Consider the following 144,179-nt stretch of genomic DNA (forward strand, 5'->3'; position numbering starts at 1 on the left):
AAGTCAAGTCCACAAGAGAACCTGTCTTCTCTAGCATGGCGTTGATCCTAGCATCTCCTGCCTTGTTCCAAAAAGAAGTGTTCATCTATACCTTTCTCCTTCCTCAATGATAGTTTGGGGGGCTCGGTAGAAAAAGCTAGTAAGGCAGAGGAAAAAGAGCGTGGACCTAATTCAGCAGATTTCAAAGTCTCAGGGGCACAAAAGTCACCTGGGATCTTTGTTAAAAATACAGATTTCTGGATTTTCCTAAGAGATTCTGGTTCAGGGGATATGAGCTGCCCGCCCCCCTCAGCCCAAGTTTTTTATAAGCTCTGTGAGCCCGAGGCTAGTGATGCACAGACCTTAGGTTTAGAGGCATCGCCCTACGTTCAGAGACCAGTGGTTCCCCAGCAGATTTCCCTCTGTCTTTGATGCTCCGAGTTCTGTTTGTTTGTGTACATTACAGTCTCTACTGGCTCTTTTCAGCCCAGGCTAGACACTCAGTGTCACTCCACAGACCCAGCTGCTCTGCTGAGCTTTCTAATCCAGCTGCCTCTTGGTCTAGACACTTTCAGACCACTAGACACTGCCTCTTGGTCTGCCCTTTGGGTAGATACTTTCCTTTGCACGTCAGTGAATTCATTCCTGGATGTCAATGAGCCCTTGTCCATTTAGGGCAAAACAAATGAGCTGATGTTTCTGAGAAACCCCGAAAATGACACAGACGATGAATCACAGCACACTGTGGATCCACCTAGCCGGGGAAGGTGACAGATCCATTATAGCTGATTAAGACCCAGAATGACAAGAAGCCAAGGCCTGGGCTTGTCCATGGCACTTGCAATGAGGCCGGAGTCCAGCCTCTGACTTGGACTGCAAATTCTGTCACCGCTAGTCATCATGCTTTCACACACTTAGTCACTCAAGCCTCCATCAATGTCTTGGATCATCATATTCAGTGATCACTGCATCTTGGTCAACGGTGCCAAGTCCTGAAGTTTCCAAAACACAGCCTCCTTTCTCATCTATATCATCCTACTAGACACAGGATGGATATGGGAGAAAAATGCATGAGACTTACTTGCTGTTTATTTATTTAATTTAAAAATATATTTTGTTGAAGTATAGTTGATTTACAACATTATGTTAATTTCTGCTGTACAGTGAAGTGACTCAGTTATATATACATATATATTCTTTTTCATATTCCTTTCCATTATGGTTGATCATCAGATATCGAATATAGTTCACCATGCTCTATAGTAGGATCTTGTTTATCCTCTCTATATCTTGCATCTACTAATCCCAAACTCCTAATCCTTTGCTCCCCTGTCTTCCCTCCCTCCTGGCAACCACAAGTTTGTTTTCTACATCTGGAGTCTGCTTCTGCTTTATGTCATATTTTAGATTCCACATATAAGTGATGTCATACAGTATTTTCTTTCTGACTTAACTTCACTTAGTATGATAATCTCTAGGTTCATCCACATTGCAGCAAATAGCATTATTGCGTTCTTTTTAATGGCTGAGTAATATTCCATTGTGTCTCTCTGTCTGTTTGTCTATTCATCCATCCATCCTTCCATCCACATCTACTTTATCCATTCATCTATTAATGGACATTTAGGCTGCTTCCATGTCTTGGCTATTGTGAATAGTGCTGGTATTATTTCTTGCTATTTAAAAAAAATTTTATTTTATTGAAGTACAGTTGATCTACAATGTTGTGTTAATTTCTGTTGTACAGAAAAGTGATCCATACATATATTTTTGTATTTTTCATATTCTTTTCCATATGGTTCATAAGACTTGTTTTCAGCTTATCTGTTTTACTTCTTGAGAAGCACGGAAATCTAGTCCAGGAGCCAGCAGACTTTTTCTTTAAAGGGCTAAATATTTGTGAGCAGATGGTCTGTGTGGCAATTACTTAACTTTGCTATTGTAGCATGAAAGCAGCCACAGACAATGGGCAAACAGATAATGGGTGTGGCTGTGCTATAACCAAACTTCAAATGGCAGACTGGATTTGGTCCACCGACCATAGTTTGTAACTATCCATCTTTATCCATCTTGATTCATTCAACAAACATTTGTTGAACATCTCCACATGCCAGGCACCATCCTGGACACTGGGGATACAGCACTGGGGCAAGATGATAAAGTCCCTGCTCTCATGATGCCCAGCCTTTGATGGTGGGGAACAGATCTTCAATAACCATTAATACAATTAAATGTGTAATTGTTATTGCTGCAGGTGCTCTGAAGAAGTGCAAGCTGGAAGTAACAGGAGACATGGGGATTTAGAGACGTGCTGGTGAGGAGGCAGAAGGAATGTGGCACTAGTGTCAGGGTGACAGGCACCCCAAGAAGAAGGGAGAGAAGTGTCAGGTCCAAAGTTCGGTGCTTCCAGCTAAGTATTTTATACCTTCCCCTAGAAGCAATGAGAAGTCTCCAGAGTGTTTTAAAGTGGGAGAGCAGCACACATAGATCTAGGTTTCAGAACAATTTATCTGGCCACAGTTTGGAGAACAGACATGGGGGCAATAAGAAATCCAGGATGAAGGTTTGGGCAGTACTTTATCAATCGTAGTGTAGCACAAGCTCTCACTTTACCACTTCTTTTTTCAACCTCACTCACAGCATCTGGGGTTGCCACGTTGAGGCCATGCTGCCCATTCACTGTGAATGCACATCCCTCGTGATGCTTCTGCTCTTGAGAAACTCTCTTTCCTCTCTTTTCTTTTTCTTTCTTTCTTTCTTTCTTTCTTTCTTTCTTTCTTTCTTTCTTTCTTTCTTTCTTTCTTTCTTTCTTTCTTTCTTTCTTTCTTTCCTTCCTTCCTTCCTTCCTTCTTTCTTTCCTTTTCTTTCTTTTCCCACCTCCTTCCTTCCCCTACCTTCCTTCCTTTCTCTCTCCCTTTCTCTCTTTCCTTCCTCCCTTTCTTATTTTTTTAGGGCTGCACCTGTGGCATATGGAAGTTCCCAGGCTAGGGACTGAATTGGAGCTGCCGCTGTGGACCTACACCATAGCCACAGCAACTTCAGCTCCGAGCTGCATCTGCAACTTACACCACAGCTCAAAACAATGCTGGGAGGCCAGGGATCAAACCCATGTCTTCTTGGGTACTAGTTGGGTTTGTTACCACTGAGCCAGTCGGGAACTCCAGGAAACTGTTTCTGTTGTGCTGGGCACAGGGTTCCAAAGGTTAGGGTGGGTGTGGAAGCTGGAGAGCTGGGCTGGAGTCAGAGAGTGCAGAGCCTGTGACTGATAAGGGACGTAGACATGTAGCATCACAGTCCCTCCCTCTTGTCACCATGATGCTGTGCATTTCGAGGCCACCTGGATCTTCTGAAGCTTTGCTTATAGCTAATTCGAGTAATGATCCTTTTGCTGATGTCTTTTGAAGATGCTATTGCACTGCAGAGTGTCTGCATATTCGAAGGCATTTAATCTCTCTACTTGGAATGCGACGATCTGTAGAGCATTAAGCCAAACAGACCTTCTCGGTGAAAGGAGTACTAATTGCAGTTTTCAAATGCCATTTTCATTTGCTATTTGGCAGGGACACTGCAGTCATGGTCCTCCTATGTCGATTCAGCACAAAGGCTGGAACAAGGTCATCCTAGCTCCTTGTCGGCAAGCCTGCCTTTCAGGCGCTCAGCAGTGTGGCTATGTAGGTAAGAAGGAGAGATAGGACACCAGCCTCGGAGGTGGCCCCCAAGGACCACACCTCCTGCTGGTCACACACTTGTGGCACACCCTCTCACACTGCTCCAGGGCTGATCTGCGTGAAGAGTCGCACTTGGCAGAGGGATGATCTGTTACTTCTGGAATTAGGTTACAGAAGTTACTACGGCTTCCATCTTGGTCGTCCTCTCGCCCTTGAATCACTCACTCGAGGAAGGACCGGCCTCTGGCTTGTGAATAGCTTTGTGGAGAGGGAATCTGGGGCCTCCTGCCTGCATCCAGGTGAGGGAGCTTGGACCCAGACGCTGGCCTCAGCTGCATCTTCAGATGACAATAGTTTCAGTCAAGGGCTTACGAGCAACCACATGAGCCATTTCTGGCCAGAGGCAGCCAGATAAGCTTCACCCAGATTCTTGAGCCTCAGAAACCATGAGATAACATTTGTTGTCTTCCATTCGAAGTTTGGGGATAACTGCTTACACAGCAACGGATAACAAATACAAGAGACAAACGTGTCGGCACCTTCCACAATTTATTCTTGTCAGGATGCTCACAACCAGTCCGGCAAGAAGATCCCTCATGTCTGGAGGGTGGAGGCTGAGGCAGGGTCCAGGGAAGGGAGCTGGATGTCCTTCTTGTGGCCACTCACACGTCTTGGCGGCTGGGGCAAGTCACGTTCCTTTCTGGACCTTGTCTTCCCTTGTTATAAGAGCAAGAAGTTGGACAACATAAGAGGCAGAGTCCCTTCTTTGATGCTTGGGTGTTTGGCAGTGGATGTAACAAAAACATATTCCGCGTGGGCACGTGCGTGTGTGCGTGTGCACATGCACACACATGTGCATAGTTACACTAGCAATAAATAGGTACTGCACTAGAGGTCAGGCATTTATTACACAGGAATTACCAATGAATCCTCACAACGACCAATACAAGTAGGTGGGTCTACCTACCATCACCATTTACCAGACCTGGAAATTGAGGCTCAGAAAGATTAATTTAAGTCAGGGATAACAATTTTCTTTTCTTTTCCTTCCTTTCTTTCCTGCCTTCCTTCCTTTCTTCCTTCTTTCTTCTTCTTCCTTCCTTCCTTTCTTTCTTACTATTTAGGGAGGCACCTGTGGCATATGGAAATTCCCAGGCCAGGAGATGCATCTGCCAGCCATAGTCACAGCAATGCTGGATCCTTAACCCATTGAGTGAGGCCAGGGATTGAACCTACAACCTCATGGATCCTAGTCAGGTTTGTTAACCACTGAGTCATGAAGGGAACTCTCAACATCTTTGTTTCTTTCTTTTTTTTAAGTTTTTTTTTTCAGTATAGTTGATTGACGAGGCAGTGATCATTTCTGCTGTACAACAAAGGGATTCAGTTATCCGTGGACACACATCCATTCTCTTTCAGATTCTTTCCCCACATACATGATTACAGACTACTGGGTAGACTTCTCTGTGCTCTGCCATCTTTGTTTTCTGTTGCTACGTAATGCCATGACCACACACACGGTGGCTTAAAGCACACCCACGTTTTCCCTCACAGTGTCTGTGGATTAGGATCTAGGTGTGGCTTAGCTGGGTCCTCGGCAGAGGGTTTTAGGAGTCTGTGATTGAGGTGTCAGTCAGGGCTGCATTTCCATCTGGGATTGGGGTCATCTTCCAAGCTCTCCCAAGACATTGCTGGCATTGAGCTCCTTGCAGTCGAGGGACTAAAGCCCTCGGCTTCCTGAGGCAGTCCTTCCCTGAAAGCAATTCACAATTGGCTTTTTTTTTTTTTTTTTTTTTTGCTTCGTCCGAGGCATGTGGAAGTTCCCAGGCCAGGGATGGAATGCGTGCCACAGCAGTGACAATACCAGATCCTTAACCGACTGAGCCACCAGGGAACTCCGACGACATGGCTCTTTGGTTCTTCGAGGCCTGACTCAGTCCTTCATTTATTTTATTTTATTATTTATTTATTTATTTTAGGGCCATCTCTGCAGTACATGGAAATTCCCAATCGAGGGGTCAAATCGTAGTCCTGGTCAGGATGCTTCGATGGCCAGTGACAGAAACTGAACATCATCCACCTTAAGAAAGCAAGAGAACTTGACCACAAGCTGAATAGTCTGGGGCTCGATTCAGGGGTATGAGCAATATTTCTGGGGCTCTGGTCTTCTCCTTTCAATGCTCTGTGGCTGTAGCCTGAGGGCCTCTCCTCACATGGTGATCAAAAAGGCCAACGGCAGCTCATAATCTTACATCCTTGCAGCTCAAATTCCAAAAGAAAAGGAGAACTTTTCTACCACACTATCCCTCTAACAAAATGTTTGGGCCTAGAGATTATCAAACTAAGGGAAGTCAGTCAGACAGAGTTATCATATGAGTATCACTCACTTGTGGGACTGAACAAACAGTACAGATGAACTTCTTTACAAAAGAGAACCAGACTCACAGACATAGAAAAACAAACTTATGGTTACCAAAGGGGAAAGAGAGGGCAAGGATAAACTGGGAGTATGGGATTAACAGATGCGCACTGCCATACAGAAAACAGATCAACGAGAGCGAGTTCCCTTCGTGACTCAGCAGTTAACAAACCCAGTTAGGATCCATGAGGGTGTGGGTTCCATCCCTGGCCCTGCTCACTGGGTTAAGAATCTGGCATTGCCGTGAGCAGTGGTGTAGGTCACAGACGTGGCTCAGATCCAGTGTTGCTGTGCCTGTGGCGTAGGCCAGCAGCTGCAGCTCTGATTTGACTCCTAGCCTGGGAACCTCCATGTGCCACAGGTGCGGCCCTAAAAAAAAAAAAAAAAAAAAATCAACAACAAATATTTATTGCATAGCACAATAATAAAATACAATGAAAGAAATATAATGTAATTTATTTTGTACTTTGTATTAATGAAAATACAAAATTATTTTGTATTTTGTATTAATGTAAAATTTAATATAATTGTAATAAAATATAATGAAAAAGAGTAGAAAAAAGTGTGTTACATATAAACACACATATAACTGAATCATTTTGCTGTATACCTGAAACTAACCCAGTATTATAATGGCAACGCTGGATCCTAAACCCACTGAGCAAGGTCAGGGATCGAACCCTCAACTTCATGGTTCCTAATCGGATTCGTTAACCACTGAGCCATGATGATAACCCCCGAGAGAGGGTTTTAAAGAAGACTCTAATTGGTCTGAGTTACATCCTTCATGGTTCTAAGCGCTCTTTGGAGGAAGAAGTCCTCTGATTGGTCAGCTTCCATCACATGACCACTCTAGTGGGGGAAGGGCAGAAAGGGGCCTCATGAGTAACAGCTTCCCCAGGACAATGTGGAATATCCAAAGTGGGGTCCCTGAACGAAGAGCTGGGTGCTGTTACCAAAAGGAGGGGGTGATAAAAAACACTGACTATACACAGAGCTGGAGCGAAAGACCTCCCGCCCCGTGCACTGGGCAAAATGGTTGTATCAACACCTTTGTGTGTATTCGGAGATTTAACCTTTCAATCATACAGACCTGAGCACGTGAATGCAAATTGTTCATTCCATCTTTCAAACCTTAAGGCTCCAAATGACTGAGAGGGGGGTGGGGACCGGACTTAACGCGTGGCACAAACAAAGGATGCCCTTCCCAGGGCTAATTATTTCGGAAACTTTGTAGGTGAGTTCACTGCGGAGCTTTAGATTTGTTCTACTCAGCTGGGCCCGGGGAACTTTCTCCACAGTATCCTAGGTTTTTAAATGAGCATGGCTGCAGGCGAACCGCATTAGCACGCATTCTCTGTGTTATGGTGGCCTAACCCCGAGGAGCTAATACAACTTAATAGTGTGGTTTGGAAAAGGTGGCAGATATCCTTAGGATGGGACTAACCTTTATTTTATGAGCATTTCAATAAAGCACTGGAAGAATCCATTGAACAGGGCTGATGGCGGGGTCAGGGTACTAAATCCTGTCTTCACCAGGAGAGTCCCCTCTGGAAATTCTCCCCCCACCCCAATTCTGGGAAGCCTCTCTTCTACCCGTTTGCTTATGCGTCTCTGTGGGTGTCTCAATTTCCACTCCATACAAATCACGTGGATATTGATCACTTTGCTCTCAAAAGCTTTTAGCCTCATTTTGGGCTGCTCTGAAGGCCTCCCATGTGGGAACCTCTCTAGAGGAAGAACACAGGCTCCTCCACAGTCTTTGTCTGAAGATGATTCAACAGTTGTGACACGTCAGAGATCTTTCTGTCGTCGGCTGCCACAGGGAGAGGGAAGTGGAACCGTGGCCAACTTTCTATGAAATTTAATTTTCCAAAGTGGTGGCTCCATCTTGCAGCCCAGGCAGGGAGGAACTCTGCAGTGGGGAATGCAGAGGTGCTCTAAGGACAACGCGGGCTTTCCTCTGCCTTGTTCATCACCTGGGGCTCACTGCCTACCCTCAAGTCCTGCTGTGCACACAACCCCGATCTTGCCCCACCCCCGCCCCACCCCAGAGTCATCGAAACCAGCAGGGGTGGGAAAAAAAATAAACCATGCAGTTGAAAAGGGAAGATATAAAAGCATGAGCTGCCTGCAGTTAACACACAGCTCCCATGAGTTTGAGAGAGTCACAAAGGCTTTTTCATGTTCCCTAGTATGGTGGTGGGTTTTTAAGTTGCCCCCAGTGATTTCCACCTCCTGGTTATCATGCTCCTGTGTCATCTCCTCTCCTTGGACTTGACCTTTGGACTCCCTTTTAAGCAACAGAATAGGGCAGAAATGATGGGACGTTGCTTCAGAGAACAGGTTACACGAGACAGTGGCTTCTTTCTTTCATAGGTTCTCACATGTCCACCTGCAGGGTGTGAGCTGTCCTAGGAGAGGCCGTGTGGCTCTGGCTGATGGCCAAGGAGGAGCTGATGGCTTTAGTCCAATGGTCCACCAGGGACTGAATCCTGGCAGCAACTCTGCTGGAGAGTCTGGAAGTGAAACCTCCCTCATGATGGGACTGCAGCCTAGACCAAGACACTGATCCAAGCCTTGTGAGGGGTCTTGGGGGCAGAGGTACCCAGCTAACCTGCACTCAGATTCTTGACCCACAGAGATGAAGAAAGCAAATGATTAGTGTTTGAAGTCATGAAGTTTTGGGATAAGTTGTTATGCGGACTGTCTCTCTCTTGTCTTTCATCTCTCTTTCTCTCTCTCACATACATCTATCACCTGTCTGTCTACATATCATCTCTCTATTATCTATCTATCCATCCATCCATCCACCTATCATCTCTCTCTTTCACATCTATCACCTGTCTATTATCATTTATCCATCATCTACCTATTTTATCTATCATTAATCTATTATCTATCTATATATATACCTATTACCTGTCTGTCTGTCTGTCTATCTATCTATCTATATCTATCTATCATATCTTTCTCACATCTATCACCTAATATCATTTATCCATCATCTGTCTATCTCTATCTCTATCCATCTACCATCTCTCGTCCCCTCTCTCAATCAGTGTCCTTGTCAGAAAGATATGCTTCTCTTTTACAGAAACTCAGGCTCAGAGAACTGAGTAACTTGTTCCATATCACATAGAAGGCAGGGCTAGTATTGGTTGTGAGACTCTACTATTTACCTGACATTCTAGTTTTTTGTTTTTTGTTTTTTTAACTGAGATTTTCCCCCCTTTATTCTTGAGTCATTGGAGAGTCAGTTACTGACCAGGGATGTCAGCATTTCAGAACACTCCACATTTTCTTCAAACCGAATAGTCTCCCATCCAACCAGACCATAACCATCAGAGTTAGGAAATTAACAGTGACACGAGCCCTATCTATGATCACCTGTCTCACTTGTTTGTCTTGTTTCTTTAGACTCCTCCCATAATTTTATGAAATGTGCCTTCACTTGCATGTGTCTTATGTTTCTTCAGGATTAGACACAGGGGTGTACTTTCGCCAGGAACATCCCAGAAAGGAAGCTTTGTCTTGCTGCATCTTATCCGGTAGCCATCACTTAAGGTACTGATTCTGACGCTCTAGTCTGTGCCCCCCTTATGGGTCGTTGCTGAATCCTCATCTCATTCTTTTGAAGTAGATGTTTTTATCCTCGATTTAAAAGTGAAAAAAACAAACTGGAAATGAGAGGTTCAGTATCTTTCCTAAGGCCACACATTCATAAACAGAGTAGCTAAGACCCTCCATCTATATTTCCTTACTTCTGGAGGTGAGGGGTAGAGGGCTGTCCTGATTTGAATCCTTTTTCTATAAAGAGATGGCCTCGGTGGCCCTTTCTTTTTGGTCCTTTCCTTCTCTCCTCTTCATGCTGGAAGTCAGCACTGGTGAGCCTGAAAATCTTTCATTTCGGAAAATGCTAAGAGGAGATGCAGTGTCTTAAACCACAATCTGCGTCCTCTCTTCTAATGAAAAATGAAACGAGTATTTAGGCACTTAGCGTGTGCTGAGAATGAGGCTTATCCCCAAGGTATAGACTGAGGCTCAGAAAACAGCCTCAGAAGTTTATCTGTTTCATAGCTCATAGCTGGTAAGAGGGAGATGTGGAATCAAGCCAGACTAGAACTGCCAGTGCCGTGAAGCCTCCTTCCTCCTCCTCCTCTCCCGAGCATCCTGTTCCCAGTGTCCCCAAATGGGTGTGACTCTGGAGGAGGGTACCGTGACTTACCCCCATTCTCTCAGTACGGATACAAATTTACTACCTGTCAGACCTGGGCGTTCAGGCAAGGACCAGAAGGCATATATCAGGTAAGAGAATTCCTGTGAAGAATCATCTTCCGATACAGTGTAACCCCTTAGGAAAACTATCACTCTGTGAAGAGGAACTTGCAAGGGGAATTCTGGGCTAACGTTTCTCCGACAGAAACAAAATAATGACTACAATAAATACAAGGTCCCTGCGAGCAAACCCAGGCCCAATTACAGTTGACTAGACATGTGTGAACACAGCATCCCTAATGAATTTATTTCCAAATCTCAATACATAGCAGGTGCTGCATATGCATCCCTTGGAGATGGGTGAGCCCCACCCCTTGGGAGACTGGAGGGTACTGGACATGCAGCAGAGGCATATATCTGGATTTTGTGGGTTTTTTTGTTTTTTTTTTTTTTTTTTTTTACTTTTTAGGACCCCATGTGCAGCATATGGAAGTTCCCAGGCTAGGGGATCGAATCGGAGCTGCAGCTGCTGGCCTACAAACACCACAGCCACAGCGAAGCAGGATTTGAGTCACGTCTGCAACCTATGCCACGGCTCAAGGCAATGCCGGATTCTTAACCCACTGAGCAAGGCCAGGGATTGAACCTGTATCCTCATGGATACTAAGTCTGGTTCATTACCACTGAGCCACAACAGGAACTCCCTACATCAGCAGTTTTGCACAACACACTTAAAATAATGCATAAGCGAGAGCTATAAAGTTAAGTATATAAAAACTTCATTCCTCTGCTCAACATTCCCCACTTCTTGCTTTCCTCATCCAGGTAACTGGAACACTCTCCACTTTGTTGTTCTAAATGGGAGCCCCAGAGATGCTCGTTGAAGTGTTTATTCTCACTCACGAACCTGAGTTGGTTGCTGTTTTCCTATTTTTAGGCTCTGGTTTCCCCAGATGAGCCCAGAGTTTGCAGGTGATTACCTGCATCAAAGGTACAGTGAATTCCTGATGAAAGCAGTGGTGGGAATGAGTGCTAAGCCTTCTTACTGATTGTGACATCCACTTCTGGCAAAAGCCTTACTCTTCTAACAAAGAGGGAACTCTTGGGCCCTTGTAAAGGACAGTCCCTCTCCAGAAGGAATTACTGGCCTCAAACATCAACAGTGTCCAGGCTGAGAAACCTTGATCTAGACAGACATCCTTCTGAGGAAGCAGAGATGATGGATTAAAGGAAGAAGGTCCCGAGGCTGGATTCTAGTCCGACTCTGACACCAACTCACTATGTGACGTTTCTAAGGCTGTGAACTTCTCTGGACCCCAAGGTCCTCACTTATCACGTGGGAAGCCTGGAGCAACTTCTGGACCCTTAATTCACTCCCAGTTCTGAAATGTTATGAATGTGCAGTGGCCCGCAGGGTCTTTTCATCCTAAGAAACCTGCTTTCAACGTGGCGTATACATTGTTTTGAGGCGAGATCTGGCCAGTCACTTTCTTTATCGACGGCCTGACCCTCAAAATTATTTTGAAAAGTTTTCTATGGTGCAAAAGGATGTTAAATGCAAGGATGATAAGTTCATCTTTAGAGAAAGTACTGTGTCACATTTTTTCTTCTGAAATTCAACAGCCTGTACTCAACCTCCCTATCCACGAGCAAATGAGGAAAAGCGCCTAGGCGCTGGAACTAAAATCTGAGAATCGAGGTTTTTAAAGACCTAGCATTCTTCGACCCATGCTTCCATGCAAAATAGGGAATTTAACACTTTTAGTAGTTACTGCCAGTCAGAGTTGCTGTGAAGATTAAATGAGATATTACTCCAATTGTCTCAATAGACAGTGATCGAGTGCTAGGTCTCAGATAGGAGTTGTATATTGAAAAGCATTTTGCTCCTTTTTTTTTTTTTCTCCTTTTTGGCCATCCCATAGCATATGGAGATCCCAGGCTAGGGAATAGATCCCAACCAGGATCCTTAACCTACTGCACCTGGCCAGGGATGAAAGCTGTGAAGGACAAGTTTGGGGACACAGAGCTCAGCACAACAGAGCCCCTAACCCAAGTCCCCCTAGGAGCTTAGCACTGATCCTCCTCCTTTGTCTAATCTGTGTGACACAGAATTGCCATACCTAATTGGAAGAGGCATCAGTCTCATCTTATGATGAAAAGGGACAGAAAGGAAACTCATGGCCACTGCACAATTTACGAGGTCGTTGTGAGATTCATTACTTGAAGATCAGTGGGTTGTAATTAGTGACCCAAATCCAAGCAGATAAAACAGTTTGGCTCTTGTTTAACATCTTGTCTTCAAATTGACTCATTTCCCCTCCTCTAGACATAGTGCCTTTGAGGGTCATATTTAATGATCAAACATCCCAGTGTGAGGTGACCCAGGAGGACAAGACAGGACTCTGTAAATTGCACTCTTACTAATTTGCCCATCAGCTGGCATGTCCTCACACCTTGCACATTATTTTACAATCTGTTAGTAATGATGCCTATATTTGTTCAATAGTTTGCACGATCCAAAATGCTTTTCTAGGAGTTCCTGCTGAGGCACAAAGCGATCAGGGGTGTCTTGGGAGCTGCACTTCTCCCAGTGGAAGATTATTTTTGATATTGTTCTGAAATAAGGTGATATGGTAAAACTGCATCTAATTTCAGGTCATAATAAATAGTCAAACAGATTTACATGAGAGGCTGGGAGGAGTTCCCGTCGTGGTGCAGCAGAAACGAATCCGGGAGTAGGAACCATGAGATTGCAGGTTCAATCCCTGGCTTCACTCAGTGGGTTAAGGATCCGGTGTGGTTGTGAGCTGTGGTGCAGGTCGCAGATGTGGCTTGGATGCAGCATTGCTGTGGCTGTGGTGTTGGCTTGCAGCTCTAGCTCTGATTAGACCTCTAGCTCTGATTAGACCTCTAGCCTGGAAACCTCCATAGGCTGAAGGTGCAGCCCCAAAAAGACAAGACCAAAAAAAAAAAAAACAAACAAAAAACAAAAAATAAAAAACAAAAAACAAAAAAACAAAACAAAACAAAAATTAGAGGCTGGGAAATTCGGAATAGAGAAGAAAGGCTGTCTTAGGGGCATTGTAAGCCATTCCATGCCTTCCCAAAGAGGTGGTATGGGTTTTGCTAGATGAGATTATTAAAGGGAAGCTAGAAGCTTTTTATGATGTATTTGGCTAAGTGCATGGTATAGATGCTCATTTGTGTTCCCTTAAAAAATCCTATGAGGAAATTCTAACCCTCAAGGAGTGGTACTGGGGGTGGAGCCTTGGGGAGGTGATTAGGTCATGAGGATAGAGCCCTCGTGAATGGCATTAGTGCCCTATTAGTCTCTATGAGCTGCTTTCCCCGTGGGTTAACTGTGCTCTCTTCACTCCTGGAAACAAAGTCATTCGCATCTTTAGTCTTATCAGATTTAGAGAGACTGTTCCAGAAAATCCAGAATCAAATTGGCAAACTCATCCTTAAAATCCCATTGCTCTGTACCTACACCAGTCCTGGGTTCCCAGAACCCAACCACTGCTCCTGACATTAGGTCTCAGAGAAAAGCAAAGCACTCACATACAGCTCTCAACTGTCCTGGAATGAAGGAAGCATTCTGTCACACATCTGTCCCTTATTATGTACTCCTGCTCTATAAAACTTTTCCACTCGGTTTTTTGAAGATTCCCCCCTCCCCATTTGAGAATTTTTCTTTTTTTTTTTTTCTTTTTCTTTTTTTATTTTGCTTTTTAGGGCCGTAACCACGGCATATGGAGGTTCCCAGGCTAGGGGTCAAAATGGAGATACAGCTGACAGCCTATGCCACAGCCACAGGAATACCAGATCTGAGCCACATCTTCAACCTACACCACAGTTCATAGCAATGCCGGATCCTTAATCCACTGAGCAAGGCTAGGGATTGAACCCACAACCTCATGGTTCCTAGTCGGATTCATTTCTACTGAGCCACGATGGGAACTCCGAGAATTTTTCTTCAATGTCACCCATGGAAATCCATGGTGACATGGATTCATCTGCAGATCATTTTCAGACAACACCTCTATTCCAAAAAACAGAACCAAAACGATTCTAAAGTTGGGACACTTTTAGTAAGTAAACTACCTAAACATCTAAAATTGTTACACTAGGTTATACTCCTGATTTGTTGAAAGGTAAGCAGGAAACTGCTTGATACTATGGCACGTTTTTTCATGGATAACATGCATTAGGTTAAAGAGGGTAAACAGACCCCAAGAACAACAATGAGGGTAGAAATTTTATCTTAAAAAAATTATTTTGCCAACTTCTTTGCTTTTTCATTTCCCCTCCCCTCCTCTTCCCTTCCCATGTCTTCTCAAGCTTATTCTGATTCTGCTGTGAAGAACTAATTAGAGTTGGGAGCTGGGAAACTGGGAGACCAATTAAGAGCCCACCAAAGACCTCCAAGTGAGGGATGGGCCCTGGGAGGTAGCCATGAAGTTCAAGAGATGAGTGTGGATTTGAGCAATCTTAAGAGTGTATCAGGAGAGGACAAGATGGCGGAGGAGTAGGGAGACACGCTCGCCCTCTCCCACAAACACAACAAAAAAAGCACATCTACAGAATAAATGACTCGTACAGAACAGCAACCAATCGCTGGCAGAGGAACCTAAACTCCAATAATGGCAAGAAGTTCATGACATTATTGGGCAGAACAGGAGAAAAGAGGAGAGTGAGAGAAGGTGAATCCGAGCGGCACGGGCACTCCCGAAAGGGAACTACGGAGGAGAAAGGGATCCCGCACCCTGGAAAGTCACCTACCGGGCGAAAGATCAAATGAACCGGAGGAATCCCCAGATGCAGAGAAGAGTGTAGCAGTAAGACGGAGTACGGAAAAGCCGATCAAGAACCGAACGGACCATCTGAACTACCGGCACAGTCACCAAAAATTGAGATGCCTGGGTGGGGGCTGGGCACCGAATCCTCGGCTCCAGAGGTTAGTCCCCAGGAAAGGGCCGGGGGACGCCTGGGTGGGGACTGGGCACCGAGACCTCGCCTCCGAAGGTTAGTCCCCGAGAAAGGGCTGGGGGACGCCTGGGTGGGGGCTGGGCACCGAGACCTCGGCTCCAGAGGTTAGACCCTGAGAACGGGCTGGGGGGCGGGGCAGAGCGGAAACTGCTTGGGAGGTCTAGAAACCATTTGCCGGGGCAGAGACTGCCTGGGAGACTAGAAAACAAAGCTGTCGCAGAGGAAGGGAGCAATACTCTAGGGGCGGGGAAGTGGAAAGCCGCATCAGAGGGAACCTGGGAGAAGAGCCTGGTCTGCGCCCCGTGCTGGGGAGGGGAGAGAAGAAGGGGTGGGTCCCCATAGAATACCCCCCCACGCCACAGCAAGCTTACAGGCCCGCTAGCTAGCTGAAAGCTGTGCTTCCCAGTGAATCCCCTCCCCCCACCCCCACCACTTCCTACGCTCTCGCCAGACCTGGGGCTGCCTGCCATTCAGGAGGGCTGGCCTCAACAATTGCCTGAAGCCTACCATCGCAGGGGCTGTCTCTGCACAGGCCTGCTTGCCCTTTGGAGGGGCTACACTTCCGCAGAGCAGCACCAAACACCACCAGCCCCCGAGAAAAGGCCTGCAGCCCAGAAAAGCTAGAACAAGCCTAGCCAGGCCGTGAATAGATCTGCCTAATTCTCGGACGGTTTTTCTGAATTGGGCTGCCCTGGGGAGGAGCCTCTTCGGTTTCCAACGGCCCTGCTACCCGCACAATCCCCCAGGGGATGCCAAGACCTAGTGGACCAGCTGCATAGGACTGCCAGCTCCAGGCAGGACCCCATACATCCCAGAAAAGCTGCAACAAACCTGGCCGAGTCGGGAAAAGATCTCAGATGGGTTTTCTGAGTCAGGCTGCCCCGGGGAGGAGCCTCTTGGGTTCCCAATGGCCCTGCTACCCACCCAAGCCCCCAGGGGGTGCCCTAGTGGATCAGCTGCATAGGACTGCCAGCTCCAGGCAGGACCCCCTGCAGCCCAGAAAAGCTGCAACAAGCCTGGCCGAGTCGGGAAAAGATCTCAGACGGTTTTTCTGAGTCAGGCTGCCCTGGGAAGGAGCCTCTTGGGTTCCCAACGGCCCTGCTAACCGCCCAATCCCCCAGGGGATGCCGAGACCTAGTGGACCAGCTGCATAGGACTGCCAGCTCCAGGCAGGACCCCCTGCAGCCCAGAAAAGCTGCAACAAGCTTGGCTGAGCCGGGAAAAGATCTCAGATGGTCTTTCTGAGTCGGGCTGCCCTGGGGAGGAGCCTCTTGGGTTTCCAGCGGCCCTGCTACCCGCCAAAGCCCCCAGGGGGTGCCCCACTCCCTCGGAATAGCTGCGCAGCACCACCAGACCCCTGGAAGAGCCCCTGCAGCCCAGAAAAGCTGCAACAAACTCGGCCAGACTGTGAAAAGATCCGCCTACATTCTCAGGCCGTTCTTCTGAGTTGGGCTGCTCCAGGGAAGAGCCTCTTAGGTTCTCAGTGACCCATATAGCTGCTCCAGCCCCCAGGGGGTGCTGCACTCCTGAGGAACAGCTGCCCAACACCGCCAACCCCCTGCAAGAACCCCACAGCCTAAAAACACCAGACCAAGCTCTGCATGACCAAGTGAAATATGCTACCATCGTGGTGTGGACCTCCCAGTCCTGTCTGCCCTCAGGAAGTCCTCCTTTGCTTCAAAGAAACACTGTTAGCCCCATCAACACTCCAGAAAAGCCACACTGCCCCAAAAAATTGACCAACAACGCCAGCCCTCAGGAAATACTCCACGGCAGTGACAAGGAAAACACTGCCCGATAACGGAGAGTACAACTCCCTCAGGAGAAAGAAAACAACAAGCAAGATGAAGAAGCTGAGAAACCACTCCCAGTCAAACCAACAGGAGAACTCACCTAAAACAGTCAACAATGAAACAAATCTCTGTAGTCAGACAGACCTGGAGTTCAAAAGAGAAATAGTGAAAATACTGAAGGAATTAAGAGAAGATATGAACAGTAATGCAGATACCCTCAGAAAGGAACTAGAAAATATAAGGAGGAGCCAAGAAAAACTAGAACACTCATTTGCAGAGATACAAACTGAACTAAGGGCAGTAAAAACCAGAATGAATAATGCAGAAGAACGAATCAGTGATATGGAAGATAGAATAATGGAAATCACTCAATCTGGTCAACAGACAGAAAACCGAATCAAAAAACTGGAAAGCAATATAAGAGACCTATGGGATAATATAAAGCGGGCCAATCTACGCATAATAGGAATTCCAGAAGGAGTAGAAAAAGATAAGGGGATGGAAAATATATTTGAAGAAATTATCACTGGAAACTTCCCAAATCTAAAGGATACTGAGTTCAAGATACAGGAAGCACAGAGGGCCCCAAACAAATTGAACCCAAATAGACCCACACCAAGACACATCATAATAAAAATGGCAAAAGTTAGTGATAAAGAGAGGATCCTAAAGGCAGCAAGAGAAAAACAGAATGTTACCTACAAGGGAACCCCCATAAGAATATCAGCTGATTTCTCTACAGAAACACTACAGGCCAGGAGGGAATGGCAAGAGTTATTTAAAGTGCTAAAAGGAAAAAATATGCAGCCTAGAATACTCTATCCAGCAAGAATATCATTTAAAATAGAAGGGGAAATAAAAATTTTTTCCAACAAACAAAAACTTAAAGAATACAGCAACACAAAACCCAGGTTAAAGGAAATATTGAAAGGGCTTCTCTAAACCAAAAAGAAAGGAAGGAAAGGGAAGAAAAAAGAAAAGAAAAAAAAAAAGAAGAAGAGGAAGAACTAGGACTGAGGAATCCACAATCAGAGAGCAATCACTCAAATAAGCCAGCATACAGATTTAATCATGAACATGCTTCAAACAAAATAAAATTAAAATGAAAAAAATAAAAAAGAGTCATCAAAACCACAAAATGTGGGCAAGGGATGTTAGGAAGTAAATAACCCTTTTAGTTTGTTTGTATGTTTCTCTTCTTAATTTTAATATAATAATGAAGTGTTTGAACTTACAGGACCATCAGGCTAAAACACACAATTATGGGAAGGGGTTAGCATACTTAAAAAACAGGGCAACCACAATCCAAAAGCAAATATTGCATTTTCAAAAAATGAAAAAAAAATACACTCAAGCAGATAATAACAGGAGACCATCCAAGCAAAAAAAAAAAAAAAAAAAAAAAAAGAAAGGAAGAATGGAGAACCATATAATCAACTGGAACACGAGGTTCAAAATGGCAATAAATAATCATCTATCAATTATCAACTTAAATGTCAATGGACTGAATGCCCCAATCAATGCTGAGTGGATAAAAAGGCAAAAACCTTCAATATGCTGCCTACAAGAAACTCACCTTAGGACAAAGGATACACATCGATTGAAAGTGAAAGGGTGGGGAAAAATATTTCACGCCAATAGACATGACAGAAAAGCAGGAGTTGCAACACTCATATCAGACAAAATAGACTTTAAAACAAAAGACATAAAGAAAGACAAAGAAGGACACTACTTAATGATTAAGGGATCCATCCAAGGAGAGGATGTTACTATCGTCAACATATATGCCCCAAATACAGGAGCACCCAGATACATACAACAAATATTAACAGACATAAAGGGAGATGTTGGTGAGAATACAATATAGTAGGAGACCTTAATACCCCCCTCACATCAATGGACAGATCCTCTAGACAGAAAACCAATAAAGCAACAGAGATCCTAAAGGAAACAATAGAAAAGTTAGACTTAATGGATATCTTCAGGACACTACATCCAAAAAAATCAGAATACACATTCTTCTCAAATGCTCATGGAACATTCTCAAGAATCAACCACATATTGGGACACACAGCTAACCTCAATAAATTTAGGAGCATAGAAATTATCTCAAGTATCTTCTCTGACCACAATGCCATGAAATTAGAAATCAACCATGGGAAAAGCAAAGAGAAAAAACCTACTACATGGAGACTAAACAACATGATACTAAAAAACCAATGGGTCAATGAGGAAATCAAGCAGGAAATAAAAAAAATACCTTGAAACAAATGATAATGAAGACACAACCTCTCAAAATCTATGGGATGCTGCGAAAGCAGTGCTCAGAGGGAAATTTATAGCAATACAGGCCTTTCTCAAAAAAGAAGAAAGATCCCAAATTGACAACTTAACCCTCCACCTAAACGAATTAGAAAAAGAAGAACAAAAAAGACCTAAAGTCAGCAGAAGGAAGGAAATTATAAAGATCAAAGAAGAAATCAATAAAATAGAGATTCAAAAAACAATAGAGAAAGTTAATAAAGCCAAGAGCTGGTTCTTTGAAAAGGTAAACAAAATTGACAAACCCCTGGCCAGACTCACTAAAAAGAGGAGAGAAAGAACCCAAATAACCAAAATTATAAATGAAAAAGGAGAAATCACAACAGATACTGCAGAAATACAAAAAAACCATAAGAGAATACTATGAACAACTATATGGCAACAAGTTTGACAATCTGGAAGAAATGGACAATTTTCTAGAATCTTACACCCTGCGAAAACTGAATCAAGCAGAAACAGACCAACTGAACAGACCGATCACTAGAAATGAAATTGAAGAGGTCATAAAATCACTCCCTACAAATAAAAGTCCAGGACCAGATGGCTTCACAGGTGAATTTTATCAAACATATAAAGAAGAATTGGTGCCCATCCTCCTTAAACTCTTTCAAAAGGTTGGAGAAGAAGGAATACTCCCAAAGACATTCTATGATGCCACCATCACCCTGATTCCAAAACCAGACAGAGATACCACCAAAAAAGAAAACTATCGCCCAATATCATTGATGAATATAGATGCAAAAATTCTCAACAAAATCTTAGCCAACCGAATCCAACAACATACCAAAAAAAGTATACACCATGACCAGGTAGGGTTCATCCCAGGTTCACAAGGATGGTTCAACATATGCAAATCAATCAGCATCATACACCACACTAACAAAAAAAAAAAGTCAAAAATCATATGATCATCTCAATAGACGCAGAAAAAGCATTTGACAAAGTCCAACATCCATTCATGATCAAGACCCTCGCCAAAGTGGGGATAGAGGGAACATTCCTGAATACAATCAAAGCCATTTATGATAAACCCACAGCAAATATAATACTCAATGGGGAAAAACTGAAAGCCTTCTCACTCAAATCTGGAATAAGACAGGGATGCCCACTCTCACCACTGCTCTTCAAAATAGTTTTGGAAATCCTAACCACAGCAATTAGACAAACAAAAGAAATAGAAGGCATCCATATAGGAAGAGAAGAGATAAAACTGTCACTGTATGCAGATGACATGATACTATACATAGAAAACCCTAAGGACTCAAACCCAAAACTACCTGAACTGATTAATAAATTCAGCAAAGTAGCAGGATATAAGATTAACATTCAGAAGTCAGTTGCATTTCTGTATACCAGCAATGAAATATTAGAAAAGGAATACAAAAATATGATACCTTTTAAAATTGCACCTCACAAAATCAAATACCTCGGAATACACCTGACCAAAGAGGTAAAGGACCTATATGCCGAGAACTATAAAACTTTAATCAAAGAAATCAAAGAAGATGTAAGGAAATGGAAAGATATTCCATGTTCCTGGATTGGAAAAATCAATATTGTGAAAATGGCCATACTACCCAAAGCAATCTACAGATTCAATGCAATCCCTATCAAATTACCCATGACATTGTTCACAGAACTAGAACAAACAATCCAAACATTTATAGGGAACCACAAAAGACCCAGAATCGCCAAAGCAATCCTGAGAAACAAAAACCAAGCAGGAGGCATAACTCTCCCAGACTTCAAGAAATACTACAAAGCCACAGTCATCAAAACAGTGTGGTATTGGTATCAAAACAGACAGACAGACCAATGGAACAGAATCGAGAATCCGGAAATAAACCCTGACACCTATGGTCAATTAATCTTTGACAAGGGAGGCAAGAACATAAAATGGGAAAAAGAAAGTCTATTCAGCAAGCATTGCTGGGAAACCTGGACAGCTGCATGCAAAGCAATGAAACTAGAACACACCCTCACACCATGCACAAAAATAAACTCAAAATGGCTGAAAGACTTAAATATACGACAGGACACCGTCAAGCTCCTAGAAGAAAACATAGGCAAAACACTCTCTGACATCAACATCATGAATATTTTCTCAGGGCAGTCTCCCAAAGCAATAGAAATTAGAGCAAAAATAAACCCATGGGACCTCATCAAACTGAAAAGCTTTTGCACAGCAAAGGAAACCAAAAAGAAAACACAAAGACAACTTTCAGAATGGGAGAAAATAGTTTCAAATGATGCAACCGACAAGGGCTTAATCTCTAGAATAGATAAACAACTTATACAACCCAACAGCAAAAAAGCCAATCAATCAATGGAAAAATGGGCAAAAGACCTGAATAGACATTTCTTCAAAGAAGATATACAGATGGCCAACAAACACATGAAAAAATGCTCAACATCGCTGAGTATAAGAGAAATGCAAATCAAAACTACCATGAGATATCACCTCACACCAGTCAGAATGGCCATCATTAATAAATCCACAAATAACAAGTGCTGGAGGGGCTGTGGAGAAAAGGGAACCCTCCTGCACTGTTGGTGGGAATGGAAACTGGTACAGCCACTCTGGAGAACAGTTTGGAGATACCTTAGAAATCTATACATAGAACTTCCATATGACCCCGCAATCCCACTCTTGGGCATCTATCTGGACAAAACTCTACTTAAAAGAGACACGTGCACCCGCATGTTCATTGCAGCACTATTCACAATAGTCAGGACGTGGAAACAATCCAAATGTCCATTGACAGATGACTGGATTCGGAGGAGGTGGTATATATACACAATGGAATACTACTCAGCCATAAAAAAGAATGACATCATGCCATTTGCAGCAACATGGATGGAACTAGAGAATCTCATACTGAGTGAAATGAGCCAGAAAGACAAAGACAAATACCATATGATATCACTTATAACTGGAATCTAATATCCAACACAAATGAACATCTCCTCAGAAAAGAAAATCATGGACTTGGAGAAGAGACTTGTGGCTGCCTGATGGGAGGGGGAGGGAATGGGAGGTATCCGGAGCTTGGGCTTATCAGACACAATTTAGAATATATTTACAAGGAGATCCTGCTGAATAGCATTAAGAACTTTGTCTAGATACTCATGTTGCAACAGAAGAAAGGGTGGGGGAAAAATGTAATTGTAATGTAGACATGTAAGGATAACCTGACCCCCTTGCTGTACAGTGGGAAAATAAAAAAATTATCAAAAAAAAGTGTGTGTCAAAGGCACTTGGTGATGGATTGGATATGGGAGGGAGAGGTAAGAGAGAAAAGATGTGTTGAAGTCTAGCTGCTGGTACGCACCCCAGGGTCCAGAGTGAATTCTCACTGCTGTGCACTTGGGTCCTGGGAGAAGTCTGTGCTCCAACACTCACATGAGCAGCTAAGAGGAATACAATCGGAGGGACCCGTAGCCCTGGACCTCCCTGGGAACCCTTCTGGGGCAGAGAAGCTTCTGGGTCTCCCCTCTTTTGGGAGTGGCTGCCTTGTTTCAAAAGGTCAGACAACTAGTTCTCAGAGGCACCTGTGGTGGGTGGGAGAGAAGGGAAAGAAGGAACGGAGGTGAAAATTCAATTGATTATGAAATAAACACACACACACACACACACAGAATCTCAGAGAAAAACCTGATTAAGACTTTTTAGTGACTTCTCAGAGGGTTTCCTATAGCCCCTAAGACCATGAATTGAAAATTTAAAATTTGTTAGCTCTTCCAATAATTCCCTAAGACCATTTTGACTCAAGGCATATGGATATAACACCTCTTATGTGTCAGATGTTGGAATTACCCAGATGAACAGGACACCACACACCTGCCCAGGAGGATTATAATCCAGTAGTGTGAACAGAATAGTGCAGCGAACAGTTGACACTGTAGTCTAATACATATACAAAGAGACTTACAATGTAATGAGGTAGCTGCTGAGAGGTAACAGTGATGAAGTCTGCCAGTGGTGCAGCAGTGGGGAAATCAAGGAGGGCTTAACTGAGGAGGTGACATCTGAGTGGGTGTCAAAGGTTGAATGGGAGTTTTTATGTTAGTGGAGGCTGCTGGAAGGTATAGATATTTTAAATTATTATTTAAATATTTTCTGCCCTTGACCCTGTCATTAATTTAGAGGTTTTTCTCAATAAAATAAAAATGGCACAGATGTGCAAACAGTTTCCAAAGATGTTCTTTGCAGTGTTGTTTATATTGCTAAATTAGAAAAAACCTAAAATGCCCATGAATGGGGCATAGAATTGTATAAATCATAGTAAATAAAATACTTATGTTAAAATGATATAGATCCAAAGTTATAGCAACAGAAGGATCCCTGATAAATTTTTGTCTGAAAAACTATCAAAGAAATAACAACAAAAACTCAGCTAACAGAAGAGTATGCTTGGCATTACACCATTTATCTAATATTCTGGGCATGTCTTTGATGTTCTTTGGTATTAAGAGAGAGGCTGGCTCTATCTGGGCAGGTTTTGGGGCTTTCCAAGGGGTCCTGGATTCTTAAAGACCGAGGGTGGGTGCCCAGGGCATGTTCAGAAAATTTAAGCTAAAAGGATGCTGATAGCTTGCAAAAAGGGATGTAATCCGAACGCAGTTAAGTGGTTTTGGTTGTTTTCCAGGCCTGGGGCTGCCCCCGACTTCAGCTTGAGAAAACACAGCCTTGACTGGCTCGGCACTTAATCCCAGATGAAGTCCTTCTAAGTGGAAAATTTCGCTGTGATTTATCCTTTTCCAGATGTAAATATATAGCAATAATGCAGTTATAAAACTGGTGTTGTATTAAACCATAAATTATATTTGACACATAATAATGTTGAATTACTATGGAAGTCCATCAACGTGCAGTGGCATTGCCATCACACAGGGCGTTGCAGCTTGCACCAGCTCTCCTGCTTGCTCTGCAGTGAATAACCTTCTGGGGATCTTTGCTGTCAGGGTCCAAATGGAATAAACGCTAGGTGAGATGTGTCAGCCTCGGGCTGGGACTGAGGCCCCCACAACCCAAGGATTCATTCACCCCTTTGCTCATTTGTTCATTCAATCCATCTTTAGGGAAGTCTATCCTTATCGTGTAGGCTCTGTGGGTGAATAAGACATGTCCAGTTGGCCTCTGCCCTCCAGCAGAGAATGCAGGGATCTAAGAATAAGTTGCATGAACTCATTACTTAATTACAGTAAATTCATTAGAAATTCCCTGGAGATTTGGTCTCTTTGCACTGGCACTGGCCAATGGTAAAGACCACCAGGGACCAGTCTGGGTGGAGAGAAGGAAATTAAGCAGAGTGGGTTCAAGCTCAAGAACACAGCTGCAGTCTGGGTCACGGAATCTGAATTGGCCAACAGATCAAAGAGGTCAGCATGGGGCTAGTGAAGAGATGCTTCTAGAACAAGAACCTGAAACCAGTCCAAAACAGCTGGGCAGCCCGCAAGGCCACAACTGGCTTTGGACTGTATGTTAGTTGTTGAACCCCATTGCCAATGCCAGTGCCTTGCTTAGGAAGTATTCAATAGTTATTAAAAGAATAAATGAACTGGAAGGTAGTATGAGAAAAAGAATGTATATACACGTATGACTGGGTCACTACGCTGTACAGCAGAAATTGACACAACACTGTATATCAACTATACTCTAATAAATATAAAAATAAAAAAAGGTTTCAAATGATTCAATTGACAAGGGCTCAATCTCCAAAATATACAGAAAACTCATACAGCCCAAGAGCAAAAAAAACAAACAACCCAACTGAAAAATGGGCAGAAGACCTAAACAGACATTTCTCCAAAGAAGACATATGGATGGCCAATAGGCACATGAAAAAATGCTCAACACCACCTATTATTAGAGAAATGCAAATCAAAACTACACCTCACACCGGTCAGAATGGCCATCATTAATAAGTCCACAAATAACAAATGCCGGAGAGGGTGTGGAGAAAAGGGAACCCTCCTACACTGTTGGTGGGAATGTAAATTTGTACAACCACTGTGGAAAACAGTATGGAGGTTCCTCGGAAAACTAAATATAGAACTAATATGACCCAGCAATCCCATTCCTGGGTATACATCCAAATAAAACTTTCATTCAAAAAGATACATATATCTTTATGTTCATTGCAGCACTATTCACAATAGCCAAGACATGGAAACAAGCTAAAGGTCCATGGACAGATGAATGGATTAAGAAGATGTCCTACAGATACACAATGGAATACTACCCAGCTACAAAGAATGAAATAATGCCATTCGCAGCAACATGGATGTAACTAGAGACTCTCATACTAAGTGAAGTAAGTCAGAAAGAGAAAGACAGATACCATATGTCACTTATATGTGGAATCTAAAACATGGCACAGATGAACCTATCCACAAAACAGAAACAGACTCACTGACATAGAGAAAAGACTCACAGACAGACAAGGGGGAGACAGGGGACTGGGATGGATGGGGAGTTTGGGGTTAATAGATGTAAAATGTTACATTAAGAATAGATAGGCAATGTGGTCCTGCTGTATAGCACAGGGCACTATATCCAATCACTTGTGATGGAACATAATGAAAGATAATATCAGAAAAAGAATGTATATATATGTCTGACTGGGTCACTTTGCTGTACATCAGAAATTGACAGAACAATGTAAATCAACTACAATAAAATTTTTTTAAATTAATATTAAAAAATAAAAATTAAAAAAGGATGAATGAAGTAAAATGAAACAGCATGCAATATTGAGTATTATTATTATTATTATTTTATTACTATTATAATGACAGTCACAGTGAGGGCTTAACCTGCATGCTGGGACAATCTGCACCAATCGCTGGGGTCTGTTTATGGACCTCCTCACTAGGCTTCCTGGGGAAGGGGTGCAGGTGACTCTGGAACTGATATCTGCTTTCCTGGGGGGCTAATTAACAGCACTCTTTTTTTTTTTTTTTCTGTCTTTTTAGCGCCGCACTTGAGGCATATGGAGGTTCCCAAGTTAGGGGTCAAATCGGAGCTGCAGCTGCTGGCCTGCACCACAGCCACAGCAACGTCAGATCTGAGCTGCATCTGCAAACTACACCATATCTCATGGCCACGCTGGATCCTTAACCCACTAAGTGAGGCCAGGGATGGAAGCTGCATCCCCACAAATACTACTCGGGTTTGTTAACCACTGAGCCACGATGGGAACTCCCTAACAGCACTCTTATAAAGAGAACCAGGAGCCACCAAACTCCAGGGATGAACATTCACTGTAGGAGGTGGGTGAGAGGACAGCACAACTAGCCTGGCACCGTGTGTGGCCAGCAGAGGGGGAGGGGACATTTTTAAGCATTTTTTCTTTTTTTTTGTCTTTTTTTAAGGCCACACCCTCAGCACATGGAGGTTCCCAGGCTAGCGGTCCAATCAGAGCTACAGCTGCCAGACTACACCACAGCCATAGCAACATGGGGTCTGAGCTGCATCTGTGATCTACACCACAGCTCATGGCAATGCCAGATCCTTAACCCACTGATCAAGGCCAGGGATTGAACCTGCGTCCTCATGGATACTAGTTGGGTTGGTTACTGCTGAGCCATGATGGGAGCTCCTTTTTTTTTTTTTTTTAAAGCTTTCTGGGGAAAACGCTCCCTGTCTCTCTTCTGAGAAAGAAAACTAAGACACAGAAGGACCCAGGCAGGCTGCCCTTTGGAGGAGGATTTAAATGGAATTCATTTGAGAGAAGGTTCTTCTCTGTGACCATTCTTTCAGAAGCAGAGCCTTGAAATGGCCACTAAGGACTGTGGGAAAGTATGGCAGGGGTGCCGGGCAGGCTTGGAGGAAATTCAGGAGGCACACGCACCATGTCTGTCCACGAGGTGGGGGGAGACAGAAACGGATGCGACGGGAGTGGTCTCTGCCCTCGAGCTGACTGTGGTCCCCCAGCCTCGGGCTGTTCCCAGCCTTGCAGAAGGAAGGGATCTCTAGTGCAACGTGGTGCTGGGTGCCTGGGGTGGGGTATTTAGGGAATCTTCCAGAAGGAAGTGATGCCTGGGAATTATAGGAGAAGCAGATGCCAGCCGAAGAGGGGAGTAAGGACACTTCAGGCAAGAAGGTTACATTTATAAAAAAAAGGGGGGGGGGAGTGGGTGAGAATCAGTACGGCTTGTGGGAGGGATTCTCAACAGTTGGTGTTGCTGAAACTAAAATGGGAAATAGAGAGGAGGAGGTGAGGCTGGAAGAGAACAAGGCCGGGCTTATTTAGTCTGCAAGAGCTCCTCTGGGCCCTGGTCTGGGAATGGGTGACATCACGGAGCTTAGAATCCAAAGGGATTTGACTGCCATGCTTAGGAATTTGCCTTTTTGCATGGGGCAATGGGGAACCACAGATGGTTTAAGAGGGAGAGCATGAGATCCTATTTGCATTTTACAACCATTCCTCTGGCTGCAGGATGGAAATCAGGCTGGAGTGGGGAGAGGAGGAGGTGGGAGGCATCTTATGTGCAGCCAGCAGGAGAGATGGTGAGGGCTGGAGCCAGGAGGAAGGCTTCTCCACACTCTTGGTTCCTCCAAGGTGGGTGTGGATCTGAGGAACGGGGCTGCAAGGGTGACCATGGGTGGAAGGATGACGGCCCATCCTTTGGTTCTGTAGGAGCAGCAGTTTAGGTGCCAAGGCGAAGGGAAAACATTTATCTGCCCCCACCTGCTCAGCAGTGTTTTTGCACAGTGAAAATTGTGAAGTCTATTGGTGGGCGGTGTGATTTATTTCATCTGGTACTTTCCAAACCCAGGGTGGTCAGGGTGGCCATGCAGACCACAAGCTGGGTAAGGGAGATGAGAAAACCAACCCTGATTTGGGAGGCAGGCCGTTCCTAATTGAACTGTTGAGAGAATTTTGATAAATGACCTCACCAGAGCAGTGGAATTAATAAATCATGCTTGAGGCTGAAGGACGGTTTCTAGAGGGACAGTAACGAAGCTCAAATCCCACCGATGCTGGTGGCTGGAGTGCAGGCAGGAAACTCGGTCCTTCTCCCCTCTCTAGGAGGGCTGGAGGGACGGTAAGCTGGGTGAGCACGGGGACCATTCAGTTCTTTTAAAAGCAGAAGAAAGTTGTATTCTGTGAGCAAGCAGAAAGGATCCAGCTGCTCCCTAAGGATGAAGGTCAAGGACACCCTTTTTAGATTTAGTGATGGGTGAATGGATTCTGATAGAGAAGAAAGCAGTCTGCGAGCTGCTCAAATCAAATGCCCAAGGGGAAACAAGGGGCAGGGCATTCTGCCCTGTGTGATGCTATATATTTTTTAAGGGTTAGCGGTCCGGGGATCATTGTCTTTTCAAATATTCCTGCCCCTACTCCCAGCTGCCTGGGCTCAGAGTTGGGAGTTGGTACACTCCGCCCCATGGAATCAAAGCATTTGCAAGCAAAAGATGAATCAAATCCAACTTGGCACATGACCTTTCATGGCACCGGGGGACCAATCCCAGCTTCAAGGGCTCAGCATCATCTTTTTGTGGAGACAAAATACAATGAGGTCTCCGGGAAAGGAAACAGATCTTAACCCTCAGAAGGTTAGCGTTATCACCCCCATTTGACAGATGAGGAAGATGAGGCTGCAATATTGTGATCTATAATTAGAAGCGTGTATTTGGACGTCTTCTGATTTCTGGCACAAAGCTCCTAAAACCATTGGAGTTTCCTAGTGATGGAGGACATTAAAGGTGACTCCTGTTATGCTAATAAGGCGACTTTGGGACCAAGCTCAAGGACAGGAGCTGGTTGCATGGAGAACCAACCACATGATTAGAGGGCTAGAACTTTCAGACCCACCCCTTGACCTCTGGGCTGGAGGTTGAATGAGTTGCCAATGGTCAATGAGATAACCAATCATGCCTATGTAATGAAGCCTCCACAAAGGATGGGGTTTGGAGAGCTTCTGGGTTGGAGAACACATGGAAACTTGGGGAGAGGGCACATCAGCTCTGCACCTTTTCCTTCAGACCTGGCCCTCTACTTCCCTTCCATCTGGCTCTTCTGGCATTATATCCTTTTATAATAAACTAATCTAGTAGGTAAAATGCTTCTCTGAGTTCTGTGAGTTGCTCAAGCAAACTAATCAAACCCAAGCAGAGGGTCGTGGGAACCTCTGATCTACAGCCAGGTGGTCAGAAGCACTGGTGATAAGCTAGACTTGTGATTGGCAGCTAAAAGTTGCGGGGGGGTGTAGGGATAGGGGGCAGTCCCGTAGGACTGAGCCCTTAACCTGTGGGCTCTGATGCTGTCTCCATATAGACAGTTTCAGGATTGAGGTGAGTTGCAGGACACCCAGCTGGTGGTGAATTTTCTTGGTGGTATGGGGGAGCCCCCAACACACATACGTTGGGGTTGGATCCAGAATTTTAGTTGGTGAACAGAAGTAGAATCAGAGTTAGAATCTTAGAGGATAAGAGGGGTTAGGTAACTTACTCCATGGGCAAAGCCAGGGGATAACTAAACTCAATAACTTTAGTCTTGACATGGGATTTTGGAAGGGAAAGGAGTCTTTTGTATGCCTCTTACTCTCTGCTCTAGAGAACTAACTGCCTCTTTCACAAATAGGAATAACATCTTTAACCATCACTTTTGGGCAATACCAAGACCCCAGGGCAAAGCAAACGCTAAAGGAGCTTGTTGACTTCAAACAAATCAATGGGCACTCCATTTACCCCTACTCTGATTTGGAGCAGAAAGTGGCAACAGAGTGGGATGACCTGCCCTTCCTGTAAGGTAAGAATTTCTGTTCATGCCCAGACCAGAGGATGGGGACGAGAGTGGGGCAGTGGGACAGATGTGCTTATTACCATGAGTAGGAGTGGTGACACAAAGACCTCCCCCCCCCCCCCCGCCGAGGGTAGCCCTACCTCTTCCGTAACCCCCCCAGCAGCTAGCATGTGATGCTGGGGTGTGTCACCAGACCTGGGGCTGTGATCTGCACAGGAGAGATGCAGAATAGAACAGCTGGTGGGTCTGCGCAGAAGCAGAGAGAAGCCTGAGAACATGGTCTCCAGAATGCTCAGAAATCAAAGGGAGAACGAGGGGCTATGGAAGCTCCTAGCACTGGGGATCCGTTCACCTGGAAACAAACTCCTGGGAGGGGCAGGGAGACACCAGCTCAGGCTTGAGGTATGAAAATGATTAAATTCACGACTGTGTTGAAGCATGGAAGGCAGGGCAATTACAGACACTGAGGGATCTGACCCAGACTAGGGGTGGGGATCAGCAAAGGCTTTCTCTTGACTGGACCTTAAGTGAAATGCTACGGAGTAAGAGGTGGAGTGGAGCAGGGCGGGGGCGTGGTGATCAAAACGGAGGGTTCCCCTGCAGATCTGGGTGGGGCGGGAATAGGAAGAGCGAGGTCCATTCTAGAACTCCGAATATAAACACAGAAACGCACAGCTCACCTTTCAGTCTATACTCATCTCCCCTGTCCCCCCACCAATACCCTGGTTCTACAAATCGGGTTTGATAGAAGGACAGATGCATCTATATTCAAACTGCGTGAGAACCTCTGTCATCAATTAGTTCCTCTGGGCTTAGGAAGAACATGCAGATAATTTAGTATAATTGCATTGGCTAAAGGTTGAGTATCTTGTGTGTGTGTGTGTGTGTGTGAGAGAGAGAGAGACAGAGACAGAGAGATGGAGGGGGGGAGGGAGAGAGAGAAAAAGGGAATAAATCTATGAATATCTATTCATGACTTGTACTTTGCAGATTTCTCTGCAGCACTGGAAAGGGACCAAATAGAGCAGATGAACTGTATCTTTATTGTCGTATTTAAGAATTCGTGAACATTTTGGTTTAGAAGTTCTTAGTTTTTATTTTTTGTTGGCGTAGCCATATTCAGTTCTTAGATAGGCCCTGGGATAAAATCGTCATCTGTTGGTGACATCCATACAAAAGTTTACAAATCATTATCTTGTAAGATGCTCTTCACCTCCCCATGAGGCAGGTCATTCACTAAGACACGCATCCATTCACTTACTCATTCAACAAATATTCTTTGAGTTTCTACTATATGCCAGGTACGTTTTTAAGTTCTGGGATTGGGGTGTGTATAACCGAAAAGGTTCTTGTCCTTGTGGAGCTAAAAATGTGTGTGGGATAGATGATTTAAACATAAACATAAGTGAGTAAATGAAATGATGGTGTGAGATGATAGCCAGTGGGTGGAGGGATGGATGATTGGGGGTAGCAGGCAGTGAAGCTGAGGAGGGGACATTAGAGCTGATCTTTGAAAAACAAGGAAGAGCTGGCCAAGGGAAGCTAGAAAAAGCTGGATTGTTCTAGCAGAAGTGTTCCAGACGAGACAACACCAATGGGAAATCTCAGAGAGGCTGAATGGCTCACCCAAGGTCACACAACTCAGTGATAGGTTTGCTGAAGATTCGACCCTGAGTCTTTGAATAAGTCAAGGGCACTTTTCAAATGCTGTCTTCTCCACGCTCTTTCCAATGATCTCCTGCCTAACCTTCATACTGCAGAACTACAGGGTGCTATGACATTATTCCATCTTTCTTATTTAAACCTCAGTGGTTGTCATTTTAGGTGGTGCAGCTGACTGAGCACGTAACATTTCTTTAATGGTACAAGTTATGGAAACTCATGGAGATGGGAATGCAGAGAAGAAGATCACAGCTTTCTCCCAGAGAGGCTGAGGGCTTCTAAGGCCCTCACTGTTTCCTGCCGGCAGTGTGAAAAGCTCCTTTTTCCATTTTCAGAAAAGTTTACTTCTTTCCCTCTTTTTGTCCCTTTCCCACCTAACTTTTCTGGAAGATCTGGATACCTGTCTGTTGTAGGTATCTAATGCAATAAACCTCCAGAATGTTCCTGAGTTTGCGGGGAGAACAGGTGATGCAAAGGTAGATTTCCTATAGCACCTTACATCCTTGGTTGGCAAAATTTGTGCAAAATATTTTCAGCTTTGCAGGTCCTGCAGGTCTCCGTTCTAATGCTACTGTCCTGGGAAGCCAGCCATGGTCAATTTGCAAATGAATGGGGGTGGCTGGGTTCTAACAAAACTTTGTTTACAGAACAGGAGGTAGGCTGGATTTAGCTTGGGGGCTAGAGTCTGTTGACCTTTGCCCTCCATTATATAAGGCATCCTGGGACAGGGAGGGAGGAGGAAGCTGGACTCTAAAGCCTGAGCTGGTGGTTTGATAAACTGTAATAAACCAGAATGTACTGAATTAAGAATTAGGAGACCAGCCTCCAGACTGCTTGGCCATTAACTTGCGCCATGGCCTTTAATAGGTCCTTCAACCCCTCTGGGTCCAGTTTACTCCACTGGCAACCTAGTTGGGTACTGGATTAGCTGAATTCCAAAGTCTATCTCTGGCTACTGTATCCTTAGCCCATTTCAAACTGAGGGCAGCAGGCCTCAGAGAGGCATTGGGGTAACCGAAACATTTCCTGGAATTTATCTGCCATTGCGCATAGTGATTTCAATGTCGGTTTAATGCCAGCAAAATATGCCATGTGGGTATCCAAATGCAGATGCCACTGTGATTAGCAAAATGCAAAGTCATTTAAACATTTGCAGAATTCATAGTGGCTTTCTGGGACGATGCATTTTCTCCAACAGACACTAAAATGCAACTACTACTCCATGAGGGTCTGTTCAATTTTTAATGTGCAAGAGGCGTTCTCATCCTCAAAGCTGGGAATGCCAAGGCCCTGTCCTTGAAGTCAGGCAAACCTAGACTGGATATCCAGCACTGCCCTGCACGGGCTCTGGTATCCATCCTTTTGAAGCCTCTATTTTTTATCAGTGAAATGGGGATAATAGGAAGTAATTCCTAGTTTTATTTTGGGAATTAAATGAGAGAATACAGACAGAGCAATCAACATAGTGCCTGACATACAGGAAGCACATATTAATGTTTGCTATTATTTTTGAGATGATGATAATGATGAATATTAATAGTTATTGCCATAGTAGCAGCAATAGGAGTAGGTGTGGTAATAAAACTGACAGTATTAACAACTATTTGAGGTAATGAGAGCCATCGTATGTCATAAGGGAATATTTTAAACAATCGGTAACTTCACTGAGATACCACCAAACTACCTTTGTTTTTCAAAAGACCCATTTTCTCTCAAACATCCTAACTTAGACCCCTAGGATTGTGAGATTCCTTGGTAACTCCTTACTCTTCACTCTGAAATCCATGATTTGGAAAAGGGGTGTTGGATATAACTCCACTTGTGCAGCACTTGTTTAACAGAACAAAACCACAAGTGCAGTGAGTTACAAGCAAAAATGAACACACCACTTTATATTCCAACACAGAGATCAGCGGGAGACCCCAAAGGCTGCCTGTTGACTTCCTGAACATACAAAGAAAATAATGGCGGTGGTGATAAAAGAGCAACAGAGGGTATCCAGTCTGCCTGAGTGACCCAGGCAGGTCTGTGCGTGGGTGTTCGGGGCAGGGCAAGTGGCTGGGAGCCACTCAGTCAAAGACTGGAATAGTGGACTCTACTCTTGGAAAATTTCCTATGTGAGGTTTTTTTGTCCCCCCCCCATGAGTTTTTGTGTCTGTCAAGCAGTAAGGTCATGAGATTTTGTTATACATTTTAAATAAAGAAGATGTCTAATTGATTGAAGGTTGGATGCGGCAGATGCATTTACATATTAGAACCCTGGAGTGCCTGCTATTTATTTGTGTGTCTCCGTTAAACCCTTCATTTTACTTAATTTTATGTAATTCTTGCAACAAGCCTTTGAGCTGTATCCATACCCCACTATTCAGATGAAGAATTGATCAGGAGGCATTGAGCCGCATGATGTGACTGTCAGAATCCAGGTTTGACTAATCCCAGGGCTCTCAAACTTCTGTTTCTTAACATTGATTTGAGGACCATGTGTGCCACATCCCCTGGATTTCTAGCAAAAATGAGGATTATCACACCCCACCTTACATTTACTGATTAAGCATCTCGACCAAGGGGAGTTCCTGTTGTGGCTGATTGGGTTACAAACCTGACTAGTATGCACAAGGATGCAGGTTCAATCCCTGGCCTCGCTCAGTGGGTTAAGGATCCGGTGTTGCTGTGGCTGTGGTATAGATCGGTAGCTGCACCTCTGATCCAAGCCCAAGCCTGGGAAGTTCCATGTGCTGTGGGTGCAGCCCTAAAAAGCAACAAAACAAAACAAAACAAACAAAAAAGAATCTTGACCAGGAATCTGCATTTTAAGTAAACTCCCCAGGAGACTCTTGCACACAAACATTTTGAGAGTTACTGCACTACAATGTCTTATCTGTTAAGATATGTACCACCTAATATTCTAACTCTGTGCTTAGGTATATGGGAACTGGCAGAGTTCCTTAGGTTTTCGGTTACTATTAATCTTCCTCCAGCCAAGGAAATGGAAAACAGGACAGTTTTTCTTTTACCTCTACCTTGGAGGATTATTAATCATATGATGTCAATGGCTTTATTACACAGTGTGGCCAGGGATATTCCAAATATTTATAGTATTTGGCGCTATAGGATATCTCCTATGAATCACTGAAAACATTACAACTTGAAAATAACTTCAAAATAGTAGAGCGTTCTTTAGGATTACCATGAAGCAAAATTGCTAAGTCAGTTGGATATTAAATTTGTGGGTTTATAAAGTTAGATGATTCACTTGAAATACTATGCTTGCAATTCAAGGGAGTTGCCACTAGGGGTCAGGGATGTCCTCTGTGTATAATTTGACGGTCAGATTAAGTTTTTCCTTTAATAGGTTAAATGAAGAAATACAGATTGGAATAATAGAATTTCAGATGTTTAGACCTTGAAGAGACCAAGGAATCAACTAGGAAATCTATGCACAACAAATGATTAGTCAGCAGGACATCATTTTAGGAGTCTTAAATAAAGCTCTGAACTCTGTTGCCGAAGCCAAGGACCCCAACCTGTATTCAAGAATTCTCCTTTGAGTCTGCCTTCATTTTGCCTCTTTCTCTCTCTGAGCGGTCTTAACTCTATGCTTTGGTGTGCCCTACCCTTTCCTCTGTCCTTAGTATTTGTTATGGGCTGAATTGCCACCACACCTCCATTCACATGCTGAAATTTCAAGCTCTAAGACCTCAGAATGTACTTGAAGATAGAGTCATTATAGACGTAATTATGTCAACATGAGGTCCTTAGAGTGAGAATCAACCCAAGAGGATGGATGTCCGTGGAAGTAGAGAAAATCTGGACACAGACAGGTGCAGAGTGAAGACAACGTGGAGCTTGACGTCAACCAGCCAAGGAGAGAGGAAGGCACCAACCCTGCTGACACCTGGATCTCGGACTTCCAGCCTCCAGAACTGTGAGAAGACACACTTCTGTTGTTGAAGCAGCACAGTGTGTGGTACTTTGTTATGGTCGCTGGAGCTAACACACTATTTCTCAGTGCTGTGATTCTCTCTGGGTCTCTGTGACTCTTGGATTCTCTCTGCCTCTTTCTGGGTATCCCTGTGTAATATTCTCTGATGCCATATTTCTGTTTCTCTTTCTTTCTGTTATCTCTCTCTCTTGGTTTATCAATACTCTCTTTCTGTCTCTATTTCTCCTCCCCTCTTTCTCTCTCTTGTTTCTCTTATCACTGTCTTCCTTGGATAAAACATGATCACTCCTGTGAAATGTTTAGAGCAGTGCTGGTCATGTAGAAATTACTCAAAAAAGCTGATTATTCTGTTCTTTCTCTCTCTCTTCTTTCCTTCTTCCTGCTTTCCCTTCCATTCCTTTTCACTCACTCCCTAACTGGACATAAAATAAAACTGGAATTTATTTTTCAGGATTTATTGCCTTACTGAATAAAGTTTTACGGCCCCCCATTCTAATTTTAAAGCAACTCACTTGACTGTTTTACATTTCTCAAAGGGGGAGAGAAAGGGAGACTAAATTGAATGGCCTTGTGTAAGGGACCTCAGTTTGATTTTGTTTGTTCCTTTTGACTATAAATCTTTAGACCAGTTGATCTCACATTGCACTAGGCCTAGATTCGCACAGGGGGCTGTTTAAATATGTACATTTTTGCTCTTTCCCTCCAAGTTTAGAATCAGTGCATTTGTGTTGGGGCCCGGAGCTACATAATTTAAAAGATTTCTGGGAGTTCCTGTCGTGGCACAGCAGAAATTAATCCGACTAGGAACCATGAGGTTGTGGGTTCGATCCCTGGCCTCGCTCAGTGGGTTAAGGATCTGGCGTTGCCGTGAGCTGTGGTGTAGGTCACAGCTGCGCCTCAGATCCTGTGTTGCTATGGCTGTGGCATAGGCCAGCGGCTGTAGCCCCGATTCGACCCCTAGCCTGGGAATTTCCATATGCCGCAGGTGTCGCCCTAAAAAACAAAAACAAAACAAAACAAAACAAAGTTTCTGAGTGGCACTGATGAAGGGAATTCTTTGAGCATCCTCCAATAATCACAATCTTAGAAAATAAAAAAAGGAGCCCTGCCTAATGTTCTTTCATTCTAAACATAGAATAAAAGGAAGCCAAGCTTCACTTTAAGAAGAGGTTGGAAAATATTCCTTCCGAGTATCAAGTTGTAGATTTTTTTCCTTCTTGTTCTTTTTTTTTTCCTCCCTGATGCAGGACACCCATAACCTTTAATCGCTTGAACAGAGAGCTGACATTCCCTTCCAAACTATTTAGGTAGGTGGGAAGGAAGAGTGGGACTCAAGAAATTAGCAGTCACAGGTTTACTTCTTTGGCACCTGTTTTGATTATTGAATTAAGAAAGTTCTGGCAGCTACAACCGGGTCTGCCAGATGTTGAAGAGCACATATCAGGGAGGATGGAAAGGGATGTCAGAAGCTGTGAGGCTCATTCATTTAAAAAATAAACTGTCCGGATCAAGTTCTGTTTAGGCTGTCAGAACTGATCGCGAGCGTAATGAAACATCAAGAACAAAGGGGCACAGAGACACGGATAAAGCCCAAACACACTGTGAAATATAAAAATCTGCTGATTTTTAAGTCAACACCCCTGAGTGTCAGCTTATCAGCTTGTGGAAACCACAGACATGTTGAAAGCAGTCCATTTTTCCCGCAGTTTGGTGCAGATCTGTCCATTGCTTTTATGGAGGCTGTGAAAAAATGCACTCAGGGGACTGATCTGTCAGCCTCGGGACGAAGGGAGGGCCACAGCTTCCCCCCTCCCCACCCTGAGAGATTTTTGGGAGATAGATGGTGATGGGAGAAAAGGCAAGCTCTCTGTTAGGGATGGAATCACTCAGCATCGCTCTAGAATAAGCTGGCACCTGCTTCCATGAATTCCGAGCATCCATTACAAACACACACACACACAGAGATGTACCCTCCTGCAGCACACGCACACACATGGACACCCATACATGACATGGGCACACACGCATACACAGATACACATGGACACACACACACATTCCTCCACTCTAGACAGCAAACAGTTTCACAGATTTGAACGCGACTGCATTCGTGGACAATACCATACACAGGAGGGAGCAAGCATCTTTCCGAGCCTCTGGTCCAGCCTGCTGGTGGGATGGGAATCTGGAACGTCTACCCAGAGTGGATGGGCAATCTTCCTCTGGGATTCTGGGGAGTTACTCCTTTCAAAAACGCCATCGCTACCCCAGCACTCTGTTCATTTCTTGGTCCCACCTTTCAGGACAGCTAATAGCCTGATCCCACCTGTCAGCCACCTCCTGCACAGGTGGATTATTTTGTGGACCAGGAGGCTTGTCTGAGGAGCTTTTCAAGGACCTGCAAAGCTGGGTTGGATGGAATTCCCCCAAAACATCTAGAATTCACCCTAATAATACTAGAACTGGGTGTCCACGGAGGCTAGCTGGTGGTTATCAGAGATTATGAAAGACTCCAGAAGAAGTACAATCTATCTTCCTAAATCACAAGTAATTCCATGCGGAATCCAACAATTTAAAACACCATTTTATCTGTGTTTAATCAACTGCTTACATTCAGGAGCAGAATGTGAAATTTACATGCATTTCAAAGAAGAAAAGAGTAGTGACCTGAAAATTGACAGACCTTCATGTATTTTTTTAGGGGGGGGTTGATTATTGTTTACATTTTGTGTTATGAATTTTTTTACTCCTGGAGTTTTTGTTGCTTGCAATTTTTGAGCAAATAAATGCTTTAATCTATTTTCCAAATTTGTTTATATACATTTATTTGTCATATTTTCTAAAAGACTTTATTGTTTTAGACTAGTTTTAGGTTTACAACAAAATTGAGAGGAAGGTATAGAGATTTTCCCTATATACCCTGCCCCCACACAAGAAAATGCATATGTGTTTACTCTTCAATAATTTTCGGTCAATACATTCACCTATGTAACCAGCACTCCAACCAAGACAGAGCACATTTCCATCCCTCAGTAAAATTACCCTGCTGCCTCTTTGCAGACTTTCCACTTCCTTTCCCTCCAAACCACAGATCTGATTTCAATTTGCAATAGTTTACTTTGCCTGTTGTGGAAGTCATACAATAGAACTGTAGTATCTGGGAGTTGCCACTGCGGCTGAGCTGGTTAAGAACCTGACAGAACGTCTGTGAGAATGTGGGTTTGATCCCTGACCTCGCTCAGTGGGCTAAGGATCCACTGTTGCCACAAGCTGTGGTGCAGCTCAGATCTGGTGTTGCTTTGGCTGTGGCGTAGACAGGCAGCGACAGCTCTGATTCGACCCCTAGCTTGGGAACTTCCATATGCCGCAGGTGCAGCCAAAAAAATCCCCCCAAAACTATAGTATCCGTACGTTTTCAATCAAGATAATGTTTTCGACTCTTCTATACATACATGTTATGCACATACATATATATGCATAGTTAATTTCAAATATATATATCCTCCAATATGTTCATTCACTGATGGATGGGCATTTGGGCTATTTTCAATTCTTAACTATTACGAATAAAGCTGCTAAGAAAAAACCCCAGTACTGGTCATTTTTGAAGATGCATTTTTTTTTTTTATTTTTCTTGGACAATACCCAGAACTATAATTGTTGAGTCATATTTACATTGAGCTTTGTAAAAAAAACTGCCCAACAGTTTCACGAAGCGGTCATAAGACATGGCATCCTAAGAAGTGATGCAAGAGAATCCTATGAAGAAACCTTATTGTCGCCAGCACTTAGTATAGTCCGCCTTTCCAGTACAGTGCATATGCAATGATCTCTCATTGTGGTTCTAACCTGCATTTCCCTGGAGATGAAAGTGCTGGCCTTTGCATACACTTCAAATATCTTGTTTTGTGAAGTGTTCATTCAAACTTTTGTCCATTAAAAAAAAAATTTGATGTCTTTTTATTAGAAGGTTATAGCAGTTCTTAGTATATTATGGATGCAAGCCCTTTTCCAGATATATCGTCTGCAAATATTTTCTCCAAGTTGTTGTCTTGCTGCTTTTGTATTTTTAGAAGTGTCTTGATGAGAAATGTGTAATGCGGATGCAACCCATGTCCTCTTCTGATCAGTGCTTTTTACGTGGCCTCTCTGAAGTCTGCACCCTTAGGTTCTGAAGATATTTGCTTTTGTCTTCATCTAGAAGGTGCATCGTTTTAACTTATATACTTGGGTTTATGATTCCTTTTGAATTAATTTTTATGTGTGAAGTAAGACAGGCAATTGAGGTTCAATCTTCGGTGTGATTAAGGGACTTTTTAAAGATTTTTTTTTTTCTAAATTTTCAGTCTGTGAAATACAACTTTTTGCATATTGACCTTGAAATCGGTGGGCTTGGAGAGTTTATTCCTTCCTTTTGTTTTGGGCAGATTCTTTAGTATTATCTTGTAAATATCCCTCTTATCTGTAAATAAAAACAATTTTATTCTGTCCTTTCCAACCCTCATGCTTTTTATTTCTTCTGTGTTTTATTGCACTGGTTAGGACCTCCTATATATTGAAATAGGATGACAGGGGTTAATATTTCACCATTGAGAACAATGTTAACACTCAGGATTGTGTGTGGGGTGTGTGTGTGTGTGTGTGTGTGTGTGTGTGTGTGTGTGTCTTTCTGTTACTTCTTTGGTTTTGTAGATACCTTTTATCAGACAGAAAATAATTCTCTTCTTGTCTCAGTTTGCTGGGCATTTTTATCATAAACAGATGATGAATTTTGTTAAGTGCTTTCCTACATCTGTTGGGAGGTTCATATAAGTTTCCTCCATAATTTTGCTAATATGAAAAGTTATACTAATTGTTTTTCACATGTTAAATCAACCTTGAATTCCTGGAATACACCTCACTTGATCAAGATATGTTATACTTCTAAAATTACTGCTGGATTTGAGTTGCTAATATTTAGTCAAAAATGTCTACTTTTTGTTTTGTGTGTGTGCTTTTTAGGGCTGCCCCTGAGGCATATGGAGGTTCCCAGGCTAGGGGTCAAATCGGAGCTGCAACTGCCATCCTATACCATAGCCACAGCAATGCGGGATCCAGCCGCATCTGTGACCTACACCACAGCTCTCAGCAATGCCAGATCCTCAACCCACTGAGCAAGACCAGGGATCCAACCAGCATCCTCACGGATACTGGTCGGGTTTGTAACCTGCTGAGCTACACTGGGAATTCCTCTACCTGTATGTTCATGAGGCACATTGGTATGTAATTTTTTTGTTTCGGTAATGTCTTTATTGAATTTTGGTATTAAAATTATGACCTCATAAAAGAAGAGAAGGATTGTCCATTCTCCTCCACATTCTGGAAGGAGATTTAGTGGCACTGGTATTAGTTTTTCTTTAAATATTTGCTACAATTCACCAGTGAAATCATCTGGGCCCAGAGTTTTATGTGTGGGAAGTTGGTTAAATTACAAAATTCGACTTCTGTAACAGACAAAGTACACTTCAAGCTTTAAAATTTCTCAAGTCAGTTATTTGGCGCTTTCAAGAAATGTGTTCCTAGCATCTAAAATGTCGAACTTACAGACCCAAAGTATTTACAATATTCCCTTATCATGCTTTTAATATCTTTACTATCTTCTCTTTCATTCCTGATATTGATCCCAACTGTTTTCTCTCTTTATTCATGATCCGTCTTACTAGGTGCTTATCGGTTTGTCTTAGTCTTGTCAAAAGATCAATTTGGGGCTCTGTTAAATTTTCTTCATTTTTAAACGTTTTCTATTGTATCAACTATGTTTATTCCCCCCATTTCTTTTTCTTCTTTTGCATTTAATTATTTCTTTCTCCTTTTTCTAGTTTCTTTAGGTAGAAGTACAGAGGACTGATTTTCTGCCTTTCTTCTAATATGCTGAAAGAAATCCTGTGTGGCTTGACCGGACATTGCCTCAAGGTGTGATCCCAATTTTTGCCCTTGGGCCCCATTCTCTGCCACTGCAGGTGAGAGTCAGGCTCTGTGTTTCTGGCACTGTCTTGGCAGCCTTGACCTACTCTGCCCCCTGGGCAGGTAGTGAGTATCAGAGACTTTCCAGTTGGCTCCACTATAAACATTCATTTTTTTGTTACCAAACTGAGTCTTTACAAATCCATGACACATGTATACTATCCTTGTATAGTATAACAAAACTATAATTCAAAAAGATACATGCACACCCCTTTGTTCACTGAAGCACAATTCACAAGAGTCAAAACGTGGAAACAACCTAAATGTCCAACAATGGATGAAAAGATTAAGAAGATGTGGTACATATATGCAATGGAATACTACTCAGCCATAAAAACGAACAAAATGATGCCATTTGCAGCAACATGGATGCCACGAGAGATTCTTATACTAAGTGAAGTCAGTCAGGAAGAGAAAGACAGATACCCTATGATATCACTTATATGTGGAATCTAAAATATGGCACAAATGAACCTATCTACAAAACAGAAACAGACTCACAGACATAGAGAACAGATTTGTGGTTGCCGAGGGATGGGGGAGGGAGTGGGATGGACGGGGAGTTTGGGGTTAGTAGATGCAAACTATTCCATTTAGAATGGATAAGCAATAAGGTCCTACTGTACAGCACAGGGAACAATATCTAATCTCTTGGGATAGAACATGATGGAAGATAGTATGAGAAAAAGATGTGTATATAGATGCATGAGTGGATCATGATGCTGTATGAAATTGACACAACACTGTAAATCAACCACACTTTAATACAAATAAAATTAAAAAGCTACAAGGATATATTGTACAGCACAGAGGATATAGCCAATATTTTATACTAACTTAAAGTAGAACATAATCCTTAAAAATCATGAATCGCAGAGTTCCCGTGGTGGCGCAGTGGTTGATGAATCTGACTGGGAACCATGAGGTTGCGGGTTCGATCCCTGCGCTTGCTCAGTGGGTTAAAGATCCGGCGTTGCTGTTAGCTGTGGTGTAGGTCGCAGACGCGGCTCGGATCCCACGTTGCTGTGGCTCTGGCCTAGGCTGGTGGCTATGGCTCTGATTAGACCCCTAGCCTGGGAACCTCCATATGCCGCGAGAGTGGCCCAAGAAATGGCAAAAAGACGAAACAAACAAACAAACAAACAAAAAAAAACATGAATCGCTAGAACCACCTGAAACACACACAATATTGTAAATCAACTGCACCACAATCAAAAAAATAAACACATATGCAAAGAATGGTGATGACACCGCAGAGATTCAGATTCAATCCTTCCTGACTCTCAGGTCTGATGGAAGCTGTCCCCACGTTAAAGGGATCACTCATTGGGTTTCTATACTTTGGCAGATGAAGTATAGACATGACATCCTTTCTCCACACAGTGGTCTATAAGGTAGGTACTATTTCTACCCATTTTAAAATAAGACAGTGGGGTCAGGGACTTGAGATGTCTCATCCACACTGAATGTAATAAACCTAGGATTCAATATCAGGGTTTTTTGTTTGTTTGTTTTTAATTCCAAGTCTCATTCTCTTGACCTGTTCTGCACACCAAGCAGACCTTTTTTTTTTTAATTCCACGAATGCTATTACATGTATAGCTGTACAACAATGACTGCAACCCAATTTTATAGCATTTCCATCCCAAATCCCCAGCCCAGCCCCCCACCCCCAACCTGTCTCCTTTGGAAACCAGAAGTTTTTCAAAGTCTGTGAGTCAGGATCTGTTCTGCAGAGAAGTTCATTGTGTCCTTTTTTTATATTCCACATGTAAGTGAGAGCATATGATGTTGGTGTCTCACTGCCAAGCAGACATTTTTGATGTAAAGGATTGTAAATTCATTGAATGGCCCATCCCCTTAACAGACAGGCAGACAGAAACGGAATTTCACATTCCAAAGGTTGGAAAGCTCACACATTACACCCATTCAAGTAGATGAATTTAAACTTGACCCCCTGTGTCTGTCTTGGGATCTTACAAAGCCCGTATATCTTTGAAAACAAAATTTGTGCAGCCTCAGAGGGCTTACATAATGTACCCAATTTCACCCGCTGGTCAGCAGCAGCACTGGGGTTTGAACCGAGGGTGATCTGACTTTCATACAAAAAAGGAAGAAAGAAAAGGAAATATTCAGAGACGACCCAGGAACTCCTTTCACCTGCATGCAGGTGGGTGGTACGCTTTTGAGACATGGCGATCAAGTTCCGATATTCTCAGGGCACTGACTCCGTGGTCAGCATTGAATGGAAACAGGAGGGATGATGGGGATGGTGGGTCATCTGAACGGGTTTCCAAAGGAAGAATCTGTGCCATCATGTGTGTCAGAACACAACAGGTCTGGAAGAGGTGTGGAGCTGCCCCATTCAGCCTCCGGTTTTTATAGGCGAAGAAACCAAGGTTTCAAGGGGAGCAGTCCTTCTCCTCTCCTGAGGGCATGTGATGTGGAGGCTAATGGTACCACAAAGGCCCTTTAACCGGACGACTCTCTGAGGGGTGTATATGCTGTTTCATTTCTGTTCCGACAAGAACCCGGTGAGAGAAGCAGGGCAGACATGTCTGCTCCTGGTGGGGAGTGAAGGAGTGAGACCCTGAACAAGGATCCGCGCCTGTTCCGACCCAGGAGCAGGGTCTGCACTTGAACTCAGAGCGTCTCAATCCACAGCCCGAAGACTTTTGAACAGAACCCCGCATACGGTGGTGTGGAGGTCAGAGGAGGAGAAGATCTCCTTAAGAACATTCTCCCGAAACTTGATCGGCGGTGAATTGGGCAAGTGCCACCCGACCCACCCTGTTGGAGGCTTGTTTTCCACTTGAGCAAAAGCAGGCAAGACTGTGGAATGTCTTCACAGCTGTTTATGTCTTCCAGTAACTTTTTCTAACCTTTTCCCCATCTGCTTTTGCAGTAGGAAAAATCATTTTCTCCATGTGATGGGTCTTGAATATCCCCTTTCCTACCTCCTTGACACTGTACTCCAAGATACGCTACTAAATTACGGTGATTCATTATTCCTATTAAAACAAACAATATCCTCAAATTACCCAGCAAACCAAACAATCGTGAACAGTAAATTCAAACAGTAAAACACGGGGCACATATTGGGTAAATGTTATTTTCCCGAACAAGAAAAGCTTTCGGCAAAGTGTTTAACTTGAATACAACAAAAGGCAATTTAATTTAGTAATACAGCTGGGTGAAAAATGGAGACCTCGGGTTTAATAAGAAGGAGAGAAAGACACGCATATATCATCCAAAAGGATAATTATGAGAAACTATTTTGTATGATCCAGCTAAATCAAAGCTTCTAATGCTTTCTTACTCCTGTCAAAATAGGGAGATTTAGGGCCTTAAAAATGGGAATTTTGCAGACTTCACTGCCAAGAAAAAATGATTTGTCTCTTGATAAATTACTATTGGGCTTTATACTTGGGAAAAAATACACTTACATTGAAATAAATGCCAAGGAATGGCTAGAGAATTTATATTATTCGTTCATATCTGTCACTGGAGTGGTGGTGGGGGGACAGCAGTTCCATTTAAAACGTCTTCTGGCTTGCTGACAGTATGTCTCAAGAGGCAAGATGGAAACCTCTGGTGATGCGGTGGGGGGGCAGGTGCAGACCCCCAGGAGGCTGCAGAGATCTGGCCGTGTATCGGCTTACTTAGTTTTCTCATCCTATCACCTCTGGATCTCCCCCTTCAAGGAGAATGTTTGACTATGGACACATGCCTTTTACAGATTCAGAACTTTTTTTTTTTTTTTTTTTTTTTTTGCTTTTTAGGGCAGCACCCATGGCATAAGGAGGTTCTCAGGCTAGGGGTCAAATCGAAGCTACAGCTGCTGGCCTACACTACAGCCACAGCAACGCGGGATCTGAGCCATGTCTTTGACCTACACCACAGCTCACGTCAATGCTGGATCTTTAGCCCACGGATCTAGGCCAGGGATCGAACCTGTAACCTCATGGTTCATAATCAGATTCATTTCTGAGGCGCCACGACGGGAACGCCCAGATTCTGAACATTTCTGTGGTTTCTTATGCATGTCTTAACTTTGCCTTCCAACACAGAAGGGGAACAGGGAAAGGAAAGAAAAGACTTTGGCTGCCACAAAACCATCAGCTTGGCAATTACCTTGAGTTGGCGAGGGCTGTGAATGCCTGACGCTTCACTGCCTGCATCAAAGTCTTGATGACAGGACTGGACAGCACAATGGCCACTGAAGGAGGGACCCAGACTCCAGCTTCCCTTCTTTCATAAGCTGTGCAAGCTTCTACCAAAACAGGCAACAACTCCGGGCCTTAGTTTACCCATCAGTCGAATGGCTGGTTTGGAAAGCAACATTTTCCGTAACAAGTATTTTTGTAACATACTTCATTTTAGACACGTTTTTAATACAAAATTGTGTGTTCTATAGCACAGATTAAAGAGGAACTGCTCCCGGCAAAGCAGTGTGCTTCTTCTTTTCTTATCTTTCCCCCCCACCTCCTGGGGCCCCCTAAGGTTGATGTACAGAACTCTAGGGCTTCAGGGATTACACGCTGAGAATTACCCACCTGGTTCCTAAGGGGCCATCTAGCAGGAATGCACTGTGGTTCTGGCACTGATCTACTTCCGAAACAATGAGGCTGTGAAATGCTCAGATATTTTGCCAGGTGGTGGTCACGTGGGGGTGGGGGGGGGGTTGGAGTCTTCTGGACAAATGCCAGATTCCCAAGGTTTCATGGCCATGACTCATCACAGGGTACTTTCCCCTCCTAGGCGGAGGCGAACACACACAGCCGAGTCTTGGGAGCTGTTTCAGAAATCCAAATGAGAATTATCCAAATATCTATCTTTAGAAATTTGGAAGGGTTAGCACTTGCTAAAGGCCGTCGGCCTCGTATTTATCAATCCCACATTCCCGTAAACTCTGGAGTACTTTCTTCTCCAAAGGAAACAATGCAGACACGTTGGACTCTTCCAATAGCTGGAATAATGACTCATCTGCTATAAAAGCCAGCAAGTGAAAGAACCAAATATATGCTCTGGGGAAAGAAGATTCTGGCTAGTTTCTTTCTTCCTTCCTTCTTTCTTTTTTGTTTTTGGTCTCTCTTGGTGCCAAAAAAAAAAAAAAGAAAAAAAAAAAGTGCACCTCTATTTTTAAGTTGAAAATCTTTTTGAAATGTCTGGATCAGTGTTCTGTCTGAGTAACAGTAAGTTAAAGTGTTTCCACCCGAAGCCTTTTTTCCTTGTCATTGTTTACAGAAGACCGTACATTTCACAAAGCACTTTTCAGTTTATAAGTATAGTTTACAACAGACTCTATCGTTTATAAGGTGCTATACACTTTCCAAGGCGCTTTACAGTTTACAGAGCCCTTCATGGCTTACACATTCTTGTGTCTAAGCCACTTTATCATTTCCAAAGTATTTGGCATCTTACAAAGACCTCTTACCATCACAAAGCGCTGTGTAGCTTACCAAATGCCTTGCAATTTGTAAAATGATTCCAAGCCCATAACTGCATTTAGTTTTAGCAGATGTGAGTGACATAATCGCATCTTTCTTTGATGATTATAAGGCTCATGCTGGGTATGAGAGTCATAATTATGAACTTGCCTTTACTGAACACAGACCAAGGATCCCATCAATGCTTGTTATTGCCTGATTGATTAAGAATATTACCGCTCTACGCTTATATAACTGATGAAGGCCAAGGCATGTGGCCTTGATCAGTGGTTCTCCAGGGGAGTGATCTGACCCATGAGAGACCTTTGGCTGTAGATGGAGACGGAATGCATTGTCACAACTAGGGGAAAGAATCCTGCTGACATTGAGCCGGTAGAAGCCAGGGATGTTGTTAACCATCCTGCAACTCACACCCTGATTCCCACAACCAAGAATTATCCACCCCACAATGTCAATAACGCCGAGGTTCAGAGGCCTTGGTGTGGAAAAACGACAGACTATAGACGAGCTGACAATGTCATACCCCTGATCTCTCACACCAGAAGGATGCGTTTGTGTTGCAAGGAACAGGTAGCAGCCTCAAGCTGGCTTAAATATGTCATCGCTGAGATCAAGAGGAAGGTCAGGCTACAGGACTGGGTGATGATGACATGGACCCCCGGCTTTGAGGACCCCTATTCTCTCATTCTCTCCCTTTTCTTTAGCCTCAGCGCATCCTAAGGCTGCTTTGTGGCTGTCACCAGCACACGGGGCAATCTGTCTTTGTTCATATTCAAAGGCAAAAAAAAAGGGCTTTTCTTTCCCAGAATCCCAGGAAGACCCTTTATGGGTAAATAAACGCCCGAAGCACACTGTGACTTCCTTAACTGCAGAAGGTCTACTACGAACTACCAGGAACAGAGCCATTTATTTGTTTATTTATTCCTTCCTTCATTTATTCGTTTTGTAGGGCCGTACCTGCAGCATATGGAAGTTCCTAGGCTAGGGGTGGAATGAGAGCCGCAGCTGCTGTTCTCCATCACAGCCACCGTCACGCCAGATCCGAGCCACATCTGAGACCTCCCCTGCCACTTATGGCAATGCTGGATCCTTAACGCACTGAGTGAGGCCAGGGATGGAACCTACATCCTCACGGACACTCATGGGGTTCTCAAACCGCTGAGCCACAATGGGAACTCCCAGAGCCTTTTACATAGCTGAGGTTCCTTCCCCCTCTGTCCTTTCTTGGGCACTAACTTTTGGCTGATGACTAGGGCTTCTGCAAGAACAAAAACCATAATAAAATCACTTGTTCCCCCTGGAAATGGCTCCAGAGAAACATCTGAGTAGATTTACACACAGAAATGCACACTGTTTCCCAGCCTGGAATTCTGAACTATAAATCCTTCTCCCACACATTACACATGCACACATACACACACGCTCCCTCTTGCAGATTAAAAGTCATATATATCTTGCCAAAGCATTTCTGACATGTAGCTTCAGCATTCGGAGCCTCAGGCAAGCTGTGTGCCTACCATGTGATGGATAACTGGCCAGGGAGGCTGCAAAGCCCAGAATTCAATGACTAGTCAAGAGAGCTTGAGACAGTCTGGGCAAAGCTCTCTCTCCCTCGGTTAAGCAACTTGATCAACAGGAAGCAGCTTTTCTGGGGACAAGTGGCTGAGACCAGCACTCTACATTAGAGGTGGAAAATGATTTGTATGGTAGCATCCTCCTGATGAAGCCCATTTAACTGTTTGCACATTTGCTTTGGGGATACCGTTACGTTCTGAGGGTTAGTCTTTGGATCATCTCTGTGACATGGAAGGAGCCTATTGGATACTCACCTGCAAAAGCCTTCAGTGGTTCCCGCTTATACACAGGACAAATCAGACCCCTGAACCTGACTTTCACTGTCTGTCCCCAGACGCCTGCTTTCTGCACTGCCTCACTATTTCCCTCCAAGTGCCATCTCATCTACTCCATTCCAAATGATCTCTAAATTACATTTCAAGTAAGTTTTCTGTGTTCCCGAATTACAGAGTCTGGAATGTAGCAAGGGTTAAAAAGCAACAGACTTGGGTCTAAATTGTGAGTCTACCACATGTAGGTCCTATGACCCTGGAAAAATGACGTATTTAGTGAGATTCAGTTGTATTCACCCAGAAAATGATACTACCGCCTATGGGACAGATGTGAGTATTAAATAAGATAATTACGTAATGATTAGATCCGTGCTTGCTGTGAAGAAGGTCTTTCATAAAGTTATTATCTGTACGTTCTTACCTGCCCGTATATTGACTTCCCTTGCATGTTTCTATTCCTGCATTATTTGAAGGAAGCTGCACTTTATTTCTACTGTAAATCCTTCAGAGTCTACAGTCCATCCTGTTCCATATGCTCTTGGCTCTTAGTATTTTTCTTTCAGCACTTATCACATTTTGTTTGTTTGTTTGTTTTATAGGGCCTCACCCATAGCATATGGAAATTCCCAGGCTAGTGGCTGGATCAAAGCTGTAGCTGCCAGCCTACACCCCAGCTCACAGCAACGCCAGCTCCTTAACCCACTGAGTGAGGCCAGGGATCGAATCTGCATCCTCTTGGATACAAGGTGGGCTCGTTTCTGCTGAACCACAGCAGGAACTTCCACTTACCACAATTTTAATTTATCCTCATTTGTAGAGGAACTTCCACTTACCACAATTTTAATTTATCCTCAATTGTGTGGTATCTGTTCCCCTCAGTAGATTGCACTGTGCCTAAGAGGAAAGAATGTCTGTCTGGCTCGTGTATATTGTACCTCCATATTCCTTATACCTAGAAAGTTTCTGACACATAGTAAGTGCTAAATGAATATTTAATGAAGGAATGACTGAATGGACAGTTAAGCTGAATTGAGTACTTCACAGTACCAGGAAGGGTGCTCAGTTCTTTATACAGGTCATCTCACAACGGTTGGTACCTTAGGCTTATGATTAGCATCCCTAATTCCGAGTGAAGAAGCTGGGGCTTAGTTGGGGAGGGGGGGGGATGTAAAGCTGCATAAGGAAATCGCACCTCCAAGAAGAAGCAGAGGCAGGGTTTGAATTTTTGTCATCTGACTCCAAGCCCAACCTCCTCACCATTATCTCAACACCTTCTCTGCAAAGACGTCAAGGTGTAGGAGCGGGTAAGGGATCCAGGGCTTGGGTAATGTGCGTATTGCATAATCCTACTTTAAGTCAGAAGGAGTTTCCCAAACAGGATTCAGAAAAAAAGGAATCCCTTTTATTCTTTTCAACAGCTTTTCCAGCCATGATGTCCTCTGATCTTCACAGGAGACTGTGCTCTGTGGACAAAAAAACACGGGACTCCGCAGGAGCAAGCACTTTGCTCAAGGTCACTCCTCCAGTCACTGATGTGGAAACACAGAGCAGGAGACGTCTGGAACAACAATGGGTGGACTAATCACCAAGGCACTGCAGTCAGCAGGCCTCCTCTCCCGCTCCCACTGTTTTGGAGAGGACCATGCGGTCGGCGCCCTCAGAGACAGCCAAGGATGAGCCCGGTGCTATGGAAAAAGTCACAGACCTGGAGGCCTGGGGCCAGGTTCTGGAGGCAACCACGTGATGTGGATGTGAGCTGCTGGCCCCATTTGCTGAGTTCTGCATTTCCATCTGAACAATGAGATGGTGAGGTTGGATGTTTGCTAAAAGCTTCAGTGGGATGTATGCACCCAACAGCTATTTATTGAATGCCGACGAAGACCATGTCTGCCTAACCGCTACAGTCCTTGTGCCCAGAACAGGTTCTGATCCACGGTAAGTGTTACGCAATTATTAAGCGAATGAGGGATTGTAAATGAATATGATGAAAAAGCAAGTGACACCTAGTCAGTCCCTGCCCTTGGGTGGCAGAGATAGGTAAGCCAACTGCGAATGGTTTTGCCCTCTGCTGAGCACTTTAATTGAAGGGGATGCACTGTGCTTTGGTTGCTCTGCGGTGGTACAACTAATCCAATTTGGGGGACTGATAGGAATTTAGGGAGGCCTTCTTGAAGGAGGTGACCTCTAAGCACCATAACCATGTGTAGGGGTAGCAGGGAAGGGAGACATGGAAGTGCATGGCAAAGCTGAGAGGTGCAGAGGAAATCAGAAAGTTTGGTGGGTCATCCCAGGCAGAAAGGAAAGTTAGGGGAACTCACTGTAGATCAGTTGGGCCTGAGGTTTAAAGTTCAGGTGGGGTAGAGGGGAGAGATGAGTCTGGAGAGGTAGGTAGAGAAAAGATGAAGGGTAAATCTGGACTTTAGCCTAAGGTTTGTGGGGAACCGTGGAAGGATTCTAAATAGGGAGGGTTTAAAAGACATTGCTCTATAAAGAAGATGTGTATTTTAGAGATTAGGCCCTTGTCAGTATATATAAATAAATGATTAAAAAAAAAAGGAAGATGTGGAACGTATGTACAATGGAATACTATGTAGCCATAAAAAAGAATGAAATGATGCCATCTGTAACAACATGGGTGGACCTAGGATGATCATACTAAGGAAAGTCAGTCAGAAGGAGAAAGACAAATACCCTATGATATCACTTATATGTGGAATCTAAAATATGACGCAAATGAACTTATCTATGAAATTGAATTAAACTCACAGACATGAAGGACAGATTTGTGGTTGCCAAGGGGGAGGAGGGATTGCGGAGGGAGGGGTTGGGAGTTTGGGGTTGGTAGATGCAGGCTATTATGTAGAGGAGGGATAAGCAATGAAGTTGTACTGAAGGGAACTATATTCGATATCCTGTAATAAAACATAATGGAAAAGAATATGAAAAAGAATATATATGAATATATATACATATATACATATAACTGAATCACTTTGCTGTACAGCAGAAATTAATACATTATAAATCAACTCTACTTTAATAAAGTAAATTTTAAAAAGACCACCCTGGTTTCAGTGTGTGAAATTCTTTAGGGAGGAAGCTGCAGAGGCAAGAAGAGCTGTTCTGATGCTGTCAACGTGGTCCAGGAGGAGGTTTGTGTCTATGGATATGAGCAGGAGTGATGGGCATAAAGAAAAGATCATGGAATGAAATAAAGTATGAGAGTGGGCTTTTGAGCCTCCTTGTTAAATTCCAAATTTATAAGCCCCCGGATAGAAGAGCAGAGAAAAGAGATTTGAGGGTGGGAGTGGGGGTGATGTTCTGAATCCCTGGCCACTGGGTTCCTACCTACTACAGGTGGGAAACTGCACCTGGGAGAGGTAGGCAGACTCTGCACAGTCTAGGCCCCTCTCCTCTCTCCACCCATACGCCCACCATGCTGGGCTTTGGCTGGCATGGTCCCACCTGCTGCTACCAAAGGCTCGTCCTGCACTGTTACCTGCAGATTCCATGGCCCCTCTTGCCCTCACGGGGCTGGACTGACACTCTGATCAGCATGACTGATCTCACCATTTCCTTAAGTGATGTCTCTGCTGTTTAATTTACATCCTTAACCCCCTCTCCAGTTCCAAGGCAAACGCTCTGTCAATAGCAACTGTTCCCAGGGATTAGCTTTGGATCTACTTCATTATCATTTTGGAAGCAAAAGCCCCCAAATCTTTCTAAGTACTGAGAAGATAGAGTGGTCCACAGAGAAAAGAGCCCTGGGGTGGCAGGAGGGGCTCTCGGTGCACCTGTGACCTTGAACAAGTCAGTCTAGCCTCATCCAGACTATGGGGGGAGAAAAGGAAATAGCATTAACTGAGCCCCAGGAGGCAGCCCAGGCTATGTTTCTTCCTCTGTTCTTTCCTTGCATCTTAAACACATTCCTGTGAGAGAGTCTGTTCATTCATTCGTTCATCATTCATTCTTAATTCAATACACATTTAAGATCAATTGTTCTGTGGTTGCCTGGCTCTTCTATTAGTCTACAAGCACGGTGAAGGGCAGGACCACTTTTTATTTTAAACTAATCACAGTCTTCCTGACACAAAGGCTGGTAGGTACTTAATGCAGAGTAAGGAAATGAACTATGTTGCGAGGTGCTGCACTTTAGGAGCCAAGAACCTGGATTCAAACAGAGACTGCTATTTAGCTCTGAGACCTTGAATAAGCCTCCTAACATTCCGGAAGGTCAGTTTCCTCATCCGTGCAACAGGGGGACCCATAAAAAACGGACCTAGGCACACACACGTCCATGCAAAACAAGTGAATTTCTGACCCACTGGTGGAGAGGAGGAAGGATATATTAGCGTTTTAATGCACAAGGTCATGCTTTGAGAGGTGGTCAAGTTTGAAGAGATGAAATCTTGTTTGCTGGTAGAATCTTCACTGGGAAGAATCTGGAAGACTGGACCATGCTCTCATTGAGGACTGAGAGAAGCTCAACCTTAGCAAGGACCTTCTCCCGGAAGTGAAGATCCCTGTGGCTTTAGTATACGGTGCACGGATGACAGAAGCATCAAAGACAAAGAGGCAAATGGACACCCCTGGGAGGTGGATTCTCTGTGGACCCAAAGGAGCTTTAAGAAACTAGTAGAGGCATGGCGGTCACAGCCACCAGATTTCATGGGCACTCATGATCGGCTGTGGGTCTGTTTCTTCCTGGAAAGAGACGATTCATCCTATTTTAGAAATTGCTCACTGAGGAGTTCCCATTGTGGCTTAGCCGTAACGGATCTGACTAGTAACCATGAGGACGCAGGTTCCGTCCCTGGCCTTGCTCAGTGGATTAAGGATCTGGCGTTGCCATGAACTGTGGTGTAGGTCGCAGATGTGGCTTGGATCTGGTATTGCTGTGGCTGTGGTGTAGGCCAGCAGGCGTAGCTCTGATTTGACCCCTAGCCTGGGAACTTCCAGATGCCATGGGTGAGGCCCTAAAAAAATACAAAAAAAAAAAAAAGAAAAAAAAAAGAAAGAAATTGCTCACTGAGAGGCTATCCATGTAAAACATCTAAGACGATGTCACTATTATCGTAGCTTTGCTATCTTTTGAATATTAAGCCACAGTGAATATGTCCAATGGGCTCCCTTAGTGCAAACACAGGCAAAGAGCCTCAAAGACGCCACCAGTCCCATGATGGGATTATCCCATCGTGGGATAAATTTAGGTACCGAGGCCCTTCTTTTTTTTTTTTTAACCTTTCTTTTTGTTTGTTTTTTAAAGTAATTTACTTTTATTATAGTTGATTTACAATAGTCTGTTAATTTCTGCTCTACAGCCAAGTGACCCAGTCATACATATATATATATATACATCCTTTTCTCACATTATCTTCCATCATGTTCTATCCCAAGAGATTGGATATAGTTCTCTGTGCTGTACAGTAGGACCTCACTGCCTATCCATTCTAGTTGTAACAGTTTCTAAGGCCTTCTGAAGGAATACAATTGGGATCGTTCATAGGAAAACAGATAGACCTGACCTAAGTATTTTCAGAAACACACCGTATGAGTCACGGCTTCCAGAGAAACAGAACCAATAGGACACAGGTAGAGACAGAGGGAAGAGGAGATTTACTATAGGAATGGGCTCCATGAGTATGGAGGCTGAGAAGTCCCATGAAGTGCTGCCTGGAAGATGGAGACCTTGAAAAGTTGGGGGTGAATTCCTTCCCAGTTCAAGGCCCAAGAACGGGAGTACCAGTGCCCCAGGGCAGGAGAAGACGAAGGTCTCAGCTTAACCACTATGGAAAACAATATGGAGGCACCTTGGAAAACTAAATATAGAACTACCATATGATCCAGCAATCCCACTCCGGGGCATATCCTTGGACAAAACTTTCATTGAAAAAGATACATGCACCCTTAAGTTCACTGCAGCACAAGAACCTAAATGTTCATCAAAAGATTAATAAGATGTGGTACATATACACAGTGGAACACTACTCAGCCCTAAAAAAGATAAACTAATATCATCTGCAGCAACATAGATGAAACCATACTAAGTGAAGTAAGTCAGAAAGAAAAAGACAAATCCCAGAGGATATCACTATTTGTGGAATCTAAAATACGGCACAGATGATCCTATCTGCGAAACAGAAACACATCAAGGCTAAAGAGAGCGGACTTGTGGTTCCCATGGGAGGGGGGGAATGGATGGGCAGTTCAGGGGGGTTTTGGAAGCAAACTGTTGCATTTGGAATGGATGGAAAACGGGACCCTATGGTATAGCACAGTGTATGATCGGGTTGCTTGGCTGTACAACAGAAATTGAAGAAACACTGTAATTTAACTAAACTTTAACAACAACAACAAAATAAGCAGAGGAAGCAAATTTGCCCTTCCTCTTATCTTTATCTTCCAGCCACGTCCTCAGTGGATTTTCTGATGCCCATCTCTGTGTATGAGGCTAGCGAATTAATGCCTCATCTCGTATGTCTATACCCTCCCAAACACACCCAGAAAAAAACGCTGGACCATCTCTCCGGGCATCCTTAACCCGTAGAGCCAAGTTGACCCAGAAAACGAACCATTGCTTTTTGCAAACTGAATTCCATCAGAAAATTGGGATGAGCCTCAGGGAGGGCGGGAGAACGATCACGGAGAGGGAAGAAAAAAAAAGCATCAGTTAGAGTCTCTCCACTTCCTATTTAGCCCCTTGGACGAGCACCCAAATCCCCTGCCTGGAGCATCTCTCATTGTTATCTTAAATGACATACATACAGCACCGTCAAAGCCGAGAGAAACTTCTCTGTGGCTGACACATTTCGCAAGGAGAAATGGATTTTAAAACTGTTTCCAACGAACAAATTGACAGTCTTAGCCTCCCCTCACCCAGGACGCACTCCCTGGAGTGCAGCACAGGGGAGGAGGTGGCGGAGGGCTGATAAAATCTAATCCGCTGCTTACAGCATTTGAGAGCGAGTTTTTCTAATCACCCACTAGAGAGTTCCCCCTCCCGACCCAATTTCCTCCTAAATCACATACTAGAGGTCAGAGGAAGGGGTGATAAGCTGTCCGCCATGAGGTGGGCTGAAAAGGCCCGATTCCATTCCATCAGAGGAGTGTCAGAGTTTATAAATGGTCGTGTCTGTCTTTACCGAAAGGGATAAAGTCTACCGGCTCACCCAAAGATGCATGTTTTCAACTTAGATTTATCATCTTTAATATTCTTGAAGAGTGGGAGACAGACAGAGACAAGGAAGGGTTGGGGGTGGCAGGGGAGAAGGGGGTGCAGAGGGTAAGGACGACTGACAGGTAGAAAATAAGGACAGCTGTTCCTTCTGTGAAGCAGAGAGCTGCTGGTTGGGGGGACACAGGGAGCGGGAGGCTTTGGAACCTGACTGTGTGGGTTCTGATGTAGGGTGTGCCCTCACTGTGTGAATTTAGGTGAGTTGTGTCACCTCTCTGAACTCAGCTTGGCAATGGGACAGCAGTAGGATGGACTTATCTCAGGAGCATTTTCGGAGACTTCCATGAGTTTATGTCAAGCATGAAGCACCGTGCCTGGCACAGAGCAAGCACTTACTCAGGACAGGCTTGGGTGGACATCAACAAACAGAGCACTGTTATAAAGGATTAGGGTTAAGGGGATTTCACAGACAGAATTCAAGACAGGAAGTGCCGCCATGTTTGTCTGAGAACTATGGACCCTGGGAACTGGAAAGCTATGCTGGAACCAAGCTTGATGGGCTCTTGCTCTATCTCTCCCCATTATTATCACCGTCATCTATTTCATGTGCTTAATTCTCCCTTCCTAGGAAATACGCTGTTTCCCTTCCTGCACCATTGCATGACCCATCATGCAGGTCTCAAAACGGCACCCACTGCCTAGCAAGGAGGGTAAGAGTCCCATCTCAAATTTCCAGGAGCAATAATCTGATGAGTTCAGCTGAAATCAGCTGTCCACCCCTGACTGAATCTCCAACTCCAGAAAGAAGGATTGAGGATTGAGGGTTATGGTTAAATGAGAAGGTCATACTCAGTGTTCTCCTGGTGGCTTGGAATCCTTAATCGGAATTCCTAACACCCTAATCATCCCGCCGGAAGTAGTGAAGAACACAAGATTCAGAGTCAGACTGTCTGGGTTCAAGCTCTAGCTCAACTATCTCCTAAATGCACATCCTTGGGGAGGTACCAATTTCTCCATGCCTCAGTTTCCTCAGGTATAAAAGGCATATGATAATAAGTTCCTACCCCCTTGGGCTATTCCTCTGGTTAAATGGGACAAACTTGGCATCTCATAATAAGTACTCATAGTAGCAAGCATGTCATCACTACTGTTATTTTTGTTACTGTATAAACAACATGGCTGGGAAAGGCAACTCTGCAGAAAGAGCTAAAACGCAGCATTTGGACTCTCATTGCAAAGAGACTCTACAGCAGCTTCCGAAGCCATCTCATCCATCCCCCTGGGCAGGGTTTGGGTTTCCTCTCGGTGCTAAATCTGTTTCCTGTGGATGTACACTCACAGCGCCTTTCTCTTCTGGGGGGCACGTGTGGAGCCAGGAAACATCCTCAATCTGTCCTAACCACATGCAGCCTGATGCCACCACCACCCTCCCTGCCCTGCTTCCTTCCCCTGCTGCGGTGTCAGTGGTGGGTGGTGATGGAAAATCAGGAGAGACAGAGCCCATTAGACAGAACTGCAGGCGGAGAAGGTTTGCCAATTATGTTTTGTTTCTTTCTGCTTTCCCTGGGACTTTCAGGATATACAGATTCTTTCTGGCACTCCCCCTGGTTCTGCGCCTATAAAATAAGTTTAATGGCTGAATTTCCTTTAAGATAATCAGAGGCGGTATAATTTATGCATATGAAGAGTATTGTAGCCAGATGTAATTTTGCTCGAAGTTGTGGCATTACAGTTAGAAATGGCTCTGCTGGCTGTGTTTTGTAGAATTTGCAATTTATTTAACAGTTGACTGAGCAGTGACCTCAGATAAAATAACCATAATCAAAGAGCAGTTTTTTTTTCTTTTTTTTTAAAGAGATATGAAAACAAAGGTGAGAGTTGGATTTGGAGAAAGACTTGGCTCCAGTGCTGATGGGAAAGAAGAGCAGGTGGCAAGAATTTCAAGGCAGGTGGATACTGTTTAGTTAGTGCAAATGGCAGAGGGATCTTTGACGAGGGGAGGGGGCTGGCATCCTTGATTTAGAAATCCCTCCCCGCTCCAGGGCTTTCTGTTTGGAGGTGCATTTGTCTTTGGTTGAAATGCAACAGATTATTTTTGCATTGCTCATAGAGGCTGTGCTGTTTCTCATTCTTAGAATTCCAGGATTGTACATGAGAGGTTTGGGAGTGCACCTGAAAGGGTGGGTAGCAGCGTAATAATAAGCCTGTGGCTTCTGAAAGGAGCAACCCAAACCTGACATTTTGATAGTCGGCTTCATCTCATAGGGAGAGAAGAAGACCCTTTTTCTACACACCATGCCTGCTTCTGTCTACCTCACTGCCCCCACCTCTGCCCTCACCCCCCAGTCCTTAGAAAAATGGAAGAATGCTTGGGGAAGAGGCCAGGAGAGATGATGGACTTGTGTCACCAGGGCGTGATGTGTCCAGGCACCCAGGCTGCATTCTCTTTTCCTTGCATCCTGCCAGGGGCTGGTCCCTTGGAAGAGATTGTCTGTTTGACGATGCTTCCCTTTTCCTGAATCCACAGGGCCAGGGAGAGCTGAGGACCAACTGGTGCCTGGAGACATGTTTAATGTCCCAGCCCAGTCTCTACCATTGAGAGGTGTGCAGCTGGCATAAAGTATTGATAAAGCAGAGGTCCCATCCTCTGTTCCTCACGTGTCCAGCAGGAGCTTCGTGGGAATGGTGGGGTGAGGGGCTACACACTAAGGAAAGGTGTTTCATCTCTGGCTATGAAACTATGAAGATAACCCCCGAGCTCTCAACCTGCAGCCTTAATGTACTCTACCATCTTCGTCCTGATCTGACCAGGTCACTCCTTTGCTTGGATCCTTCAGAGGCTTATCTTGGCCCTTAGGGTCCAGTTAAAAATATTTCATTTGGGCAATCTGAGCTCTTCTGCGATCTGCTTCTGGTTTCTAATCCATGTTTATTCCCTGAAAACCCTGTACCACTATCTCCCTCCCCCAAAGACATAACTACGTTTCAGTGATCCCAAATTTCTTGGTCTTTCATTGGACACAGAATGTCTGAGCTTTTCCCACCTAGATAATTTCTACTCATTTCTCAAAGCTTGGATCAGCTACCCCCTGCTCTAGGAAATCGTTCCTGTCTCCTGATGTTTGGGTGAAATTCTTCCCTCTGTGATTCTGTTAGTGAAAGAGGGGTCTGCTTTTAAAGCTGCTCGCCGCTCTGAAGCCAATAAAGGCAAAGTGGGTGAAAAGGAAAGCTTGCTTTATTTTGGAGGCTGCAAAGAGGGGGAGAGAGGGGAGGGCGGACTCTTGTCTAAAGACCAACCCCTTCCACACACACTCGACTGACAATGGGCAGGCAAGAGCTTTTATAGACGGAGGGAGGGGGCTACGTGCAGAAACAGCGCAGTCAGCTCTGACAGTCATCTTGAAATCGGTCGTGCATTGATCTGATCAGTGTCATCTTGACTGTTTTAAGTACAGTTAATTCTCAGTTCCAGGGTCTGTTTGTTCCCATTTCTTTGAGGCCAGGTCTTGGTATTGTGGTGGCTTATGACATGACTGATCATCATGCATTTGACGTCTTCCACCTGGTGGGGTTTTCCGTGTCAACCAAACAGCTCAAAGGACCAGGCTCAGAAGACTATCCGTAGCCCTTGAGGAGGAACTAAAGGTCCTTGACTTTGCTCAGTGGCTACACTATGATTATTTGGTTTTGTTAGTTTTCTTTTGTTTCTGCATCTTCCCACTTCTCCACTTGAACTTATTCTTTTTAAAACAATTAACAATTAAAGCATAGTTGATTTACAATGTCGTGCCAACTTCTGCTCTACAGCAAAGTGACTCAGGATAGGCACTTATTCTCTTCCTTCATGGTCTATTAAGACTATTCTTGGAGTTTCCATTGTGGTACAGTGGAAACAAATCTGACTAGGAACCATGAGGTTGTGGGTTCGATCTCTGGCCTCGCTCAGTGGGTTAAGGATTCAGTGTTGCCGTGAGCTGTGGTGTAGGTCACAGACGCGGCTCAGATCTGGCATTGCTGCGGCTGTGGCTGTGGCCAGCAGCTGTAGCTCCGAGCTGACCCCTAGCCTGGGAACCTCCATGTGCCGTGGAGTGCGGCCCTAAAAAGCAAAAAAAAAAAAAAAGATTATTCTTCGAATAAAGTTTTTCTACAGACAAAAGGCAGGTGGAGGACGTGGAAGGGAAGGACCTTAGGGTCCTGCTCTGTTTCAATTCCATGGTCATACCAGCTGCAGCTTTGCTCTGTTCTCCGTGTATCCTCCAAAGCCAGGAGGTTGCCTTGCCTGTAGAAGATGCTCTCTATACATCTGTTAAGTGAAGGCATAAATAAATATTCTTTAAGGCATGTGGATTGAGACGAACGGATAGGGAGAGGCAAGACAGGTGTGGACACAGGGAAGGAAGAGAAGGTACATGTCACTCCAGGAACTGATACTTCAAGGTTGAAGAAGATCAAAAATACACATGCTCGCAAATCTCTATTGCGTATATATTAGGCACAGTACATACTGCCTGTCACTGTGCTAAGAACTGCATTTTCTCACTGAATCCAGATAGTGACACTGCAATATGGCAACTGGTGTTTCCCCTACATAACTGAGGAGGAAACAGGCTTTGAAAGGTTCTATAGTGACCCTGCAGCAGACCCAAGATCCAAACCTCTAGGCTCTGGAGCTTGTACTAATTTTTCCTTTTGGCTTTTTAAATATATATATTTAAAAATATGGAATATTTTCTGTACTCAGAAAAGTACAGGAAAAAAAACCATAAACACTCATCCCCCCACCACATAGACTTTGACAACTACTGACGTATTTTTTAGAAGTTAATTTTACACCCCATTTCTTTAGTGGTTTTGTAACTTCGTTATGCTTTTTGTAGCTTCATTATTCTTTTAAATACATTATAAACATATTTTTTATTTATAGATAACTTTTTCGAAGTTAGAAGATTTTAGGTAAAGCTGAAATCTCCTTTGACCACCACCCACTTCTGATTCTGGTCCTCTCCCCTACGCTTTCTTTTTCTTGGTCTTTTGTCTTTTGAGGGCCACACCTGCGGCATATGGAGGTTCCCAGGCTAGGGGTCCAATGGGAGCTGTAGCTGCCTGCCTGCGCCACAGCCACAGCAACATGGGATCCGAGCCGCGTCTGCGACCTACACCACAGCTCACAGTGACACCGGATCCTTAACCCACTGAGCAGGGCCAGGGATCGAACCCGAGTCCTCATGGATACTAGTCGGATTCGTTAACCACTAAGCCACTATGGGATCTCCCTCTCCTCTACACTTGGAAGTAATTACTCTTTGAGATCTTTCTTTCGGTACCTTTGTACACGTGTTCGCGTTCCTGGAGTAAAGGCACAGTGTTTCATGTTTGTGTCCATGTTCTTACATAAGTTACATCAGACGGTAAAGATTGTTCTGAAGCTTAGTGTTGTGTTTCTGAAATCCATCTATACTTATGAACATAGATTTGGTTTATTCCTTTCAATGGCTGAATCACCTTCTGTAATATCAGTGTATTGCGTTGTCCATTCTGTTACTGATGGACCTTTAGGTCATTTTCTTCCTTTTTTCAGGACCACACCCATGACATGTGGAAGCTCCTGGGCCAGGGATCAAACCTGAGCCACAGCACTGACAACACCGAATTCTTAACTGCGAGGCCACCAGGAAATTCCTTTAGGTAATTTTCTATTTCTTGCTATTATAATGCTTCAGTTAACTTCCATACCCAGTTGTCTCACACACATGTGAAACTGGCTCCCTGGAGTAGAGGCTGAGAAGAAGAAACGCTGGATCATAGAAGAAGCACAGCTACAATTTTTTTTTTTTTCTTTTTAGGGCCACACCTGCAGCATATGGAAATTCCCAGGCTAGGGTTCAAATTGGAGCAGTAGCTGCCTGCCCACGCCACAGCTCAGGGCAACACCAGATCCTTAACCTACTGAGCAAGGCCAGGGATTGAACCTGCATCCTCACGAATACTAGCTGGGCTCTTAACCTGCTGAGTCACAGTGGGAACTCCCACAGTTACAATTTTAATAGACTCCACCGAAGACGCTTCCAAACTGAATATCCTCTTTCACATTTCTTCCAAAAATGTTTAGGATTACTTTTCTCCCTACAGTACCACCCAAACTTGATTTTTGTCAGTGTTTAAATATTTGTAGATCAGGTGAGTAAAAATGGAATCTTCTTGTTTTATTTTGCATTTGGGAAAGTTATTTAGATAGTTGGGCAACTTTTTCATTGGACAAATTTGAAATATTACATTTTATAAATTTAAGGTGTACCATGTGTTACTCTGATAGATTTATGTAGTGTAATATGATTGCCACTGAGGCAATATTTATCACATCACATCATTATAGAAAAATTTTTTTTTGTCTTTTTAGGGCCGCACTCACGGCCTACGGAGGTTCCCAGGCTAGAGGTTGAATCAGAGCTACAGCTGCCAGCTTACACCACAGCCGTAGCAACGCGAGATTGGAGTTGCATCTGCGACCTACTCCCCATCTCATGGCAACGCCAGATCCTCAACCCATTGAGCGAGGCCAGGGATTGAACCTGCATCCTTACGGATGCTAGTCAGATTTGTTTCCGCAGAGCCAAGAAGGGAACTCCTAGAACAATATTATTGCTTGCATTCATTACATCCCATTTCAATTCCCTCCTCCTCCGTCAAAGCCAGCATCCTGCGGTTGTTTTAAATTACTCCCCCTCCATGCGTTTGGCTTTTATTCTTCCACTAGTTGAGTATGAACTCATTAACAATAAGCAGGATTTGTGTTTTAGATAGTTACATGGATGGAATTACACTGTATGCATTCTCTTCAGCTGATTTACATGAAACGTTATTTTAATGACACTTTAAATTCTGGAATCATTTCAGATTTACAGGCAAGTGGAGAAGATAGCACCTAGGTTTTCTCCCTGAAAACATCTTTCATCACCATAGTGCATGGTCAAAACTAAAAAATAAAATAAAATAGCGTATTAGTATGATGCTAACAATAATAGTCTATTATTATGCTAGACCCCGTCTGCTTTTCCTTAGTTTCCCTCAGAACGTCCTTCCTCTGTTCCAGGATGCAATCTGGGGTATCTCATTGGGTGAGCTCTCGCATCTCCCCAGTCTCCTCTTCTTCTTTCTTTTTTTTTAAATAACGATTTTTATTTTTTCCATTATAGCTGGTTTACAGTGTTCTGCCAATTTTCTACTGCACGGCGAGGTGACCCAGTCACACATACCTGTATACATTCTTTTTTCTCACATTATCATGCTCCATAAGTGACTAGATGTAGTTCCCAGTGCTATACAGCAGGATCTCATTGCTTATCCATTCCAAAAGGCAATAGTTTGCATCTATTAATCCCAAGTTCCTGGTTCCTCCCCATCCCCCTGCCCCTTGGCAACCACGAGTCTGTTCTCCGTGGTCTGCCCTTGTTTTCCTTGACCTTGGCGATCTTGAGTTCCAGCCATGTGTTCTGTTGAACACCCTCCTTTTGGGTTGGCCTGATGTGTTCACATGATGACACTGGGGTTATGGGCTTTGGGTGAAGTGTCCTCATCCCATCCTACCAGGGCATTCGTGACATCAAGAGGCCGTCTCTGGGGATGTTAATTAACCTGCTGAGGGTGGCGTCTGCAAGGCTTTTCCTACTGGACAGTTACTGCTTCTCCCTTTCCACACCTTCATGTTTCGGAAGCCAGTCACAAAGTCTAGCCCCCATTCGGTGGGTGGGGGTTTTTCAACACCACCTCCTGGGGATGGGTTCTCAATGCATAAGAAATGGAATTCTTCTCTAAGACAAGTTTATCTCTTCTCCTGCATTTGTTTATTTCCTCTGTCTCTTGTTTACATTCATCTGGACTCAAGGTCATTTATTTTCTACTGTGGGTTATAATTAATACCACATGACTTTGTTTCCTTGCCCCAACTGTCCCACCTTTGGCCCCTGGGAGCTCTTTGAAGTTGACACCCTTGTCCCTTGGGCCCCTTCCTTTCATGTTTCGAGCACTTCCTTACTTTCTGGTACCACCCCTAAGATGCTCCATCTCCCTTCTTGCTTTCCTTTGCAGCCATTTCTTCCAGCACCATTTATTTTTATTTTTTTAGATTGTTCTTTATTGTGGTAAAATATACATAACACACATTTGCCATTTTAACCAAAGTGTGGGGCTCTGTGTCCGTAAATTCATCCCCATTAATGTGCAACCATCACTGCTAGACAGATTATTTCATATCTTTTGATGGCTGTATAGCATGCCCTTACTCGACTGTAACATAATATATTTATTCATTCTTCCATTAGTGGACAGTGAGGTTGATTCCAACTTTCACTGACTCAGGCAGTGCTAACATCTTTTCACCTGATTCCAAACATGCATGATCAAGAGCTTCTCCAGGGTCCATTTCCAGAAGCACTAGATGCTGGGATATGGGAAAGCACATCTTCCAGTACTGCAGGTCTTGCCAAATTCATCTTCAAAGTAGTGTGTAGTTTATATTCAGACCAGTTGCACAGCCAGTGTTTCTATGACCCTGGATATTATCTCGCTACCACTCTGACGGGTGGGTATCCTGTGTTCATCTGCATTTTTCTGCTTACTTAGCAGGCTGAGCTCCTTTCCACCCATTTTTTGGCCACTCAGGATTCCTTCTCTGCGAATTGCTTCTACTCATGCTGGGCTGTTCCTCTTTTCTTATTGATCTGTAGGACTTCTTTATATTCTGGGAACGACTCTACTCTTGGTCTTTCTGGGTTGTAAATCTCTTCCCCAGCAGTGGCTGGTCTTTTAACTTTGCTTTGGGTATTTTAGTTTTTGGTCAGACAAAATATTTTAAAGATTTTCTTTTTGCTTATAGGCTTTTAATCTATTCAGAATATAACTTTTTATATGGTGGGAATTAGGAATCTCCTTTTGTCTTCCACGATGTTTTTATGATACATCCTTGATTCCAAGACATACTTTCTGTCGCCACATTTTGCCATCTCTGACTGTGATGCATATTACTATCAGTGCAATAGTGCAGCAGGTGTTCTGGTTTTTGTTTTTGTTTTGTTTTGTTTTGCTTTTTAGGACTGCACCCAGGGCATATGGAAGTTCCCCAGCCAGGGGTTGAATTGGAGCTGCAGCTGCCAGCCTACACCACAGCCACAGCAACTTGAGATCTGAGCCATGTCTGGGACCTACACCACGGCTCACGGCAATGCCGGATCCTTAACCCGCTGAGTGAGGCCAGGGATCAAACTGCCATCCTCATGGATCCTAGTTAGGCCTGTTAACTGCTGAGCCATGCGGGGGAACTCCCAGTCTTTCTCTCTTTAAGTAGGTGAAATAGTATATGTCTTACCGTCAGCGGCAACGTAGGGTCAAGGAAAGGTGGAAACAGTCTAGATTTATCCTAATTCTTGATATCCAGTACTTATCTGTTTCCTTACACAGGCATATTGATCTGCTAATATTTCATATGAATGTTAGTATCATTTTGTCACATTCTGAGAATGACTCATGGTTTTTTTGTTTTTTTTTTTTAATTGGAATTGCATTGACTCTATGGTGGTTTCTTTGGGAGGGACAATCATGGTGAAGACACTTTGTCAGGGGCCTGAGGTGGTGCACAGGCTGATGTCTGGGGGAAAGAGCTGGATCAAGTGACAAGGTCAGCAGCCACAGACCCAGGATTCTGTCCCCTCCCCTTCCCCAAAGCCCCAATTCTTTCTATGACGGCACATCCCACGTGCTGGAAGAAGCCATCTCCCAGAGCTCTGATACCCCCACCCTGGATGTGTCTGTGCTGTGGCTGAGCAACCACCTGATGGAGAGACAATGCTTCACGCCAAGATACGAATGAACTCTCCGGCTCTTCCGAGTGTAAAACTCCACGAGCCTCCGGGAACACGGTGTGATGTGGAACACTGAGATGGTAGGCAGAAGCGAGATGCTCCAGCGTTGTCCTTTTGCCCGGGGCCAGCCTGGAGCCAGGAGGAACAGAATAAAAATCTGCCCACATTGCCGTTTGCTTTGTGTGGCTCCTGGGGAGGCCGGTGGATGGCCCCGTTGCTCTTCAGCTGCTGTCTTCCCTCCATCTCTTCTCATCCCAAGTGCTAGAAAAAGCTTAAAGTGGGAGATGGAAAACAATGGCCTGCAGGTCAACTCCATAGGCTGCTGGTTTTCCTGAAGGAAGTTCCACAGGAACACAGCCCCGCCCACTCATTTACATATCGCCTAAGGCCTTTCAACCACCCAGTTGGGTGTTTCCAACAGAGACCATGTGACCTATCCCATCTAAAATATTTGCTCTCTGATGTTTTAGGGTGGGAGGTGGGGTGGAGGGGGGGTGGCTCAACCCTTTTTAAAGGAAGAGCCTGTTGACACAAAGCCTATTTCTTCCCTGGATTCCACAACTTAGATTGTCTTTATGATTTGATTCTGTTCCTGGCATAGATTTTCCTTTTCTCTGGAAGAGGTTAGCTGGTCCCTTATAGCCCGGAATAGAAATATGAAAATATGGGTGAAATTGACCCCAGCAAACGGAATCGCTTTCTTTCAGTATCAGGTGGTCCTTGGGAAATTATCTTTGGAAGCGGCAACGGATGCAGGGGCTGCAAATAGAATCAGGGGAGAGAAATTTCAGGGAAACTTTCTGGCAGGGCTAATTTTCTCCTCCCCGAGCTCCATGTGGACAGGATGGCGGTGAAGGGTTATTACCGCCCTTTATTAGAAACTCCTTGAGGCCGGCTAAGCGATCAGGTGAAAAGCGGCACTTCAAATTGTTTGTGACCAAATTATTGTTTCTTGACAAAACTCTCTCTCTTGGATCTGAAATTTCTGGCTGCCTTTCTCTGCTGCTCTTCCTGCCTCTGTCCGTTTTACTTCCATCTCTTCCCATGATGCTTTTCTCTATCATCTGGCCTCTCGTCCCTCATTCGAAGTGTCTGAGAGCCAAGGCTTATGAACCATGAACGCTTCCGTCCACTGCGAACACGCTACTTTTCACACTGAGAGTATGTGAAGCTGCTAACATGAGTGTCCCCGAGATGCTCGACCTTGTCCTCTAGCAGAATACAGGTTAAGTTTTAGGGGGCACACCCATAAATGTAAAAGAAAATAATAAACATCAACAAATGAATAAATAAATAAATGGTAGGCATAAAATTTGAAAATACCAGAATTTGGGAAAAAATCATCATTAGCATACCAAACTCAGATTTCTTGAGCAGTTCTGCTCAGGTGACATCCACAACTCAATAAACGTAATAGCAGGAGTTCCCATCATGGCTCAGCGGAAATGGATCTGACTAGCATTCATGAGGACGCAGGTTCCTTCCTTGGCCTCGCTTGGTGGGTTAAGGATCCAGGGTTGCCGTGAGCTGTGGTGTAGGTCGCAGACCCGACTTGGATCTGGCATTGCTGTGGCTGTGGTGTAGGCCAGCAGCTACAGCTCTGATCGGACCTCTAGCCTGGGAACTTCCATATGCAGCAGGTGTGGCCTTAAAAAAAGACCAAAAAAAAAAAAAAATTAATAGCACTGGGGGTAGGCTAAATAATGCTCCCCACCCCAAATATCTCTGCATCCCAATCCTTAGAACCTCTCAATGTGTCATCTTATGTGGCAAAAGGGGGCTTTGTTGCTGTGGCTTCAGGTCAGGGTCTTGAGATGGGGAGATCATCCAGGCGGGTCCAAATATCACAAAGGTTCTTAGAAGAGGGAAGCAGGAGGGTTAGAGTTCAAGCGAAGATGTGATGATGGAACCAGAGGCAAGAGAAACAGAGAGAGCAAGATTGTGAGACTGATCCTATTACACTCCCGGCTTTGGCTCTGCAGATGGAAGGGGTCAGGAGATGCAGGCGGCATCTACAAAGCAGAGAAGACAAACATGTGGATCTCTCCCCCTAGAGTCTTCAGAAGGAAAACAACCCTGCCGACACCTCGATTGCAACCACACGGACCTGCTTGCAGGCTTCTGACCTCCAGAGCCGTCAGATGGTACGTTCACGCAGCTTTTGGGCCACAACATTTGGGGTTCTTTGTCACAGCAGCTATAGGAAACGAATACAACGGATGACAAGCATTTCCTGTCTTCCTGGCATTGTGTAAAGGGTGGCATCAGATTTCCAATCCCAACAGCCGACCAAGTCAGGAATTATTATTTCTGCTTTTGGATGAGGAGGCGGAGCAGCGGAGAGGGAAGGTACAGAGCTATGATTCAACCTGGGTCTGCCTCTCTCCAAGGTTTATGCCCTTCCGAGGGGGCTGCACAGGGCATCTCAGGGGCATCTCAGTCCTGAGTGGTTTGCTCAGAGCCTGCTATTTACTGGTGGGTGGTCCCTCAGATATTCCTTTTGCTATTGACTCTCAGCATGGTGGGGAGATTGCGGGGTTAATGATGGATCATCCGGTGTGGTCCTCCAGTGGGTGACCTTTCCCTGTCTCTCCTTTTGGCTGTCGTTGCTTCATCTGCCCAGATGGAAGGGTGCAGAGAAAGTGACATCTACTCGCTCATTCATCTCTCTGAGACTTCGGCACAGGATTTCCAGTTCACCCAGATCTGTGGACACACACATGAGATGGAGCCACTACCTCAGTCCCTTCCCTGGAGTCTGAACATCGAACATAGGCTTTTTCCACTGGAGGAAAATGGCTTTAAAATTTCAGCCACAGAGTGTTCAATTTAGAGGCACAGAGTGAATAGCAACCTTCACAAATAAACCCATGACTGAGAAAACTCCGTCTATCGCAGAGAAATAGATTTATCTTGTTAGTGTTCCTGGAGAATATTTGCATAGCAGGAAAAAGAGCTTTTAACTCGTTTCCTTATCTCGCCTTCTTACGGGAGAGAATATTTTTCCCCCTGAAGGTGTATCTCGCTATTGAATCTGGCGTTTAAAGGAAATGTCATCAGGACCTGTGTTGAAAATTGAATTTTTCCCGATGCCTAAGGATGACTTTCTTTAACTAACTTAGCCGACTGCCAGCCTGAAATGGAGGCAGACATTCTTGGTATGCTTTGAATCTGCTATTCGCTTCCTGTTTCAACTCCTTTGATGCCCAGTGCCGTCTACCCCCTCCTCCTCTGCTGCCTGTATGCTGTGCCCGCCCTGCCTTTTTTTCTGTGTTCATCTCTCTCCTTCTGGGATTGAAAAGTCCCTAATCTTTTTCCTCTTGTGCCCGCTTTGGTGCAGGGGTTTCAAAGCCTGGGAAATTGGCAGTTCTTTCTCTCTTCTTGACAGTGTGGGTCTCTGTTTCATCCCGGTACCTGTATCTCCCTGAACTTTCAGGGAGAATGGCACCTGCCTGCCAAACAGGTAAGACAGAAGGGGCAGGGGACATAGAAATGGAAGGGATGGCTTTTCTTTTTTTTTAACCCTCGAGCAACCTAAACTTCCACTGAAACTTTTTTTTTTTTTTTTTTTTTTTAGGGCTGCATGTGCAGCATATGGAAGTTCCCAGGCTAGGGAGCAAATCGAAGCTGCAGCTGTTGGCCTACGCCACAGCCACAGCAACGTGGTATCTGAGCCACGTCTGCGACCTACACCACAGCTCATGGCAATGCCAAGTCCTTAACCCACTGAACGAGGCCAGGGATTGAACCTGCATCCTCATGGATCCTAGTCGGGGTTGTTACCGCTGAGCCACAATAGGAACTCCCCATTGAAAGTTCTTAGTATGCCTGTTTCTAAAGCCACTTCTGATTCTGATCTGGGGAGATGTCAGCTCATCCTAGGAATGAAAGTTAGATGATATCCATGCAAATATAGGGTCCTGACAGCTCTGCCCTCCCAGAGGTGGAGCCTCAGGTAGACTTGGCTCCAGGTAGCCTGTCAGTATTTAGGAAAAGATGAGGAAGACCAAGCAATGAGATAGGTTATATCACCAGATGCTTTGCCGCCAGGTAGAAAACAGAAGGCCCTTTTTGGTCAAGCAAAAGGCTTTGTATGCTGTGGCACATACCTGCTTGTTTAAATAACCTGATCATAAAATCAGGGACTGTGAGTTGGAACTTAGGACCCTGACTGCGTATGGGCCCTGGAAGTCTTGCACAGCTCATAAAACAGAGAATGGGAAAAAGTCCACGCTCTGGGCTGAAAAGACTCTCCTTTGGATAAAGTGACCACATAATTTAAGGTCCAAGCCAATTCGACCTAACACTTCAAATTAAGGTCAAATATCTACAGAGTAAAGGCATGCATCTTAACGGCACATCTTGATGAATTCTGACGCATGTGCATTCGCCTGTGTAGCCTCCCCCCCTCCCCAGGTGAATACAGAGAACACTGTCATCAGCCCAGGAAGCTCCATCGTGACCCTATCCAGTCACCACCCACTGTCCACAGCCCCCAGAAGAGTCACCACTTTTCTGATTTCTACCTCCCTAACTTCATTTTTCCTGCCCATGACACCATATAGAAGAAGCTCTTTTTTTTTTTTTTTTTTTGTCTTTTTAGGGTCGCCCCTGCAACATAGGGAAGTTTCCAGGCTAGGGGTCAACTCGGAGCTGTTACTGCCAGCCACAGCCACAGCCACGCCAGATTTGAGCCGCATCTGGGACCTACACCACAGCTCACGGCAACACCGGATCCTTAACCCACTGAGCAAACCCAGGGATTGAACCTGCAACCTCATGGTTCCTAGTTGGATTCGTTTCTGCTGCACCACAATGGGAACTCCTAGAATATGCTCTTTTATATCAACTTGACCACAGCAAAGAATCAATGGATGCAGCCAGGATGGATCTTGGCAACAGTGATCTGAGGGAAATAAACGATGCTGTTTGAGAGTGAAAAAGCTCACAATTCTGTGTAGGGACAGCAGATATAAAAGGGGATGACTGTTTTGGGGCATTGGGACAAACGCTTAATCTGATCATCAGAAAACGGACACCTCAAGCCCGTGCTTGGCACAGCCCAGGCATAATGTCTGGGACACACATCTCGTGAAATAAATCTTTGTTTCTCCCCTAGACGACCTGAGTTCCCTTCCCACTGTGGGTCCCCTGCCGTTTCAGTGATTCTGCCTTCTCTTTGGAGATTCATCTACTCGGCCAGGGACCAGTGGGGATGAGAACAGGAGTAAAGACAGACGAGTGCTCTCCTCGTGCCTTGAAATATCTCCCCACTCTTGTCCCAGGTGGCCCACCCCTCACCTTCCAGCCCCTTCCTCTCAACGCCTGCAGAATTAATCCAGCATGGGAAACGCTCTCGGCCCGGGTGTACCCTTTCAAAAGCCACTGTTTCTCACCTGCTTCCACGCCCCTAGCAGAATTCAGGAATCATTAGTGTTTGATGATCTTGTGTTTCAAGCCTTCAATCTCCTGTACTTTGAAATTGAAATTCCTGAGCCTGCAAGGGACCCTACGCTGACAGCTGACTTATTGAACACTCGCCAGCTTCCACGGCTCAGAAAGTCAATCTACCCACTTTGCGTCTTTTGGGGCACTGGGGAGCCGTGCGGGGAAACTCAAAAGCCGGTGGTATCTGCGAAATCCAGCGCTGTGTCCATTTCCCCTGCCTTTTCCCTGTGTCAGGGAATAAGATGACATTAACATGCACACTAATTAACAAATATCAGGATGGAGAAATGCCGACTCGGTTTCTGAGAGTGGCACCAGGGGTGCTATTGTCCTTCCTGAAAATCTATTTTCAAATCCCTGCTCTGCAGAATAACTCATCTTGCTTTCAGGGGTTGCTCAAGTTCCCTTCTTTCCAGTAGGACTTTTTTTTTCTGCCTCTGCCTCGCACGGTCTCAGTTTGCAAAGTGACCCTAAGTACTTAACTCAGAGGTGAGTCTTCAGTAAAATAATGTACATGCTTAGCATGGTCCGGCATAGAGTAAGATTGGAATAAATAAGAGCAGTTCGTTACTCTTAGGAAACGTGGAAAACCAAAATCTTTTAAAACCTGTCTCTAGGTTGATCATCACCTCTGTTTGCAGCCTATATTGTTCTGTGAGTTACTTCTTTGAATTTGTACTTCCATTTGTCAGAAATGCCATTTCAAAGACTCACAGGCATAAAAAACAAACTTATGGCTACCAGAGGGGAAAAGAGAGGGAGGGATAAATTATGAGTTTGGGATGAACAGATACACACTACTGCATAGAGAACACATAAATAACAAGGACCCACGGCATGGCACAGCAGATAAAAGATATAGTCAATATCTTATAATTAGCTATGATAGGAAATAATCTGAAAAGAATATATATATGTGTGTATTAACTGCTGTACACCTGAAACTAACACAACATTGTAAATCAACTATACATTGATTATTTTAAAAAACCATTACAGCTCCTCTGGCTAATTTTTACTTTTCCCATGAAATTCCTGCAATGAACAGATTCAGGTTCTGCACAGAGAGGGAAACAGCCCCTCTTCTGGATGATTCTATGTGCACCTACCTCTGACTTGTTTCTGTTTATGGGTCTGTCCCCATCATGAGAGCTCTTTATAGACCTGTAGTTCTGGCATTGCTGGGGAGAGATGCCAGCCTTTGCTCCATACATTAGCCCCCACAGGACTCACCGAGGGATGGCGAGGGTTGCCTTTGTGTGGAGTAGGTATGGTCATAAATCCAACCCCATGGTCAGAGTCATCATTCCTGCCGCTTTTGATGTGGAACTCATATCGGAAGCCCAAATTCATTTTTTCCATCTCTTCCTTCATGGTGGGTGTATTTCTCTTGACTGACAGTCACATGCGTCTCTCCTTGTACATTCGTTCCACTGAATGCCTTCCTCTTGGACTTCAAAGGAAAGTTCATGTTGACCTAAGAGCTTGCATTTTTACTAAGTATCTTTAAAATTTTGTGGAAAGCCATTCAGATATCTGAATAAGGCATCAATAATTCATCAACAGGAGTTCCTGTCGTGGTGCAGTGGAAACGAATCTGACTAGGATCCATAAGGACGCAGGTTCGATTCCTGGCCTCACTCAGAGGGTTAAGGATCCGGCATTGCCATGAGCTGTGGTGTAAGTTGCAGACGTGGCTCAGATCTGGCGTTGCCGTGGTTGTGGTGTAGGCTGGCAACTGTAGCTCCAATTAGACCCCTAGCCTGAGAACTTCCATATGCTGCAAGTGCAGCCCTAAAAATCAAAAAAAAAAAAAAAAAATCAATAGTTCACTGTTCGTCTGGTTAGGCAACAATAAATGAATAATAATTATAATTTCATAATAGTATAATTACATAGAATTTAATAATATAATAGTATATTTTCACTGACTAATCACTGAAATTATAATAAAATAGATATTACTTAAAAATAATCCCTGTTATCAATATGCCAATTATAAACCATTTCAAATGCTCAAACATAAAAGCACTCAAAAAACTCCATCAACACCCTCTCCTTTCTTTTATCTCGAGGCCTGGGGCACACCTATCATCTGTCTATTGTCTTCCTCAACCCTGCGCTGACTCTGTTGTTTACTGGGTTTCATATATTGCTCTTTCCTGAACTACTCTCCCATTCTATTAAAGCTCCTCTTCTGCTAGTTTCCTGAATAAGCATTCACGCACAGATTTTTCTTTTTTTTTCATACTTGCATATCTGAAAGACTTTATTTTCCCTTTTCTCTTGAGTGACAGTTTGGCTAGGTATAGAAAGTTGAGTTGAAAATCATTTTTATTCAAAATTTAGGTAACATGGACGCATGGTCTTCTCGCATTTAATATTTCTATTGAGATGTCTAATGCCATCCTGATTTTTACTCCTTTGTGTGACCTGCTTCTCCTTTTGCCACTTTCACCTCATCCCTAAAATCTCCTGGTGACTATCTGGTGTGTGAAATGTTCTGAAATTCCATAAGGACACAGCCTGAGATGGAAATCTTCCTCTCCACCTCTATCAATTCCCTCCTTCCTTCTTCCCTTCCTTCCTTCCTTCCTGAGCTTAGGATGGACCTATTTTAAATGAAAGCACACAACCTTCAGTTTTACAAAGCGTGTTTATTATTATTTTTAGGCACTTCTCTCCCATTTTAATCTCCTGTTCTTTATTTCTGGGACATCTGTTATAAGGATATTAGACTTCCTTGTGATGTCTACAAAATATACTTAAGTTGTCTATTTTTTTCTTTTTGTTTTGCATTCTAGAGATTTATTTGATTGTATTCTCTAAGCACTCCTTTTTTTTAATTGCTCTAATTTTTAAAAATTTTCAGGTTATTTGTTCTATTTGATCCTCTACCCCCTCCCTTTTTCTTGCTTCATAAGATGTGATGACTTCTTGCTTCTCTTTTGGAGATGATTTATTTTAGGCTTTTTATAATTGTCGTCTTCTCCCTGGGTTATTTCTTCTTTTTCATTTCTGGGTCCCCCCCCCCTTTTTTTTCTTTTCGTCTCACTTTTTATTCTAAAGGCTTCCCTCTAATGTCTGGTGGTCTTTAATGGATAGTTCATACATGTAGGAATGTACTAAAAAACCTCTCAGGGGAGAGGGTGGCTGTTATCTCGTGTGTTTCACTTTAACATAAAACCCAATGCTGCATTATTTTCATCAAAATAATTACTTATGGACATTTAGACTTTGCTTCCTTGGGTTTCAAAAACATTACTTATGGACATTTAGACTTTGCTTCCTTGGGTTTCTCAAAAAAAAAAAAGCTTCTTCTTCCATCTGGGGAGGTAAGTGCCTGGTTGCAAATATGCTGGGAGTAGAGAACCTCAACTCTCACCTTGGATGTCCCTGAATCTGTAGGCTCACAAACTTTCATGTTGTGTAGAAGCCATGAGGGTCTACAGAGGGAAACAGAAGGTCTACCTATTCTCTATAAAATCCATCTTCTTTCAGCCTGGATCCTTACTCCTTGCATCTCATGTAGCTGATTCTGCCCAGTGGGAAACTCTCAGGGGTTCTGTGAGAAGAAATAGCTACTCATGCATCATCCTTACCCCTCCTCAAATTCTTAGGTTGTAAATTCCTCCATTTTTATTTCTCACCTTCTATTATCTCCTGGCCCATCTTCTTGGTCCATTTTGTTAATACTCTGACATCTTTTACTGACATTTTATGAATTTTTTTGAGTAGAAAGAAGGGGTGTGTATAGTCAATTGGTCCTTTGTTCCACAATTACCTTTTTTTCTTTTCTTTTTTTTTTTTTTAAGGTCCGCACCCACGGCACATGGAGGTTCCCAGGCCAGGGGTCTAATGGAGCTGTAGTTGCTGGCCTACACTACAGCCACAGCAACGCAGGATCCGAGCCACATCTGTGACCTACACCACAGCTTATGGCAATGCTGGATCCTTAAATCACTGAGCAAGGGCAGGGGTCAAACCCGAGTCCTCATGGATACTAGTCGGGTTCATTAACCCCTGAGCCACGACAGGAACTCCATGGTGTTGGCTCACTTTTATGGTAACAACAACAACAAAAAATCTTTTTCCACCAAGTCTTTTCTCCCAAAGAAGGACACAATCCCAGATCAAGTGCAGGAAAAGGCAACTGACTTATTAAGGAGACTGACTTAGGGGTCTCATCTCTCGTTATTGAAAAACAGGATAAGTGCTTGTCAGATGGACGAACGAATGACTGAATAAAGGTCTTCCTGTTTGAAATGGTAGATGAAGAATATAAAGACATAAGAATCTGGCTTGGTAAAAATTATACTGAGAGTTGACCTGTAAGAAATAATGGAACTGCTATCTCCTTAATTCAACAATAGGACACATTGACGGGGTAATCTGATAAATTCCATAACTGCGCTAGGTGATCCAGTCATCAATGCATAAGACAAATAAGCTGATACTTTAAATAGAGTTTGATTTGTAACGTATGAGGATGTATAGGAAGATGCTTTCTTTCTGCATGTATAGATGATACTTAGGAATATATACATATAAAGTTAAAAACAAAAACTCCACCACTTAAGTAAGACCCACTGCCATTATTTTTAAAGGAAAGTAAACAATGGATATGGAGGATTTGGGGTGAAAAGAATCCCTTTCACCCCTTTCCAGAGACCCTCTTAATAAAGTAGGGGATTGTCACTAGGATTATGTGTCAATAATATATATGTTGTTCTTATATATAAAATAGAAAGCTCCTATGTAGTACTTGAATCTCTTTTCCACTTACTAAAGCTTAGAGACCTTTCTTTCTTTCTTTCTTTCTTTCTTTCTTTCTTTCTTTCTTTCTTTCTTTCTTTCTTTCTTTCTTTCATTTTATTATTATTATTTTTTTGTCTTTTTGCCATTTCTTGGGCTGCTCCCGTGGCACATGGAGGTTCCCAGGCTAGGGGTCGAATCAGAGCGATAGCCGCCAGCCTACGCCAGAGCCACAGCAACACGGGATCTGAGCTGCATCTGCGACCTACACCACAGCTCACAGCTATGCGAGATCCAATTAACCAACTGAGCAAGGCCAGGGATCGAACCTGCAACCTCATGGTTCCTAGTCGGATTTGTTAACCACTGAGCCATAATGGGAACTCCTCATTCTTTTTTAATAGCTGCATTTTATTTCACTCTATATTATATGTGGCATCTTTTTTTTTTTTTCTTTTAAGGGCCACACCTGCATCCTCATGGGCACTATATTGGGTCCTTAACCTGCTGAGCCACAGCAGGAACTCCCCCAGTGCACAGTCTTTTTGTAGGGCCAGTGCTCAGTCTTTTCTGGCTGGTGTAAGGAAAAAAAAAAAAAAAAAAAAAAAGCTGGGCAAACTCAGATGACTCCTCCTCACATATCATCGTGGCTGTATGTCAATGTGTTTACCTTTACGACTCAAGATCCCTGAGGTCAGGGGCTGCATTTTCTCCTCTGTCTTAGCTCTTCACGGGAGGGTCTGGCTCACAATAGGGGCCGAATCTGCATAGTGTTAACAGAGAGCGGTGCAATTCACCTGTACTTGGCATCTGAACAGCAGAATCTCTGGGTTAAAACAAAACCCCAAGCTCTGGGCTTGACTCCAGGTCAAAATTATGGATGGCCAACGGGCATATGAAAAAATGCTCAACATTGCTAATTATTAGAGAAACGCAAATCAAAACCAAAATGAGGCACCGCTGTCAGGATGGTCATCATTAATAAGACAACAAATAACAAATGCTGTTGGAGAAGATATGGAGAAAAGAGAACCCTTCTACACTATTGGTGGGAATGTAAATTGGTACAACTACTATGGAAAACAGTATGGAGGTATCTCAGAAAACTAAATATAGAACTACCACATGATCCAGTAATCCCACTCCTGGGCATCTATCCAGACAGAACTTCCATTCAAAAAGATACATGCACCCTTTGTTCATTGCAGCACTACTCACAATAGCTGAGACCTGGAAATAACCTAAATGTCCATGGACAGATGAATGTATAAAGAAGATGTGAGATACACACACACACACACACACACACACACACACACACACACACACACACATGTAATGGAATACTACTCAGCCATAAAAAGAACAAAATAATGCCATTTGCAGCAACATGGATGGAACTAGAGATTCTCATACTAAGTGAAATAAGTCAGAAAGACAAAGACAGATACCATATGATATATCTTATATGTGGAATCTAACACATGGCACAAATGAAACTGTCTACAGAAAAAACAGACTCACGGATGTGGAGAACAGAGTTGTGGTTGCTGGGGGGAAGGAGGAGAGAGTGGGATGGACTGGGAGTTTGGGGTTAGATGCAAACTATTGCATTTGGAGTGGATGGGCAATGAGGTCCTGCTGGGTAGCACAGGTATCTAGTCACCTGTGATGGAAGATGATGGAGGATAGATAACATGAGAAAAAGAATGTATGTATATGAGTAATTGGGTCACTATGCCATACAGAGGAAATTGACAGAACATTGTAAATCAACTATAGTAAAACATTTTTTTTTTTTTTTGCAAAAAAGAAACTCAGGGAAGAGTCCTAAGAAATCTGCTGTTTATAGACAAGACAATGATTAATTTTTATGCACCCCACTCTTTTTTTTTTTGTCTTTTTGCTATTTCTTTGGGCTGCTCCCGCAGCATATGGAGGTTCCCAGGCTAGGGGTCGAATCGGAGCTGTAGCCACCAGCCTACAGCAGAGCCACAGCAACGTGGGATCCGAGCCGCATCTGCAACCTACACCCACAGCTCACGGCAACGCCGGATTGTCAACCCACTGAGCAAAGGCAGGGACCGAACCCGCAACTTCATGGTTCCTAGTCGGATTCGTTAACCACTGCGCCACGACGGGAACTCCATGCACCCCACTCTTTACCACTCTGTGGTCCTGCTCTGTGTTCCCAGAAACTGGAGCCATGGCTTTATACAGACATGTGGGTGTATATATATATATATATATATATATATATATAGGTCTCGTTCGCTCTTTCAGTGTCCTGTAAGGCACAAACTGACATCTCCAGACTATTTTGGCCAGTCCCCTGTTTTCAGGGGCTGCAACGGTGTGTGTGTGTGTGTGTGTGTGTGTGTGTGTGTGTGTGTGTGTGTAACATTTTCCCATGGAAACCTAGATGAGCATATGTTTCTCACTTTCCCAGGGATCCAGGCTATAGACAAGCTGAAACCCTGAGTGTGCTTGGGTATGCCTCCCCCAAAAGCCACATTCCTTCTGAGATATTTACAATGGCAGAGATAATGGGTTATTGATGAACTAATCAGCTGGGATGGCCCCTGGTGAATTAGCTGCTGGCCACTGGCCTGCCTGGGATAAAAAACTATTGCTGAATTCAGCAGAAGCTGGGCAAGGTCTAAATCATGCCCATCACCTCCTGCAATGCCCGTAATCTCTGTTAAAGGCACTACCGCAGCCAATTCCTCATACAGGGGAAGCAACTTATTTAATTTATAGTTAATGGAAGGCTCGGAGCTTAGGGATCAGATGACAAAGGTTTTGCTCCTGGCTCCTTTTCTGCATCCCAGCTGTGTAACCTTAAGCTATTCAACTGTCCAGAGTTGCAGCTTCCTCGTCTAGGAAATGCTAATCCTGTTACCGACTTTGCAGTACGGCTATAAATAGCACGTGAAATGATGAATGGAGAACACTTCACAGTTTACAAAGCACCTTCACACTCACTATCTCATTTAATTCCCACAAAAGCCCTATGAGTGATGTGTCATCAGCTCATTTTTACACACACATATTACAAGGTTCGGAGAGTCTGAATATCTTACTCAAGAATGGCCCCCTCTCTCACTCCCGAGACACATACATTTTCTACACGAGGAAACAAATATTTAGGAGGGCACATGGTTTGCCCAGGGACTTATTACAAAAAAGCGGTCACCTTTGGAGCTTCCTAGAAGACTTAGAATACAATCTAAACTACTCAGGGACCTAAGTGAACTGGTTTTTATCCACCTGTCTCTCTAACTGTGGAAGCTTGAAAAAAAGGGCACCAATCTTCCATGCCACCCAGTATTCAGGCCCTTCACCACGGAAGTTTGTAGTACCTTCCCTCTCTGATGCTGAGCACAGCTATATGACTTGCTCTGGCTAAGAAAATGATGGGATGACAGTTCTGAGCCCATGCCTCAGTGGACACTGCATGCCTCCATGCATGCCTGTGCTTCTGGCTTTTTGCCATGAGAACCTGTCTGGGCGGAGATGCTGAAGGATGAGGGACATGACGAAGAGAACCTAGAGCTGGGCCTGAGCTCCCCAGATACATTAGCAAGAGACACATTGTTGCATACCACTGAAGTCTGTGCTTGCTTGTTACAGGGCATTACTGCGCCAAAGACAGCAGATATGCTAACCTCGTACACTAACCTCATCTCTGAGTGCTCGCCCCCTCACTCACTGCACCATATTTACACCGGCTTTCTGCCCTCAGTCTCTATGTGGATGTACTGTTTTGCCTGAAATGCTCCCCTCCTTGCTGTTTCTGCACAACTCCTTATCTGTCACTCTTTATTTATCCCTAGAGAGAACTCACTTGACGTTCTGTCTGAATTGTCATTGTCTATATTCTCTGTTACACTGTCCTTCCCTATCATAGCTGTTATTATACTTTATAATCATACAATAATTTTTTTAGGTTTGAGAGGTCTGTGATAGTAGCACTGGTGGCTGGACATTTTAGTCACATCTTGTTGTCTCATGCAGTGCCTTGTACAGAGTGTGCTCGCAGTATGTAATTGGTGAATGAATGGATTCAAGAAGGGAACTCTGCTACACTGTGATGGGAAGGTAAATTGGTACAACCACTATGGAAAACACTATGGTACAACACTATGGAAACCACTATGAAAACAGAAAACTAAATATAGGACTACCATATGATCCAGCAATCCCACTCTTGGGCATATATCCAGATAAAACTTTGATTCAAAAAGATACATGCACCCCTATGTTCAATGCAGCACTATTCACAATAGCCAAGACATGGAAACAACCTAAATGTCCATCAACAGATGAATGGATTAAGAAGATGTGATACATATACACAATGGAATACAACTCAGTCATAAAGAAGAATGAAATAATGCCATTTGCGGCAACATGGTTGCAACCAGCAATGATCATACTAAGTGAAGTCAGAAAGAGAAAGACAAACACCATATGACACCATTTATACGTGGAATCTAAAATATGGCACAACTTGAACCTATCCACAAAACAGAAACAGACTCACAGACAGAACAGACTTGTTGATGCCAAGGGTGAGGGGGGAGGGAGTGGGATGGACTGGGAGTTTGGGGTGAGTAGATGCAAACTATTATGAATGGATAAGCAATGAGGCCTGACTGTACAGCACAGGGAACTATATCCAGTCTCTTGGGATAGAACATAATGGAAGATAGTATGAGAAAAAGAATGTATATTTATGTGTGCCTGGGTTACTTTGCAGCAATTGACACAGCACTGTAAATCAACTATACTTTAATTAATAAAAAAGAATGAATGAATTGGCAGAGCCAAGATTTCAAACCTTTCCTCTCCTTTTTTCCATGCCACAAGCATGGCGTTAGTGGAGGCTTATCTTCCTTGGAGAACTCTATTTAAAATACACACTTCCCTGAAAATGTTTAGTCTGTTTAGCTAGCATCTTTTTATCACTTTACACTCCAGTGAGCAACTTAACACTTTTGGGGATTAGCCGATAGTTAGCAGAGAGAAGACTTGGAAAAACAACTCCAGGTAGATCAGAATAGGAGGAGACAAAAGCTTTGGAAGCAAAGACAAGAACTATGAGACTGTGGGAGAAACATTTCTTGGGTTCAGCCATGACCTCATTCTGCATGTATCTGCAAAGGTGGCGGGGGCGGGGGGCGCAGTTCTGGCTCTTATTGCAGCAACAGGCTGACATGCGGAAGTCTCCAGATTGATTCTGGAGGAGAGATGCCTGGATGGAGGAGAGATGCTCATCTTCTTGCGAACATGCATTTCCTCTGGGCTATCTGTTAGTACCTTATAGGATCCAGACCTTGATATCCTTGGGATCTTACTGCCCTTGATGCTTGGCCAAAGTCTGTACTCTGGACCAATATCCAAGAACAGCAAGCCTTGGGGAATCAGCTGTTTTGAATTGCACTTCACTACAAAAGAATAGAGACCAGGAAGGTGGGTGCCTCCTGTGGTCAAGTCAGAATCCTGAGCAAACAGCCGCTTAGCACTGAGAACCCTGGTACTAGGGCGTGGGGGTGAGGAGATCAGATACACAGAATGCTGAAGTCAAAGAGAAAATTTAGCCTTTCTATAGCAGAACCAAGGGGAACACCTAACCAAACTAGACTATCTGGTGTCCCAGATTTTTTTTTTGGGGGGGGGGTTGGCTGCAGCCTTGGCCTATGGAAGTTCCCAGGCTAGGCGTCGAATCAGAGCTGGAGCAGCCGCCAGCCCACGCCACAGCCACAGCAACACCAGATCTGAGCCATGTCTGTGACCTACACCATAGCTCATGGCAATGCCAGATCCTTAACCCACTGAGCGGGGCTAGAGATTGAACCAGCGTTCTCATGGATATGAGTAGGGTTTGCTACTGCTGAGCCACAATGGGAAGTCTTTTTTTTTTTCTTTTTTTTTTTTTTAGTTCCCAGATTTAGATGGCTTGCAGGGGCCTGAAAGGAGTAGAGAAAGAGAATAAAACAAATCACAGAACAGATTCTACTCACTGCTCTGGGTGTGCAGAATGCTGCCTCCTCAAATGACCAGAAATTTCTAGTGGAAGATGTCTGATTGAGCTGGTACACTCCTCTAGCAATAGTTTTCTAAAGTAGAAAGAGCAGTTTTCCATAACACATTAACAAGGATTCCAGGGAGGAAAAAAAAATACTTTTATGTAGAAGTAAATTATAAAAACATTGCATACTTTGTCCTTCTCCTGGAGAGTCACACGCACATTAAATGACTATTAAAGTCTCCGAAAAGTCCAGTGAAAAAAAACAAAACACTAAAAAAATTTCATCTAAATTTTCATCTTTAGCCAAAGTTATCTTATTAAGGAAAGAATTTCCTTTCTTCCACCTTCCCTCCTTCCTTCCTTCCTTTTTCCTTCCTTCCCTCCCTCCCTCGTTTCCTTCCTTCCCTCCGTCTTCATATGGTTCAATGCCAGCTGACATTATTCTGCAGGTTACAGTTTGTGAAACACTGACTTTGAGAAATTTTTCCCAACATGTTCCATTTTGTATTTATGGTTAACGGACAGAGACAAAGAAGCGGAAGGATTATTCACGGAGCCCCTCCTGTGTTGTCCTAGGTACTTAAAAAAAAAATACTTGAACTCATTTTATTCTCAAAACCATAGTGAAGCAGGGAAGATCATCAATTTTTCAGATGAGGAAACTGAGGATCAGAGAAGTTGACTCTTGTCCAGGATTAGACCAAGAGTAAAAGAACTGGCCAGGTTCAAATCCAGATGCCCTCTTGGCTCTCGAGCCTCCCCTTTTGGTTGCCAGGCTCTAACAAGTTAGGAACTGAAAGGTTCCGGACTTAGGACAGAGGCCAGCACCCCCTAGGTAAGCAGAAGAAAACATAAATTCTGGGGGTTTTTTAAAATAAAACTTTGTGATGGTACCTCTGGGGTCACAGAAATGCTGACCAAGGGATCTCAGCATGTCTAGGAGAAGCTCCCGTTCAACTGTCATCTGTAGCCTCAAAAGAGGTGCACTGAGTCCACTTGCAAGCTGGCATAATGACCATCTTCTCTGACGTGTGGATGAATGTAGTCAATAACCCCATCCCGTGGTCACGTGGTACAAATAACGATATCTATTTACTCGTTGCTGTATTTTTCTAAGGAAACATACACAGCCTGCTGAGGTATTTATGGGGAATGAATGGATCTGTCCTTGACTGCATTACACATACCACACATCTCAACATCCCCACATCTTCACACAGTGCGCGGGGCCCGGGGGTGCTGGCCTCTGTCCTAAGTCCGGCCAAACGCTTTTGACTCATCACTGTCCTGTTCACAAAAAGAAGGACACCCTCTTGGTTCCTCTCCCCTCTTGTCCCCTGGCTTCTTAGTCCCCATTCTGTTTATACACTACAGCGGCACAGAACATCTAAGGGTTGGGACCCGGACAGAACTGGTTTGCAGTCCTATTTCTGATGCTTTAGTTTCTTGTGCTAAGCACTTTGTATTACTTCCTCCTGTTTCCCAGCCACCCTGTGTAGCAGATTCTATCATGACCCTCCTTCCACTCCCATGTCAAAGAAGAAAAGCGTGAGTTCTAGGGTAGCTAAGTAACATGATCACCCAGGTCATCCTACTTGAACGGCTGATTTCAAAGCTCCGTGGGACAAGAGGACAATAATTTATTGCAATTCTTGCCAAAGACTCAGGACGAAAATGCATGAGAACGCATGACTAATGCATACTTGCTATCTCTGGTTCACTGATTGCCCTCATCCTCTCTGAACTGATATTCTTGGAGTGTCTGTGCTTTGTTTTTTGGCTTTTTAGGGCCGCACCCATGGCATATAGAGGTTCCCAGGCTAGGGGTCTAATCGGAGCTGTAGCCACTGACCTACACCACAGCCAGAGCAATGCCAGATCCGAGCCTCGTCTGCGACCTACGTCACAGCTCACGGCAACACCGGATCCTTAACCCACTCAGCGAGGCCAGGGATCAAACCCACAACCTCATGGTTCCTAGTCAGATTTGTTTCTGCTGCACCATGACGGGAACTCCAGGAGTGTCTGCGTGTTTGAGAGGAAGGATGACTGTGATATGGACAAGGTCGCTAGCATCGGCTTTGTCTAGGAAATAAAAGGTATTCTAAAGGCCAGTTTATCATCTGCTGATCAGATTCCTTTATGTCAGTTTCTCATAATTGTCCAAAAAACTAGTAGCTGGGTAATGCCCCCAAGAGACTCATTAGAAACACTGGGTTATCCTTCCCGTTCTCTGAATGGATGGAAGGCGAGCATAGTATATAATACACATGCTATGATGTTAGTAATACACACCACTGCCTACCTGGACCTTCTCAACCACAACCACCATACGTGGTAGATAGATGTATTAGTCAGGGCACTCCAGAGAAATGGAACCTACAGGGGATGGATATATACAAATTATGAGCAATTGGCTCTTGCACTTATGGGAGCCAGGAAGTCCCATGATCTGAGAGCTGTGAGCTGGTGACTCAGGGAAGCCAGTGGTTTAACTCAGTCTGAATCCAAAAGCCTGGGAACCAGGGGAGCGGAGGATGTAAATCCTAGTCTGAGGGCAGAAGATGAGATGGATGTCCCAACTCAAGCAGTGAGCCAAGAAAAAGAGGACAAATCTCTCCTTCCCCCACCTTTTGTTCTATTCAGGCCCCCAACGAATTAGAGGATGCCCATGCCCACTGGGCAGGGCCATCTGCCTTCCTGAGAGCACTTATTCAAGGGCTAATTGCATCTGGAAACACCCAGAAACAATGCTTCATCTGGGCGCCCAGTAACGCAGTCAAGTGGACATGTAAAATTAACCATCACAGCAGGGAAGGAATTATTCCCAACTCCTCCAGCACCTTGATCTTGAGAGCTGATCAGTGATACCTGAGTTACAGAGGTTTTCATGGTCACATAGTAACAAATGGCCAGGCTGGAACTAGGATGTAGTTGTTATGACTACAGGCCTTATCTTTTAGAAAACCTGGGGTATGGTGGGGAGCAGGGCAAGGACACACCATCCTGGCGGTCCCGTCCTGCAATTGTGATGGTCTTGAAACAGGGAGCCATGGCCACAATCATGCTGGGTTACCCAGAGAGGAGCTAATGACATAATCATGGACCCTCTACAGTCAATTATTGCAATTACTGGAAGCCACTCTCTTGTCATATTTCATTTAGCACCAAACGGCACTAGAGAGGCAAGTGGCACCGAGGGTCCTGGGCCCATTGTCGCTGCCCTCCTTGGAACAGGCATCTAAAAAGGAAAATGCCAACCCCAATAAACTGTTCCTGCAGAAGCCATTAGGCTGGGTGACATGTTCACTTAGGGTGACATATAATGATCATGTAAAACACGCACACTGTATAATATGATTAAACAAACTCAACCAGCTCCAGAGAGAGCCAGCTGAACCATGAGCTGGAGCCTGGCTCTGCAGCAAGAGCCCCCTGGCCTTGGTGGGGGGCACCTGCCTCAGGGTAGGTACTACGTACAGGGTGTTTCTGTTATCAATTATTCATCCATCCACTGACTCACCCAGCCACTCACTTCTTCATTCAACAGGTATTTCCCGAGTGTCTGCTATGGGAGGGACACTGTGATAACTACTGGGGAGAAAATGATGGATGGTTTGGGACTTTCTGGGGAATGTCCTGCTCTTGCTGGCTGTAATCAGTATAATCCATAATCAGTAATCCCCTGTAATTGTCACTTACACATTTGTCCTTTAAATGGTGTATTTATAACTCCCACGTTCTGGTTTTCAACTTTTAAAAGCACCTGCTGATTTTCTCCCCTAAAGATCAGGATGTGAGTACACTTACACTTCCTTTCACCGCTTTACCCTACTTCTTTTTTTTTTGGTCATTAGTTCTCATTACTCATCACTATCCTTATTATTAATTTTTGACAAAACGTAACACAATAAGTGGTTGACGTATGAGTCTGCAGCGAAGGGAGACACCTGCCCATTTCAGGTTCTCTCGTCATCTCAGAGGACCCACTTCTGTCTCAAACGGAGACTAAGCTACCGAAATCCAGATGTACTTAGGACAGTGACACGGGGGTGCTCCCAGGTCCCCTAATATACACTCCATAGGGCCCAAGGGACATGGAGGAGGTAGGGGGTCTCAGGAGCCATGGGGTTCATCCACCTGACTCCCGGTAGATATTCTGTTAGAATGGTTGTCAGGAACCTGTATGACTTGATGATTCGAAATCACATAACTTCCAAAGGATGTTGGAAAGTTTACTCCTTTAGATACAATTTAACTTCGTCAGGGCAGAACAGTCTTAAAGTAGTTTCTGGAATATCCATACTGGTTGCATTTTGGGATAGGGGGTTGCTATTATTTTAAACACAGACATGCTTACAGATCTTGATGTTTCCCACGTGGGCGTGCGATTAGTGAGGAATTTGCAGAATGTTTCCATCCAGCGTAATTGTGGACAACATTTTTGGCTCATAGGAAAGGAGAACAGGAGAGAAAATGGATATACATGTAGAGCCACAGATAAAATACATTTATTTGGAAGGGAAAAGGGTCCTGATTGCCTATTTCAAGGAATGAAGGGGGTTTTCCAGACCGCCATGCAGTTCTATGACACCTGCTAGGGTGTCTTACGATTCAACTCAATTCCGACTCTCTCCACCTGGCGACAGCATCTGATCCCATAGGTTAGGGGCTCAGTCCCACGGGACTGCTCTCCCCCTCCCCTAGACACACTTCAGACGCCAATCTCAAGTCCAGGGTGTCACCTGTGCTTCTGACCGATCTGCTATAGAGCAGAGGTTCCAAGGACTCCTCCCTGGGTTTTACTAATTAGCTGGAGCAGCTCACAGAACCAAGAGAAACATGTTACGTACTAGACGATGTTTATTATAAAAGGAAAGAACTCAGGAACGCCAGATGTTATGATGTATGGGGCAAGGTGTGGGGAAAGATGTCCCACTCCCCCTAAATCTCTACGTGTCCACAAACTGGAAGCTCTCTGAACCTGTCTTTTTGGGGTTTTATGGAGGCTTCATTAGACAGTCATGATTTTTAGCACCACACCTGTAGCATGTGGAAGTTCCCAGGCTAGGGGTTGAATCAGAGCTGCAGCTGCTGGCCTATGGCGGGATCCGAGCTGTGTCTGTGACCTACACCACAGCTCACAGCAACACTGCGTCCTTAACCCCCCCTCCCCCGAGCGAGGCCAAAGATTGAACCCTTGTTTTCATGGATACCTATCGGGTTCATTACAGCTGAGCCACAATGGGAACTCCCACACAGGCATGATTAATTCAGTCATTACCCACTGGTGATTGGTTCAGTCTCTAGCCTGTCTCTGCTCCCTGATGTCTGGGGAGGGGGCAGCATGAGGTAGGACAGAACGTTCCAACCCCCAATGATATGGCTGGTTTCTTGGCAACCAGCCTCCCACCTTAGGTGAGGTCCAAAAGTCACCTCCTTAACAAAACAAAAGATACTTTGCTAGCTCTCCTCATTTAGGAAACTTCAAGGTTTTTTAGGGGCTCAGTGCCAGAAACAGGGATGAAAACCAAAATAAATATATTTCTTATAAATCACAGTATCATAGAGGGAACTTTACCTGTGAAATATACAAGATGAGAACAATGCAAAGCCACACATGGGAACCCACAAGTTTAGGCTATGGATGTAAGTGCTGTGTGTCTCACATTCTCATCTGTGATGCGGCTTCTAAGACCAGCCAAATGGGTTGCTCTGAGGATTAAACGAAATATCACTGCAAGACCCCTTTCACAGAGACTGGCAGACAGTAGCTGCTCAATCAACGCAGCTTTTACTTACATTTTAAATAATGGGGAGCCTACCCCCTACACGAGTGCTATTGGTTGTCATTTCAAATATTCTAGTCAGGGTTATTTTCCCGTAACGTGAGATTGGGATGGTGCGGTCTGTGAGGGCTAGCGCAAGACTTCAACTTCATTGTTATACTAATCCTAACAATAACAATAGTAATTATAATGATGATAAACAAAAGCAAGTCTGTACTGAGCCTCTACTGTATGCCAGGGATTGTTCAGCTGTCATTATCTCATTTAATCCTCTCAGCAACCTACAGAGGTAGGAAAAGGGGGATGAGGAAGGAGAGAGAGAGATTACACGGCGTTATTTATCTTGGTGTTCCCAGGACCTTATTTTTTTTATTTTTCAATGTTTAATGTTTTGGCTGTCCCGAGACATACAGAGTTTTCCCAGGCCAGGGATCAGATCCTTGCTGTGGTTGCAACCTATGCTGCCGCGGAACCCCGGATCCTTAGCCTACTGTGCTGTGCTGGGGATTGAACCTGTGTCTCGGTGTCCCAGAGACCTTGCCGATCCCATTGTGCCATGGCGGGAACTTGTTCCCAGGACCTAAGGATGGAGGCCAAGAGAACCAACCATGTCCTTAGGGGGCTGGAACATTCCGTCCTACAACCACCTGCTAAATGGAGATCCCTGAAGGTCAGTGGATTAATGATGGAATGAATATGTGGGAAAACGAGTGGATGAAGATAAAGCAATAACTGCTGAGATACAGGCCCCTCGCTCACTGTGCACCCACCCGATGCGCCCTAGGGACCCGCGCATTTCCAGAACATTCTCTGGGCTGCTCTCCCTGCAAGAGCGGAACAGGACATCACCGTGCCAGTTTTCCTCTCTGTGGCTCTAATTACCTGCTCATTGGCATGCAAGGACCTCTTCAACCCCGTTCCTGAGAGGGAGTGGAAGTTCTGTGAGAATCGTACCCATTAAGGCCTTTTACGATCACCATTATGTAATAAAGAGCATCTGGAGTCTGAGGAATTATTGCGAGCTTTTATTTTGTTTTAAGTATAACTATCTCCTCATCCCCTTCTTCCCTCGGATGACTGCGGAAACAGTTATAGCTGGGCTGTCTTGGCCCAGAGCCGGTGGTGGTGGACAGCATCCGTGCCTCCTTCCTCTTTTTTCAGGAGCCCAATTCAGTTCTGACATCTCCCCTTCCCCACACAGACCTGTGCCGCCAGATGAGCTGACCTCCCTCTCAGTCTCAGGTGGGTGGAGTGGCCCACGGGAACTTTTGTCTCGTTACAAATGGCAGGTTTAGGGACAACCACTGATAGGATGCCAGGAGGATGCTGGACATCCTTTGGATAAATCTTGCTCTCAAGAGAGAACCACAGGAAGAAAAGACGTCCTTCTTCCCCTGGGTGCTGGCCCATCAGGATGTAATGCCCGGAGCTGCTCAGCCATCCTTCCACTAGCCTGTGCTGAAGCTGACACCCCGGAGGGTGGAGCAGAGACGTGACACCACCTGGGCCTGTGATGACATCACCGAGCTGTGGCTCCACAGCCCTGTTCCACCTCTGGATGTTCTGTGACAGGAGAAAATGTGCTCCTGGGTTGTCTAAACCTTTTTTGGGGATATTTGCAGCTGAAAGCACCCCTAACTGTTAAAGGACCCCAAGAATGCAGAAATCCCAGAGGGGACCAAGTTCCCAAGATAAACTCAATTTCCTGATTGGGAGGAGAGTCTAGGCAGGTTCTCTTCAAAGTTTCCAAAGGTGTTTTATCTTGGGGAGCTGTGAATCCTAGATTCTCTGGCTGAGAAGGGACTTCAGAGATAACTTAGAATAGTATTTCCTAAACCCAAACCCTTGGGTGACTGACGTCAGTATTGCCAGGAAGGATTTTTTAAAATGTACATTCCCTAAACAGGGCTCTAGAGATTCCAATCTCAGAGCTTTGGTGTACATCCTGGGTGGTTCCATTTTTAAAAGCCTCCCTAGGTGATTCTGACGAGAACCCAAGAGTCCCTGTTCTAAACCTGAGTTTTCCATCTCGCCCTCCACCCAGCCATAACATCTTTTATTTTCCCATTAAAATCTAAGATAGAACATCATTACATAAAGTAAAAAAACGGGGGGAGGGGTTGGTTTGACCAAAAGGGGGCTCAGAAATCTGATGTTCTTCACAAAGCAAAGTAGGTGATGGATGGGGTCTCCCTAGACTGCAGGGCCAAGGACTGCCTCTCGGAGCAGGAGACACTGACATTGTAGCTGGGATCTGAGGGATGTGGAGCTAGAAGGGAAAGAACATTCCAGGAATGGCTGAGGCAAAAGCTCCGATACCAGAAAGAGCTCAGGTGTGCGAGGAACTGAAAGAAGAGCAGCGCTATGGATTGGACTGTATCCCTGCCCAAATTCACATGTGAAAGTTCCCCAGGGTGATAGATTTGGAGACGGAGCCTCTGGGAGGTGATATGGATGAGATACGGTTATGAGGATGCGGTCTTTAAAAGGGGATTCGTGCCCTTAAAAGAAGACACATCAGAGTTCTTTTTTCTTGTTCTTTCTCTTTCTTTGTCTCTCTCTTCATCCCTCCCTCCCTCTTCCTCTCTATCTCCATGTGTCCAAGAGAAAAGGCCATGTCATGCAGGGAGAAGGCTGTCATCCGCAAGCCAGGAAGAGACGAGCGCTTCCACTGCGATGGCACCCTGATCTTGGACTTCCCGGCCTCCAGAACGGTGAGAAAATAAAAGTCTGTGGTTTAAGCCACTCAGTCGATGGTTTTTGTTTCAGCCGCCCAAGCTTGACAAGCAGCATGGCTGAAATATTGTGAAAGAGTCAGAGAGTGATGTGAGCTGAATTTAGAGACACAAGAATGGACTGGGTCAATTGGGTTTAAAGTTCACGGAAAGGGCTTCATATTTTATTTGAATCCCATGGGCAGCCACTCAGTTTTAGGCAGAAGACTGACACATTTGAAGTGTTAAGATAATCCTTTTGACTGCTGGAAATGCCTTCCCCCTTCTCTCCACCTACCTAATCCTTTAAATTCTTTATGGCATCTTGTAAAGGACAGATCCATTAACCATCTCGGGCTGCAGAAGTCTCTGTCTTTTTTTCTGCCCTTTTTATTATACTTGGCGTCAAGATCTGCTGGCTTCCACTTCAAGCCTCTATAGCACTTTGAGAGTTTGATAATAATTGTAAACTCCCCCAGTAGACTGTAAACTCCAGGGGGGCCAGCAGTCTTTGCTACTGCAATATGGTATGGAAAATACACGTATGAGCATTCCAATCATGTAAATGTGGAGTGAGTTTACCTCATTTTTTGTGCAGTGAAAGACAAACTGGAATTCATTGACAGGAATTACTTCCAATGAGGAAACTCAACGCCATAGTATAAAATCAAGATGAATCAAGATGGCAGAGTCTGCTTCATGTACACTCACTAGCTCTTGTTTCTCCTTGGACACACAGCTGGACTACATTTCCCAGCCTCCCTTGTGCCTGGGTCAGACCATGTGACTGAGTTCTGGCCAATACAATATGGGCAGAAGTGATGTAATCATTTCCATGCCTTGCCTGTAAACCCATGTGTGCCTCTGCTTTGTTTCTCCATTTGAAAGCTCAGTGGGGAGAAGGCCAAGGACCTCGTGGGGCAAAATAATGGAGAGAGCCTGGCTTCCTGAGCTACCACGTGGAGGACAGTCACTGAGGACCAGTGACCCATCAAAAATACTATTGGGTCATCATGGAAAGAAGCATCACACTTGTGTTGTGTTCAGTCATTGCTGCTTTGGGATTGCTTTGTAACAGCAGTTAGCCCCCACCCCCCGACTAATTTATATACCAATTACTGAGGAAGCCTAATTCCAGACCCTTTATCACATCTGGGTCTTCATTCTCACCACACTGCAGTTTATCCTAGTTTGAGAGAGAAACTCAGAGATGCTGTTCACCTTGCACAACCACTCATAGCTTAGGTGTGACGCACCTGAGATTGCAGCCTGATTTTCTAACACAGCAGAACAAACAAAAAACCAAAATCTGAGCCATTTCTATAGCACTCAGGTATTTTTTTTGTTTCCATTGTTGAAGGAGCCAAAGATTTTTGGAGTGGGAAAGAACAAAGGCAGAGGGATGGGGCATGATGGATCTCTTCGGCTACTTGAAAGAGAATTGTCTCAAAATAGAGTGAAAAGGTTTCCAGTGGCCCCAAGGGATACAGCTTGGAAAGAAGAAGTAAACTCTCCAAGGACAAGAGTTTTTCTCTTTCTTCTTTTCTTTCTTTCTCTTCTTCTTCTCTCTCTCTCTTTTTTTCTTTTCTTTTTTCTTTTTTTCTTTTTTGGCTTTTTAGGGTCACACTAGGGGCATATGGAGGTTTCCAGGCTAGGGGTCGAATCGGAGCTGTAGCCACTGGCCTATGCCACAGCCACAGCAACGCCAGATCAGACCTACATCACAGCTCACGGCAACAATGGATCCTTAACCCATGGAGCAAGGCCAGGGATCCAACCTGCATTCTCATGGTTCTTTGGTGGATTTGTTTCTGCTGTGCCACAACAGGAACTCCTCTCCTTCTTCTTTTCCTTGTTCGGTAGAATGAAGACTTTTTTTTAAGGGTTAGAGCAGATCTACTGACAGAAAATGGAATTGTTTGGTCAAGGTAGGAGGCCCCCAACTTCTTGGTGTCAATCGTATAAATGAAAGAGATAGGAAAGTCCTGGATGCAACCCAGAAATAGGTCAGTTCTGAGTCTCTTTCTATAAACAATGAACAAAAAATAATCAAGCAATCAAATGTAAATGTCAATCTTATCAGCCCAGGCACTACCTCTTTTGACAACTTTCGTGAAATGTTAGGACTTTGAATTCCTATCTCTTCTTTCATGCTTGAATATCTGGTACCATATTTGAAAGGGACTGAATATAAAGACCAAAAAGTCATATGATTTTCTCTTTAATGTTCTAGTTGATTGCTATATGAGAATGTCTGTGATGAGAAACAAACCTCAGATGCACAGGGTCCAGGAAGGGTACCACACTAGTGAGTCAATGGACCAACCAGCAGAACAGCCTGTAAAGAAGTGACAGTGTTTTGAGCATCCCAAACACCTTTGGTGCATGAACCAGAGGCTGTAAATCAGCTATTCATCACTGCTCACATCTATTAAAAGACAGACAGGAAAGGTCAAAGCAACTTTCCTGAATATTAAAGGCTGGAGTTGGGCAGTTTCATGCTGGAACCAGAAACTGGCTGGCCCCTCGAGTGTCCTGAGATGCCTCATAAAGATGGCCTCAGATGCCACAAATGTTGACGTAGTGACTGTTCCAAGGACATTTGTTTGACAAATGTCCACGACAAGATTCAAACTCAGGTTTCTGGATTCTGAGTTTTGCACATATTTCTGGTTCATCTCCCCTATTCTTTCCACAGGCAACTCCTAGGCACTTAGAAGAAATTGACCAAATGTTTGATGCTTCATAGGACAAGTTATTCGCTAAATACTTTGAACATAAATAGTGATTTTTTTTTGTCTTTTTGTCTTTTCTAGGGCTGCACCTGTAGCATATGCAGGTTCCTCGGCTAGGGGTCGAGTCGGAGCTGTAGCCACTGGCCTACACCATAGCCACAGCAATGCAGGATCCAAGCTGTGTCTGTGACCTACACCACAGCTCACAGCAACGCCAGATCCTTAACCCACTGAGAAAGGCCAGGGATTTAACCCGAAACCTCATGGTTCCTGGTCAGTTTCGTTAACCACTAAGCCATGACGGGAACACCATAAGTACTGATTTTTAATGTAGCCAGTACAGCTGTGTTCAGGGTCTGCTCTAATGAGGGTTGCTTCTCAATTGGGGAGCTGATTATATATACATTTTTCAAATTATAATGAGACAGCAATTGCATAAGACTGAGAGAGAGAGAGAGAGAGAGAGAGAGAGAGAGAGAGACAACATGAAGGGGCCCCCATATCTTCTTATTCTGACCCAGAAAAAAGCTCGAGCATTCACTATCAGTTCCATGTCCACTCTTGGTGGACAGGAGTATTCTTTGATACTCTAAGTGATTTCATCCCAATTGGATGTGGCTTATGTGAGCTAGGAATAAACCAAAAGAATTTTGCCCACAGATGACTGTTGCGACAGCTTAGCACCTTTGGAGTAAAAGCATGGATTCCTTTTTTTTTTTTTTTTTTTTTTTTATCTTGCTTATTATCTTTCTTGGGATAGAAAGTGCAAGCTCATACTGACAATCACAACTCTTCACCTTATTTCCAAAGTAAAGGGTGAGTTCCTTCTCTGCAAAAAAGTATCAGAGAACGAGGAAGTAGCCTTTTTAAATTACATTTAAGGCAACCTGATGATTTGATATATGTATACATTGTGAAATAATCACTACGATCAAGCTAATGAACATTATCCATCACCACACAGTTACCTTTTTTTCTTTTTCTTTTTTTTTTTTTTTTTGGTAGTGGGGACACTTAGGATGTACCCTCTTAGCAAATTTCAAGCATACGGTATGTTACTGTTACCTATAGTCATCATGCTTATCCAGATGCTTATTTATCTTAAAACTTTGTTCACCAACATCTCCCTGTTTCCCCCACCCTGGCCCTAGTAATCACCACTCTATCCTCTGCTTCTATGAGTTTGACGATTTTATTTTTTAATTTTTTTAAACAGGAGGTATAGGGTTTTTTTTTTAAGTTTTATTGAAGTATAGTTGATTTAAAAGGTCATGATACTTTCTGCTGTATGACAAAGTGATTCAGTTATACATGTACACACATCCATTCTCTTTCAGATTCTTTTCACATATAGATGATCACAGAATACCAGATAGAGTTCCCTGTGCTCTACAGCAGGTCCCCACTGACTGATCTTTCCATATACCTCAGTGTGCATATGCCAATCCCAAACCCCCAGTCCACCTCTCCCTCCCACCTGTCCCCTTTGGTAACCAGAAATTTGTTTTCAAAGTCTGTGAGTCTATTTCTGTTCTTAAAATAGGCTCCTGTGTACTCTTATTTTAGATTCCATATATAAGTGAAGCCAGAAAGTATTTGTCTTTCCATGTCTGGCTTACTTTCCCTTAGCATCATGCCCTGCAGATACAGCAATCCCATCCTGGATATTTACCCAAAGAAATTAAAATCAGGATTCCAAAAAGATACCTTCACTCCCCCATTCAGAGTGCCATTATTTGCAATAGCCAAGATATAGACACAACCTGAATGCTCATCAGCAGATAAATGGATAAAGCAAATGTGGTATATCCATACAATGGAGTATTATCCAACTCTGAAAAAGAAAGTAGAATTTCTAAACACAGCAAATTTAATCAGAGGATTTTCAGGTTTTCCTCTTTATTTTTTGTATGATATCTTCTTTATATGCAAATATGCAGCTTATTTTTCTGTAGAGAATACAGCGCTTTTGCTGACTCTGTGTTAGAACCATAGCTTTTTTAAAGTTTATTCCTGTTTCTAGTAAAAGGCAAAACATTGTTAGGCTGGAGGTGACCCAAGATTTCAGATCCTGTTTAAATTAGTCCCTGAGTCCTCTCTAACTACAGGTTAAGAGACTAGGATTTGGGACAGCAAGGATTAGACTTGAGTCTGGGCACTGACAGTTTTGAGAGGAGTGAACTCAGCTAACTCATTTAACCTGGTTACCCTTTCTTCATCTGTAAAATGGGAAAATAATTGTGCCTCATAGACTTATTGGGAGACCTATGGGAGGTCAAGCAGGTGAAATTTTATCACAGGGTCTTACAAAGAATAAATGTTCAGTAAATGTTAGCTTTTATTGATTTTATTCATCAATAGACTTTAAGCTCCTGGGCATAGATGGTGGGCCTTCCTTCCTAACCATAGTCCTTTACTGTTCTGCAGGTCTTAATCTTGAATTTATTGGCTGCTAACCCCAGATTCACCTGGGAGCCCTTTTCTTGCAAGGGGTAAGATGGCATAGCTTACAAAGCCAAAGTAGAATCGTATTTTGGAGAAGCCTGTAGTACCGACTGGTGCCAGAGAGGGGCAGCATAGAACCACCACCAAGGATGGTCCAGTCGGCCTGTGGCTGACCAGAACTCTCTTTATGTGAGTTCGGAAGTCCAGCTAGGAGGCTGGAGCCTCAAGAAATCACAGGTAAACTGGAAGTTAAGATGAAAAGCACAGAAGAGCTAGAACAGAAGCAAACACGACAAGAGATGAAGCTGAAATGTTTGTGGACCTTTGACTACTCACACCTCACCTGGACACTGGCTCCATCACTTGGATTTACTCATTCTAACATTCTTTCCACAAATCATTCATTCATTCATTCATTCATTCACTGACAAGGACAGAATAACTGCCTTTTAGGGGCTTTGTCTCCTGACAAGGGGCTGGGCTCTCCGGAGAAACACCACAGGTCAACTGGATTTGAAGTCAGGATCCTATACTGGAAAGTGAGTCAGAGGTCAGTGGACAGACAGCAGACAAGGGAGAGAACCTGCCAGGGGTGGTGTGGAGGGTTGGTGCGGGGAGGGTGGCTTCCTTCTGATGGGACCAGCTTTCCTGTCCCACCAGAAGGCGGTCCAGGGGAGTCTTAGCATCGCGTGCTTCTGGTTGGGCACATCTGGCACAAAACAATGCCAGGGTCCCCTTCACCCCAGGGTGGTTATGGATTAGTATTGTTATTACAACAACGTCCAGGAGATGGCAGTAAAGAGTCTCAAGGAAGGGGCGCCATTGTGCAGTTTCCCTGTGGGTCCTGCTAAGTAAGGCTTGGTGTGAAATTCCGGAGGAAGCAGCTGAACTTTGAGAAGCAACAGTGTCTGCCTCGATGGACAGCAGTGTGGGCCTTGGTGGGAAGTGGTAAGGGTCCTGACCACAAGAAGAACTGGACCTGAGAGGAAGGAGTGAGGACACTCACACGACACTGAAATTAACCAAAGGAAAACCTGGCACATGTACGTTTCCATCCTATTTCTTAACTATATGCCATTGATGGATTCAGCAGGATGACTGTTATTTCCAAATTTAATACCAATATTTAAAACACGCCATAATTATAGAATCACAAGCAGATGAAGGGCAAGGTAGTTTTATTTACTATTCAAATTTGTGATGTCACCGCATTTTATAATCTTCAAAGTGAGTTTTCCACTCCCCCGTCTCTTGACTATGGTTGGTTTGATAAAAAGTGGTAGAAACTGCTTGATTTTAGTTTTGAATGGAGGGGAAAAGAGACATTTTTCCAAAAGAGACCAAATGTCAAATGATTTGGAAGGTGTTTATTATTAAAGAAAAAAAGAGAAATAAGCTGTCATTATTATTGTTATTTTAGAGAGGCATTTTCTTCCTGGTTAATTGCTTCTTCACGATGAATCACTGCCACAACATTTTTGTGTCTCTGGAAATAAAGGTTGTCAAAAAGTTCTAATAAGCTGATGGATTTCTATGTTGTCAATAAACTCATCCTGTCAAAGGCAGCATTAGCTCGATGAAGGATGATTCGAATCAGCGTGATCCTGAAATATATGGGCCCCTCATGAGGTCTCTGTCTCTCTCTCTCTCACAATTACATAGGCAGACATACCCTCACTCTTTTTGGAAATATGATGCTGGCATTGATGTATCACTATAACCAGTTGTCTTCTTGCCAGTGGACTTGTGTCATCTTTATTTGCGTGTGTTAGATTTTTGGTGCTTTTTATCAAAAATAGTTCCACTGTTCTTTGGTTCTAAGCACATGGTAGGGTACACTTTTCTGCCCCACATAGTTGGAGGTGGCCAGGTGATTTATTTTGGAAAAAAAGACAAAGTGGAAATGATAGTTGGGACTCCCAAGAAGGTTTTAAAAGCCAATGTGAGATTCACCACATTCATTTTTTTTCCCTAGCTCAACTTTCTCCTGTCGCTTTTGTGAAGGTGAGATGATGTAATACAGAGCTGCCTCCATTCACCCTCCATGGACAGGTGTGATGAGGAATAAACAGGTGCTGTTTTCAGTTACGAGGTTTGGGGATTATTTGTTACAGCAGCATAACCCATTCTATCTGACTAATGCATGTTCTTTCATTTATATCCCTTCTAAAGAACTAACCCTGCTCTAATTTCTTTCTGTGGGGTTAGGGGAACAGCAATGGACCGACCACATCTCCTTTCATTTCTGAGGTGATTACTTAGCCCCATCCTGGTCAATCACATCATTCCATCCTCCTGTCCTCAATTACTGGTTGGAAAACTAGCAAATGCTCTATGATAGAGAAATGAGACTCAATCCTTAGTTAAGGAAGAAGATCCCTGTTTACACAGGGGAAATCATGAAGCAGGTGGACTATAAGGCACGGATGACCATTCTTATCACCACTCTGGAAGATGCCCTCTGAAAAATAAAGGCTGCCCAAAGCAGCAAAAGCTTAAATATGGAGAGGAACAGGTTCAGGATGATATTATCTAAGCACTCAGATTCAGAATATTCTTGCGTTCTGGTGATACTAACCAGTAATTTCCTTAAAAAAAAAATTTCTTTTTTTTCTAAGTTTTTTTTCACTTGTAGTAGAAAAATCTTAACATTCTTCCTAAACACAATGGGTGTAGCATCTCAGGTGTTCGACCAGAGTCATCTACAGTATAAAGTTGACATCTCTCAGCAGGGTGTTCTGTGCCTTTCAGGTGGCAGCTTTCCATCTGCGTCACATCCTTTACCTACATCCTCTCCTCTGTTCCCCCGATGTGACGCGGGGCTGACACCAGCCATTCTTCAAGGACCACTTGGACTCTCCTGAGGCCAGGCGCATGCTGGCCTTGGGCTATGGGGATTCATGCCTGCGTTTGCCCCCCTCCCCACTTGAATGCCAACTCCATTAAGCGGGGAGGGAGCAGTATCTCATTGTGTTTTTACTTTCTTCATAGTGTCTGATTCTTGCGCAGTAGTAGGTGCTTAGTAAACACCTGCAGAACTGAACCAAAGTCTGCATTCCAAGAAGTCTGCTCATTACATGCTGAGCATGTTCAGACCCCTGGTACATAAACTCTCTGTGCAGTTGAGCTTCTGGGAAAGCCATGTTTGATTCTGTTTTTATTCACCCAGATGGCATATTTCAGGGCTTCAGTAGAAGCCCAGTTTTGTGTTTAGGCTAGATCTGTAAATACTCCGCTCTTTTCTAGAAGTCAAGAGGTCTTTCATTAATTAAAACCTATAGCTCTTTGATACAAAAATGATGTATTCTGTGCCGTTAAAAACATACATTTAGGAGTTCTCATTGTGGTGCAGTGGTTAACGAATCCAGCTAGGAACCATGAGGTTGCGGGTTCGATCTCTGGCCTCGCTCAGTGGGTTAAGGATCTGGCATTACCGTGAGCTGTGGTGTAGGAAGCAGATGCAGCTCAGATCCAGAGTTGCTGTGGCTGTGGTGTAGGCAGGTGGCTACAGCTCTGATTAGACCCCTAGCCTGGTAACCTCCATATGCCATGGGAACGGCCCTAGAAAAGGCAAAAAGACAAAAAAAAAAAAAAATACATTTAATACACACAGTGGTCTGGATAAATTGTTTTGTTAATTCCACTTTATAGATAGGAAGTAAGCTTCTGAGAAGTTAAGCAACTTGCATTATGCCACACAGCAGGGCTCACATTTGGAACCCAGACTATTTGATGCCAGAACCTTTGTTCTCTCTTCTTCGTGTGCATCCCTCAATCCAACGCTGAAGAATTAATGGTCACGCCCTCTTCTTAAACAGAGAGAGTGTTTTCACAACTGTTTTGCAATCTGCTCGATCCCAGGTCCATCCCAATCAAACCTGGAACCTGACATTCCCTAGAGAAGAGGGCAGTGCAGTGCAGCCCAGGAAGGAGAGCCGGCTGTGGGGAGTGGATATCCTCAAATCACGACTTTGCCCCTTTCTAGCGATGTGACCTCTGACAACCCTAGAAGCATCCCCAGTCCTCGTTTAGTCATTTGCAAAATGGAGATAAGAACCACTGCATGGAGTTGTGAGGATTAAGAGTGAAAACAAATGAAATACTCCCCACTATCGGACCTAGCACAAAGGGGGGCTGTGCAAACAGAGACGGTCAATGGTAATGAAGAGATCCCTAATTTGAGTAATGCATGTGTCCTTTGTCATCCGTGTAATTAGGGATTGGAGTCTGGGTCTTCTTTTTATCTGGACCCACAGTGCCTGGCATATGGCGGATCCTCTGCCATCTTTGGGGAAGTCTGTTACGCTCCTAAACCTCCTTTTCCTGATTGGTAAAGCGGGGAGAGGGATCCCCGTTAGGAAGAAATGAGGTCTTCTGTGCAAAGTTGTAAGCACATAGGTTGGAATCTAGAGAATAAATGGAAACACACTGGCTTGAGTGACTATAGAGAGCCCCCCCCTCGGTGCTTTCTAAATGCCCTAGTGACCACCTCTCCTTGAGTTTTGCTTGATCTTGGAACCATCAAGGAGGGAGAGTTCTAGGATGCACACGGAGCCCTGCCTGACGCACCTTGCAGACGCGGGGCGTGTGTCCATCAGCAGCGCACAGACAGAAGCAGGAGAGGGGTCTGGGGAGGAGGCCTTTCTTATTAAATGCCTCTCCCATTCTGCAAAGCGGTGGTGAGACATTCTATTTCCTCGTCCCCCACCAAAGGCAAGAGCCAGGTTGCTGCTGTTTGCGGCATATGCACAGACGCGCTGGTCATAAAGAGGACGTTTTATGAGGACATATGCTCCCCGCCCAGAAGCACTGCCAGGCCTCAATGCTATTCCTTGGCGACACCATGATTATATCTGCATCGGGTCCAGGGAAGCCTCTCAGGCCTGCAAGGCTGCGATTTCGAAATGGATTTCACAGCTGCAAACTAGAAGATGACCCAATTTGTCTTTTCCATTTCTGCCTCCTCTCCTATAACTATGGAAATCTGCATCGGAGTCCCAGCGACGGGGCTGCATAAAATATGCAACAGGACTTAGTGCTCAGATTGGAGAGCTGCAACATGCAAGGCCAGCTGCTAAAGTGATCTTGGGATTTGGGGGCTGCGGGGGTGGGAGGAGGGGGGAGACGTGAGCAAAGGCCTCGGGGGACATCTGCAGATTTCTGCTCCCCTAGACACAAAGGCCTTCTTTTTTTTTTTTTTTTTTTCTCAAATGCTTGTCCCAAAGGCTGGAGAAGGAGAGGATATATATGCCCCCCTTATCTTTTCCGAGGAACCCGGAGCTACCCATCCTCCCAAGAATAGCCCAGATGGTAAACGGAACTGAAGTTTGCACATAAATTCTCCCCCGGGAATCGGTGGTTGGTGAAAGCGGGCCTAATGAAATTTTTTATTGTGGTTATTACATACAATTTGTACAGTATATCATGCACGGAAATTTTTTCTATTCCTATAAATCTGGAATTGCCAGCGTAAATGCCCAGGCTTACGAACTACTGCAGAACACAATTACCTCTCGATACAAACTCTCTTTAGGACATAAAAATCGTTGCTACTGAGAAGGCTGAATTGCACTGGCAATTTTGTAAATATTTGAGTGATATATTTCCTTTTGGATAAGTTTTCATAGCCTTGGAAAGCTGTCTCATTTCTTAATGCTGTTGTTTGTGTGTGTGTGTGTGTGTGTGTGTGTGTGTGTGTGTGTGTGTGTGTGTGTGTATTTGCCTGGGTATGGCTTGTGGCCTGATCATACTTAGTAAATCAGACTATCGGCCAAATGTCATTTATAAAAGGCTCAGAACAGCAAGGCCTTCTGCTGGCATTAAGGGGACTGTCTTTATAGTGGCAGGTTTCTCAAAGATGGGAGCAGAAAGAAAAAAAAAAACCCACAAGCAAAAGTCAGGCATATCAGGTACTTTCTTCTCCTGTTTGGTCAGTTCTTCTAGTCAGAAGCTGCAGACGAGGTTTCCATTTTTAATGAGGGCTGAAACACCGTGACTGCCTCTTTATGCTTCGATCAATCGAGGAGGAATCACTCCTGGATAAACCGGGTTGATTTTCACGCCGGCAGCACGCGCCAGACACATGGCGTTTCTGCACATTTTCTAGTTAGGCTTTATTACCAAGTATGATGGTGAAGGATGTTATACCCTGGTATTGATTTTCTTCAAGTTCTAATATTGGAGATAAGGAGAGTTCTTCCATCAGCTTCCAGCAAACAGAGAACGGGGACTGTTAAAACTCCTCATAACGGCTTCCAAAGGAAGACAAGAGTGATGGATTATAGACTGCCCTGGAAGTGAGGAGACCCGCTCACTGAGCTAACAGAAAGCGTTCACATGCAAGCCCACCGCAGGGAGAGAGAAAGGAAGGGTACCCTCTTTCCCCTCCCTCCCTTTTTCTCTCTCCTTTTCCTTATTTCTCCCTTTATCATGTCATATTCAAGCCTCATAACCACAAACAAGTTGCCTATTATTCTGCATTTTACAGGAGTTCCCACTGTGGCTCAGCGGTAATGAACCCAACTAGTATCCACGAGGATGCGGGTTCCATCCCTGGCCTCACTCAGTGGGTTAAGGACCTGGCGTTGTTGTGAGCTATGGATCTGACGTTGCTGGGGCTGTGGCGTAGGCTGGTAGCTGCAGCTCTGATTCAACCCCTAGTCTGGGAACTTCCATATGCCACGGGTGTGGCCCTGAAAAAAAAGAAGAAAAAGAATCTGCATCTTAATAAGGATGAAAAATCCCTGAATTTCTTGCTAGAGTCATACAGCTTGTGATGGGGTAGCTTGGATTTGAACCCGGGTCACATTGGGGTCTGATGCTCAACCACAAATGCAGTCAGTGGTCTGCTTCTCCCAACTGTCTTTTTCCCTGCTCAGCCCAAGAGTCTGACATTCAACCCACAAGATGATACGATACCACCTGCCCCCCTGATGGTGTTCCTTGCGATGCTCGAACACCATGAAATGGATATTTGAGAAATGAAAAGAGGGTTGATATACTTTTCCTATGCCAAGGGCATGAGAATTTATGCCCGCATCATCTACGTGGGAGTCTAAAAAGAGAATTCTATTAAAGACAGATAAAAAGCACCAGTGAGAGCTTGGGGCTCAGTAAAGACACACGCAGTTAATGTGGACTGAATTGGTGTTCCACCAACTGGGCAAGAACATGAATGCATATTTACCAAAGAAGAAGGAAACAGTAAACAAGAAGAGGAAAAGCCGAAACATTCCTAGTGATTAAGGAAACATAAAGCAAGAGGAACTCAGTTCTCATCCATTAAAATGGCAATTTTACTCTAATGCTAATTCCTGCGGCCTCAGGAAGCATGGTGAAGATGCTGGAAAGATACAGGGATATTTTCACACATTGACAGTGGGGGTGAAGACAGATAAACACCCAATGGGGAGATTTATCCATTCATGCCCCTAGTATTTCCTGAGCACTTACTATGTGCCAGACTCTGCTGGATGCTGGAATCCACAACAACGATTGAGTCTAATTCTCCCCCTGTGGCATGTATATTCCAGTGGCAAAGAGAGGCATTAATCAAATAACTTTATTAGCCAAGGTAGCGTGGCACACGAAAAGAAGAGTTGGAGAGGGGAAAAAAAAGCATGTATCAAAGTGGATGTGACAAAGAAACCTGGTCTCGAATAGGTACATTTTTTTTAATTAGAAAAATTAAAAAGATAAACCTTCCCTGAGGAAGTAGTGCTTTGTAATAAGAGGATTTCAAAGTGTACTTTGCACTCAGCAGCAGTTCTATTTTGATCAAGTCTGGGGAGAGACTCATTGATTTATAGAAATCTCTACGCACAAGGATTTTCATCACTGTGTTGTTTATAACAGCAGAAACTGGGGAACGATATTCATCAATGGGAGAACACTTAAAGTATGGTGTCTGCACACAATGAAATTTCCAGTATTTAGAAATCAGTTTTGAAGACTCTGTAAGTGACACGGGGTTTCATGCTAATATAGTGCAAAATGGAAAATACAGGCTACGAAACTGCACATGTTATGACTTCGGTTGCAAAAAACAGCAAGTGCAGTGGTGTGGGATTACAGGTGAGTCATATTGTTTTTGTTCTACTTAATCTGTGTTTTCCCAGAGGGATGCAATGAACCTAAAGCAGATCATTATAAAGAAAATGCTTCATTTTTCAACAGAAGAGAGATTCTCAAGTATTTACTGAGTGGGTGGGCTCCAGGTGCATATGCGTAACTGTGAAAACAAACAAAGTGTTGTCCCCCCTCCGGCGGACTGCGATTTGGGCTTTGGAAGAGGAATGACCGTTTCCTCTTCTGTATCTGACCCACAGGTGCCCCTGTCACACCTACAGTCTGAGCTTCTCTCCTGAGGATGGGAAGGAATTGAACTTGGCAGCTAACACTGGCTGCATGACCTACTTAATTAATTTAATTAACAATACATAACACTACTCACCAGGCACTGTTCTTAGTGCCCGACAAATGATAACTTATTTACCTGTCATAAAAATCCGAAGCACTTGTAAAGGGGTGCAATCGCAGTGGAAAGCAATTTGGCGATTCTTTAGAAAGTGACCCAAAGAATGACCATATGACTCAGCAATTCCACTCCTAGGTACAACCGGTCATCGTTATGCACGGGTTCTGTCTTTGCAAATTCACCTATGGGCTAAAATCTATTTGTCACCCTCAAATCCATGCTCATGGCAATTTAGGGGTCATTTACACAGACAGGCACATAGCGGCAAAAACATGTGAGTTGCTGGGTGGGCATATTCTCAGCTGAGGTTGAACAAGGTGATGCTCTGGTTTCTGGCTTTAGTTCTCTGACAGAGGGCACCGAGGATGAAGACAGCTGGGTCAGAGCCGGGCAGAGAGACCAGCTCCACCTCTGAGGCCAGATGGATGGGGCATCAGCAAGTCACCCAGCATTTCTGAACCTCATTTGGCTCCTTTTTAAAATAAAGCTCAGGAGTTCCCGTCCTGGTGCAGCAGAAATGTCCGACTAGGAACTATGAGGTTGCAGGTTTGATCCCTGGCCTCGCTCAGTGGGTTAAGGATCTGGAATTGCCGTAAGCTGTGGTGTAGGTGGCAGACGCAGCTCGGATCTGGTGTTGCTGTGGCTGTGGCATAGGCCAGCGGCTACAGCTCCAATTTGACCCCTAGCCTGGGAACCTCTATATGCCACGGGTGCGGCCCTAAAAGGCAAAGACATTAAAATAAATTTAAAAAATTAAAGAACAGAGAATCTAGCAGGATATGTCGCTTTTAGGAATTAAGAGTCTCATCTGTGTGATATATATCTAATATATTTCCCTTAGGAGAAGGGGCTCAGGATTTGCTAATTCAGTGTTTGATTTGACTTTAGAGACCATAACTACAGCAAACAATGAGAATTGACTGCATAGCCCCCAAAAGAACTGAAAAGAGGTATTCATAGCATTCTTTACAATCGTCAAGATATGGAAACCTATCATACTGAGTGAAATTAGAGAGTGAAAGATAATCATTATATGATGTCACTTCTACCTGGAATCTAAAAGAAAAGGATACAGACAGACTTATTTGCAGAACAGAAACAGACTCACAGACTTTGAAAAATGTATGGTCACCGAAGAGGACAAGTGTAGGGGGATGGACTGGGGGTTTGGGATTGGCACGTGCACACTGAGGTCTATGGAAGGATTGGCCAACAGGGACCTGCTGTATCGCACACAGAACTCTACCCAGTGTTCTGTGATCGTCTATGTGAGCAAAGAATCTGAGAGAGGATCATCTATATGTACATGGATCACTGAATCACTTTGTTGCACAGCAGAAATGAACCCCACCTTGTAAATCAGCTGTCCTTCAATAAAACTTTAAAAAATGAAAAAATGAAAACAGACCAAGGTGTTTATCGATGAAGAAGATGTGGTGTATATATGCAAGGGAATATTATCCAGTCATGAAGAAACATGAAATCCTGACATTTTTTGACAACCTGGATGAACCTAGAGGGTCTGGTGATAAACGAAATAAGAGAGAGAAAGCCAAATACAACATGACTTCATTCATAGGTGGAATCTAAAAACCAAACCCAACCAAAACACTGAGCAAACAAAATAAGCAAAAGCAAACTCACAGATACAGAGTATAGATTCGTGGTTCCAGAGGGGCAGGGGATTGGGGGATGGGGGCATGGATGGATAGGGGGCAACCACGTGGGGATGGGTGGAAACCTCACTTGTGCTGGTCACTCTGTAGTGTATAACGATGCTGAACTATAATGCTGTACACCACCGATCATAAAAACTATGATTTTATATAATAGAAAAAGTTTAAAAGAAGTACTCAAATATGTGGTGCACGAATGTTCATAATAACTAAGGGGTAAAAAGACTCAAACATCCATGAATGAATGAGACAAAATGTGGTTGATCCATACGATGGAGTACCATGCAACCATAAAAATGAAGTACTGATACACACTATAATGTACTAGACACCAAAGGTCACATAGTGTAGGATTCTATTTATATGAAATATGCAGAGTAGATCAATCCATGGAAGAAGAAGGCAGATGAATGGTTAGGGGGCTGAGGCAGGGGGAAATGGGGAGTGACCTTTCAACGGGTACAGACTTTCCTCTAGGGATGATAAAAAGTTCTGGAACTGGACAGAAGTGATGGCTGCACAGCATTCTGAATGTACTCAATGCCCCTTAACCATCCTCTCAGAGACGGTTAACTGCGTGTGCTGTGAATTTCATCCTACTAAAAGAAAACCATCATGAAGTAAGAATTATTATTATGACAGTTTCACAGGTGAAGACATCATATCATTGGCTCAAGGCACCCCATTCTCAGAGGAGGAGCTGGGATCTGGACCCAGGCATCCTGGCTGCAGGGACGATGCCCACGGCCACCAGGGCACACTTTGGCCCTTGGAGAACAAACTGTAGACCTGGGCCCATATGAGGTTCTTCACAGATGTTGGTTCCAATCCCTTCTGCTTTCTTTGCAGGCAGGAACTGTACCCAGTTCCACTGGACTTACACACTGCCCTTTGTAGAGGGAAGTAAGCACGTGTATTTGCTCATTCTTTTCATCTTCTGTTGAGGCAGACGCTTAACACAAGCACAGTTGTAAAAATGGAACATGCAGAGCAAAATGTGGCAATGAGCTGAAGAAAACATCCATGAACCAAAGGAAAAAAAAAAAAAAGTCCAGACCTACACTCTTCCTAAATGATGTCGGAGAAAAATAATGGGCCAGAGGAGAGAAGCCCATTGCACTCCCTCAGGTCCCTAAGATTTATCACCTGCACATGCGGGATGTTACAGAGAGGAGATCTGGGGACGGTGGCAATAACTCACAAGGCAGCCCTGCAGTCTGCTACTTGCTGATAGTACCTGCGCCGCCGCCCCACCCCCAACATCTGGAACTGTCTATGTAGGCGGGGCCTCATTTCTAACACCCCCATCCCTCTCCCTTCACTGCAGACCAGCACCATGGGAATTGGGGAGAAAAAGTGTTTCAGCTGCAGATCCGGTGGCTAGAAAAAAATGCAGCCTCTTTTCATGACCGTTATTTGAAGGGGGGAGGACAAAGCAAACTTAACAAGACCAACCCAAACCGGGGAGCTTATGCTTGGGGAACGATTTCACTCTCCCCTGAGAAAGAAAGAAGGCTGGAACAATCAGAGCATCCCTCCTGAACGTGTATCCCTTTCATGTGTGGTACTACATGTGCAGGCATTTCTGAGGCATTGAAACAAGTATCTAAAAATTACTCTTAATCCAAGGTGGCCAATGTGTGAATGGCTTACAGAGAATCAAACTTACATGAAGTAATACTTTGTTTTTCAGGGGTGGACATTTCACTGCAAATATATTTGTATTAGCATCAGCAAAATTATGTGTTCATGATTTTTTTCATGATTCAACTCAGTGGAATCACTCTAAACTCATGGGTGATAAAATGCGTTCTGCCATTTTTTATTCCTTTCCCCCCCACATGTCTTCATACAATTAGAATTTTTTCTATATCTCTATTTTTCGTCTGTCAGCAAATAGGGTAGTTCAGTTTCTGATATGTTTTTCTAACTCTTTTTGGCTTTTTTGTTTTTCTTTTTTAGGGCTGCACCTGCGGCATATAGAAGTTCCCAGGCTAGGGGTGGAATCAGAGCTGCAGCTGCTGGCCTACGCCACAGCCACAGCAACACCATATCTGAGCTGTATCTGTGACCTACACCACAGCTCGTGGCAATGCTGGATCCTTAACCCACTGAGCGAGCCCAGGGATCGAACCTGCCTCCTTATGGATACAGATTTGTTTCCATTGAGCCACGACAGGAACTCCTCTGACTCTTCTTAATAATGTCCTCTGCATTCATTCACTCCCTCACTCATTAACTCAGTATTTACTATATATTAACTTGGATACAGAAGTTTCTGATTTAATGAGAGAGAGAGTTATTGGGAATAAGTCCGAACAGGTGCCAGGGTCACCTATCTGGATTTGGCTGTTCTCCAGCAAGTTCTGCCCTGAAGTCACAGAGCAGGTCACAGTTTGGAGTGGGCTGGGGGCGAGCCTAGAATCTCAGCCTTATGGCAATGGTGGCTATTTTCTGCACTGGTGGTGCTTCTGGAATTTTTTGGGGAGAAGACAAAGGATTTTTACTGAGTATGTCTGCTGGAAACGCTCTTTGCCTTCATCTGAAGCGCTTTTGAAGATTCTGAATAACGTCTACCGCCTCAAACAGCGTCACTTCTAACCTAATGGTCTAGGGGAGACCCTCACCAGTCGCTCTGGTGGTCTGCTCTGAAGAACCCACTAAGGAGGTCTCCCCGATATCACCCACGATGACCTCTGCCTGACATCCCCCCAACAGATAAGGATTCCTTTGGGATTTTGTTTTTTTGGTCTTTGTTTCTGAGGTTCTCCACCCACAGGCAAATAAAGATGTGAAAAATATTCATTGCAGTTTTTTCAACATTCTTATTGGCTGGCCCCGGAAGTCACGTAGACTGGACCAGATTGTTTGCTGGGGTCTCAGACAGGCCAGGTCTGAGTTCTGGTTCTACCTCTTTGCAGGTGTGGATGTCAGGTAGGTTCCTTGAGTACTGAAAGTCAGGGGGACCCTGGAATGCCTGCTTCCTGGAACTGTCCTGGGGATGGACAGGGCCAATGGACTCGCAGATGTAGAGAAGAATGATGGGCCTGGAACGGGGGGGGGGGGGTTCTGTCCTTGGGTGGACACCTCAGCTCTGTCCCTGAATAGCTGGACCATCGAGGGGCAAATAAACCTTTCTGTTTCTCAGCTCCAGGGAAGTGCGGGAACTGGCCTGCGATGTCTCCCTAGGGTTGACTGCTACATGGTCAGGAATTTGGGGAGCTCGCTGGAATTTGGAATTTGGGGAGTATGCTGTGAAGCTGTTGGCAGCTTCAAATTGGCCGTGCTTAATATTTGCACCAGGAAAACCAGCGAACACTACGCTGCCGAGCTCCCTGGCTCCCTCCCACTTCTGAGAGCTGGTTTACCAGCACTCCCCTGCTCAGAAGCATCTTGAAACAATGAGAATACGAATTTACGGAAATGCCTCAACACATCGCCTGGCATCTAAGAAGCTCCTCTTTAAAAGTTATTCACCACTACTGCTGTGATGGCTACTCCGATTATCAACAATAATGAAGTCACAACAGTGTTACTCTCGTGCAGTGGCCATAGCAGGTCCCCCATCAACCTTAATCTCTTCCCTATCTGTTCACTATGAGTTTCTACAAAGGGAATACAAAGGGAATCTATGCAGGAGATTTCAAGGGGACAGTTTGTCTTGAAGGGTCCCTGTTGACCCCTCAACAGAATGGAACTTCTCTCTCACGGAGCACAGTTTGGGTAGACACTTAGACAATCACAGAGCCTGGGAACAGATGCCAGGGAGGGTCTCCAGCCTCGCTTCGTCCATCCCCCTCGGCTTTCCTCTCTGGCTGCCACTTCGACTGAATAACTGCGGGGGGCGGGTGGGGGGGTCTCTTCTCACCATCATGAAGCTGTCAACACCCACGGTGGGCCCTGCAAAGTCCAAAGGACAATGTATCCACACGGCAGTGGCAGCATCATTGTTTACGAAACGCGATTGGGCTTCAGGTTTAGCACAGTTCCAACAGGAGCATAACAAAAGCTTTGAGGTGGACCATCTGTCGCCACGTGGACAACCGGGTGGGCTTGCCAAAGCCATTTATCCGCGTCAGGTATACATCCACACCGGCCAGTCCTCGTGCTGAGCAGAAAGGAAATTTAAAGAAAGGTCCATCATTTATCATTGTAGACAGCTGGGCTGGAGTGTGGGCAGAGAATCTTTTTTTTTTTTTCCTTGAGAAAAACAAAGACCCTGAAGATGGGTAATGCTCGCTCAGCTCCCAGCGTCTTGCAAACTGATCTCTCCAGCTCACTCCTGTCTTGCTGCTTTTCCAGATTGAAGGAGGGGAGTCACAGCCATGGACGTGTCTCCCCTAACCCTCAAAACCGCACAGCCTGGCGGGGGTGTGGGGGGCACCCGGAATTCTTTGGTTTTGAGCTGGAGTCTGCTTGTTTATATGTGTTTCCGGAAAGGACCCTCCAAAACAGAACCCTTCTGATGTTTGGGGGAACATCAGTAGCAAAGGCCATGGATTTGGGAGGTCACAGCCCTCAACAGGGGTGCAGGCTCTGTCTGCTGGAGGAAGGCTGTCCCGAGCTCCCCTTTCCGTTCTGGGATCCGTTCTGCCTTGCTTGTGCCTACAAGGCCACTGTATTGTGACTTTCAAAGACACCCCCCCCCGCCCCCCGCTCCGTCTGTAGGAAATGGTCAACAGTACATTTGGGGACCGTACTGATACAAAGAGAAAGATCTTCGGACTACATATTCAGACAGTTCCTTAAACCCCAAAGTTCATTCTTTTCCTCGCCCTTTCAAAGAAACTGAAACATTCTCCTGGACCCTGAAAATCACCGTCGCCCTCGGCACCATCTCTGCTGTGTCTAGTGAATAAGTTGGCCCCATGTGCGTGTGTCTGAAATAACACGCCACGGAGGGAAATACCTGACATCCTGGTCAGCAACAGCCTAACAAGGGAGTCAAATTCACAGTCTAAGAACTGGAATTTCTGAGTTTAAATCCTGCCTGCTGCCTCTATTGCTTACAAACTAAATGAGTTTGGACAAGGTACTTAGTTTTTTCATATATATATATTTCATATATACAAATGCATAAATATAAATATTTATCTACCTGATACTAGGACACAACCACCCACCTAAAGGGTAGTTGTAAAGCTTTATGAAATTATTATTATCATTATTATTTTGGGCTGCACCTGCAGCATATGGAAGTTCCCGGGCCAGAGCCACAGCTGCAACCTGTGTCACAGCTGCAGTGATGCCGGATCCTTAATCCCTTGCACCAGAATGGGGATCGAACCCGTGCCTCAGCAGTGTCCCAAGATGCTGCAGAGACAATGCCAGATCCTTAACCCACTGCACCACAGCAGGAACTCCTTGGATGAACTTATTAATTTAAAACTCTAAAGGCAGCTGCACAGAATAGCGTAAGTCTTTGTGAAATGTTAGCTCCTCGCCTGCTCCTTTGCTAATTGTCTTTTTTTATAAGATAGCAGGCACACCAGGAAGCAGCAGATGCACTGGCTAAGAGCAGAGCTTCTAGAGTCAGAAGACCTTCATGAATAAGAAATAAACACCTACGAACACACCACCACTGCACTGAGGTCCCACGTCAAGCCATTCCTCGCTGCAGCATTTTTTACCAAATCCCATTTGAATGACCAGCAATGCACATATACAAAATTGGATAGGTGGTTAATGACGCGTGGGCACATTTTATAGGAATCCACTTGACCTGCAAGGGATCAACTCCGTGATTTGATGAAAGGCTTAACCTTTCGAAGTCTGGCTCCGACCCCATGTTCATAGATAAATCTCCAAAGCTGATAGATCCTGACATTTAAGAGTTTGGCCCAAGGAAAGGTGATACTCCATTTTCCTAAGAGAGATGAAATAGACCCAGGCTTGCTACTCATTAGCTGTATCCCTTTGGACACTCCCATATGCCTTCTTGGTCTTGGTTTCTCCACTGGTAAAATAACAGAGCCATGCTGAAGATGCTGACTTCTCCTTCGATTGTGGGGGTTTCACAAAATACTTCCAGTTGCTTCTGGGGAAGTCCAGTGGGCAAGACCCGGCCACCCACCCCCTCTTCCAGAAAGCTCCACTGTCATCTCTATAACATCTTGGATTGCCACGTCAGGGTTTGAGGGCTGAAAAAATTCAGGTGTATCAAGCACTGGACGAGGTGACATCTCTATTCATTATTGATGATGATCTTTGGAAGCAGTGGGCCAAACATGGGAAAATTTAATAGGAAGATGCATGGGATCCCATTCTGAAGTCCCCCTCAAAGAACAGCATCTGATTACAGAACGAGGGGATGATGCTTAGGACAACACAAACAAAAGCTCCGAAGGTGTTCTGGCTGGTGGACATCTCAGTGTGGATTAAGACTGTTACTTATCACAAGACAATAAGCACAAGCACCTATCAGCCACCACATCAATGAGCACCTCCATGGTCAACTAATGTGCATTAGGGCTAAAGGCACAGAAAGGACATTTCCCAAACCAGAAAGGTGAATTTCCCTCTCTACTTCTTGCTGGTCATACCACACACTCTGCATCTTCATCTTTTATTTTAGGGGAATGAGTGTCATTACAATGGTGTCTCACAGATTCATGATGAGAAGTGCCAGATATATCCGCATCCTTCCCAAACAACTCTCCAAACTTCCCCAGGAAGGGACAAGCCAAGGGAACATATCAAAACCAGAATCGTGGTTGAGTGTTTCATTTACAAGGATAAGAGGGGTTCAAAGTGTTCTGCATGTATTAGCTTATCACACCTCATTTACATTTTCATCGCCACCCTGTGAAGTCAGTTTTCTTCATTCTGTTCTTTCCCCAGAGGAGGATATTAGGGCATAACAATGTTGAACAACTGGTTCAACATCACAGGGCAAGATAGGGTGAAAGAAAATCCAAGTACGATTCTGCCATACTCTGGGTCCAGGCCAAGGGACTTCCACAGAGGTTCTTGGCGCTTCTGGTTTCAGCTTGAGTCCTGGCCAAGTTCTCCACTGCCTCCTTCAAACATGAAAATGACCGGATGGTTCTTTCCACATCTGGCCAGCCACGTGCTACAGGAGTTTAGAGCAGTGACCTTCAGGTTGTTTCCTTCCTTTCTTCCTTCCTTCCTCCCTCCCTTCCTTTCCTGTGGCATGCAGAAGGTCCTGGGCCAGGAATCAACCCCCCCGCCATAGCAGTGACCTGAGCCACAGCAGTGAACGCTGCATCCTTAACCTGGTGAGGCTCTAGGGAACTCTGCCCTTTTACTTTCCATAAAGAGGATGGGAGCAATGTAAATGAGAGACTGACTCCGGGATACACGCCACTGAACTCCAAAAGGCCCTTGTCTGTAGACCTGGCCATGCAGGATCCACATCCTGAACCATCAGCTCACTGTCCCCTGCTCCTCTGGAGGAGTCAGAGATGAGGTGGCAGAGAAACAAGCCAGTGAGGTGGAAGCTTCCATGGTTGCCTTCTGCTGCAATCAGTCCTGAAGGCTGGACCCTAAGTGGGCTACTGCGCACTCAAGTGTGTGGGGCCAGGGGATGGGAGTGGGAATTTTGTCATCCTCCTGTATCTGAAAAGTCGTGTTTGGAAAGAAAGGCAAGTCTTAATGAATGTGGGTCAGAGGTAGAACCCTGGCCAATGAATTGAGAGTAGACTTTGGTTTCTGGCCATTAGAGCAGTTCAGCAATGGATGAGCTGCCTTGGAGGGTGGGTGGTCCCTGTTGTGCAAGATGTTCAGAAACTGGATGATGGCTGGGAGGGTCCGCTCTAGTCAGTGAGATCTGAGGACCAGTTTAGCCTACCTTCCTACTGAGTTGACAGCTCAGTAAATATGGAAATTGAGAGGAAGCATTTAGAAAATGTACAGAAATTTAAGATAGTAGTTTTTATATCCATTGAATCTAATAATAATAATAAAAATAGAAGTTGGACTTGTATATTGCACATTCTATTTTTCCAGCAACTTTTTTTTTTTTAAAGCATTGGTCTGTGGCTACATAATATTTAAGATGCAAGTGTTTCTCCATAGATAGTTTGAGATGCATCAGTGTAGATTTTTTTCTGGTATATTTAGGTAAAGCTTGGGTGACACCGACATTAACTTAAGTTGGTTCATACACATTCTCATGAATGACATATGCAAATTGCCTAGCACAGTTCCAAGCTGTAATGGGTACTCAACACAGACTTTCTTATTCTAGATTCATGACTGGCACAGCACATACAGTGGGAAGCCACCCGTTGGTGCACAAAAATTAGAATATCATATTTACATAGGAAGAACTTTGGAAACGTCATTGCAGCTACAAAGCCTTTGCCTCTGTGACTTGTGAGGCATGCTTGCAAACACACAAACACGTACACACACATGCACACACACCTTTACACTTCCTTTGCACTGCGAGCCTCTAAATGGCACCAATTATGTATCTACAAAACATAAACAGATCCTGGACACGGAAGGACAGAAGGGTGTCTGCCAGGGGGAGGGGAAGGGAGTGGGATGGATTGGGAGTCTGGGGTGAGTAGATGCAAACTGTTGCATTGGGAGTGGATGGGCAATGGGATCCTGCTATGTAGCACGGGGAACTATAGCCAATCCCTTGTGATGGAACAGGAGGGAGGATAATATGAGAAAAAAGAATGTAGATACATGTATAACTGGGTCACTCTGCTGTACAGCAGATATTGGCAGAACATTGTAAATCAACTATACTAAGTAACTACATAAATAAACTAGCCACTTACACACACACACACACACACACACACACACACACACACACACACACTAATGCCTTCCTTTGCTTCTATGCCACAAGGGTTTTGCTTTTTATCTATGTGGCGTGCATTAAGTGGGATGAGGTTAAGTAATCAACGCTGATTGATATCCCGGGCTTTCTTTTTTCTTTTCAAACCCTCCTGTTTGAACTGAAACTCCGGAAGCAAACCTTGGTGTGTGAGCTCTGACAGGATAATGACTCACGCAGAGCCTGTTCCTGCAACAAAATGAGACAAAAAGAGCGTGCAAAGAGCCCCCTCACTGGCCACTAGGTGGCGAACTGCAACTCTCACAGCCTTGACCATGATCACCGGCCAAGATCAGGACAGCACCCGCAGATGATGGACAAGAGTGAAGGAAGTCTGGGCTGGGGTGAGTCGGAGTCAATCACCCTGGGCACACCGCACCACGAACCTGATCATTTCCTTCGTGGGGAAGCTTGGAAACGGCGTTTCGGCAAACTTCAGAGTAAATTATTTCTGCTTTCCATCCCATGGCGTGGGTTATGGAATGTTCAGCCGAGCCTGTTGTTTCCTTTTTTTTTTTTTTTTTTTTTTCCTAAAATAAAATACTCAATTAAAGAATCCCTTCAGATCTTCCCAGCTACCTCCGTATCTCACCCTCAGGAGATGAGCTCCGACTCAGGGGACCACGATGGGGTGTCAGGTGTCAGACTGCCTTGCAGAAGGCTGGTTTCATGAACAAGGATGGTTTCTGCCCCACTGCATGAGCCACATCACATGTGGCCAGTGGCTCGGACAGGGCTACAATCAAAACGAATGTGTGTGCGGTGCTTGGGCAGATGAGACAAAACCTGCCACGCTCTGTAGAGTGACGCCTTTTTAAGTTCGAAGGCAGTCGTTCCCCACCATAAAGCTGGAGAGCGGCAGTGAGCCCATCCACTTTTGGCAGGTTTGAGGAGTCCAGATGTCCGTCATGGAATGGGTTATTTAATGTATCTGTGGGCTGTTTGCAAAATGGGAAGGCCTCCGTTTTTGCAAACACCAAGTGGGCAAACGCCAAATGTGCTTTGCCACCGACATCACTGAGGACACGGGTACCCAACACACAGAAAGGACCCTTTCTATTCAAGCCACTGCAAATCAAGCATCACGCATTTCAGCGCCTGCCTACCTAATTCTATCGCCTACAGAGAGGCAGTTCCTTAACGTCATCCTGCCAAACTCTGGTGACACAGGCGTCTCTGGGGACCTCTTTCCCTCTGGGGCGATTATCAAACTGATCCATCTCGATGATGCTTGGAGGTGGCGCCGGGCTGACCCCGACTCACTTTCATCGTAATGCATCTACCACCCCCCCACACCCCCCGCCAAATAGCCCTGGTTTTGATAAGATCCTTCCAGATGTGATTCTGGAAAAAAGAATTCATCCTGGACAGAAACCCAAGAACAGACAAGGTCAAGCTGCCAACATCAGTGCCTGACCTAATCCTATCTCCCTACATCTGTGGCTTCAAACCACGCACATGTGTCTGTGAATGTGTGTGCATGAGTGTCCAAGACGTAACATCTTAGAGAATGTATTTATGGCCACGAATTCATTCCCCAGTGGGGGAGATGTGCATGTGTACATGTGCCCCATGTGAACATTTGTGGGGGCTCAAGGGCCTTCCAGAGGTCTGTGGATGAAGAACCTGCTCTACACTTTTCCACATGTGGCTTCAATGACATAGAAAAGTCTATTAACTCTGATTCTTTTGAGTCTCACAAATTGACACCCTCTGGGGCCATGCAGGTTTGTTTCTGCAACTCGGTCCTGGGAGTAGATTGATTTATCTCATTGACTGAGAAGGTTCTCTCTCTTCTCTCCTGGCTGGACCCCATACTGGTTATGTTAGTGGGAGAATACAGCTTAATCCTTTTTAGCATCATAAAGGATGCTTCCTGATATGCAAACTGGGGTTTACTTTTTAGGGGTTTGGATGGCTGCAGAGCTAAGGTAACTAAGTCGTTTCCATGGTGCCTAGCATGCAGTAGACACTCAATAGGTGGTGACTTTATTTTCATATTATTCCAGTTAATATCCCTTTAAATGCCAACGCTCAGATCCTAATAAAAAATGAAGCAGAACAAAAAGGGTCTTCCAGAAGGCCATTTCCCGGGCTCCATTTTCTGCTTCTCTCTCCCAGTTTCTCTTTAAGTGGTAATACTGGTTTCAGACGAGAGAGAAGTTCCCTTATTTGAGTTTAAATAGCACAGGAAGGCAGACTTTGACAGCTCTCATCTGCATGGAGGTGATGCCGAGAAGGGATGGGGGGTGGGGGAGCAAAAGGCTTTCTGTCTGCCTGCGTGCAGGTGTGCAAAGTGGCTGATTAGCCAGATATTTTTAAAGTTTCATAGGTGCGAGGCAGCCTCCGCTAATGAGAGTTTTAGGGGATTTCTCAAATCTAAAGTGAAGGGTGCCAGGAGTGGAACATGACCTTGGGGCTTCCCTGTACATGTTAACTAATATTACAAAGAACTCTCAGAAAACCCTCTGAAGTCAACTTCTGCGGGAGGAGAGGCGGGAACAGGTGAGGCTCTGGGGACCAGCACCGGAGAGTTAATGACGGCGGCTATAAATAGACTCATTGGGAAGGCTGGGCAGAATCTCAGGGGGCTCTCTGCTCAGAGCAGGGAACAGGGGGGCTTTGAGGCAGAAATCGGGTCAAGGGTCCCCATGACGATGTCTTATTTGGAGGCCAAAGTGAAAGACAGCCCTGAGTCGAGTCACCAAATTGCACGGCTGGACGGATGCTCCCCAGCTCCTCAGTCTTCTCTGGGTCATCCCCAGCCTGCTCTTTCAAGGTCACAGATCTGTCACAATGGAGGATCTGCCCAGACCTCAGAGCTGGCCGAGGTGGGGTGGGTTTGATGGGGGAACTGAGGCTCCCTGAGCGCCTGGTAAGTGGCAACCCCTGTGCTTGACAGTTTCTGTGAACCAGTTCCCTCATCCCGCTGACAGTGTGCAGAAAGATTCTGTTTCTATTTTGCTTTTTCTTTTTAGAGCCGCACCCATGGCATATGGAAGTTCCCAGGCTACAGGTGGAATGTGAGCTGTAGCTGCCAGCCTAGGCCACCGCCACAGCCATGCTGGGATCCTTACCCCACAGAGTGAGGCCAGGGATCGAATCCACATCCTCATGGATCCTAGTTGGGTTCGTAACCCCTGAGCCACAACGGGAACTCTCCCTGTTCCTATTTCATTGGTGGGGGTGGCTAAAGCCTCGGAGAGGCTGAGAAGTGTCCCAACGTTCACATAGATAAACAGAGGTGGACAGAGTCTGGACTCAGGCCTCCCTGCACTGGTTAGGACTTAGGATGTGACTGAGGAGACTCAGGTGGGCTGCAATTATGGCCGTTCCTGGGGGCGGGGGGGAAGCAGGATGCTACGGCATCCCAAAGGATGAAAAGGCAAAGCTAGGACTCCACCAGGAGTCAGAACTCTGCTGATGGGGTGGGGAGAGATGCAGATGCGACTAGCCACCACAAATGGAGATCCAGGGTGTCGGTGAGGTCCTGCAGGGTGGAGGCTGGAGGGGGAAGGGAAGAGGAATGACTGCAGAGCTGCTTACGGCTGTAGAATCTATTCTAGGCAAGGCACTGTGCCCCAGCAAAGCAAGCAAATGATGGTGCTTGACGTCTAACGGGAAATTCTGTGGCCGTGGGAGAAACTGAGGCAGATGCTGCGTTGAATGGGCTGGACCATTATGGGACTGGGGAAGGGAGTGTTAGTAAAAGGTGACTTAAGGGTTAATGTGGGGAGGGACTGAATCAACTCAATACCAAGTATATTTTTTCCAGGCTCACCAGATGCTGGCTTAGAGGGCTCCTCTATCTTTCTGGACGCTATCTTCATCACCACTGTGTCCCCAAAGCTCTAGGCACCGCACCTGGCCCACAGCACCCCTCAGGTTTCACCCCTGCCCCAGCCTGACTGGGAGCACCCCTGCCACCTGCACAGAAGGAGATAGAAACCCCAGATGTAAGGGTTCAATCTGTGGCTGAGTCCCGGGTGGACTTGAGAAGACCCTCAGGTTCTCAGCAGAGCTTCTTCATTCACAGAGCTTGTAAAAATTCCTTCCTTGCGCGCTTGGCAGGGGGGCTGTGCTGAAAAGACAACTGTGTTCTTACACCGCAGCCATCTGGGGGTGAGGCCAGTGGCAGGGGTGGGGTGGGGTCTCAACCTTGAAATGTCTTTGAAGTCTCGTCCTTGATTTCTTTTTTGATCACACAACTCTATATTCTGTGCATAACAGATTCAAGTTTGTTTTAATAAAAAAAAAATCATGTTGTTTTCCCCCCAAATTGAGTAAAGTGGATATTTAGGAAGATGCTGCCCTCCCTCCCCCAACCCCACCGCCCTGGACCTTCATATGCCTCCTGGTACAGCGCATGCCCCAGGTGTAAAAATCCCCCTGCAGAGAACACAGCAGAAATAAAGGAAAACTATAAAGCCCCGAACAAGTGCAAGGCATACTTGGAGTTCTTATTTATCAATAAATAATTGTTTTTAATCATTAATGCCAATCTAACCCTCAATCCTTTAGGAATTAGAGGCAGCCTTGGCCACAGAGAATGAAGAGAACATTTTCGGCCCTGACTCAGCTCTGCTGAATGTTTTGTTTTTCTCCAGTGCCACCGGCTCTCAGATGAGGGTTCATCTTCCATCACACCTGGGGGGCACGGCAACCAATAAAAACTAAACACACACAGGACAGCAGCCAGAGCCACACAGCCCCCAGCACGACTGCACTTACTCTGTGTGAAACATCATGCTCAGTGCTTTCCAAGCCTGACCTCATTCTTCTGCCCGGGATTCGCATGGTGGGAATCAGAAGCTATTTGCAGAAGGGAGGTCAGTTGTTCTTCCAAGGGCTCACGGTCAGGTGGAGGGGGTAGCAGGGTTGAAGGGCAAGTCTAAAGCAGAGGTCTGCAAACTGTATCCCGTGGGTCACATCTGGCCCACCATCTGGTTTTGTAAATAAAGTTTTATTGGAACACAGCCAGGCCAGTTCATTTGCATACTGCCTGCGTCTGCTTTCAGACTCTCACCGCAGCATTGAGTTGTTGCGGTGGCGAATACATGGTGTATGAGGTACAGAATATTTACTATCTGACCCCTTACAGGAAAAGTTGGCAGGTCCCCCCTGCCTCCCCTAGAGTTTTCTACTCTTCATCCTCATCTTGATCTTTAACCTGAGGCTCTGTCTTTGTGGGAGCCTGACTCTGAAGTCCCCCAGAATGCAGAACTACCTGAGAAGTGAAGGCAACGTCTGGACCAGAAGAGGACAGACTCTGATGGGAGAGCTGGGCTCACACCTGCTTTGCTTCCAGACAGGGGACCTGCAGGGCTCTGCCCAGGTGGCCTGCTCACCATGGGGTTCCTCCCCTGACTTCACACACACACACACACACACACACACACACACCTGACTCCTCTGAGGCGGACCTTCCTTCCCAGGCTTCTGCTGCCTTGAGACCACATCCAAATGCCTTAATTGCACATCTGAAGGTTTTTCCTGAGCAAATCCATTCACATCTTTGTAGCCTCGGGGCTTGACACTGTTTGGAGGATGGGCTTTCTTCTTGGGGCAACACTGGCACAGCTCTGAGCATCTTCCCCAAATAGCTGTCTTCTGCCTGAGGGGTGAGTTGCTGATATGTCTAGTCAGAGCCCAGGCTGATGCTTGTTGGTAGACGCGGTTCCTGGGCCTCTAAAGAGCAGAGCCGTGTGCAGTTTGCAATGACCCAGGCAACAGGATCACGTGCCTTCTTTCTGTTCCATTTTCCCTCCCCTCTGCTGGGTGCCTTTTCTTCTCCTCCACCATCGTGACTGGAAGGCATGGACTTACGGCTTCACCTCTGGTCTCCCCAGAGCTGTGCAAAAGTAGTGTTTAGCCACCGTGTGTTTCAGTGGCCAGTATGTGTGGAGTTTGCTCTGCTGGGAAACGAGATGTGAGAAATGGCAGGATTTGCTTGTTACTCTGCTCTAGTACTACAAAACCCCCAAACTCATTCTGAGTCTGACAGCCTGGCCCTCTTCATCTTCATGCAGAACATGCTAGAACATGCTAGAACATGGAACCTCATTCAGCTACCCTAACTCATGAACCTCTACACGTTGCTCCCTTTTTTATAAAGCGCCCCCTTCTCTTTCTCTAATGAATGGACTCCTACTCATTCTGAAAAGCTCAAACCATGATTTAGGTGGGGGAGGGTCTTCTATGATTCTCCCAGTTGGATCTGTGTCTCTCCTTCAGGCTCCACCAGCTTTCTGCACCTGCTTCGGTTCTGGCACCGAGGACATTTTCTTGCATCTGTGGATGTACTTCTCTGACGTCCCATTAGACTGAAAACTCTTTGAGTATAAATAGTCTTACTCATGTCCTGTTTTGCCAAAGCAGCACAACATCTGGCCCAGGGCTTGTGTAACAGGAGGGTGGGTTTGGTTACAAGTAACAACTCCTGATCAAGGCTGAGACCAGGCATCATCTCATATTGACACAAATAGAAATCCAGTGTGAGATGGTCCCAGCACTGGTCCAGGCTCTCAGTCATGTCACCTAAGATGCGGTTTTGCGATCCTTCCATTCTACCACCTTCTGTACTGGGGAGGACACGGCCTCAAGGTGGATGTGTCAGCTCTGGACATCATATCTGCATAGGGTGACTTCCAAAGAGAGTTAGAGGGATAAAGAGTTGCCTCAAGAGGCCTTCTCCTTTCTTCATGGGTGGCTCTTCTTACATTGCTGGGGGTTAGTTCCCAGAAACCCCCTCCAGATCATTTTTCTTTATTTCACAGGTCAGAACAAGGTTATGAGCTCTCTGCTAAACCAATGAGAAAAGCAGAATCTTCCGATGGTGCCTGGCTTATAAGAGTGATAGCTTACTGATGGTAAACCCCAAATGTCTATTCACTCCATAAATTCTGGATGTAGGGGGCAGTTTATAAGCGAGGGTCAGTGTGGTTAATAAAAGATGGGGGCTTTCCTGGCCCACGAGGGGGTGATTTCCTGGTTGAAAGGAGGTGGTGAGAGCTCACTATTCAATACCCCACCTCACCCCCGCCCCCCAATTCGAGACATTAAGAGAACAAAGTGAAACCACATGTTGCTGTGGTCACCACTGACCGCAATGACAATCCGATGCTTCTGGAACAGATTTCAGTTCTCCTAGTCCAATGACGAATTTCTGAACAGCTATTAAGCACCACTCAGCGTCAGACACTGGGGCTTAGGGCTGCAAACAGGAGAGAGGACACCCTTCATGATATCAACGGGAGGTCCACAGTGGACAAAGATGAAGGAACTTACCAGCCATCAAGGTCTGTGTTCTGTACCTCTTTCATTCGCGCATCCATTCATTCCTTCAGACGTCAGATAGTTATTGCAAACTTACTACTACGATCAAAATAAGAAAAAGACATCTAGAAATAAATGCTGCTGGTTAACAGGATAAGAGATGGAAAATGAACGGGAGAGGAGCCAGTTCCATGGAGGTGTCTGCGTGCCTTCTGGGCAGAGGATAAAAGACTGGAGGAAAGGAGTCATTCGGCCTCTTGAAGGCATGTCCGGGGGATGATGGGAGTGGGTCAGGGGGACAGTCCAGGGTCAAGGTGAGGTGGCTGGAGGAAGGTAAGAGCTTCCGAGGCTATGCTAAGGAACTTTGTAAAAATAAATACATTTGCCCTGTCTACTCTTGTGCTGGCATGAGCAACACAGATAAGAAATGCATTAAAAAAAAAAAAAAAAAAAAAAAAAAAAAAAAAAAAACTTCCCCAATAGCAGCCGTGGGGCTGGCTTGAGCACATTATTTGTTATTATGTTGTTTGAATGGTAGGATGCAGCTCGCCTGAATACTGCTGTTTGCACAGCCTTATTTGCTCGGTATGCTGTGGTCCTGGTTAAGACAGGCGTCTGTGCAATCTTCCTGTGTTCTGTGGTTTCCCAAGAGAAGCGCCATCGTGGATTCAATAAAGCTAGCAATAAAGCCCGTATTAATAATGTATGTAGAGCTCTATATGTCTATTTATAAGGTGCAGAATTGCAGTCCAAATGCATCCTTTCTCTCCCTCTCCTTGGTAAGTGGCCCCAACCATGTTAGATGAGGTTTCTCTCCCAAGCCGACACCCCTTTTCACTACGCTGCATATTAAGGGCTGAGCTAAGTGCTGTGCCAGCCCTGGGACCATTGTCTACACGTGGCCCCTTGGATCTGGCACGATTATTTATGCAGGAAATAGGAGATAAAGCATGCTGAGACACACGCTATGATTCATAGCTGAAAAGAGGAATGAGGCATTGGGAAACCACATGAATAAGGACGTGGATAAGCTTTCTTTCTTTTTTTTTCCATTTTTTTATTACTCAAATGAATTTATCACATCTGTAGTTGTATAATGATCATAACAATCTGATTTCACAGGATTTCCGTCCCACAGCCCAGGCACATACCCCCACCCCCCAAACTGTCTCCTCTGAAGACCATAAGTTTTTCAATGTCTGTGAGTCAGCATCTGTTCTGCAAAGAAGTTCAGTCTGTCCTTTTTTCAGATTCCACATGTCAGTGAAAGCAATGGATGTTGGTGTCTCATTGTACGGCTGACTTCACTTAGCATGATAGTTTCTAGGTCCATCCATGTTGCAAAAAATGCTGGTATTTTGTTCATTTTAATGGCTGAGTAATATTCCATTGTGTATATGTACCACATCTTCTGGATCCACTCCTCTGTCGATGGACGTTTAGGTTGTTTCCATGTCTTGGCTATTGTAAATAGTGCTGCAATGAACACTGGAGTGCATGTGTCTTTGCGAGTCGTGGTTTTCTCTGGATAGATGCCCAAGAGTGGGATTGCTAGATCAAATGGTAGTTCTATGTTTAGTTTTCTGAGGAATCTCCATACTGCTTTCCACAGTGGTTGCACCAATTTACAATCCCATCAACAGTGTACTAGGGTTCCTTTTTCTCCACACCCTCTCCAGCACTTACTGTTTGTAGACTTTTGGATGCTGGCCATTCTGGCTGGTGTAAGGTGGTACCGCATAGTGGTTTTGATTTGCATCTCTCTAATAATGAGTGATGTTGAACATCTTTTCACGTGTTTCTTGGCCATCTGTATGTCTTTGGAGAATTGTCTGTTTAGATCTTCTGCCCATTTTTTGATGGGGTGGTTTTTTTTTTTGGTATGGAGCTGCAGAAGTTGTTTCTAAATTTTGGAGATTAATCCCTTGTCTGTTGATTCACTTGCAAAGATTTTCTCCCATTCTGTGGGTTGTCTTTTTGTGTTGTTTAGGGTTTCCTTTGCTGTGAAGAAAATCTGAAATTTGATTAGGTCCCATTTGTTTATTTTTCTTTTTATTGTCAATATTCTGATAGGTGGGATCTGAGAAGATGTTGCTGTCGTTTATGTCAGAGAGTGTTTGGCCTATGCTATCTTCTAAGAGTTTGATAGTGTCTGGTCTTATTTCTAGGTCTTTAATCCATTTTGAGTTTATTTTTGTGTATGGTGTTAGGGAGTGTTCTGATTTCATTCTTTTTCATGTGGCTGTCCAGTTTTCCCAGCACCACTTATTGAACAAGCTGTCCTTTCTCCATTGTATAGTCTTGCCTCCTTTGTCATAGATTAGTTGGCTGTAGGCATGTGGGTTTAATTCTGGGCTTTCTCTCCTGTTCCACTGATCTATATTTCTGTCTGTGCCAGTACCACATGGTTTTGATGACTGTTGCTTTGTAGTATAGTGTGAAGTCAGGGAGCCTGATTCCTCCAGCTCCATTTTTCTTTTTCAGGATGTCTTTGGCTATTCTGGGTCTTTTATGCTTCCAAACAAACTTTAAAATATTTTGTTCAAGTTCTGTGAAAAATGTCCTTGGTAATTTGATAGAGATTGCATTGAATGTGTAGATTGCCTTAGGTAGTATAGTCATTTTGATAATATTAACTCTTCCAATCCATGAGCATGGTATATCTTTCCATCTATTTGTGTCATCTTTGATTTCTTTCATCAGTGGCTTGTAGTTTTCAGAGTACAGGTCTTTTGTTTCTTTATGTAGGTTTACTCCTAGGTATTTTATTCTTTTGGATGTGATGGTAAATGGGATTGCTTCCCTAATTTCTCGTTCTGATCTTTCATTGTTAGTATATAGAAACGTTTTTGATTTCTGTGTATTGATTTTGTATCCTGTGACTTTGCCAAATTCATGGATGAGCTAGAGTCTTTAGGATTCTCTAGGTATAGTATCATGTCATTTGCAAATAGCGATAGTTTTACTTCTTTCTTTCCAATTTGGATTCCTTTTATTTCTTTTACTTTTCTGATTGATGTGGCTAGGACTTCCAGAACTATGTTGAAGAGTAGTGGTGAGAGCAGACATCCTTGTCTTGTTCCTGATCTCAGCAGGAATTCTTTCAGCCTTTCACCATCGAGAATGATGTTCGCTGTGGGTTTGTCATATGTGGCCTTTATCATCTTGAGGTAGGTTCCCGTTATGTCCACTTTCTGAAGGGTTTTTTATCAGAAATGGGTGTTGGATTTTGTCAAAGGCTTTTTCCGCGTCTATTGAGAGGATCATATGGTTTTTATTCTTCAGTTTGTTAATGTGGTGTATCACACAGATGGATTTGCAGATATTGAAGAATTCTTGCATCCCTGGGATAAATCCCACTTGATCATGATGTACAATCCTTTTAATGTATTGTTGGATGTGGTTTGCTAGTATTTTGTTGAGGATTTTTGCATTGATGTTCATCAGTGAAATGGGCCTGTAGTTTTCTTTTTTTGTGGAGTCTTTGTCTCGTTTTGGTACCAGGATGATGGTGGCCTCATAGAATGAGTTTGGGAGTATTCCTTCCTCTGCAATTTTTTGAAATAGTTTCAGAAGGAGAGGTGTCATTTCTTCTCTAAATGTTTGCTAGAACTCGCCTGTGAAGCCATCTGGTCCTGGACTTTTGCTTGTTGGAAGTTTTTTAATCACAGTTTCAATTTCAGTTCTTGTGATGGGTACATTCATCTTTTCTATTTCATCTAGGTTTAGTCTTGGAAGATTGTACTTTTCTAAGAATTTGTCCATTTCTTCTAGGTTTTCCATTTTATTGGCATACAATTGCATATAATAGTCTCTTATGATCCTTTGTATTTCTGTGGTGTCCTTGGTACTTGTCCTTTTTCATTTCTAATTTTATTGATTTGAGTTGTCTCTCTTTTTTGCTTGATAAGTCTGGCTAGGGGTTTATTAATTTTGTTGATCTTTTCAAAGAACCAGCTTTTCGTTTCATTGATCTTTTCTATGGTTTTGTTTCTATTTCATTGATTTCTGCTCTGATCTTTATTTCTTTCCTTCTACTAACTTTAGGTCTTGTCTGTTCTTCTCTCTCGAGCTGCTTTAGATGTAAAGTTAGCTTGTTTATTTGGGCTTTTTCTTGTTTTCTGAGGTGGGCTTGTATTGCTATAAACTTTCCTCTTAGAACGGCTTTTGCTGCATCCCATAGGTTTTGGAGTGTCCTATCTTCATTGTCATTTGCTGCTAGGTATTTTTTAATTTCCTCTTTGATTTCTTCAGTGATCCATTGGTAGCATGTTGTTGAGTCTCCACATGTTTGTGTTTTTTGCAGTTTTTTTCTTGTTGTTGATTTCTAGTTATATAGCATTGTGGTCAGAAAAGATGCTTGATATGATTTCAATTTTCTTAAAGTTACTGAGGTTGGATTTGTAGCCCAGGATATGATCAGTCTTAGAGAATGTTCCATGTGCACTTGAGAAGAATGTGCATTCTGTTGCTTTTGGATGAAATGTCCTATAAATATCTATTAAGTCCATCTGGTTTAATGCTTCATTCAGGGCCTATGTTTCCTTATTGATTTTCTGTCTGAATGATCTGTCCATTGCTATAAGTGGGGTGTTAATGTCTCCCACTATGATTGTGTTATTGTCAATTTCTCCTTTTAAGGTTGTTAAAAGTTGCCTTATATATTGTGGTGAACCTGTGTTGGGTGCGTAGATATTTAAAATTGTTATATCATCTTCTTGGATTGATCCTTTGATCATTATGTAATGTCCTTCTTTGTCCCCTAAAATATTCTTCATTTTAAAATCTATTTTGTCTGATATGAGTATTGCTACTCCAGCTTCCTTTTGATTGCCATTTGCATGAAATATTTTCTTCTATCCTCTCACTTTCAATTTGTATGTGTCCCTAGAAGTGAAGTGGGTCTCTTGAAGACAGCATATATATGGGTCTTGTTTTTGTATCCATTCAGCCAGTCTACGTCTTTTGGCTGGGGCGTTTAGTCCATTCACATTTAAGGTAATTATTGATATGTATGTTCTTATTGCCATTTTATTAATTACTTTGGATTTGTTTTTGCTGCTCTTTTTCCTTTCCTTCTTCTCTTGTTCTTTTCTGCCTAGAGAAGTTCCTTTAGTATTTGTTGTAAGGCTTGTTTAGTGTTGCTGAATTCTTTCAGCTTTTGCTTATCTGTGAAGGTTTTGATTTCTCCTTCAAATCTGAACGAGAGCCTTGCTGGGTAGAGTAATCTTGGTTGGAGGTTTTTTACTTTCATCACATTGAGTATATCATGCCACTCCCTTCTGGCCTGCAGAGTTTCTGTTGGAAAATCTGCCGATAGCCTTATCAGGGTTCCCTTGTATGTTATTTGTTTCTTTTCCCTAGCTGCTTTCAAGATTTTCTCTTTGTCTTTAATTTTGGTCAGTTTGATTAGTATGTGTCTTGGGGTGTTCCTCCTTGGGTTTATTTTATATGGTACTCGTTGTCCTTCCTGGATTTGAGTGAGTGATTCCTTCCCCATGTTAGGGAAATTTTCGGCTATTATCTCTTGGAATATTTTTTCTGTCTCCTTCTCTCTCTTCTCCTTCTGGCACGCCTATAATACGGATGTTGGTGCGTTTCACATTGTCCCAGAATGAATAAGTGAGGTGGAGGACAGACTAGTAGAAATTATGGATGCAGAACAGAAAAGAGAAAAAAGATTGAAAACAAATGAAGAGAGTCTCAGAGAACTCTGAAATAATGTTAAATGCACCAAACCAAAATGTCAGGAAAATCATATGCGTTTCTGCCTTAGCTTTTTGAGGACAAGGGGAAAATGACAAAATAACTTGCCAGTGGGGATTTGTTTTAAAAACACGGATCTTGGACCGTTTCTGTTCTTTTCCTTACAGTCACGATAGGCCCTGGGGATTTGGTATAACCTGTTGGTTTGCCGAAACCACGTTCTGTCCTTTCACAAAGGCCTCCTGAAGTAGAATTACTCTTAACATATTTCACCTTCAGTGTTTTTCGTCTGTGAAAGCAATCCCATTTTTTTAAAAGAATTTCTGTGAATATTTAATACACATAAAACGCAGCAGACTTTCACGAAGGACATAAATTGATTTAAAAAAAAATACCTGGCACAGAGCAAGTACTAAAAATGTGGCAGTTATTATTAAGAAAATATGGAATAGGCAATTAGTCAAGAAAAAAGGAAATAAAAGGCATCCAGATTGGAAAAAAAAAGTGTAAAACTATCTCTCTTTTCAGATGGTATGGTCTTGTCTAGACAAAATAGGAAGGAATACTCACACACACACCCTTATTAGAACTAACAAATGAGTCTAGCAAGAGTTTGCAGGAAACAGTATCTCCCTATAAAAGTCAGTTGTATTTCTATGCCCTAGCAATGCACAATCCGAAAATGGAATTTAAAAAGCAAGGTTGGGAGTTCTGTGGCACAGCTGGTTAAGGTTAAGGATCCAGTGTTGTCACTGCAGCAGTCTGTGTCACTGCTATGGCACAGGTTTGAGCCCTGGCCCAGAAGCTTCCATGGCCATGGACATGGCCAAAAAACGCAATTTTGTTTACAACAGCATCAAAAAGAATAAAAAGAATAAAATACTTAGGAATAAATGAACAAAAGAAGTGGAAAGCTTGTACACCCCAAATTGCAAATCCTTGTTGATAGAAATTAAAGATGACAAAGAAACAGAAAGACATCTGTGTTCATGGATTGGAAGACTTAATCAAAATTCCAGGTGCCCTTTTTTTTGCAGAAACTGGCAAACTGATCCTAAATTAATATGGAAATGCAAGTGACCCAGAGGAGCCAAAACCATCTGGAAAAAGAACAAAGCTGGCAGTTGGCAGACTCACATTTCCTGTTAGAAACAATCCAATTATCTAAGACGAAAGGATAAACAAAATGCACTATATCCATGCAACAGAATATTATGCAGTCATAAAAAAGAATGGAGTGTCGATACTTGCTATCACATGGATGAACCTTGAAAACATGCTAAATTTAAAAATCCAGGTACAAAAGTCCATGTGGTTTATGATTCCACTGGGCATGTCCAGAAAAGGCACATCCATAGAAGCAGAAAGCAGGTAACTACCGTCAGGGGCTGAGGGGAGTAAGAAATGGGGAGTGACTGCTAAGTGGTATCAGAGTTTTTTAGGGGGAATTAGATAGTGGTGATAATTGTACAACCTTGGGATGCTACTGAAAACTGATATATTATACCCTTTAAAAAGGTGAATTTTGTGGTATATGGACTCTAGCTCATTAAAAAAGAAAATTTAGTGTAGGATGAGCAACCAAAGTATTCATCAACAGATAAGTGGACAAAGAATATGTTTTTTATACTATGGTCACTTGCATTCCATAGTATATATAGATGGGGTATACATAGGATGGTATACACACACACACATACACACACACACACACACACACACACACACACACACACTATGGAATATTACTCAGCCACGAAGAATAATAAAATAATGCCATTTGTGGCAACATGGATGTACCTAGAGATGGTCATACTAAGTGAAGTTAAGTCAGAGAAACACAACCATCATATGATATCACTTTCATGTGGGATCTAATAAAAATGATACAAAAGAACTTTATCGAAGAGTAACAGACTCACAGACAGAATGAGTATGAAGGGCAGGGACCAGACTGGGTGGGTTTTAGTCCTTGGCTGGCTGGGAGGGAAAGGCAGTTACGTTCTGCCAAGATGGAGAGGCTGGAGCAGGGGCATGGGAGGAGAAGGGAACAAAGTGACCTTCAGTGGGGGCAGGTGAGATTCAGGGGTGTGTGACCCCCAGGTGCTGGTGCACTTCCACAAGGTCATGGTCAGCAGCCTTATCCTTCGATTCAGGCACTCATGACTTTGAACAAGCCAGCATCTCTGGGTTCTTGGACTTGAAGCTGTATCATTCTCTCAGGCACCTTTGTGTGGGCTTGGTCAAGCCAGCAAGTTCTCTGAACTTGGATTTTATTGCCAGTAAATTTGGGCAAATGGCAATCCTCCCCTATGACGTGCAGAGGGAGGGTTCATGGGGATGAACTGAAATCTGTGTATACAAAGGGTTGTATACGCAGAAGGTGCTATCATTATAACACACTGTCATGTAAATGTTAATTCTGCAAAAAAAAAAAAAAAAAAGAAGAAGCATTTTTGAAGCCGTTTTCTTAAAGACTATAAATGCCTGGATCAATCATTACTGTTAATGACTGCCTCGCCTCTATTTGACACTTCACCGACATACTACATCCACACCTATTACCTGAGCAGATACGTCCCTGTGTAGATAAGGCTGATCCCCGCCTTTGAAAGATGAGGAAACAGAGAGGTCCAGCACTTAAGTATATTTCTCACATCACCTAGCTAGCTACTAAGGATCAGGAATGATCTTATGCCTCATCCAAGATGATGCCCTCCACACCGTATGTTCTATTAGAAAGTCACTTGGAGATCTGGTTCTCTAGATTTCAGATAATACGTATTAGGCTTATGTCCACTGCAGAGGCTGCTATTGCCTACCTAACATCTATTCTCCCCTCATTACTTAGCTACGAACTCTGATTATATTTGGTGCACACACAGTTGCCAGAGTACATATCCCAGCCTTCCTTGTGGCAAGGTGTGGCAATGTCACTAGGTTCTCTGCAATTACACACAAGTGCAAATGTATGGGATTATAAGAAAGTTCTTTTGGAGGCACTGACTTTATTGGGAAATGGATCCTTCCCCAATTTCCCTCTTCCTACTCTCTGGAAAGGGGATGTGATGGCTGGAGTGCCAGCAGCTATCCTGGACTCTGAAGTGACCTTAAGGATGAAAGCCTGAATTCCTAAGAAAGCACATCAGCCCTGAACCGCCTACTTTTAAACTTTGGTTTTCAGCTTTATTTATTTACAATTGACAAATAGAAATTTTATATATTTAAGTATATAACTTAATGTTTTGCTATACATATATATTGTGAAATAATCATGACAATTGATCAATTACTGTATCTATCATCTTGCAAAGTTTTCTTTTTCTTTCTTTTTTTTGTGGTGAGAACTTGCAAGATCTACCATTTTAGCAAATTTCATGTATATACTGTATTATATAATACTTTGCTGCACATTCCATCTTCAGAACTTATTCATCTTATAACTGAAAGTGTATATACCTTTTGATCAACATCTCCCCATTTCCCCCCAGCCCCAATCCTTGGCAACTGCAATTCTACTTTCTGCTTGTGTTAGATAAACTTCATTTTTTAATTTTTTTTTTTGTCTTTTTAGGGCTGCACCTGGGGCATATGGAAGTTCCCAGGGAGGAGTCAAATTGGAGCTGCAGCTGCTGACCTGCACCACAGCCACAGCAACTCCAGATCTGAGCCTCATTTGCAACCTACACCGGCAACACTGGATCTTCAACCCAGTGAGTGAGGCCAAGGGTAGAACCCACGTCCTCATGGATGCTAGTCAGATTCGTCTCTGCCAAGCCATGACAGGAACTCCCTAAATTTTATTTTTAACATGAGGAAGAAAAAAATTCTACCTTCTTTAAACCCCCATTCTCTTGGCCTTTCTGTTTAATATGGCAAATAACTGATCCAAGAGAATAACTTTATATATATATTTATTTATTTATGAAGTATATTGTATGTAGAAGTTCCTGGGCCAGAGATCAAACCCCTGACACAGCAGCAACTTGAACCACTACAGTAACAGTGCTGGATCCTTAACCTGCTGCACCACAAGGGAGCTCCCTTAATATTTATTTATGTAAGGTCCACAGCCAAGACTCACCAGCTCTTAAAAATGGCAGAGGTAGGGTTCTTTCCCAGGGGCCATTGAAATTCAGATTCCAATGTGAAGTCAGTTTGCCTTAGAGATCATTTCATAGGACAGAAGCATTGGACTGTAAGCATCTCAATCTGTGGTCTTCTATTGTCCTTCAGCCGTGGCATCTCTGCACACATTCTCTCTATTGCCTTGCCTGTGTGGTCTGATGAGAAGCATCTGTCTCCCTCTGTCTTTTTTTTCTCTTTTGGCCACCCCATGGCATATGGAGTTCCCAGGCCAAGGATCAGATCCAGGCTGTAGTTGCAACCTATGCTGCAGCTGCAGCAGCACTGGATCCTTGAACCCACTGTACTGGGCCAGGGCTCGAACTGGCATCCTGATGCTGCAGAGATGACGCTGATCCTTTGCACCACAGTGGGAACCGAGAAGCACCTCGTTTCCACCTTGCACCTCTTGTGCCAGACCAGTCAACTGCATCTAAATACACGCCTTTATCATCAAGGCAAACAGGTGGCTGGAACCCTGGCTGGGGGAGTCAATGGCAGCAAACTGACATGGTGCTGGAGCAAACTGGAGGCCTAACGAGCGACCTGGGTAACTCAGGACTCAGATTTCTGGCGATGGTTTAATGTCAGCGTCAGTGGATTCCACGCTGGCAGCGTCCTACCCTCGACTTCGGCTCCACACCCACTGACATTTTCCCTTCCTTCAAATTGGCAGCGGGAGCCAGGGAAAACCTAAATTTAACCTCCAGAGAATATACCACATGACATTTGTGGGCCTTGCATGTTCGGTTTAAGACTTTGAAAGCTAATTTAGCCATGCGATGCCTCCGTAAGTGATGAGGTTGGTACACCTGAACTTCTGTCATTGTTAGCCACTGTGGTCTCACTCTGTCTCCCGAGACCTCATTCCTTAATAACTGCTATCTTAAGCCCCAGAGGATAGCACTAATGAGTATTTGAAAATGCCAGGTTCTTGGCACTGTGTGCTGATTTAAAAAAAAAAAAAATCTAAATAACACCCATCAGTGTAATGGTCAGTCGGCGAGGGTGTGGGGACATATTATGCATGACTTGCCTCGTCATTTCCATCTCTCCCTTGAATTCCCACATTCTGAGTACAAGCAATTAAGCGGCTCCCAGACCAAATCTTAATTAATTCAAGGTTCTGTGACCAGGGCCCTGAAATCAAATGCCATAGAAGCAACACGCATTAAAAAAAAAAAAAAAATCACTAAGCCACAAATGCGGCAATAATACAGGGATTAACTTTGATGGAGAACAATGATGGCTGCCTGGTGACCAATCTCTCTTCTTGGTCCAGGCTTCCCATGGGCTTCCCACGATATACTGCTGGGGTTCAAGTTTGAAATTCCGTTGTGAGTTCCCAGAATCTGCCTTAAAATCACTGAGACTAAGCAAACCTGTTAGATAGCAACTCCTTGGGGAGAAGGGCTTTCTTTCCTTCTTTCTTAAAAATTTTTATTGTCATATGGTTGACTTACAATACTGTGTTAGTTTTGGGGGTACAGTAAAGTGAGTCAGTTACAGATATAGAAAGAGCCTTTCTTTCTTTCTTTTTTTTTTTTTTTTTTTTTTTTTTTTGGCTGCAGCATGTGGAAGCTCCCAGGCCAGGGATTAAACCCATGTCACAGCAGTAACCAGAACCCTGGCAGCAACAACACTGGATCTTTAACCCTCTGCACCATCAGGGAACTCCTTTCCATTCTTTTTCAGATTCTTTTCCCATAGAGGATATTACAGAACACTGAGCAGATTTCTCTGTGCTCTAAGTAGGTCCTCGTTACTTATCTATTGGATACATAGTATGTTTAATAAAAAATGATATGGAAGGACTTTTTTTTTTTTTTTTTTTTTGTCTTTTTGCCTTTTCTAGGGCCTATCCCACAGTATATGGAGGTTCCCAGGCTAGGGGTCGAATTGGAGCTGTAGCCACCGGCCTACGCCAGAGCCACAGCAACGAGGGATCCGAGCCACATTTGCAACCTACACCACAGCTCACGGCAACGCTGGATCGTTAACCCACTGAGCAAGGCCAGGGATCGAACCCACAACCTCATGGTTCCTAGTCAATTCATTAACCACTGAGCCACGACGGGAACTCCCCGGAAGGACTTATTTACCCAACAGAAGGGCTTTCTTCTTTGTCTTTTTGACATCTAGCACCTAGTAGGTAGTCAACAAGTTCTGGCTAATCTGAAAGCAATGAATCAACTCTGCACTCTTGACAATAGCCGTAGGATGTTCCACACAGCCTGGGGGACCTTGACAAAGGTCTGCTTATTACATAATGTCCAATCCAGTTGGGGTGTATGAAGCTGGGAAACCTCTTGGTTCGCAGATGGCTTTAACTGGAAAATGCTACCTTTTTGGAACTGTTAGAAGCTTTCTATCTGATGTGATCTTCAAACACTGCTCTGAAAAATCACATTGACATTCTTCTTTCCTCCACAGCATTTAGTGTCTTTCAACTGGCCAAGTAATCTTCAGCACAAATAGTAGGATTCCCATCTGGCAGGCATATGACCACAGATAGCTATTTGGCTGTGAACATTATCAAAACGTGTCTGTCCATTTAAGTCTTTGCTGGGATTATTGACTTTTATTTTTCAAAATTGTCTAGCTAATGTCAACATTAGCCAGTGTCAGAAATTAACCAGAATAAACCCACAGGGCAGGTGCAGGCAGTTCACTTACAACTCACCGAGCGAAGCTCGGGGCGTTCTACCTCCAGCTAGTGAGGAAAAGCCCCTCCTTTCTCTGTGTACATTCGTGTTTGTTATAGACATGGTGGTTTTGTGGTAGCAGAAGACTCTGGAAATCCTACCAAGGCTCCTTTCTCTTTTTTCTAGATGTAAATCCCCCCAGCTTAAAAAGAGAGAGAGAGAGCAGTTGCAGGAAAGGGGAGAAGGAAGAGGAGGAAGAGAGGAAACCTCCCAGGATAACAGCAGATAACGAGGCATCAGAAAAGGTGAAGAATAGTTTTATCTCCAGTATCTACAGCACCAAACTCAGGCACAAGTCCTCCCATCCAACAAGGGGCATCAGAAACGCAGGATCAACTTAAAAGGCCATCTTCTAAGATGCACAGATGACCAACAAGTACAGGAAATGGTGCTTAGCACCAGGCATCATCAGCGAGTTGAAAATCACCACCACAAAAAGCCCTCCCCTCCCACGGGTCAGAACAGCTGTCATCAAGATGACAAGAGCTAACGAGTGCTGGCGGGGCTGTGGGGAAAATGGAACGCTTGCGCACTGCTGGTGGGAAGGTAAATGGGTTCAGTCAGTCTGGAGAACAATATGGAGGGTTCTCAAAAAATGAGAAAGAGATCTACCAACGGAACCACTAATCCCATCTCTGGGTATTTATCTGAAGACAATGAAACTGGGATCTCAGAGAGATCTCTGCACCCCATGTTCATCACAGCAATATTCACAATAGCCAAGACATGGAAACACAGCCCAAGTGTCTGCTGACTTACAAATGAATAAAGAAAACGGCATGTACATACATTGGTATATACATACATACATACATACGTATCTTTATATATATACACACACATTTATATATACATGTTCATATATATATGTACATACACATGTCTATAGAAATAAAATATGTATAATATTCTTTTCTATATATAGGAAGGAATATTATTCCTGTATATATATAAAATATTCCTTTATATTATAAAGGAATGCATATATAGGAATATTATTCGGCCATAAGAAGAAGGGAATCCCACCATTTGTGACAATATGGATGAAACTCGAGGGCATTATGCTAAGTGAAACAGGTCAGCCAGAGAAAGACAAATGCTGTATGGTCTCCTTTCTATGGAGAATCGAAAAAATCTGAAGCCACAGAAACGAAGAGTAGATTGCTGCTTATCAGGAGAGGGGAGGGGTGAAGATAGCCAAGGGGACAAAGTTTCATTACAAGAGGAATACGCTCTGGCAACAGGAGGTACAGCACGGTGACTCTAGGTAGCAACTCTGCACTGTATTCTTGAAATCTGGTAAGAGGGTAAGTCTTCAAAGTTCTCACCACACACACACACACACACACACACACACACACACACACACACACACACGGTAACCATGCGGAGTGACGGATGTTCTCATGAACCCTACCGTGGTAACCATTTTGCAGCACGAATCAAATCATCACACTGCATACCTTAAGGTTCCATGTCAATTCCATCTCCAGGCAGCTGGAAAGGAAAGAAAGTTAAGATAGAACATTCGTTTGCCTTACCTTCACGGGGAAGGAGACTTTGACTTCGGCCTTTCAAAGAGTTCTACTTAAAAAAGGAAACGAGGTGGGGTTTCCAGGAGCTACAGCAGACGTGCAAGCAAGGCCACAGAGAAGAAATGCAGAAGAACAGCCTCCGATGCCTAACTCCTGCTTTGAGGAAACCTGTTCCCCGAAGGGCTAGTCCACCTGACGTGAGTCGGAGCCGACGACTTGCTATGCAGGTGTCGGCAGTTTTCAACGCAGCAGCTACCAAGCAGCGGCCGCTTCAAGAAGTGGGATTTCTTTAATCGACTCCTCATCAACATGTATTTGTTCTGGCTGGGAACGAGCCTTTTGGAACCCACCACCACAATTAACAAATAAATCATCTGAAGGAACAATATTGTGCCTCTGAAAGTTTCAAGCACAGTAGACTGTGTCTTTTTTCTCACACTTTATTGGCAAGAACCCCAGTTGGCATAGCATTCTTTTGACTTCCATCCATCAACAATTCAAGAGAATTAATAATGTATTTATATCACATGCTAGTGGTGGCATAAAATTATTTATAAATGTTTAATAAATATTCTGTAATGCTTTTGGAACACATGTTATAAATGATAAATAAATAACAATGGATTCCTTATGAAATATTTATCCTCAGCAAGGTTATTGTGATGCTCTAACTGCTGGGGAAGCCATTTCTAACAAAGCGAATTGAGTTATCAAAGTTACGGCTGTGTTTAGCCCGCCATTCATAATGAAATGTGCAACCGTTAAAATGAAGTTAAGACACTAGAAAGAGTTGCTGACAAATTGTAACTGTCGGAGTCACCCGTCATACTTAGCAGTTCACAGACATAAAAGATTGGCAACTATTTAATAATCTATGCCTCAGGAAACACCGGATCCTGGGACCCTGTAAAATACTGTGGACTCTTTATGGATTCTCTCCTGTGAATGGTTAACACTGAAGCAGAAAGTCGTCCCTAACTTTTTGCAGGTGTAAACAGGGCTTGGAGCAAAAGTTCAACCAATGACCTTGTCTTTGACTCAAAAAGGGCACTGCCTGGATGGGGACAATAGGATAGCCAGGGGTGACCATCTCAGAGGAGTTCCCCATTTTGAGCACTTCATTTCTGAAGGTCACCCAGAAAAATGTTATCCTTTTTTAAATCGAGGCATCATTTACACACAGTAAAGTTCATCATTTATGCACAGTTCTGTGGGTTATGAACATTGGCATGTAACCATTACCAAATTCAAGGCCCTCCCCCAATTTTTCCCATGCCCCTGTGTCAACCTCTCCCTCATTCCAGCTCCCAGAAACCAGCGATCTATTCCATTCCTATAGATTTGCCTTTTCAAGACTCTCATTATAAAGGGACTCATAATTTTATAGCCTTGTGAGATGGGCTTCTTTCAGCGTTACCATCTGAAATGCATCCGTTGTTGTATGGACCAGCAATGCATTCCTTTTTACTGCTGAGTAAGTACTTCATTGCATGGAAATATCGTTAATTTATTTACTTCTGCACCAATGGAAGGATTTGGGTTCTCAGTCAGTTTCTGGCAAATGTGGACACATCTCTTAACATTTGGTTACAGGTTTTTGTGTGGATGTAAGTCTTCCTTTTTATAAGCAGTGGGGCTGCCAAGTTATATGGGACATGTGTGTTTACTTTTATAAGAAAATGCCGAACTGATTTCCAACGTGGCCACAGCATTCTGGTTCCCATCAGCGATGCGTGAGGGCTGGTCACCCTGCATCAAGATTGGCACCTGGTCTTGACATCCAATTTTTAACTAACGAGAGGATGGTGGTTATGCCTATCAAGGCAAACATTTTTTATGCAGTCGCACTAAAATGAAAAAAAAAATTTTTTTTGTTATCACAGAATATGAACCCAAAGCATCCCTGGGTTTTAATCCTTGTCACAGCTGGCAGGGGAAGTGTCAGGTGAGACAAAGGATGGGTATATCACAAGGATGCAATGCAATGGCAAGCTATGCATGATGCCTGTTAATAAAAGACAAGAGCAAATCATCTTAAAGGTTGTCTTTTAAGCTGTGTAGAAACATTCCAGCTCAAATTATGGCCACCATCCGTATAGTTAACATTTGACAGGTGTTTTCTTTTTTCTCTTATCCTTACTAACCAGTGAGCTAGGTTTCATATGGGAAGTGTTCATTTCCTCATTACGCAGGCATTAAACAAGAGGTGAGAGAGGTTTTAAATGTAGCAGCAGTCATTTAATGAACATTTACTATGTGCTGAGCCCCTTAATTTGTATCATGTTTACGACAACCCTAAGAAGCAGGCATTGCCACGCCCATTTTACAGACCAGAAAAATTAATCTCAAGGAGGGTAAACAAGCTACCCAAGCTTGCCCCAGCTAATTAGCAGCAAAGTAAACACTCAAATCCAGGTCTGTCTGAACACAAAGCCCATGCATTTTTCCAAAGCAGCACGCTACCCAAGTATATTAAAACTCCAAAATGATCCCTGCATATAAGGTCAACCGATTTTCAACAAAAATGCCATGACCATTCAATAAGTGACAGTTTTTTTCAACAAATGATGCTGGGAAAACTAGATAGTCACATACAAAAGAATGAAGCTGGACCCTTACCGATATAAAAATGAAGTCAAAACAAATTAAAGACATACACATAAGAGCTAAAACTATAAACCTCTTAGAATAAAAGAGGAGAAGCTTCATGTCATTGGATTTGGCAAAATTTCTCAGGAAGACACTAACATCATAGGCAACGAAAGAAAAAATAGATTCTTTGGAGTTCATCAAAATTACAAACTTTTGGGTTTCAAAGGATGCTATCAATTGTGAAAGACAACCCATGGAATGGGAGAAAATATTTGCAGATTATCTATCTCAGAAGGTATTAATATCCAGAATATATAAAGAACTTCCTACCAAAACAAAACACCAAACAACAACAACAAAAATACACCACCACCACCAACAAAAATCCAATTAAAAATAGGCCAAGGACTTGAATAGACAGTTCTCCAAGAATATATACAACCGGCTGATATACACATGAATACAAGTCTAATGTCACCAATTATTAGGTAAATGCAAATCAAAAGCACAATGACATAACACTTCACACTCATTAAGATGGTTACAATCAAAAGGAAAACAGAAAAGGAGTTCTAATGATGTGGAGAAATTAGAACCCTTGTGCATGCTGGTGGGAGTGAAAATAGTACAACCACTGTGGAAAACAGTTCGTAGTTCCTCAAAGAATTAAACATAGAATTACCGTATGATACACTAATTCTACTTCTAGGTATATAAACAAAACAACTGAAAGCAAGGACTCAAAGAGACATTTGCAGAGCAAATCTACAGCAATGTTAATTACAATATTATTTATAAAAGAGGTGGAAATAACCTAAAGGTCCATTGGTACATAAATAAACAAAATGTGATACACAAAGAAGGAAGAAGAACGAAATTCTGATGCATGCTATAATATGGACACAACTTGAAGACACTGTGCTACATGAAATAAACCACCCATGAAATGTTATATAATTTGTTATATAATATAAATATTATATGGTTCTACTTTCATGAGATACCTAGAAGAGTCAAATTCATAGACTTAGATAGTGGAATAGTTTTTCCCAGGAGCAGATGTAAGGAGGAATAAGACACTGTTGTTTAACAGACACAGAGTATCATTTTAGGAAGATGAAAACCTGAAGATGGATGGTGGGGACATTGTACGAGGATGAGGGAATAGACTTAATGCTGCTGAACTGGATACTTAAATGTTACATTATGATCAATCTTAGGCTAGCCATATTTTACTACAATTTTTTAAATCCTCTAAAATGAGAAAGAGTAGCATACAGGCTTAAAAGTGACTCACAGAGGGTACCATGAAAAAGAAATGTAAAGCCTGAGAATGTTGATTAAAAACAAAAACAAAAGCAAAACCAAAAACAGGGGTTCCCACCGTGGTGCAGTGGAAACAAATCCAACTAATATCCATGAGGATGCGGGTCCAATCCCTGGCCTTGCTCAGTGGGTTAAGGATCCGGCATTGCCATGAGCTGTGGTGTAGGCTGCAGGTGCGGCTCAGATCCTGTGTTGTGGCTGTGGTGTAGGCTGGTAGCTGTAGCTCTGATTTGACCCCTAGCCTGGGAACTTCCACATGCTTTTTGCAGGAGTTCCCACTGTGCCTCAGCAGGTTAAGAACCTGACTAGTATCTGTGAGGATGTGGGTTCAGTCCCTGGCCTTGCTCCATGGGTTAAGGATCCTGTCTTGTCACAAGCTGTGGTGTAGGCCAGCAGCTGCAGCTCTGATTTCACCCCTAAGGTGGGAACTTCCTTCCATATGCTGCAGGTGTGGCCCTTAAAAAAGAAACAAACAAACAAAAAACCTCTAAGCCAAAGATCAGAGGAAGAGAGAATAGGTAGAAGATATTCTATGGGACTCAGAATACTGGCAAACAACTTTTTGCATTCTTATGATTTTCCAAGAGAAAAATAATTCCCACCCTGAGAAATGCCTGGAATTAATATTTTCCTTAGATCATTTCAGCCACCAGCTACTTCTGAGGCCCCATATTCACCAGCTTTTATAATTAAATGGGGACAGGTTGAAATGATGGCACATTAATTAAGAATCAATGACCCTGGACCACTGCAGAGTTCCTCCTTGTAAGAGTTACATTAATAGTAAAAATCAGCTCCTCATTATTAGGAGGAAAAGGAGAACGAAGAAGGAGAGCCTCGTGTTCTGCTAGATATTACTGCTGAGCTGATTTAACATCTCAGATCTTAAGCTCTTCTTGAGTTCAGCGGAGCTTCACAACTATTAAAATACTTGGGATTCAACGGATACACCCAAAAGAAAATGGAAACTCATCTGCATAACAAAGCCTGGAAGAAAGCAGGCATTGCATCAGCCATTGCCAGATCTCAGCTTTCTCAACAAGCTCTGAGTTTTTCAGAATGAACACAGCACAAGATACTGCATCTTTTGAAGGTAACTGCATGCTCTGGGCGACCAGGGTAAAGTGGTGCGTGTAAGATGCATGCATTCCAGTGGTGAGTGTATGGTGCCCAGGGGGGATGGGAGGGAGGGAGTTAGATGGTTTTTTAAGGTCCTAAAAGCCCCACTCTTTATCATAATGTTAGCTCTCTGTCCCACTCATATCTCTTTAACCCTAAACAGATATATTCACCACACTTCCCCCAGCCCATGCAATCAAATCTCAAATGTTATCTGACATCCAGGCTAAAAGCTTAAAACCCCAGTACCCTCCAGAATCAGGAAGGTCTTGAAAATTGAAGGTCAGGTCTGAGTGGTAAAGTCTGCTCCACATTAAGTGTTCTGTAAATTTTAACTTTTTTTTCTTGACGGATTATGACTTGGATAGCCCAATTTGGTATAAAAAGGATCACTTTGGAAATCTCTTACTTTGTGTTCAATCTAAATTTAAGTTCTCTCATTAATATTCATATCTACTCTTCAAAAGGAAACGAGTTTATTGTGAAAGCACACAGGCACACAGAATAAGACAGAAAGAAAAGGGATGACCTGGTGATTGGACCGAGTAATACATCCAGCTCTGAGCTTCCTGATAGCCATGAGAAAGCAGGGAACTGAGGCCTGAAAAAGTGTCACTGTCTGATTACAACCGACCTTATTAATAACTGGTCTTGAGGCATATCAAACCTTTTCACTGAAGTTTAGATACTAAGATGAGACCAAGAATTGATCCACAGGAAGCTACATTCTGGGCTGGTGAGGACAACATTCATATTGATATGTACTTGGCAGACATACTCATATTTCATTCAGTCAGAAAATACCACCTGAGTGCACCTGAGGGGATTGTTCTAGATATTTATGGTTAATGAGTAAAGTAAATAAAAACTTCTACTACTGTCCTAGCAGAAGAGAGAAACTATGCAAACCATGTAATAAACAAGCACATTAAATGTTATGTGAAAAGTGATATATGCTATAGAAAAAAAATAGAAAATGCAAGGCAGAGTACCAGGGATCCGGCAGGAGATGGAAACAGTAATAACTACTCTGCCTTTATCATAAGTTTGCTCTGAGAATCAAATGCAATCACACAGGTGAAAGAGTTTCATAAGTTAGTTTCTAAAAGTCAGTAGATAGAATCACTGGAAAGTTGATTTCAAAAGTTACACACACACACACACACACACACACACACACACGTTTAGCTGTTAGAATTCTCCAAAAGACACATCTACCCTGCTCTTTCTCCTAGTCAATAATCATCTTTTACTAGGGAAACATCCGTGGTCATTAGCCAATAGCAATTAGGAGATGACATTTCAGAAGACGGAAAGGAATCGACATAGGACCCTGTGCCTCGGCAGATACTCCTCTGGTTCCCAGTCCACCAGTGACTCCCCTAGGGCCACAGTGGCCAGTAAACCAATGACAGCCTTTTTAGCCAGTTTCTCCTTCCTTCGCCTGGGGATGGCTGCAGGGGGGAAACAATCCCCCCCTTCCTTTCCTCTATCAAAACAGGCACCTGATGGTTAAACACTCACACTGGCTCATGGAGTATTCATGACAAGTGAAACCGGTGAGCAAAAGACAGGTGTCAGGTTGGTACCATGGGGATTTGGTATCCTTTTGTGGATGCCCAAATCCATAGACGCTCAAATCCCTTAGATAAAATGGCACAGCACTTGCATATAAGTTATGTGCATCCTCCCAAAGACTCTAAATCATCTCTAGATTACCTAATCCAGTGTAATTGCTATGGAAATGGTTGCCAATGTGTGGCAACTTCATGTTGGGCTTTTTGAAACTTTCAGGATGAGTTTTTTTTTTTTTTTCTCCTGAATATTTTCCACCTGTGCCCAGCAAAACTTACCAAGGCAGAACCTGTGGTTGTGGGGGGTGGGCCCACTGTACATGATTAACACAATCAACTAAACCACCAAATACATCAAGTTTCTTCCTTTTTTTAAAACTAAAAACATTAAAAAAAAATGTTAAGGCCACATCTGCAGCACATGGACGTTCCCAGGCTTGTAGCAACACCAGATCCTTACCCCACTGAGCAAGGCCAGGGATCAAACCTGCATCCTCACGGACACTATGTCGGGTTCTTAACCCACCGAACCACAACAGGAACTCTGAGTCAAGTTTCTTTTGAATTCTTTGTGTTTTAAAGCCAAGCAACCCATATTCCATCAAGTTCTTGGTTCACAAGATGGTGAAGTCCACAGGACTTCCTGGTGGACTGGATGTGGGGTACTTGCATGGGAAAGGAATTGAGGGTGCCTTTGAGGTTTCTGATTTGAGCTGTTAAAAGGATGAGCCTGCCTTCAGATGGAGAAGGATTTGTGGGAAGGACCCAGAATTTAGTTTTGATATGTTGAGCTCACCGTGTTGGCTGGACCTCCTGGTAGAGATGTGGAAAAGGGAGGTATATTGATGAGTCTGGCATTTGGGAGAACATTTTAGGCTGTAGATCTAGTCGAGTTGAGTTGTCAGCATATAGATGGTGCTACGTACAGAGCCCGCCTATGGAGAGTAGATCGGGGACAGAGGGGGATCAAGAATGAGTCTTGAGTCACTCAAATACTAAGAGGAAGAGAGGGGAGGAGAGAGGAGGCAGTGGAGGAAGCTGGGCAGAAAGCAAGAGTGGCATGGGAGGAAAGATGTCCTGAGAGGCAACTCAGAAAGGGTATCAAGGGGGAGGAACTGAACTAATGCTGCAACATTAAAACCTGTAATTGAGTAGATGGATGCAATGACTCCCACTCTGCAAGAGGCTCACAGCTTAAGCCTAACAACCCCAGGAATCTTATGAGGAGGAAGCATGGTCCCAATTTGACCAATCTGA

The sequence above is a fragment of the Sus scrofa genome, chromosome 3 (assembly GCF_054392235.1).
Source record: "Sus scrofa isolate SSC_HxYL_T2T_F1_AM1 chromosome 3, Sscrofa_HxYL_maternal_Yorkshire_Landrace_v2.0, whole genome shotgun sequence".
NCBI classification, from domain to species: Eukaryota; Metazoa; Chordata; class Mammalia; order Artiodactyla; family Suidae; genus Sus; species Sus scrofa.